This window comes from Heptranchias perlo, chromosome 4 (genome assembly GCF_035084215.1).
Source record: "Heptranchias perlo isolate sHepPer1 chromosome 4, sHepPer1.hap1, whole genome shotgun sequence".
NCBI classification, from domain to species: domain Eukaryota; kingdom Metazoa; phylum Chordata; class Chondrichthyes; order Hexanchiformes; family Hexanchidae; genus Heptranchias; species Heptranchias perlo.
This window is the reverse complement of record NC_090328.1, coordinates 79,864,316-79,966,578: the sequence shown is the minus strand read 5'-3', so window position 1 is coordinate 79,966,578 and position 102,263 is coordinate 79,864,316. Positions and strand designations below refer to the sequence as shown.

The window sequence follows — 102,263 nt, the reverse complement described above, 5'->3', positions numbered from 1 at the left end:
AACTTTGTAAGTACTTTAAAAAAAACTGAAGCTGGGAAACAAGCTTTTAGTTTTTTAAAACATTTAGAGTAGGGAAGGAGGATATGTGCAAGGATGAGGAGTACAAGGGAAGAAAATGGAGGAGAAGGAGTGGAGTGACCAGGGGGGTGTATGGGGTTATAAAGGTATGGGGAGGGGGTGGGCAGGATGAGAGGACGGGGGAGAGACAGAGGTAGGAACAACCAGGAAAAGCGTAGGGTTATAGGTCGAGCGACAACTTGAACTAAGTTAAATTTAATGCATAATAAAATAATTTTGGCACATCATGCAAGGTTGCTGCACAAGGATGCCCGACTAGCAATTAAGATTTTGCAGTGCAGCAAATCATCAATTGTGTCCACCAGCAATGAATTAAATAAAAACATTGAACACGGTAAATAAGTAACTCGTTGTGGCTTGACCGCATGAGGATGCTACACAAGGCCATCCAGATGACAATTAATATTCTCCACAAGCCTGTCTTTAGTTCACTGATAAATAAATGTTTGTGGACTGATCCAATCTGAAATTAGTTAATTAGATGAAATATATAACTAAATTACATACTTACTAAAATAAACATGACCATCATACCAGGACAGAAATGGATGCCCTCAGAACTCAAATTCTAAATTCTATATTTTTATTTTTATTTGTAGGCGTACCATTGGCTTTGTCACATTGATTCGGAGGATATGCTGCTTTACAATAGGGGTGTTATCAACAAGTGTGTGACCAGAAATGTGTTACAGGAACTGTGAAGCTTACAGGAAGTGTGTGCTATAAGCAAGACTATTAATATATAACTGGTCAATCTTCTGGGTATTGTACACAGGGAGTCAAGACATGCGTAGTCTATAGGTAAAGCAGGGTTAGAGAGTAGGGATAATTGTACCAGGGCATGCAGACACAATTCAGTCCCCATTTTTATATAATACATTGATTTGATATGATTATTTATAATAGCAAAACTTACTAGAATTTGGGAAGCAGAGAAGTAGAGTTGATTGAAGCATAAGAGTTTGTCTCCAGTATAGACTGAGGAACTGGGAGATGCAAAACTGAGGCACTATCGTGTCACCACTGGCAGTTTCCATTATAAATGTCGACATAGAAACTTATGGTAGAAAGAAGTCAACTAACATGTGACAAAAACATAATGACTGGAAGCCAGGATTTATCGACAGGCTGTGTGCGCAGATGCAAGATTCTTTAATATATTATAAATATATCTATATACAAAATAAACCATTCAATTAAATTGCGTACATATGAAAATATTTATCTGTATATCGAGATTCCAGATGTGGCTAATTGAGTTTCTGATTAGTAAATAAAAAATTAATTAATGTTGTCACTGGGCATGTGATCTCAATACTCATTCGCATGACGTATGCATGTGTACTTTAATTTTTTTCTGCATTTGTTGGTAAATGGTAAGACAAAAAGCAGTGTGTGTGAGTATTTTTTGATCGTTGAGTGCTTTAATTCCTTGGTTACTCAATGGTGGTAGATTTTGCTAATTAAGAATCATAGAATCGTTACAGCGCAGAAGGAGGCCATTCGGCCCATCGAGCATGTGCCGACTCTTTGTAAGAGCAATCCAGTTAGTCCCATTCCTCCGCTCTTTCCCCGTAGCCTGCAATTTTTTTCCCTTCAAACATTTATCCAATTCCTTTTTGAAAGCCATGATTGAATCTGCATCCACCACCCTTTCAGGCAATACTTTCCAGATCGTAAAAAAGTTTTTCCTCACGTTGCCTTTGGTTCTTTTGCCAATCACTGTAAATATACACATGAAGTATATTTATCTGTATTGTGTGCATGTAAGATGTTTTCTACTAAAAGTAGTGCATGTGGCTAAAACAGTATCAATGTAGCCATACCCGTGGCGAGGTAGCAATTCCTATTGGATAACATTGAGAAAAATACATTTTACTATATTCCACATTAATTTATTTTAATATTCATTAACTTTTATCAAGTCATCCAATATACAATTTCTGTAATTTCATCAATTTCTATATAATTTCTCTCTACCATATAATCTATTTTACATTATTTTTAACCAACATTCCCTTTATTTTCAACACATAAAATATACTATCATAATAGTACATTCCATTATTACAATATAAAATCCTCCTTTCCTTACAAACACACACCTACACTTTAGCAGAATAATACATTGTGTTTTACATGGTATAATGCTCTTGTCCTTATAAACCAGCACATTCTTACATAACTGTGGGCAGCACCGCAGGAGATTTGTTGGTGTATACACAAAAGTCTTGAATCTAGGTACAGGTACAGCACAGGAGGCGGCCACTGGGCCCATCGTGCCTGTACCAGCTCTTTGAAAGAACTATCTAATTAGTCCCACTCCCCTGCTCTTTCCCCATAGCCCTGTAAATTTTTCCCTTCAAGTATTTATCCAATTCCGTTTGAAAGTTACTATTGAACCTGCTTCCACCACCCTTTCAGGCAATGCATTCCAGATCATTACAACTCGCTGCTTAAAAAAATGTTTCCTCATGTCGCCTCTGGCTCTTTTGCCGACCACCTTAAATCTGTGTCCTCTGGTTACCGACCTGTCTGCCACTGGAAACAGTTTCTTCTTGTTTACTCTGTCAAATCTGTGTATGATTTTGTATCAACTCTCCCCTTAACCTTCTCTGTTCGAAGGAGAAAAACCCCAGCTTCTCCAGTCTCTCCGCATAAGTGGCAGGGGGTTGGGAACCTGAGCAGGGAGAGAGAGGAAAGCGTAACAGGAAGGGACAGAAGGTATGGAGTAATAGGTAAAGTGTTAAAAAAGGAAAAAGCAGGAACTAAGCGTCACAAAACAGATTTGAAAGTTCTTTATCTGAATGCACGTAGCATTCGTAATAAAATGGACGAGTTAACGGCACAAATAACTACGTATGGGTATGATCTTGTGGCCATTACAGAAACATGGCTGCAGGGTGACAACGACTGGGAATTAAATATGCCAGGGTATTTAACAATCAGGAAGGACAGGCAGGAAGGAAGGGGAGGTGGGGTGGCTATGTTAATAAAGGAAGGAATCACTGTAATACAGAGAAATGATATTGGGACAAAGCATCAAGATAATGAAACAGTTTGGGTGGAGATAAGGAATAATAAGGGAAAAAAAACATTAGTGGGCGTAGTATATAGGCCTCCTAATAGTTGCAACTCTGCTGGAAGAAGTATTAATCAGGAGATAGTCGGGGCATGTAATAAGGGAACAGCCATAATTATGGGGGATTTTAATTATCATATTAACTGGACAAATCAAATTGGGCAGAGCAGCCTTGAGGACGAGTTCATTGAGTGCATCAGGGATGGATTTCTTGAGCAGTATGTAACTGATCCTACAAGGGGGCAGGCAACCTTGGACCTGGTCCTGTGTAATGAGTCAGGATTAATTAATAATGTCCTAGTTAAGGATCCCCTTGGAACGAGCGACCACAACATGGTTGAATTCCATATCCAATTAGAGGGTGAGAAGGTTGATTCTCAAACAAGCGTACTGAGCTTGAATAAAGGAGACTATAATGGTATGAGAGCGGAATTGATTAAAGTGGACTGGGAAAATAGATTAAAGGGTAAGACGGTACATGAGCAGTGGTGTTCATTTAGGGAGTTATTTTACAACTTTCAAAATAAATATATTCCACTGAGGAAAAAAGGGTGTAAAAGAAATGACAGCCACCCGTGGCTAAGTAAAGAAATCAAGGATAGTATCCGACTAAAAACAAGGACATATAAGGTAGCCAAACTTAGTGGGAGGATAGAAGATTGGGAATTCTTCAAAAGACAGCAAAAAGTAACTAAAGGATTGATTAAGAAAGGGAAGTTAGATTATGAAAAGAAATTAGCAAAAAATATAAAAACAGATAGCAAGAGTTTCTATAGTTATATAAAAAGAAAAAGGGTGGCTAAGGCAAACATAGGTCCCTTAGAGGATGAGACCGGGAAATTAATGGTGGGAAACATGGAGATGGCAAAAATGCTGAACAAATATTTTGTTTCAGTCTTTACAGTAGAGGACACTAAGAATATCCCAACACTGGACAAACAGGGGACTCTCGGGGGGGAGGAGCTAAATACGATTAAAATCACTCAGGAGATGGTACTCAGTAAAATAATGGGACTCAAGGCGGATAAATCCCCTGGACCTGATGGCTTCCATCCTAGGGTCTTGAGGGAAGTGGCAGTAGGGATTGTGGATGCTTTGGTGATAGTTTTCCAAAATTCCCTGGACTCAGGAGAGGTCCCGGCAGATTGGAAAACTGCTAATGTAACACCGTTATTTAAAAAGGGTAGTAGGCAGAAGGCTGGAAATTATAGGCCAGTTAGCTTAACATCTGTGGTGGGTAAAATTTTGGAGTCTATTATTAAGGAGACAGTAACGGAACATTTAGATAAGCATAATTTAATAGGACAAAGTCAGCATGGCTTCATGAAGGGGAAGTCATGTCTGACAAATTTGCTTGAGTTCTTCGAGGATATAACGTATAGGGTGGATAAAGGGGAACCAGTGGACGTAGTGTATTTAGACTTCCAGAAGGCATTCGACAAGGTGCCACATAAAAGATTATTACTTAAGATAAAAAATCACGGGATTGGGGGTAATATTCTGGCATGGGTGGAGGATTGGTTATCAAACAGGAAGCAGAGAGTTGGGATAAATGGTTCATTTTCGGACTGGCAACCAGTAACCAGTGGTGTTCCACAGGGGTCGGTGCTGGGTCCCCAACTCTTTACAATCTATATTAACGATTTGGAGGAGGGGACCGAGTGCAACATATCAAAATTTGCAGATGATACAAAGATGGGAGGGAAAGTAGAGAGTGAGGAGGACATAAAAAACCTGCAAGGGGATATAGACAGGCTGGGTGAGTGGGCGGAGATTTGGCAGATGCAATATAATATTGGAAAATGTGAGGTTATGCACTTTGGCAGGAAAAATCAGAGAGCAAGTTATTTTCTTAATGGCGAGAGACTGGAAAGTACTGCAGTACAAAGGGATCTGGGGGTCCTAGTGCAAGAAAATCAAAAAGTTGGTATGCAGGTGCAGCAGGTGATCAAGAAAGCCAACGGAATGTTGGCTTTTATTGCTAGGGGGATAGAATATAAAAACAAGGAGGTATTGCTGCAGTTATATAAGGTATTGGTGAGACCGCACCTGGAATACTGCATACAGTTTTGGTCTCCATACTTAAGAAAAGACATACTTGCTCTCGAGGCAGTACAAAGAAGGTTCACTCGGTTAATCCCGGGGATGAGGGGGCGGACATATGAGGAGAGGTTGAGTAGATTGGGACTCTACTCATTGGAGTTCAGAAGAATGAGAGGCGATCTTATTGAAACATATAAGATTGTGAAGGGTCTTGATCGGGTGGATGCAGTCAGGATGTTCCCAAAGATGGGTGAAACTAGAACTAGGGGGCATAATCTTAGAATAAGGGGCTGCTCTTTCAAAACTGAGATGAGGAGAAACTTCTTCACTCAGAGGGTGGTAGGTCTGTGGAATATGCTGCCCCAGGAAGCTGTGGAAGCTACATCATTAGATAAATTTAAAACAGAAATAGACAGTTTCCTAGAAGTAAAGGGAATTAGGGGTTATGGGGAGCGGGCAGGAAATTGGACATGAAGCTGAGTTCGGATCGGTCAATGCCCTGTGGGTGGCGGAGAGGGCCCAGGGGCTATGTGGCCGGGTCCTGCTCCGACTTCTTGTGTTCTTTAGATTTGTGGTTGGGATCAGATCAGCCATGATCTTATTGAATGGCGGAGCAGGCTCGAGGGGCCGATTGGCCTACTCCTGCTCCAATTTCTTATGTTCTTATGTTCTTATAACTGAAGTCCCTCATCCCTGGCACCATTCTAGTAAATCTCTTCTGCACCCTCTCTAAGGCCTTGACATCCTTCCTAAAATGTGGTGTCCAGAATTGAACACAATACGCCAGCTGAGGCCTAACCAGTGTTTTATAAAGAGTAAGCATAACTTCCTTGCTTTTGTACTCTATGCCTCTATTAATAAATGTAAACAATTTTACAACACCAAGTTATAGTCCAGCAATTTTATTTTAAATTCACAAGCTTTCGGAGATTTTCTCCTTCGAAAATCTCCGAAAGCTTGTGAATTTAAAATAAAATTGCTGGACTATAACTTGGTGTTGTAAAATTGTTTACAATTGTCAACCCCAGTCCATCACCGGCATCTCCACATCATGACTACCATCTATTAATAAAGCCCAGGATCCCATATGCTTTTTTAACAACCTTCTCAACTTGTCCTGCCACCTTCAAAGATTTGTGTATGTGCACCCCCAGATGTCTCTGTTCCTGCACCCCCTTTAAAATTGTACCATTTAGTTTCTATTGCCTCTTCTCATTCTTCCTACCAAAATGCATCACTTCACACTTCTCTGCGTTAAATTTCATCTGCCATGTGTCTGCCCATTTCACCGGTCCGTCTATGTCCTCCTGAAATCTGTTACTATCCTCCACGTTGTTTACTATATTTCTGAGTTACGTCTTATTTGCAAATTTTGAAATTATACCCTCTGTACCCAAATTCAGGTCATTAATATATATCAAAAAGAGCACTGGGCCTAATACTGACCCCTAGGGAACACCACTGTATACAACCATTCACCACTACTCTGCTTTCTGTACCTTAGCCAATTTTATATCCACACTGCCACTGTCCCTTTAATCCTATGGGCTTTAATTTTGCTAACAAGTCTATTATATGGTACTTTATCAAATGCCTTTTGAAAGTCCACATAGACAACATCAACCACACTACCTCATCAACCCTCTCCATTATTTCATCAAAGAACTCAATGAAGTTAGTCAAACATGATTTTCCTTTAACAAATCTGTGCTGACTTTCATTTATTAGCCTATACTTTTCCAAGTGCCAATTAATTTTGGCCCGGATTATTGTCTCTAAAAGTTTCCCCACCACTGACGTTAGGCTGACTGGCCTGTAATTGCCAGGTTTATCCCTCTCTCCTTTTGTGAACAGGGATGTAACATTTACAATCCTCCAGTCCTCTGGCACCAACCCCATATCTAAGGAGGATTGGAAGATTGTGGTCAAAGCCTCCGCAATTTCCACCCTTACTTCCCTCAGTAACCTAGGATGCATCCTATCCGGACCGGGTGACTTTGCTACTTTGAGTACTGCCAATCTTTTAAGTACCTCCTTTTTATCTATTTTTATCCTATCCAACATTGCTACTACCTCCTCCTTTACTACTACAATGGCAGCATCCTCTCTAGTGAAGATGGATGCGAAGTGTTCATTTAGTGCCTCAGCCATACCCTGTTCCTCCACAAGAAGATCTCCCTTTTTGTCCCGATCGGTCCCACGGTCCTACAGTCAGAGCTTTGGGAGCTAGGAAGTTTAGAAGCAGGATCTCAAAGATAGTAATCTCTGGATTGCTCCCAGTGCCACATGCTAGTGAGTATAGGAATAGTAGGATAAGACAGGTTTAATGTGTGGCTGGAGCAACGGTGCAGGAGGGAGGGCTTCAGATTCCTGTGGCATTGGGACCAGTTCTGTGGCAGGAGGGATCTGTTCAAGATGGATGGGTTGCACCTCAACAGAGCTGGGACCAATGTCCTCACGGGGAGGTTACTATTGCTGTGGGGGAGAATTTAAACTAATTTGGCAGGAGGATGGGCACCAGGATGAAACATGAGAGAGGAGAAAGAAGATGCACAGAGGACTGGGAGGAACAAGTAGCACTACAGTAAAGAATAGTTCAGAAATAGGAGGGATCAGACAGGTGGCAGTCTGAGATAGGAGTGCACGTGCGTAAATGCATGTAGCATGGTAAATAAAGTTGGTGAGCTGCAGACTTAAGTGCCACATGGGACTATCATATAGTGGCAATAACAGAGACCTGGCTCAAAGAAGGGGAGGATTGGATACTTAATATTCCTGGCTACAAGATATTCAAGAAAGATAGGGAAGGAAAGAAAGGAGGGGGGGTGACAGTATTGATCAAAGAAACTATTATAGCACCAGAAAGGGTGATATAGTTGAGGGTTGAAAGACAGAATCTATTTGGTTAGAATTAAGGAACAATAGAAGAGGTAAGGTATACTATAGGCCACCAAATAGTGGGAAGGAGATAGAGGAAAACACTTGGAGGCAAATTACAGAAAGATGCAAGAACTATAGAGTAGTGATAATAGCGGATTTCAATTATCCCAATATAGACTGGGACAGTAACAGTGTAAAGGGCAAAGAGGGAGAGGAATTCCTGAAATGTGTTTGAGAACTTTCAGGAACAATGGGGGTAATTTTAATCCCCAAGAATGGGTGGGTTGGTGGTGGTTGGGAGTTGAAAAGAGTTGTTTTTTTGGGTCGCAACCGCAAAATTGTTGGACTTTGCATTTCTAATGGGAAGCCTGTACTTTTACGTGCCCACATTAAACCCAGAAGTGAAGCCGGGTTGCACTCGCAACCCAAAAAGCAACTATTTTCAAGTCCCACCCGCCCCCAACCCACCCTTGGGAGTTAAAATCATCCCCAAAGTGTTTCCAGTCCAACCAGGAAGGAAACAGTGCTGGATCTAGTTCTGGGGAATGAAGTGGGGCAGGTGGAACATGTATCAGTGGGGGAGCATTTGGGGAAAAGTGATCACAATATCATTAGGTTTAGAATAGTTATGGAAAAGGACAAGGAACAATCAAATGTGAAAATGCTTAACTGGAGGAGGGCAAATTTCAGTGAGTTAAAAAGGGATCTTGTCCAGGTCAATTGGAATCAAAAATTGGTAGGCAAACAGTAATTGACCAATGGGGGGCCTTCAAGGAAGAATTGTTTGGGTACAGAGTAGACACATCCCTATGAGGGGGAAAGGAAGGGCATCCAAAGCTCCAGCCCCCTGGATGACTAAAGATATAGAGCTTAAAATGAAACAGAAAAAGGAGGCATATGATGAATGTAAGGTTCATAATACAGTAGAATTAGGCTGAATACAGAAGGTACAGAGGAGATCTAAAAAAGGGAATAAGAGGGGTAAAGAGAGAGTATGAGAATAGATTAGCAGCTAACATAAAAAGGAACTCAAAAGTCTTTTATAAACATATAAATAGTAAAATGACAGTCAAAGGAAGCATGGGACTGATTTAGGGACAAAAAAGATCTGTCACATTCGAATAGTTTAATCTGAAACTTTACCCCCCCCAAAAAATTCTCCATCTTACTTTCAAATCATTTGGAGAAACAAAGCAGCTGAGAAATCCTGTTACAGCACACTTAAAAGGAGCATAAAGAAACAAAAGACAATCATTTGGAATGTACAGAAAATCTCTACAGGAACAGAATTTGCTGGAACCACACAATGTCTGTAGACCTAATTGATCTTCCCACTAACAAAGCCACAGTTTAAGTTAATAAGGTAATGGATAGCAACTGTTTTCTGCAATTCACCTCATAACCTTAGGCAACCAGGAAGGAAATTCTCACAATGTTTCCTGAAATTGGCCACAGGTTGTTTTTTTTCCCCTCCCCCAAGAGCTAACAATAATAGTGGTTGGGGAGGGTGATGTATTAGTTGCATTGTAACCAGTGACCCTACCATTTCATGATTATTCCTTTCCCCCGTGTACTTACAAAACATTCGGCCCATCATGTCTGTGCCGGCTCTTTGAAAGAGCTATCCAATTAGTCCCACTTCCTCTGCTCTTTCCCCATAGCCCTGTAATTTTTTTCCCTTCAAGTATTTATCCAATTCCCTTTTGAAAGTTACTATTGAATCTGCTTCCACCAGCCTTTCAGGCAGTGCATTCCAGGACGTTACAACTCGCTGCATAAAAAAATGTTTCCTCACGTTATCTCTGGCTCTTTTGCCGATCACCTTAAATCTGCATCCTCTGGTTACCGACCCTACTGCCACTGTAAACAATTTCTCCTTATTTACTCTATCACAACTATCCATGATTTTGAACACTCTATTAAATCTCCCCTTAACCCTCTCTGTTCTAAGGAAAACAACCCCACCTTCTCCAGTCTCTCCACCTCACTGAAGTCCCTCATCCCTGGTGCCATTCTAGTAAATCTCTTCTGCACCCTCTCTTAAGGCCTTGACATCCTTCCTAAAATGTGGTGTCCAGAATTGAACACAATACTCCAACTGAGACCTAGAATCATAGAAATTTACGGCCCAGAAGGCGGCCATTTGGCCCATCGTGTCTGTGCTGGCCGAAAAAGAGCTATCCAGCCTAATTCCACTTTCCAGCTCTTTGTCCGTAGCCTTGGATATGCACCTGAAGTGCCATAACCTACAAGTACTTTTTAAATGCGAGGAGGGTTTCTACCTCTACCACTCTTTCAGGCAGTGAGAGTTCTAGAAGCCCAACACCCTCAGGGTAAAAATATTTCACCTCAACTCCCCTCTAATCCTTCTACCAATTACTTTAAATCTATGCCCCCTGGTTATTGACCTCTCTGCTAAGGGAAATTGGTCCTTCCTATCCACTCTATCTAGGCCACTCATAATTTTATACACCTCAATTAAATCTCCCCTCAGCCTCGTCTGTTCCAAAAAAACCCCACAGCCTATCCAATCTTTCCTAATAGCTAAAATTCTCCAGTCCTGGCAACACCCTCGTAAATCTCCACTGTACCGTCTCTAGTGCAATCACATCTTTCCTATAATGAACCAGTGTTTTATAAAGGTTTAGCATAACTTCCTTGCTTTTGTACTCTATGCCTCTATTAAGCCCAGGATCCCATATGCTTTTTTAAACAGACTTCTCAACTTGTCCTGCTACCTTCAAAGGATGGTGTACATACACCTCCAGGTCTCTCTGTTCCTGCACTCCCTTTATAATTGTACCATTTAATTTATATTGCCTTTCTCTTCATTCTTCCTACCAAAATGTATCAATTCACACTTCTGTGTTAAATTTCATCTGCCATGTGTTTGCACATTTCACCATTCTGTCTATGTCCTCCTGAAGCCTGTTATTATCCTCCACATTGTTTACTGCATTTCCGAGTTTCGTGTCAGCTGTAAACTTTGAAATTATATCCTGTATACCCAAGTCCAGTTCATTAATATATAACAAAAAGAGCAGTGGTCCTAATACTGACCCCTAGGGAACACCACTGTATACTTCCCTCCAGTCTGAAAAACAACCATTCACCACTACTCTCTGCTTTGTCCCCTAGCCAATTTTGTATCCACACTGCCACTGTACCTTTAATCCCATGGGCTTTAATTTTGCTAACAAATCTATTATGTGATGCTTTTTCAAATGCCTTTTGAAAGTCCATATACACATCAACTGCACTACCCTCATCGACCTTCTCCATTACTTCATCAAAGATCTCAATCAAGTTAGTCAAACACGATTTTCCTTTAACAAATCCGTGCTGACTTTCATTTATTTGCCCATACTTTTCCAAGTGCCAATTAATATTCTCTCTAAAAGTTTCCCCACCACTGACGTTAGGCTGACTGGCCTGTAATTGCCGGGTTTATCCCTCTCCCCTTTTGTGAACAGGGATGTAACATTTGTAATTCTCCAGTCCTCTGGCACCGTCCCCATATCTAAGGAGGATTGCTGGATTGTGGCCAGAGCCTCCGCAATTTCCACCCTTACTCAGTAACCTAGGATGCATCCCATCTGGACCGGGTGACTTTGCTACTTGGAGTACTGACAATCTTTTATGTACCACCTCTATCTATTTTTATCCTATCCAACATCGCTACTACCTCCTCCTTTACTACTACAATGGCAGCATCCTCTTTTCTAGTGAAGACCGATGCAAAGTGTTCATTTCGTGCCTCAGCCATGCCCTCTTCCTCCACAGAATATCTCCTTTTTTGTCCCTAATCGGTCCCATCCTTCCTATGACTACCCTTTTACTATTTATATGTTTATAGAAGACTTTTGGGTTCCCTTTTATGTTAGCCGATAATCTATTCTCATACACTCCCTTTGCCCCTCTTATTCCCTTTTTTAGATCTCCTCTGTACTTTCTGTATTCAGCCTGTAACTCTACTGTATTATGAACCTTACAAATGTCATAAGCCTCCTTTATCTGTTTCATTTTAATTTCTATATCTTTAGTCATTCAGAGAGCTCCAGCTTTGGATGCCGCTTTATTTCCCCCTTGTGGGAATGTGTCTACTCTGTACCCGAACCATCTCCTCTTTGAAGGCCTCCCATTGTTCAATTACTGTTTTGCCTACCAATTTTGATTCCAATTTCTAGTTTCATACATGATCGCTCTGCTCTTTTAACAGTTCTTTTACACTTGAGTTTTTCCTCATACTGATTATTACTATCTTCTGTCTCAGGCAACTTGTAACACCTTTCCTTTATCTCTAATAGCTTTTGTACCTTCCCCGTAATCCAGGCTAGCCGCCTTCACTTACTAATCTTCCTATAACTCCTGGTTATACATTCAGCCACTGCCCGCTCAATTGTCTTTTCAAGTCTTTTCCATTTAGCTACCACTCTGCTCTCCAAGATTTAATGGTCCACTACTATGACTACACATTTCCTTATCCATTACCATTTCCCATGCTCCCCCACCATAAATTCCACTATAACATTCTCATTTTTGATTAGCATTAGGTCATGAACAACTTTTCTTGTCCGCTTTCTTCCACATTGAATCATGTTGTATTAATTCTGTATAATACTGAATATTAATGATGAACTTTGTTTTGTATTTTTGCATTATAAACACAAGTAAATGCTGATTTTATTTAGTGACTGGTGCTCAGCACACTGAACAACGAAGAAACCCACAATATTAAAATGATGACTTTCCCCAAGACAATATACACAATTATATTTTTTCCCATTCTTATCCTTTATATTGGCCACACAATGCTACAGTCATGTAAACCTTGATTGCTCAAACCTGTGTCTACAAAAATAAGCATGTATCTTTTGCATGGTGGAGTAATGCACAATCTAGTGGGTCAAAATGAAAATCCCAGCAAAGTATTGTACTTGTAAGTGCAGCAGCACTAGGTGTGTAACTGGTGGGATGTATTATTAATCACAAAGGTGTGATTGAGTTCTAGCTCAATGTCAATTGCCTTCAAGTTCAATCAGAATTTTAAAAATAGAGGTTAAAAAAGTTTCAAACACATTTAAATTTCACATAAATTTATTTTAATTTTATAGTTATACAACATTATAAAAAAACTTACAGAAGTAAACAGATTTTTAAGATGTGAAATGTTTATAGATCTAATGGCATACAGCAACATGATCTACAATGTCTATACATTTGAAAATTTGCCTAACTCCAGAAGCAAACATCAATATTACATTTTAACTATACATATACCATAGACCGTTAAGCTGAATAAAGTTTTTTTTCAAAAGCACTGTAACTAATGAAGGACCATACATTTTGCAACTGTATTCTAATGGTGGTATTTTCCCCCTTATTCAAGAATATTTTAAAAACTTAGTAGAGTGGAAATAGTGGGCTTTATTTTCCAAAGCAAGTCAAATCTTGAGGCCCATAATCAAGCTCCCCCCTACACAAACACTTCTATTATGCCACCATCTGAACTAAATAAGCTGCATTGTATTAAATTTGCCAAATCTGCAAGAGATAAAGCAATGGCTCAAGGCACAAGTATCAATAAATGCTCATTTTGTGCGTTTCTTTTTAGTAACAAAAGGCCCCTTTCTGCTTATAAGCTCCAATGAATGCTATTTCAAATCTGTATCTTTGCCAAACTTAGCACTGACACGTTAAAATGTTCAGGATACAGGTTCCAAGAGAGGGGTTACATGTTTAAATGGTAAACCTAGCTTTTTTTCACATTTGATCATTCACTATGAAGACCCTTGCCAGATTTCCTATTCCCCCCCCCCCCACTCAGAAAAGGAAAAAGTATGGTCCCTTTTAAGACATAAGCCACCACAATTGGCACTGTTCTAAAATCAGTATATTTCATCCTAGCTCACAATCAGACATTACAATAAGCAAACAGACAAACTAAAATAAAGTTCTACATGCAAAGCTGGTTATGTGAAATGGGCCTAACTTTAGAACATGCAGAAAAACATTATGTTTGCATTTAAAAGATCACACTATAGAAGCCATTCTTCACACACAGTAGTTATATAACCCAAGTTAAATGGTCAACTATTTTTAATACGTATCCAAGATTGTGTCATTTACAACCACAAGCCCCAAGATAATTTTAGAAAGCAATGTTGGCTCTCAGAACAAGAATTTATTATTCTGTTAACCAAGGTCTTGAGAGCATTGCATCCATAGCTGTAACAAACTTAATTTGAAGCTCAATCCATCAAGTACTGTTTTGGTGCTCTCTGCCCAATTTATTTTTCTGTGGAAGGACCTAAAATAATAAGTCACATTTGGCTCAACTACCAGCAAGGATTAGGTTTAAAATCTGCTTGCAGACCTCATTCTAGAAACATTTACAAGTTGACGAATTTTGTAGAAACTCTGCCAACACTCCATTGCAAATCTGATGAATTTGTTTAAACACGTTGTTAACAGAACAGATTTAGAGCTAGGTTACGTAGCGCTTCATAATACAGCATCAAGGGGCTATTTGCTAGCAGAAATAATTTTAAAAGAACACGGTAAGCTGCCTTTGGTTGCCCACTTTGGAATACTGGAGGAATGACAGTTCTTGCGTTCAGACACTTGAAGATTAAATGTTCAGTGATGTATTCATATTATTGTCCAGCACATCACATCTAGGCACAAGCCATAAGGCTAAAGAACAAAAACGTGAATAAATAAAACAAAAACTTGAAAAGACGGTTAACACTTTCTTTCTTTTAAAGAATCCTTAGCATCTCAATCCTTGAAGTAACTCTCATCCAGATTCAGAAAGCCTTGCCAAAAAATGCCTCACATGAAAGTGGGATTTTTACAAGTCGTCAATATTCTACCATAAACTCTTGAAAATGACTGTTGGTCTAGCTGCAAGTTAAGATCAAGGTAGCTTAAAGCGGTAGCTAAGTGTACCCACTTTTAGGAATAAACATGGTCATAGAGGGGTCTGGAAAAGTACCATAACTTCTAAGAAAAATATCCATTGCAGTTTCAAGCCTAGTGGTGTAATGAAGTGTAAAATGGTCTTCACTTTAAAGTTGCTAACGTTGGACCACTGTTCCAGAATCCAGTTATATAACAAAGAACAGGAGCACAAACAAACCACTTTTGAATACATCTGATGGACCAGTGCATTAAAGAACTTTGAAAAGAAATATTTAAAACAGTGCCATTTACATCAGAATCCTTAGAAATACATTGTATTCTATGAATTAACCAAACAGGCATTGTGCCCACAAGATTGTTTGCAGTCAATTAAGATCAATGGTTCAGATTAATAGAGAATACACAAAAGGTTAACACTACCAATCACATATGGTTCCATAACCCAGGAGGAGTAACAAAGATAGGATCTGCATATGAAGGTCTCTCAAAACTGGAATTTAAAATTATATCATTCCCTCACAATGTACTGTGTACAATACGTATGAAATATTTAGACGCACAAACTGGTATCAATTTTATTTGGAAGATATAATTTTAGAACTCCCAATGGCTGTGTATATATGAACTATGTGGTGTGGTACCAAGTCTCACAGACCAGGAAAGCTTCAGGTTTGTGCAGAGTTGGCTGAAGCCAATTGTAATGTCGTCACCACCAGGAGGCAGGGGGTTTCAATCACTAGGGAGGGACAAATAAAAATCCAGATAAGGTACCACTTCTGTTCACTACATAATGGCCCCATCTGAATATTATGATGTGCCTCTTTACAGTTCAATACTCCAACGTCCGATATCTAGGTTCACACATGTTAAATCGTCACTTGGGCGAGGTGTCGGATTTCTACCAGTGCCCGTGGTATTGTATCCCATTATAAATCACTGCCGTCAAGAGGCTCAAGAAAAATCAGGCAGGGAGCTAGAATAGGTTATGACCCATTAACACTTAAGGAAACCAGTTTAAATAAAGTTATACTGTAAATGAAAGTTCTTACTTTCTTCACCAGGAGATCAGAAATGCTATTATATGACAAAGGGTACAATTTAAGGTTCTTCAAGAGGGATACACACCTGTGGCCCTAAGGCTATGGGATAAATATTTGGATATTCCATCTGTAATGGTGTGAAAGGCCCATACGACACTCGTAAGTTCCAAAAGACCTTACAAGGAAAACATTAATGTTGCCTGATGCACTGCTTATTTATTTTAGGGACATTGCTGCACCAATATTTAAAATAATTTCCAAATTCTGTACATGCATAAGGCCAGTGATATTCTTCAGGGGTGTAATGTTTTTTTTTGCTTGTTGCAAAATGTCCTCAGACTGAAACACCAACAGTAACCACAGAACATTTATCTATTCTCAATCTGATTAATCTCAAATTACTGCTTGTAAACAGGAGAAAATTTTTAAAAATAAATGCACAGATCTAAAACTATTGTGAACAAATAAACTTGTGCTTGCATTTCTTATAAACAATCCTTGGATTTTAGTCCTATGTTTTAAGCAATGTAATCACAGGCTTGTTTAACTTTCATGGTAGCACTATTAGTAATGCTTTAAAACTAGTTACTTTGAAGCAATAAAGGAAATATTTATGAATGGATTGACAAGCATTTTATTAAGCCTTCAGATATCGCAGCACCAATCACTTTAACAGGACTAAAATCCATCTTTTGTCACACCCCCTTTCCTTCGTGCTATAAATCTTCAAGTTCAGAACACAGGTGACCTGCTTCCTGGATTCTGCTAATGACTGTTAAAAGGTGCATAAGAAGTCTCAAGTGTGAGTACTTCTCTGATAGTTCCTCCCATCAGTAACAAAATGTCTGACCTCCCCTTGCCACTTTCCCATGACTGAAAATACTCAATGTTTGAAGAGTCGTGGCACAAACTTATCCTAAAGGGCTAAGCAGTAGTATTTGGAAATGCAATTTATGGTGCCATCATTTGAATTGCAGCTTTATTCACTCACTCCCAATCATATCTAGAATACTGCAGTTTTACAGAACGTTAATTTTATTAGTGTTATTAAATGCAAGCTCGCACTGAGCCATGACAGAATTCGAGGCATTTAGACACAGGACGAAGCGTATTATAGACAATTCAGACTTGTGACCTTAAGGGGTTATTTGATAACAAGTCCTGGGATGTTAAAGGATTCTTAATTTTTAATGGAATCTTATCTTTGACAGTTTATATATTATTTTGTACAACACATCTTAAAACTGATAATTGGTTTGATCAATATTCAGCCAGCCAGAGCCAAATCAGCTTCTGATACTTTTTAGGAATTACTTCAGCTATACTGTACAGTTAGTGTTACTAAGTTTACAAATTACTACACTCAGAGGAAACCTTTAAACTTAATTATAATATTTTAGCCAATTAACAGTGTACCTTTTTAGCTTAAATAAAGTACTTTTTTCATAGTGGATGAAATGTATCACTACAAAAAAAAGTCAGCCAAGGTAAAACAAGAATAATTTGGCAGTTATAATTTACAAAGTAGCAAGCAGGTCATTTTAGACACCTTCTCATAACATTCCACAGAACAAGGTCATATGACATTAGAATCTAAGCTGGTATCAGTAAAAGTGAACATGAAGCTGTCAGATTGTCGTAAAAACCCAACTGGTTCACCAATGTCCTTTACGGAAGGAAACCTGCCGTCTTTGCCCAGTCTGACCTATATGCGACTCATCAACGTGGTTGACTCAACTGCCTTGTGAAGTGCCCTAGGAAGCCACTCATTTGCATTGAACTGCTCACCTTCACCACATGGACTGCAATGGTTCAAGAAGGCGGCTCACCACCATCTTCTCAGGGCAACTAGGGATGGGCAATAAATGCTGGCCTTGCCAGCGATTCCCATATCCTGAGAATGAATTTTTAAAAAATCACTTGTATTCTGAGCACCATTATAACCATTACAATGGTATAGTGGTTAAGTTTTCCAGAGACTTTCACAACTTATTCTTCTTCCTCTTCCTTACTCTTCTCCCTCATTGGTGAACTTCTCATTACATTTCTCCTTGCATACATGTATTTTCACTACAAACTAAAACATGGCAAGTTTAAGATGAAATTTATCTGTTACTTAAGAAAAATGTTCAACTGCATTTCCTTTAATATTTATGGCTCATTGCAGTTTTATTAAGATCAAAAAGTATGTTATAAAATCTTAATAAATTTGCAGCTTTCTCTGAGGCCAAAGATGTACTGGTTTTCAAAAAGGGACGTAATATGGAAACATGTTGTAAGACTGAATAGTGGTGCCCAGTCCATTCTTCTCTTCCCTCCCCATTTTATTTATTTTTTCAATTAAGAAAATCCATTTTGCTCATATCCAATTGAAATTTGTTTTATGCTGCTACATTTTCGCACTTTATTTCCAGACCCTAATTTAGGTTTATTATCTTGAAGCCCTATTGCTTCCCATGAGTGACAAAGTACTCTGGAAACCTAGTTCCCTTATTCTTAAATACTGGTTTTTGACTTGTTTCTTTTGCAAGTAACCGTCTTGTATTCAAACCATCATAAATGGTAACATTTGTAGAACCATTTGGCTGATTCAAACTTGTGTTGTGTTTGTTGTCTATGGCAGAGATTGCGAGATCACAATAGCTTACTGGGCTTTTAGAAGCCTAGTATATCAAGGTCCACATGTGGAAATAGTCCTTGTGTAGGCCAATATGGCCTTCCCACTGCACTATGGAGTGTGTCTAAGAAGTTTTTACCAAATCATAGACATAAATGTGGAAATCGTCATCAAACTTGATAAAATACACTGATGGTTTTGCTTCTACTTGGTGGATCACCATGCCAGTCCTCTTTGAGCCATCTTCTTTGGCATATTCCACTTGTTTACCCACCAAGCTGTCTACTACTTCTCCTGGCTCTCTCTCAGCTGGTGGAGAATCATTATCTGTGGAATCAGAAATTTAACCATCAGCAAAACTAGGAGTCTACAGAACACTGTATCTCCAACCATAACAGGATAATGTAACTACTTTCAGTGGGAAATATTTACACCTCTACAAGACCAATACCTGATTATGTAGTTTAATTATCTAAAATCATTAACTGACCTTGAAGAGTCTAGCAGATAACTGGTTTGAAAGAATGTAGAGCCTGGTGAATTAGCCTCCAGGACCAATCATGAACTGTTTTTTATCTGGCTCAGGTGTTGAAAATTAAGTGTTTTTTTTTCTGATTGAGCAATGATCTGCAAGACCACTGCAAATAGATTTGAGCAAGTTGTGCCTGCAAGATTGTGCTTCATGTTGTTTTGTGAGTAATGTGCTCAAAGATCCATGAAATATGCCTAAATGCATATAACGGTTATTGAATGAGCACTACCAATGAAGCCGATAAATCACACCTTCCAGTAATACTCAACACATGCTAAGTCTTCCTTAACTGATTTCTGACTCTTTTTTAATTCAATACATTATAACATTTGATTACATTGCTGTCAGCTTCAGTATCAACATTATAAAGTTATGGTAGAAATCAAGGCTATATATTTCACCAGTCTATAAATTGCATCCCTATAATTAGATGACATAATTACATTCAGAAATCAAACATCAGATTGGGCAGTGCTTGCCACAGTAAAGGAAATCAAGTTTTCAAAAGGGTCAGATATCAAGGATACTTTTCCAGCAGGGAAATGTACTACTCATACCCAATTATATTGTTAAATGGCGATCAGACTGCAGCCAAATATATTGTTCCATTATAACATGAAGCACACCAAATCAGTGTTAAATATAATAAAAATCCACCTCAGATGAGTTTTAAGCCCCAGTGCCAAAAGAAGTCCAAGTATAAAGTGGAGACAAATCCCAGCTAAATCTTTGCCTGTCCTGCATTTCTACACCATTTCATCATTAAATTTAATCAAAGAAAAAAATTGTTGGAATATGACCTGTAAAGTCATTTTGTTAAGAGCTAGTTGTAATGCTTGTGCAATGCCCCCAGTCCACACATTCAAATTTGTGCAGTGCCCAGATTATGTTCCAGGGTCGTGGTACAAATGCAACATTAGTATTTCCCTAGCATCCAATTAAAGTAACTTTTATAATTGCTGTATAGAAACACAGAAAAAGCACATTTATTTATATAAATAATAAAAGTTACCCTTGTACTTACTTGAGTCAGGCATAATACGTAAATCTCCTTCTTTGTAGTCTTCTAAAAGCTGGTACATGTACAAGACAGGATCCTTTTCATAGGTGATATAAAACCACGTATTCATGATCGGAGCACGTGCAAGCACCATTCCCCTCCACTCATCTTTAGCCCCATCATCATCTTTTTCAAACATGTGCTCAACTGCTTTGCCTATCATCATTTCTGCCAGATCCACATCACTGATTCGACAGGCAGCTAAAAGCAAAACAAAATGCACATACAGCACTTAGTAATTTTACTGTGTCATTTGTAAGAGAGAGATAGGTAAGGGAAAGTAATCAGCAGAGATGTTAAGAATTGAGGAATAAAAGAGAACTTAAAACTAATGGAAGTGGTCTATAGGCCTCCTGATAGCAGCAATGAAGTGGCAGAATGTATTAATTCAGATATTAGGGAGGCTTGTAGCAAAAGCAGAGTTGTTTTAATGGGAGACTTTAATTTTCATATAGATTGGGAAGCTCAAGTCAGAAAGGTAGTGAATTTCGAGTGCATTCAAGATAGTTTTCTGGAACAATGGGTTCTAGAACCAACAAGTGGGCAGGCTAGATTTAGTAATGAGTAATGAGCCATATTTAGTTAACAATCTAACAGTAAGGTAATATTTTTCTAACAGTGATCATAATATGATTGAATTCAATGTTAGGTTTGAAAAGGAGAAATGTAACAGTTACTAAGAATCTAGATTTTGGTTAGGGTAACTTTAACAGGATGAGACAAGAGACTGACAACCACAACTAGTCAAAACTGTTAACGGATAAAACTACAGATGAACAGTGGGAGGAGTTCAAAAAAGAATTTAGCCTAATACAGGACCAGTATTTACCCCTAAGGGGCAAGAGCTCTACTTACCAAATAAATCAGCTATGGTCGACAAAAGAGGTGAGAAATAACATAAAACTAAAGGAAACAGCATACAAAAGTGCAAAGAATTATGTAGATCTAAGGGACTGGGAGATATATAAAGAACAGCAAAGGAAGACAAAAAATATAGTAAGAGCTGTAAAAAGGAATACAAAAAGAAACTTGCAAGGGATATCAAGATTAAGACAAAACGTTTTTACAATTATATTAGAAGAGAAAGGGTAGTTAAGAATAATGTTGGCCCTTTAAAAACAGATGCGGGTAACATTGCAAATGAAAATAAGGAAATGGCAGACTTGTTGAATAATTACTTTGTGTCAGTCTTCACGGTAGAGGATGAGGATAACACACCCGACATTCCAGGGAAACTAACATTGAATCAAGGATTGGAACTCACTAAAGTTAACGTATGCAAGAAAACAGTATTAGAAAAAATAATGGCACTAAAGACTGACAAATCCCTAGGACCTGATGGTTCCAACCCCGGGGTTTTAAAGGAAATAGGTGAGGAAATTGCAGATGCTTTAGCCATAATCTTCCAAAGCTCTCTCGATTCAGGAATTGTCCCTTTAGATTGGAAAATTGCAAATGTAACTCCATTATTTAAGAAAGGTGAGAGAGAGAAACCAGGAAATTATAGACCTGTTAGTCTAACATCTGTTGTGGAGAAGCTATTGGAATTTATAATTAAGGACAGCATGACTGAGCACTTAGATAAATTTGAGCCGATTAGAGAAAGCCAACATGGATTTGTAAAGGGTAGGTTATGTCTAATGAACCTAATTGAATTTTTTGAGGAAGTAACTAAAGTAGTAGACAGGGGAATATCTATGGATGTAGTTTATATGGACTTCCTGAAGGCATTTGATAAGGTACCACATAAGAGACTGTTAACTAAAATTAAAGCTCATGGAACTGAAGGCAAATTATTGACCGGGTTAGGGGATTGGTTAAGTCATTAGAAGACAGAGAGTAGAGGTCTTGGGTATGTACTCGAATTGGTAGGAAGTGACTAGTGGTGTCCCACGAGGATCTGTGCTGGGGCCTCAACTATTCACTATATTTATTAATGACTTAGATGACATAATAGAGAGCCATATATCCAAGTTTGTTGGTGGTATAGTAAGTAGTGTAGACGGGAGCATAAAATTACAAAGAGACATTGATAGATTAAGTGAGTGGGCAAAACTGTGGCAGATGGATTTCAACGCAGGTAAGTGCGAGGTCATCCATTTTGGACCGATAAAGGATAGATTCGAGTATTTTTTAAATGGTGAAAAGTTAGGAACAGTGGAAGTCCAGGGAGATTTAGGGGTCCACATACACAGATCACTAAAATGTAGTGGTCAGGTACAAAAAATAATCAAGAAAGCTAATGGAATGTTAGCCTTTATATCTAGAGGGCTAGAATATAAAGGGAAGTTTTGCTACAGCTATACAAAGCACTGGTTAAACTGCATCTGGAGTACTGTGCACAGTTCTGGGCACCACACCTTAGAAAGGATATATTGACCTAGGAAGGAGTGCAGCGCAGATTCACCAGAATGTTACCAGGGCTCCAAGGGTTAAATAATGAGGAAAGATTACATAAACTAGGCTTGTATTCCCTGGAATATAGATTGGTAAGGGTGATTTTATTGAGGTTTTTAGGATTTTGAAAGGAATTGATAGGGTAGACAGAGAGAAACTTTTTCCACTGGTGGGGGAGTCTGGGACAAGGGGACATAACCTTAAAATTAGACCCAGGCCATTCAGGAGAGAAGTTAGGAAACACTTCTTCACACGAAGGGTGGTAGAAGTGTGAAACTCTCTCTCACAAAAAGCATGATGTGGAGATGCCGGTGATGGACTGGGGTTGACAATTGTAAACAATTTTACAACACCAAGTTATAGTCCAGCAATTTTATTTTAAATTCACAAGCTTTCGGAGGCTACCTCCTTCCTCAGGTGAACGATGTGGAAACGATTTTCCACATCATTCACCTGAGGAAGGAGGTAGCCTCCGAAAGCTTGTGAATTTAAAATAAAATTGCTGGACTATAACTTGGTGTTGTAAAATTGTTTACAATTCACAAAAAGCAGTAGATGCTAGCTCAATTAATAATTTAAAATCTGAGATCGATAAGATTTTTGCTAGCCAAGGGTATTAAGGGATACGGAGCCAAGGCGGGTAAATGGAGTAGGATATAGATCAACCATGATTTCACTGAATGACAGAAAAGCTCGAGGCACTGAATGGCCTACTCCTGATCCTATGTTCCTAGTATGTATATATATGAGAGAGAAAAACATAAAATATCCCTTTTATTGGCATAATGTAAATTTGAGTCACTAGTGATCTTAAAATCATATTTTCACTCACAAACTCTATCCGGAAGGACCCGAAATCCTAAGACCCTTTCGTCTTTGTGAAGTTCAAGTCCATACACGCAGTCAAATCCATCATATTTGATAAGATAGAGTGCAGGATTTACTGGAACTTGATCCAGAACTGTGCCTTTCCACTGTGTTATTCCACCTTGTTCTTTCCATCCGTGCTCAATTCTGCAACCCACAATGTTCCGTCGTGAATGAGATACTGTCTTGCTTGGACCCACATTACTACGGTGTTTCCTGTACAAAAGAGGAACACGTACCTTAGAAATGTTAGGCAAGAGTGAAAATCAAAATATGTCTTCCACGCAGGGCCACAGAATATCAGTAGAGAATAGTTGGTTAGTTTGCAGTGTAAATAGAAGTAAAAAGTGCAGAGGAATAGAGACACATTATGCAGACAAATTAGCTACTCCCTCCAAAATAGCTAGTCTCTACAAAGGAATTTGTAACTTGGTGATCAAATCATATAAATACATAGTACATGCAAAAAATTGATTAAGAAAAGCACCAATAAGCTCCCCTTCTGCAATCAAAATGTCAAGGGAGAACACGGATAAATCATAATAGAAATTTTAATAGATAAAGATTTTTCTTTTAAAAATTCTCTGCCTTCCCTTTGAACAGGAAAAATACCCGGCAGTCTAGGGCCTGTCTACGGAGACTTGCTCAACACAAACTACCCCCTCAATGCTGTAATCCATCCGCTGGCCATGAGGAGTACTAACCCAACCAACACAATTACTAGTATGTAGGAATAAAAACAGAAAATGCTGGAAACACTCAGCAGGTCAGGCAGCATCTGTGGAAAGAGGAAGGTAGGATTAATGTTTCTCATCTTAGGGTCATAAGACCTGAAACATTCACCTCAGCTTCCTTTCTCCACCTGCTGTTTCCAACATTTTCTGTTTTTATTTCAGATTTCCAGCATCTGCAGTAGTTTGTTTCACTAGTATGCAGGGCCCCTCCCCACCATCTCCAACTAACCCCCAGAATACAGGGCTAATCAAGCTGCCTTTCCCCTTCCACCCACGATCTGCATTGCTTTCAGTGCGGCAATACATTTGTCCTACACAGGCCACACAAGTCAGGATGTGTAGTGACTTTTTAAATTATGAATGGAAATATACACTCTCAAAATGCTCGTAATTTTACACCTAACTACACATCAACCTCTTAAGATATACATGAGTGTACCCTTTATCATACAATAGCTTCATAAAATGTGAGTATACACCTATATGTATAGTAGCTTCACAAAATATATGTATGCACTTACACATGTGGAATAGTTACTATGAATGTACTTTCTTGAAAACCCAATAAAAAAAATTTAAAATCATTTCTCTATCAAGTTTTCTTTTAATTTTTTTTTCAGTTTTCTTCCTTATTCTCCCTTCCTCTCTAACGCATTGACTTGTGTTGAGTAAAGGTTCAACAGGCTGTAGCTCCCTCTGGTGCCTCGTAAGTGGCCATTCATGAGAGTCCGGACAGTTGAATCTTGGCATTATATTCAACCACTGGAGAGGAAGCAGGACAGCACCACAGCTGAGCCTGATCCTGTCTTCACCACACTCCATCAGGAGTAAGAACCCTGGCTGACACTACTTGGGAATGCTGGTGGGCAATTGTAGCACCCCTGCCACTCAACTGAGATCAGCTAACTCAGCAGTTAACCCTACCTTCTCCTCTCCACAGAATCTGCCTGATCTGCTGAGTGGTTCCAGCATTTTCTGTTTTTATTCCTACTTACTAGTGGTTGTGTTGGTTGAGGTTAGTATCCCTCATGGCCAGCGGGAGGGATTGAACCATGGACTTTCCTGGCCTGCATGAATCAGTACTGTAACACGCAGTGCATTTACCCACTCAGCCATCTGAGTTTTATTAACATTGTGCTCTCTTCTTGCAATGAGATACTACTTTACTTAAATCACACATGTAACATTGAAATTTGAACGTTTAATTCAACCCTCATTCCTACTATGCAAAAAGTGAAAAATCAAATCACACAAATGTAAAATGCTGCCATAAACAGACATCAAGGTCAATGCAATTTCAGAGAGATTTATAATTAGAACATTATGAATTCCATATTTTGTGCAAGCTGCAATTAGAAATTAGTTTTTCGGAATCCCAAAGGAAACTGTTGACAACAACCGAGCAAAGGTTTTCCAGTGTATTTACACGTGCACTTGGGATAAGTCAAGTGAAAGTACAATACAGATTTAATTAACGATGTTGATTATAGACCAAGATCCAACTTGCAAGAAGTGGCTAAATAAATTAAACTGTAGCGACTCACTTACAGAAGAGATCCAATGGGTGTTATGAATTATGAACTGAGCAAAAACAATATGCAGTCTCTTATACTACCAAAAAGTGGTGTTAGGAAGAAGTTACAGCCAAATATTTTGGTAAGATGGCTATTTTCAAATAGATCCACCAACTGGAGAGGTGGGGATAACATTTTTGTTTTCCCAGGCAAAAATTGATAAATGAATATTTTGTCAATATATGTGTAAGAGTGCCAGCAAACTAAAGTTACTACTAAATAATACAGGCCACACTGGGTTGTCCCCAATGAAGTTTTTTTTTGGGAGAGAAGCAGGGGAGGGCAGAGAATGAGAAGAGGAGAAACCATTTATTAATAATTGACAGTATGCATAGTAAATGCAGGCATGCTTAACCTCTGTCCTCAGTGTAAAGAAACATAATGCCTTTCACGAATTCAGGACGTCCCAAAGTACTTTACAGCCAATGAAGTACTTTTGAAGTGTAGTCACTGTTGTATTGTAGGAAACACAGTAGCCAATTTGCGCATAGCAAGGTCCCAAAAACAGCAATGAAATAAATGACCAGATCATCTGTTTTTAGGTTTTGGTTGAGAGACAAATGTTGGCCAGGACACTGGGATAACTCCTCTGCTATTCTTCGATTAGTGCCATGGGACCTTTAACGTCTGCCTAAGAGGGCAGACGGGCCCTGGATTTAACCTCTCATCCAAAAGACGGCACCTTTGGCAGAACAGCACTCCCTCAGTACTGCACTGAAGTGCCAGGCTAGATTAAGTACTCAAGTCTCTGTAGTGGGGTTTGAACCCTTGACCTTCTGACTCAGAGGCAAGAGTGCCATCACTGAGCCAAGGCTAAGCGTGTAAGAGATTACACAATGTCAAACAAGCCTCACTGCAGAACTGCCCAGCTCATTAAAATTTTACAATCGCATTTGTTTTGGCAGACCCACCTGTGATTCGTTTTCTTCTTCATCATATTACCAGACACACCAGGAAGACCTAGAACAAACAAAGAGAGTGGTCACATCATATGACAAACACATACGGTTGAAGCATATTAGCAAGAAGTCAAATATCAATTTATACAGCTAATCAGGTATCAGTGTGGAGTCAACATGGATCTAAATCCTGACAAGTGACTGTGCTTTTGTTGATATGATTTTCAGATTGTTTAGAGAGTCTTGCTGCTCTCGGTTGCATGCTCTCAGGTGTTATCAAACCTCATATTTCAGGACTGTAATGCTTGGACTGACCATGTGACCTAAGAACATAAGAAATAGGAGCAGGAATTGGCCATCCGGCCCCGAGCCTGCTCCACCATTCAACAAGATCATGGCTAATCTTCTACCACAATGCCATTTTCCTGCACTATCCCCATAACCCTTAATGCCTTTAATATCTAGAAATCTATCAAACTCTGTTTTGAATGTTCTCAATGACTGAGCATCCACAGTCCTCTGGGGTAGAGAATTCCAAAGATTCACCACCCTCTGAGTGAAGAAATTTCTTCTCATCTCAGTCCTAAATGGCCTACCCCTTATTCTGAGACTGTGACCCCTGGTTCTAGACTCCCCAGGCAGGGGAAACATCCTCCCTGCATCTACTCTGTCGAGCCCTGTAAGAATTTTGTATGTTTCAATGAGATCACCTCTCACATTCTTCTAAATTCTAGAGAATACAGGCCTAGTCTACTCAATCTCCCCTCATACAACAATCCCGCCATCTCAGGAATCAGTCTGGTGAACCTTCGTTGAACTCCCTCTATGGCAAATATATCCTTTCTTAGATGAGGAGACCAAAATTATACACAATACTCCAGGTGAGGTCACACCAAGGCCCTATATAATTGCAGTAAGACATCTTTACTCCTGTACTCAAATCCTCTTGTAATAAAGGCCAACATACAATTCACCTTCCTAATTGCTTGCTGTACCTGCATGTTAGCTTTCAGTGACTCATGTACATCAACATTTCCCAATCTCTCACCATTTAAAACATACTTTGCATTTCTGTTTTTCCTACCAAAGTGGATAACTTCAATTTTTTCCACATTATATTCCATCTATCATGTTCTTGCCCACTCACTTAGCCTATCTATATCCCCTTGAAGCCTCTTTGCATCCTCCTCACAACTCACATTCCCATCTAGTTTTGTGTCATCAGCAAACTTGGAAATATTACATTTGGTCCCCTCATCCAAATCATTGATATAGATTGTGAGAATAGCTGGGGCCCAAGCACTGATCCCTGCGGTACCCCACTAGTCACAGTCTGCCAACCTGAAAAAGACCCGTTTATTCCTACTCTTTGTTTTCTGTCTGTTAACCAATTCTCAATCCATGCCAGTATATTACCTCCAATTCCACGTGCTCTAACTTTGTTCACCAACCTCCTGTGTGGAACCTTATCGAAAGCCTTCTGAAAATCCAAATACGCCTCATCCACTGGTTCCCCCTTATCTATTCTACTAGTTACATCCTCAAAGAACTCCAATAGGTTTGTCAAACATGATTTCCCTTTCATAATTCCATGTTGACTTTGTCAATTCCTATTATTATTTTCTAAGTGTCCTGTTATCACATCTTTTATAATAGATTCTAGCATTTCCCTACTACTGATGTCAGGCTAACAGGTCTGTACTTCCTGTTTTATTTCTCCCTCCTTTCTTAAATAGTGGGGTTACATTTGCTACCCTCCAATCTGCAGGAACCGTTGCAGAATCTATAGAATTTTGGAAGATGACAACCAATGCATCCATTATCTCTATAGCCACCTCTTTCAAAACCCTGGGATGTAGATCATCCTTATCGACTTTTAGTCCCATTAATTTCTCGAGTACTATTTTTTACTAATACTAATGTCTTTCAGTTCCTCATTCTCGCCAGACCCTTGGTTCTCTAGTATTTCTGGGAGGTTTTTTGTATCTTCTTCCATGAAGACAGACAACAAAGTATTTGTTTAATTTCTCTACCATTTCCTTATTCCCCATCATAAATTCTCCTGTCTTTGTCTGAAAGGGACCCACATTTGCCTTAGCCGGTCTTTTCCTTTTTACATACCTATAGAAGCTTTTACAGTCCGTTTTTATGTTTCGCGCTAGTTTACTCTCATATTCTATTTTCCCTTTATCAATTTCTTGGACCTCCTTCGTTGAATTCTAAAATGCTCCCAATCCTCAGGTTTACTGCTTTTTCTGGCAACTTTATATGCCTCTTCCTTTGATTCAATACTATCTTTAATTTCTCTTGTTAGCCACGGTTGGACAACTTTTCCTGTTGGGTTTTTGTGCCTTAAAGGAATATATATTTGTTGCAAATTATGTATTAATTCTTTAAATGCTAGCCATTGCCTGGGCTGTTCCCAAGTACTGGGCTCCAGTTTTATAAGGCCTTAAGAACAGAATCTACGTGCTGGCTAGCTTGTGCAACAGCTGGTTTTTGCCCAACTGGCACGCTATTCAGGTCTGGAAGTAGCAGCTTTTGTTGCAGTTTCAAAAATATTAGCAACTTTTTATTGCCCATGTGCACTGTGACACACAGTAAAACGTGGTGATGCTCATGCTCAAAAATGAAACCATGCAACTCGGCTGGTCTACTCCCTTTTATAATAATTTAGTGTGGAACAAATTACCCATTTTACCACATGCAAATATGATCAACGGTAAACCCAGGGAAACTTTAAATAAGCATTAAGGGAAAAATAGTCTTACGTCATGTTTAGTTGTCCTTTAATAAGGAGTACACATTTATTAAGCAAAGTTGTTCTTCATTTTGTGGGTTGCAACAGACAGATGGTAATGCTTAACTGAAATGCAACAAAAGATGAAGTGTTACTAGAAGCAGCTAGCAACAACTCAGAGGAGACAGAATTGGAAAAAACATGACTAAATGATATGACTAAAAATGGCCAAACACCAACTCTCAGAAGTTGTGAGGCTCCCAGAAAATTACTTTGGCAGACATCAGAAGCAAGCTTGCTTTCCTTCTCACAGCACAAAGCATCTACAGGGCTCAAAAGATCTTGATTTCTATATATATATATATATACACACACACAATATATTTTTTGTAAACAAAGATTGCCAGCAAATGTACTTAACTCTTGTAGTTACCATCTCTCAATTTTAAACAGCATTTTATTAATTTTATATTAAAATATGAAAATAAACAGATTCAAGTTAGTTTGTCAATGTAAAACACAGGATGGAAATGATTATTTTAAACGAAAATTAAAAATGTTATGAAATCTCAGATCTTTTGTACTTAGTGTGTACAGATCAAAAAATCAATACTCATTTCACTGGAACCTGCTTTTCCAAACATTTTTTAATAAACGTCAAGTGGACCAGTGAAGCTGAATTAAATTTCATCTGATTCTTGCAGTACCCGATTACAACAACTGGTGGCAATATTTTTTTTTATTTGTTCATGGGACGTGGGCGTCGCTGGCAAGGCCAGATTTATTGCCCATCCCTAATTGCCCTTGAGAAGATGGTGATGAGCCGCCTTAGAAACATAGAAAATAGGAGCAAGAGTAGGCCATTCGGGCCTGCTCCGCCATTCAAAATGATCATGGCTGATCGTCTGACTCAGGACCCTGTTCCCGCTTTTTCCCCCATATCCCTTGATCCCTTTAGCATTAAGAAATATATCTATCTCCTTCTTGAATACATCTAATGACTTGGCCTCCACTGCCTTCTGTGGTAGAGAATTCCACAGGTTCACCACCCTGAGTGAAGAAATTTCTCCTCATCTCGGTTCGAAATGGCATACCCCGTATCCTGAGACTGTGACCCCTGGTTCTGGACTCCGCAGCCATCGGGAACATCCTCCCTGCATCTAGTCTGTCTAGTCCTGTTGGAATTTTATATGTTTTGATGAGATCACCTCTCATTCTTCTAAACTCGAGTGAATATAGGCCTAGTCGACCCAATCTCTCCTCATACGTCAGTCCTGCTATGCCAGGAATCAGTCTGGTAAACATTCGTTGCACTCCCTCCATGGCAAGGACATCCTTCCTCAGATAAGGAGATCAAAACTGCACACAATACTCCAGGTGTGGTCTCACCAAGGCCCTGTATAACAGCAGTAAGACATCCCTACTCCTGTACTCAAATCCTCTTGCAATGAAGGCCAACATACCATTCGCCTTCCTAACTGCTTGCTGCACCTGAATGCTCGCTTTCAGCGACTGGTGCACAAGGACACCCAGGTCTCGTTGCACCTCCCCTTTTCCCAACCTATTACCATTTAGATAATAATCTGCCTTTCTGTTTTTACAACCAAAGTGGATAACCTCACATCGATCCACGTTATACTGCATCTGCCATGTTCTTGCCCACTCACCCAACTTGTCTAAATCACATTGGAGCCTCTTTGCATCCTCCTCACAACTCACATTCCACCCCAGCTTTGTGTCGTCTGCAAACTTGGAAATGTTACATTCAGTTCCCTCATCCAAATAATCGATATATATTGTGAATAGCTGGGGCCCAAGCACTGATCCCTGCGGTACCCCACTAGTCACTGCCTGCCACCCGGAAAAGGACCCGTTTATTCCTACTCTCTGTTTCCTGTCTGTCAATCAATTCTCAATCCATGCCAGTATATTGGCATGCATATAGGCACCAACGATATAGGTAAAAAACGGGATGAGGTCCTACAAGCTGAATTTAGGGAGTTAGGAGTTAAACTAAAGAGTAGGACCTCAAAGGTAGTAATCTCAGGATTGCTACCAGTGCCACGGGCTAGTCAGAGTAGGAATGACAGGATAGCTAGGATTAATACGTGGCTTGAGAGATGGTGCAAGAGGGAGGGATTCAAATTCCTGGGCCATTGGAACCGGTTCTGGGGGAGGTGGGACCAGTACAAATTGGACGGTCTGCATTTGGGCAGGACTGGAACCAATGTCCTAGGGGGAGTGTTTGCTAGTGCTGTTGGGGAGGGTTTAAACTAATGCGGTAGGGGGATAGGAACCGATGCAGGAAGTCAGTGGGAAGTAAAGTGGTGACAGAAACAAAAGGCAGTAAGGGAGAGTGTACAGAACATGACCGGACAGATGGTCTGAGAAAGCAGGGCAAAGACCAAGGGAAATCTAGATTAAACTGCATTTATTTCAATGCAAGAAGTCTGATGGGCAAGGCAGATGAACTCAGGGCATGGATGGGTACATGGGACTGGGATGTTATAGCTATTACTGAAACATGGCTAAGGGAGGGGCAGGACTGGCAGCTCAATGTTCCAGGGTACAGATGCTATAGGAAAGATAGAGCAGGAAGTAAGAGAGGAGGAGGAGGAGGAGTTGCGTTCTTGATTAGGGAGAACATCACGGCAGTAGTGAGAGGGGATATATCCGAGGGTTCGCTCACTGAGTCTATATGGGTCGAACTGAAAAATAAGAAGGGAGAGATCACTTTGATAGGATTGTACTACAGACCCCCAAATAGTCAACGGGAAATTGAGGATCAAATATGCAAGGAGATTACAGACAGCTGCAAGAAAAATAGGGTGGTAATAGTAGGGGACTTTAACTTTCCCAACATTGACTGGGACAGCCATAGCATTAGGGGCTTGGATGGAGAGAAATTTGTTGAGTGTATTCAGGAGGAATTTCTCATTCAGTATGTGGATGGCCCGACTAGAGAGGGGGCAAAACTTGACCTCCTCTTGGGAAATGAGGAAGGGCAGGTGACAGAAGTGTTAGTGAGGGATCACTTTGAGACCAGTGATCACAATTCCATTAGTTTTAAGATAGCTATGGAGAATGATAGGTCTGGCCCAAAAGTTAAAATTCTAAATTGGGGAAAGGCCAATTTTGATGGTATTAGACAGGAACTTTCAGAAGTTGATTGGGAGAGTCTGTTGGCAGGCAAAGGGACGTCTGGGAAGTGGGAGGCTTTCAAAAGTGTGTTAACCAGGGTTCAGGGTAAGCACATTCCTTATAAAGTGAAGGGCAAGGCTGGTAGAAGTAGGGAACCTTGGATGACTCGGGAGATCGAGGCACTAGTTAGAAAGAAGAAGGAGGCATATGACATGCATAGACAGCTGGGATCAAGTGGATCCCTTGACGAGTATAGAGATTGCCGGAGTAGAGTTAAGAGAGAAATCAGGAGGGCAAAAAGGGGACATGAGATTGCTTTGGCAGATAAGGCAAAGGAGAATCCAAAGAGCTTCTACAAATACATAAAGGGCAAAAGGGTAACTAGGGAGAGTAGGGCCTCTTAAGGATCAACAAGGTCATCTATGTGCGGAACCACAAGAGATGGGTGAGATCCTGAATGAATATTTCACATCGGTATTTACGGTTGAGAAAGGCATGGATGTTAGGGAACTTGGGGAAATAAATAGTGATGTCTTGAGGAGTGTAGATATTACAGAGAGGGAGGTGCTGGAAGTCTTAACGCGCATCAAGGTAGATAAATCTCCGGGACCTGATGAAATGTATCCCAGGACGTTATGGGAGGTTAGGGAGGAAATTGCGGGTCCCCCTAGCAGAGATATTTGAATCATCGACAGCTACAGGTGAGGTGCCTGAAGATTGGAGGGTAGCAAATGTTGTGCCTTTGTTTAAGAAGGGCGGCAGGGAAAAGCCTGGGAACTACAGACCGGTGAGCCTGACATCTGTAGTGGGTAAGCTGTTAAGAGGGTATTCTGAGGGACAGGATCTACAGGCATTTGGACAGGCAGGGACTGATTAGGAACAGTCAGCATGGTTTTGTGAGAGGAAAATCATGTCTCACGAATTTGATTGAGTTTTTTGAAGGGGTAACCAAGAAGATAGATGAGGGCTGTGCAGTAGATGTGGTCTACATGGACTTTTGTAAACAATTTTACAACACCAAGTTATAGTCCAGCAATTTTATTTTAAATTCACAAGCTTTCGGAGGCTACCTCCTTCGTCAGGTGAACGATGTGAAAATGAAATCCTTGAGATGAAATCGCATTTATAATTCACAGAACAATGCTTGGTGAGTACAGACAGTTTTTTCAACTGCCCGTTGCCAAGGCAATCAGCGTGCAGACAGACAGGTGTTACCTGCCAGGTCTCAGAATATACAAATCACCAAAAAAAAAACAACAAACAAAAAAAAAAGAGATAGAGAGGTAGAAACATAGAAAAGACAGCAACTGACCCGTTATATTAAAAACAGATAACATTTGTTCGCTGGTGGGGTAACGTGTAGTGTGACATGAACCCAAGATCCCGGTTGAGGCCGTCCTCATGGGTGCGGAACTTGGCTATCAATTTCTGCTCGACGATTTTGCGTTGTGGTGTGTCTCGAAGGCCGCCTTGGAGTACGCTTACCCGAAGGTCGGTGGATGAATGTCATGAAGGTCAGTGGATGAATGGCACTACATGGACTTTAGCAAAGCCTTTGACAAGGTACCACATGGTAGGTTGTTACATAAGGTTAAATCTCACGGGATCCAAGGTGAGGTAGCCAATTGGATACAAAATTGGCTTGACGACAGAAGACAGAGGGTGGTTGGAGAGGGTTGTTTTTCAAACTGGAGGCCTGTGTCCAGCGGTGTGCCTCAGGGATTGGTGCGCCTCAGGGATCGGTGCTGGGTCTGCAGTTATTTATATTAATGATTTGGATGAGAATTTAGGAGGCATGGTTAGTAAGTTTGCAGATGACACCAAGATTGGTGGCATTGTGGACAGTGAAGAAGGTTATCTAGGATTGCAACGGGATCTTGATAAATTGGGCCAGTGGGCCGATGAATGGCAGATGGAGTTTAATTTAGATAAATGTGAGGTGGTGCATTTTGGTAGATCGAATCGGGCCAGGACCTACTCCGTTAATGGTAGGGCGTTGGGGAGAGTTATAGAACAAAGAGATCTAGGAGTACAGGTTCATAGCTCCTTGAAAGTGGAGTCACAGGTGGATAGGGTGGTGAAGAAGGCATTCGGCATGCTTGGTTTCATTGGTCAGAACATTGAATACAGGAGTTGGGATGCCTTGTTGAAGTTGTACAAGACATTAGTAAGGCCACACTTGGAATACTGTGTACAGTTCTGGTCACCCTATTATAGAAAGGATATTATTAAACTAGAAAGAGTGCAGAAAAGATTTACTAGGATGCTGCCGGGACTTGATTGTTTGACTTATAGGGAGAGGTTAGATAGACTGGGACTTTTTTCCCTGGAGAGTAGGAGGTCAAGGGGTGATCTTATAGAAGTCTATAAAATAATGAGGGGCATAGATAAGGTAGATAGTCAAAATCTTTTCCCAAAGGTAGGGGAGTCTATAACGAGGGGACATAGATTTAAGGTGAGAGGGGAGAGATACAAAAGGGTCCAGAGGGGCAATTTTTTCACTCAAAGGGTGGTGAGTGTCTGGAACGAGCTGCCAGAGGCAGTAGTAGAGGCGGGTACAATTTTGTCTTTTAAAAAGCATTTGGACAGTTACATGGGTAAGATGGGTATAGAGGGATATGGGCCAAGTGCAGGAAATTGGGAGTAGCTTAGTGGTATAAACTGGGCGACATGGGCATGTTGGGCCGAAGGGCCTGTTTCCATGTTGTAACTTCTATGATTCTATGATTCCCCCAATCCCATGTGCTTTAATTTTGCACACTAACCTCGTGTGGGACCTTATCAAAAATCTTCCGAAAATCCAAATACTCCACATCCACTGGTTCTCCCCTATCTATTCTGTTAGTTACAGCCTCAAAAAACTCCAGTAGATTTGTTAAGCATAATTTCCCTTTCATAAACCCATGCTGACTTTGTCCAATCCCATTAATGCCCTCCAAGTGTTCTGTTATCACATTCTTTATAATGGACTCTAGCATTTTCCCCCACTACTGATGTTAGGCTAACTGGTCTGTAATTCCCTATTTTTTCTCTCCCTCCTTTTTTAAATAGTGGGGTTACATTTGCCACCCTCCAATCTGTAGGAACTGTTCCAAAGTCTATAGAATTTTGTAAGATGATCACCAATGCATCCAGTATTTCCAGGACCACTTCCTTTAGTACTCTGGGATGTAGATTATCTGGCCCTGGGGATTTATCAGCCTTTAGCCCCATTAAATTCCCAAGCACTATTGTTTTACTAATACTGGTTTCCTTCAGTTCCTCCCTCTCACTGGACCATTGGTTCCCTAACATTTCTGGCAGATTATTTGTATCCTCCTTTGTGAAGACAGAACCAAAGTATTTGTTTAATTGTTCTGCCATTTCTTTGATCCTCATTATAATTTCCCCCATCTTGAACTGCTGCAGTCCATGTGGTGAAGGTTCTCCCACAGTGCTGTTCCGTAGGGAGTTCCAGGATTTTGACCCAGCGACGATGAAGGAACGGCGATATATTTCCAAGTCGGGATGGTGTGTGACTTGGAGGGGAATGTGCAGGTGGTGTTGTTCCCATGAGCCTGCTGCCCTTGTCCTTCTAGGTGGTAGAGGTCACGGGTTTGGGGGGTGCTGTCGAAGAAGCCTTAGCTATAGATCACCAGATCAGGAAATTTGTAGTCAAATAATGGAAGCATGAACATGCAGTTGTTATGGGTGGCTTCAATTTATCAATGATAGATTGGGAAATCGAAAATGGGTGCAATAGAAGTGAAAATTTGACCTTGGACACAATATTGGATTCGTACATGAAACAATTAGTCAAGGAACACACACGCACAGTGGTTATTGGGCCTGATACTAAGCAGCAACTAGATGGTACAGCAGGTCAGATTCATAGAATACCATGGCAACAATAAAAACAGTGGATGTCCAAAGGGACTTAGGTGTTCAGGTACATAGATCATTGAAGTGTCATGAACAGGTGCAGAAAATAATCAAGAAGGCTAATGGAATGCTGGCCTTTATATCTATAGGACTAGACTACAAGGGGGCAGAAGTTATGCTACAGCTATACAAAATCCTGGTTAGACCGCACCTGGAGTACTGAGAGCAGTTCTGGGCACCATACCTTCGGAAGGACATATTGGCCTTGGAGGGAATGCAGCGTAGGATTACTTGAATGATACTTCAAGGGTTAAGTTACGAGGAGAGATTACACAAATTGGGGTTGCATTCTCTGGAGTTTCGAAGGTTAAGGGGTGATCTGATCAAAGTTTATAAGATATTAAGGGGATCAGATAGGGTGGATAGAGAGAAACTATTTCCGCTGGTTGGGGATTTTAGGAGTAGGAGGCACAGTCTAAAAATTAGAGCCAGACCTTTCAGGAACGAGATTAGAAAACATTTCTACACACAAAGGGTGGTAGAAGTTTGGAACTCTCTTCCGCAAATGGCAATTGATACGAGCTCAATTGCTAAATTTAAATCTGAGATAGATAGATTTTTGGCAACCAAAGGTACTAAGGGATATGGGCCAAAGGCAGGTATATGGAGTTAGATCACAGATCAGCCATGATCTTATCAAATGGCGGAGCAGGCACAAGGGGCTGAATGGCCTACTCCTGTTCCTATGTTCCTAACATAGATCACAATATGGTGGAGCTTAAGGTGGGAAAGATGACAACATTAAAATGGTAGGTTTTGTGATATGGACTGAAGAAGCTGAATTGTACAGCAATTCGAGCAGAAAAGCATTGGAGAAAAGTGGATCCTGTTTACAAATACTATACTCAGAATGCAGAAGATGATAACCATGAGGGAAGAAGGGTAACAGAGGGGAAAGACCTCAAACCAAGGTGGTGAGCTGATGAGTGACAAATTACATTTAATATGGACAAATGCAATGCAATGAAACTAGGGAAGAGAAAAAAAAGTGGGAATATGAACAAAATGGCTCTCGGCTACAGGACACAGCAGGAGAGAAATTGGGGGTATTGGTGGATAGTTCACTGAAACCAATAGCAGTAAGAAAACCTAAGCAGATCGTGGAATGTATAACCTGAGGAATATAGCAGAAATCCCAAGAGTTTGTACAAGCCACACCTGCAGTACTGTGCACAGTTCTGATCGTTGTATTATAGCAGGTATCGGAGACCGTGATAACTAACTTAAGGATTCTGAGCTATGAAGAAAAATTGAAGAGCTTGAAATCACAAAACTAGGTGAGATCGTGAGTTGTGAGAAGGATGCAAAGAGGCTTCAACGCGATTTAGACAAGTTGAGTGAGTGGGCAAATACATGGCAGATGCAGTATAATGTGGATAAACGTGAAGTTATCTACTTCGGAAGGAAAAACAGAAAGGCAGAATATTATTTAAACGGTGATAGATTGGGGAATGTTGATGTACAAAGGGGCCTGGGTGTCCTTGTACACCAGTCACTGAAAGCAAATATACAGGTGCAGCAAGCAGTTAGGAAGACAAATGGTATGTTGGCCTTCATTGCAAGAGGATTTGAGTATAGGAGCAAGGATGTCTGACTGCAGTTATACAGGGCCTTGGTGAGACCACACCTGGAGTATTGTGTGTAGTTTTGGTCTCCTTACCCAAGAAAGGATATACTTGCCAAAGAGGGAGTGCAGCGAAGGTTCACCAGACTGATTCCAGGGATGGCAGGACTGTTGAATGAGGAGAGACTGGGTCGACTCGGCCTGTATTCACTCGAGTTTAGAAGAATGAGAGGGGATCTTATTGAAACGTATAAAATTCTGACAGGGCTCAACAGACGATGCAGGGAGGATGTTTCCCCTGGCTGGGGGGTCCAGAACGAGGGGTCACAGTCTCAGGATACGGGGTAGGCCATTTGGGACTGAGATGAGGAGAAATTTCTTCACTCAGAGGGTGGTGAACCTGTGGAATTCTCTATCACAGAAGGCTGTGGAGGCCAAGTCACTGAATATATTTAAGATGGAGCTAGATAGATTTCTAGACACAAAAGGCATCAAGGGGTATGGGGAGAGAGCGGGAATATGGTATTGAGATAGAGGATCAGCCATGATCATATTGAATGCCGGAGCAGGCTCGAAGGGCCGAATGGCCTACTCCTGCTCCTATTTTCTATGTTTCTATGTTTAGCTTGAAGTGAAGCCTCTTGGGAGATATTATTCATGTATTCAAGATCCTTAAGGGAATAGATAAATTGAACTCAAATAATAGGTTTGAGATTGCCATAAATCTCAGAACCAGAGATCACAGGCTTAAGTTTAGAAGAGTAAAGGCGCACAGGCAGGTCAGATAAAACTGCTTTACACAGATGATGGGGAATGTGGAATGGACTGTCCAGGGATGCAGAGAGTGTGGGAAAATTTAAGGGAGGAGTAGATAACTATTTGAGGGAGCGGGAAATTGAGTGTTACCATGTTTTTTTAAAGCGCTGGCAGATGGACTGTACAGTCCTTTCCAGTCTTGTATGTTTGCCTATGCCTAATTTTCCAACCAGGAGAGAGGCCAAGTGACCTGGTTCCAGGCTCTGACTATGCTGCTCTTTAACTATGATGTGGAGATGCCGGTGATGGACTGGGGTTGACAATTGTAAACAATTTTACAACACCAAGTTATAGTCCAACGATTTTATTTTTAATCCCACAAGCTTTCGGGGGCTTTCCCCTTCCTCAGGCGGTGTGGAAAAGACAATTTCGAATCCTTTGCATTTTAAGATCACAGAACAAAGCCTGGTGATTACTGCCCGTTGCCAAGGCAATCACAGTGAGCAGACAGAAAGGTGTCACCTAAAAAGGCCACCGAATATACAAACCCCCCCAAAAAAAAGAGAGAGAGATAAGGAAGACAGTCAATGACCCGTTATATTAAAAACAGATAACATTTGTTCGCTGGTGGGGTTATGTGTAGTGTGACATGAACCCAAGATCCCGGTTGAGGCCGTCCTCATGGGTGCGGAACTTGGCTATTAATTTCTGCTCGACGATTTTGCGTTGTCGTGTGTCTCGAAGGCCGCCTTGGAGTACGCTTACCCGAAGGTCGGTGGCTGAATGTCCATGACTGCTGAAGTGTTCCCCGACAGGGAGAGAACCCTCCTGTTTGGCGATTGTTGCGCGGTGTCCGTTCATCCGTTGTCGCAGCGTCTGCATGGTCTCGCCAATGTCCCATGCTCTGGGGCATCCTTTCCTGCAACGTATGAGGTAGACAACGTTGGCCGAGTCACAGGAGTATGAACCGTGCACCTGGTGGGTGGTGTCCTCTAGTGTGATGGTGGTATCTGTGTCGATGATCTGGCATGTCTTGCAGAGGTTACCGTGGCAGGGTTGTGTGGTGTCGTGGACGCTGTTCTCCTGAAGGCTGGGTAATTTGCTGCGAACGATGGTTTGTTTGAGGTTGGGTGGCTGTTTAAAGGCGAGTAGTGGAGGTGTGGGGATGGCCAGAGCGAGGTGTTCGTCATCATTGATGACATGTTGAAGGCTGCGGAGAACATGGCGTAGTTTCTCCGCTCCGGGGAAGTAATGGACGACAAAGGGTACTCTGTTGGTTACGTCCCGTGTTAGTCTTCTGAGGAGGTCTACGCGATTTTTCGCTGTGGCCCGTCGGAACTGTCGATCGATGAGTCGAGCATCATATCCCTTTCTTACTAGGGCGTCTTTCAGCGTCTGTAGGTGTCCATCGCGTTCCTCCTCGTCTGAGCAGACCCTGTGTATTCGCAGGGCCTGTCCATAGGGGATGGCCTCTTTGACGTGGTTAGGGTGGAAGCTGAAAAAGTGGAGCATTGTGAGATTGTCCGTGGGCTTGCGGTAGAGGTGAGGTGCTGAGGTGCCCGTCTTTGATGGAGATTCGTGTGTCCAAGAAAGAAACTGATTCTGAGGAGTAGTCCATGGTGAGCTTGATGGTGGGATGGAACTTGTTGATGTTATCGTGTAGTTTCTTTAGTGATTCCTCACCGTGGGTCCATAGAAAGAAAATGTCGTCGATGTATCTGGTGTATAGTGTTGGTTAGAGGTCCTGTGCAGTGAAGAAGTCGTGCTCGAACTTGTGCATGAAAATGTTGGCGTATTGGGGTGCGAATTTGGTCCCCATGGCTGTTCCGTGTGTTTGGGTAAAGAACTGGTTATTGAAGGCGAAGACATTGTGATCCAGGATGAAGCGGATGAGTTGTAGGATGGCGTCTGGAGATTGGCTGTTGTTGGTGTTGAGTATTGATGCTGTCGCAGCGATGCCGTCATCATGGGGGATACTGGTGTATAGTGCCGAGACGTCCATCGTGGTGAGAAGTGTTCCTGGTTCAACAGGTCCGTGGGTACTGAGTTTTTGTAGAAAGTCTGTAGTGTCGCGACAGAAGCTGGGGGTTCCCTGCACGATGGGTTTCAGGATGCCCTCGATGTATCCAGAGAGGTTCTCACACAGGGTTCCATTGCCTGATACGATAGGACGTCCGGGTGTGTTGGCTTTGTGTATCTTTGGGAGGCAGTAGAAGTCTCCCACGCGGGGAGTACGTGGGATGAGAGTGCGTAGGATGTTTTGAAGGTCTGGATCGAAGGTCTTGATCAGTTTGTTGAGCTGATGGGTGTGTTCTTTGGTCGGGTCTGCGGGTAACCGCCTGTAGTGTTCCTGGTTGTCCAGTTGTGGGTATGCTTCTTTGCAATAGTCCGTTCTGTTCTGTATGACGATGGCTCCTCCTTTGTCCGCTGGTTTGATGACGATGTTGCGGTTGGTCTTGAGAGCTTTGATGGCGTTGCGTTGTGCTCGGGTGACATTCTGGACTGTCTTCCGAGTGCGGCTGATGAATCTGGCATAGACGCATTTCCTGGCAGCTTGAGCATACATGTCAAGCTGAGGGCAGCGACCCTCTGGAGGAGTCCAGTGAGACTCTTTCCTCTTCGGTTGCTGTATCGCGGATCCCTCTGTCTGCTGTTCCGGATCGTTGATTGTCTCATTGGGTTCGCTGCTGAAATTTTGTGGTTTGTGGTAGAATTCCCGGAGCCTCATTCTCCTGATGAATTCCTCTGTGTCTGCCGCGAGACTAGTGGGGTCCATTTTGGTGGTGGGGCAGAAATTGAGCCCTCGGCTGAGAACTTCGATTTCGTCTGGTTGAAGGGTGTGGTCGGACAAATTGACGATAGACTTCCCTGTGGTTGCAACCGTGGTACCAGGGGAAGCTTGGTTGATGCTGGTGGTGATGCCGAGTTTCTCAAGCTTCCTGCTCTTGGTTTTCATGTAGGCAGCGTAGTTCCGTTGCCTCGTCTGTTTGGCGGTATCTCGTAGCTGGTCTGCTGTGTCCTGAGTACAGGTTGAGAGTATGGACTCTATCTTAGTTTCGAGGTTGCGGCGTCTGCTGTAGAGTTGGTGTATGAGATGGTTGCGGAGTGTGCGAGAGGTACGACGGCAGAGTCTCTCAGCGTAATCCGAGTTGTATGTGGACTTGAGTGGGTTTGTGATCTGTAGTCCTTTCGGGATCTTGTCTGCTTTCTTGCAGCTCTGTAAAAACTTGATGTCTGTGTCTAAATGCGCGATCTTCTTGGATATCCTTTCCACTGTGAGCCGGCAGTTTGTGGTGTCGATGGTAGCCATGATGTGGAGATGCCGGTGATGGACTGGGGTTAACAATTGTAAACAATTTTACAACACCAAGTTATAGTCCAACGATTTTATTTTTAATCCCACAAGCTTTCGGGGGCTTTCCCCTTCCTCAGGCAGTGTGGAAAAGGTCTTTTCCACACTGCCTGAGGAAGGGGAAAGCCCCCGAAAGCTTGTGGGATTAAAAATAAAATCGTTGGACTATAACTTGGTGTTGTAAAATTGTTTACAGCTCTTTAGCTAGTCATGAGAAGACATGCAAGATCATTCCAGGAATGACTCCCTCCGTCCAATTTTCACTTCCACCACGTGAGGACCAGCTAAGCCTTTATTCAGTGTCTCTTCACAACGACATTTCTTAAATTGTAAACTCACTATGTGGGAAATCACGAGTATGAACCCACACCCTATCGCTCCATGCTGATTCACTACAGTAGTGATGCTGCATCTATACTTCATGGTAAAAATGCAGAATTATAGCACTAAAGTGCCAGGCAATGACCATCTCCAACAAGACAGAGTCTAACCACCTCCCCTTGATATTCAACGGCATTACCATCACCGAATCCCCCACTATCAACATCCTGGGAGTCACCATTGACCAGAAACTTAACTGGACCAGCTAAAAGAGCAGGTCAGAGGCTGGGTATTCTGTGGCGAGTGACTTACCTCCTAACTCCCCAAAGCCTTTCCACCATCTACAAGGCACAAGTCAGGAGTGTGATGGAATACTCTCCACTTGCCTGGATGAGTGCAGCTCCAACAACACTCAAGAAGCTCGACATCATCCAGGACAAAGCAACCCGCTTGATTGGCACCCCATCCACCCTAAAGATTCACTCCCTTCACCACCGACGCACCATGGCTGCAATGTTGTCCATCTACAGGATGCACTGCAGCAACTCGCCAAGGCTTCTTCGACAGCACCTCCCAAACCCGCGACCTCTACCACCTAGAAGGACAAGGGAAGCAGGCACATGGGAACACCACCACCTGCACGTTCCCATCCAAGTCACACACCATCCCGACTTGGAAATATATCACCATTCCTTTATCATCACTGGGTCAAAATCCTGGAATTCCCCACCCAACAGCACTGTGGGAGAACCTTCACCACACAGACTGCAGCGGTTCAAGAAGGCGGCTCACCACCACCTTCTCAAGGGCAATTAGGGATGGGCAATAAATGTTGGCCTTGCCAGCGATGCCCACATCCCATGAACGAATTAAAAAAAGAATTGCAATGTATACTACGTAACCTTTTCTTTGTTCTGCCAAAACCACTGATATTGTTAATGAGATCAGTTATAGAATCATACAGCACAGAAGGAGGCTGTTCAGCCCACTGTGTCTGTGCTGGCTCTTTGAAAGAGCTATTCAATTAGTCCCACTCTTTCCCCATAGCCCTGCAATTTTTTCCTTTTCAAGTATGTATCTAATTCCCTTTTGAAACATACAATTGAACCTGCTTCCACCACTCTTTCAGGAAGTGCATTCCAAGTCATAACAACTTGCTGCATAAAAAATTCTCCTCTAGAGTGATGTAGAGGCAGGCTTCCTTCCTTGACAATTGGGACAATCTGAAAGCTTTCATGATTTTTCTGGTGTTATCCCACAAATTACCAGATTTATTGAATTCAATTTCACAAATTGCCATGGTGGGATTTGAGCTTATGGCCTCTGGTTTGCTAGTCTAGTATCATGATCACTAGGCTACTGCACTCAGATGTAGGGTGAGGACAGGATCAGGCTGAAATGAAAAGCCCCCAGCAGTCAAATAACCTGCCAGCACCCACAGTCAAGTCTCACAGAAGAACAGCGACCAGTTTGATGAGTTACCAGAGGACAATCATGCTTGCGGAACCATATCCTCAGCAAGGAGTCAATGACTTCAGGAGGGGAAGAAAATAAAATAGGCGAGAAAGAAACTGCCAGATTTTTAAAAAAAAAATTAACAGTGGCTCTTTAACAAAATCTTCTCATCAAATTAATGAGCTTGATATCTAAAATTATAGATAAGAACGTATATTGGGCTTGATGAATCTTCCAGCCAATGAAGTACTTTTTGAAGTGTACCGTTGTAAAGTAGGGAAAACTTAACATACATATCTAAACTAACAAACTCATTTAACACACAGATAAAGGTTTCCTGAAATTTACTTAAGCAAAGAAAGGAATGTGACACTATACAAAACTTTCCATTTTAATTCTTATCTATACTTCTGAGGCAAACTAACGAACTTTCAAATATCATGTAATCCAGTGCTATTATACCACCATAATCTGAATGTCTCCGAAATGAAAGCTGATCACATTACAGTGTAGGTTTATCATCTGCAACACCAAATGTTTTTTTAGCAATTCCAGAAACTGTTGGAAGCACAGACAAAATCAAGCATATGCATCCTTCAGCTTTAACGCAGCCCTTACCTGCTGCATCAATCGATAACCTCTGACTGGATCGCTTCCCAAATGGGGTCTTCATTCATCTGGATAGGTAGCACAGCTTTTGGTAAGGTAAAGCTAAAGTGATGCCTACAGTGTGATGCAGGGAGCCCCAAGCAATGCAGACAACTGCTGTAGTAGCATCCAGCACTAGTATTAAGAGTTACATCGAACCAGGCTTAGTGTACAGGAGTCCAATAGTCCTGTTTTAGAAAAAAACATAATGTAAGTATTCCTGGAAATCACATCTGCTTGACAAAACTGAACTAAGGAAATTCCACATGTAAGTAAATATTTTCCAAGTCTCAATTTTTACTTATCCCTATTATTTCTTTTGTATATAAAATTCAATTAAAATCACTTTGCCTTAGTGTCAGTTTGGCTCAATGGTAGCAAATACTACTGAAATATAATTGTGTTAACCACTATTAATACCCACTACGTCTAAGTTAATATTTTTTTTAATTACATTTTTAATCAATATTTTTCATGCATGGTTAATCTTAAAGCAAGAAGGTACCATGGCCTGAAGATCTGGTGAGAACTGAAAAAAATATTCCCACCCACCACTGGGGTCTTCTTTGGCTTGCTGCCAGGCCCTCAGACCCTTCTTGAGGGTGACCCTAAGCCACAGTTCCACAAAAATTGAAGCAGAAGGCCAGGAGCACCCCCACCTATTTTATTTACACGAATATGTTGGATCTGTGCCTAATGCAGGCATAGGTCCAGGTCCAGGTCCAACTACACCTCTCAGGAGAAGCCCTGGGAATCCCAGCACAACGTAAAGGTGGTGGAGACTCAGAAAAACGCAACTCCACCCCCTTTTCCCTAACCTTTGCACCCAGGGAATAGGCGTTTTCACTATGCGTACATTTTTCCCTCTTGCCGAAAGGGGTTTTTTACTGTTTCTCGGGCTTATTATAGGTCAGCCAGTTATGTTTTTCCTGAGCTGCCCTGCCCGCTGTGCGGTTGCGAATCGCTTTCCCCTTCCTGATTCTGACTTATCGGGCGGTAACAAGGACAGACGAACAGACCAGTGGATTGGTACAAGGAAAACCAATGTTTATTAATAAGAAAACTAAAACTACAAGGTAAACAGTATTATGCAGAAGATAAAAAGAAATCGCTATGGATACAATACAGTCTTACACTTAACGGGGTGGAAGAAACGGACACATCGAGGGAAAATTCTAAAATCACAATTTTAGCAATACCCCTTTAACTCCCACCCTTACACCTAGCTAGGTTGTCTTGTGGCGGCCAGAAAATTAATGCTCACCGGTGAAACAGATGAAAAAGGCCTGGCCCCTGTGCCCTGCTGCTGCCGTCGATGTGTGGTCGCGAGGTTTACTGGATGGCCTTCCTTCTTAGTTGCTAGCAGGCAGACAGGACATTGGGCCAAGAGGCGAAGAGAAGAGAGAGAGATTCTGGGAAGCCCCAGTTATATCCTCCCGGTATCAGGTTTTTTTTTCGTGCCTCATCAGCTTGCTCCATTGTTCGATTTGAGCACGAAAACGTAAGACAAAGGACCCCAATCTCTGGCCTATTTACATAATGGCCGGTATCTGTACTGATGAGTTCCATAACTGCTTTCCATTGTTCCTGAATGTTCCTTAATGGTTCACCTTAGGTGGGATTACTTCTGATGGCTTGCCTCAGGCCGTGAATGCAACTGCTTGTCTCCCTGCATTGTTCAAAAAAAAAATCCCTGTCTGCCCTTGTGGAAAGGTGTCCAGTTTCAAATGCTGCAGGCCTTTGGCCATGTGTCTGACTGCAGCCATTTTGAGAGCCATCCCTAGCTTGTTTAGAACACAGTCACACCAGGGTTATTTTTTTAATAACTCCAATAAATCTTCAGGGGGGGGGGGGGGGGGGGAACATGTGAAATTTTGCGAATCCCTTCACTCCCCCCTGTGGATACTTAAACTTGCTTGAAGTGTCCATGCAAGGTGAGCAAAATTTCTGACCGTCGCAAACAACCCTCCCCTTTATTTACCTATCCCTAATCCCTCGACACATACATTCCCTTACTTGGAGAGAACCCCAGTATATGGCAGGCATTCAGATAGAAAACAAGGTTGAATTACAACAATCCCAGCATGGAGGGGTCCAAATACCCCTGCACCACTTGAGATGAAACAGTATTTCGCATACTATACAACACAACGATGCACAATCTTTATTCAAAACAACATCAAAATGAAAACTTACTTTATTGAAAACAACAAACGGAAGGGACCATCTTTATTAAAATAATGAAACAGGCTGCCATCACTGGCAAGGGATGCGTGCCCGAACTCACGCGGGTGTTTCGTCTACCCGAGCATACTGGTCCTTCCATACCCTTTGTGTTCTACCTCGAGACCCCTATTCCTACACTGGACGCAAACCAGGTAGAGGACGATCCCGAGCTGACAGATTACTAGCACGTGTGATGCCAGACGAATCCAGGAGGGGACCTCTATATTCTCAAAGATGTCCCACCAGGGTAGGGTCGTAATACTCAGAATATCGACCCCTATCTGGACAGTCTTCTGTTCCAGCGTGTAAAAGTGTTTTTGGGACACCCCTACTGCTTTTAATAATTTAACGAGGTGTTCTGGGAGAGGGGGGATCTGGTAGCCGAAGTGGGCTACATACTTTTGGAGGTTGGTGAAATTCTCTTTCACAGTGAGGTGAACAGTGGATGGTTCAGGGATGGGGACAATTCGTATCTGTGCCACTTGAACTTCTGCCTCAGGTTTAAAGCAAAAACTGCTGTCACTCACCGTGCACCAGCTGTGCTGACCATGCTGGTAGTGAGACGCTGCTGTGGTGATGCAATATGTCCCACCTATATACGCCACCTGAAAAACAGCGCCCCTAGCCCACGATGGGAGTGGACTACGCGAGGCGGATGAAATCGCCTTGTACACTCACGAGGGGAGCTGGCCCGGATGGCACAGCGGGCAGGGCAGCTCAGGAAAAACATAACTGGCTGACCTATAATAAGCCCGAGAAACAGTAAAAAAACCCCAGCTAAAGTTAATGTAAATAGCAAAGCTCGCGTCATATTTCGTTGCTCGCCAGTAGTTTCAGTAGCCACTTTATTTTGGTTTTAATTAAACATGTAGTAGAGCAGCTAAAGAATATTAACTTCTTGATAATCACTGTCGCAAACTTCTGCCCTCCCTTTTCCATCCTCCCCCAAGAACGTTAATTCCTTAGTGGGGCCAGTTTCATGGGCACCAGTCTCTCTCTCAACCAATTGACCATCCTTTATGTTTAAGTGTCAGAAAGACATTAAACTGTGAAGGGAGAGGGGAAAAAAAATCACAGCTAAGCCTGCGCTTGTCTTCATTTAATGTCCAACAGGCACAGCCAGAACTAATGGGAACCCTGATTGATTTTTCCCCGCTGTAATGCAAGGGCGCTAAGGCCAATTTGTGTACTGCTTCTACCTTTGCACTGGTAGTGACCAGCTAACTCATTACAAATCAGGGGTAAAATGTGGGACTGTATGGCTCACCTGGTAATTTAAAATCAGTACAGAAGCTCAATCAGATTTTTGATGAGAAATAATCAGAATATGAGAATCGTGTGGAGAAAGCACACTGGTAAATATTTATGCATGATGGATTGGGTGAGGAAGGAGAAGAAGAAAAAGATGGGCACCAAGCAAGGAAATAAGCTCATGTCCATGAATCTTTGGTGATTTCCTGATCTTGGACAATGTTAAGCAAAGTGGTAATTGAAGAGAATCTTTTTCTTGCTGATATGGAAAAAAAAATTGAACTAAGATTGCTCTTGCACAACATCGAAGAAAGTAAACCTTTCTGAAATTTCTCTTCAAGTCCCAAAGCTGACCAACAAAGCTACAGAATACTAATCCAATCTCACAACCTACAATTACAACTCTGGACCAACCATGTCAACAAGTGACACATTTGCTGTCCCAGCATCACATGAACCATTCCATTCCATAGTGCATCAGATTGTAAATATCTACCCACGTTCTTAAAACTTTCATTCTCTAGTCCTATTGATTTGCTGCACTTAAAGGTGAAACTGTAGACTGTAAACAAGTTCTATTAATGCACACAGAACTTCAACAACTAGTCGCAAGCACCAACTTATTTCCTATTTTACACCACTTAAGTTTTCCACTTTCTAATAACAGCTATTGACTGTTGTGGAGACTGGCAAATTGCTGCTACAACAAGCATGATTGAAAAAAATAAACAAACAGTGCATATCAAGGTAACACACAGAAAACATCTTTGATCAAATTACTAGTATTAGAAAAAATAATTCAAGTTGACATTTATACCTTCTCTGTATTTTAGCTAACAATACTACACCTTCAGTTAGTAACAAGAGAGTTTTAATGGGCCCGATATGAGGAGGAGGGCGGCGGGTTGGGTCAACTGGGCGTGTGGATAACGCGCCCAGTGAAATCGGAGTGCTCCGCACGCAATCGCAGCTTGATTGAAGGTACTTACCTTTGCTTCCTGGTTTCGCGCTCGAAAGCTGCGCAGCGGGCGGACTGCGCATGCGCAGCATAGGCGGTCAGCAGAAGGAGCCCTATTTAAAGGGGCAGTCCACCAATGCTCCTCCTGCTGCAAACAACCAATTTTGGACCATGGAGCAGGCCAGAGGAAAGGCTGCTCCAAGGTTTTCGGACTCCTCACTCCAGGTGCTGCTCGATGGGGTGAGGAGGAGGAGGAGGGAAATATTTTTCCCATCGGATGGGAGGAAGTGCCCTCCCTCCACCACCAAGAAGGCCTGGCTGGAGGTTGCCGAGGAGATCACCAGCAGCGGCAATGTGTCCCGAACCTGGGTGCAGTGGAGGAAGAGATTTAATGACCTAACCAGGTCAGCCAAAGTGAGTATACTTACGCATTCTCCCACACTCAGTCTTCCACATCACCTCCACCACCACACCCCTTCTGCACTGCCACCACAATGCTCTCGCATCATTCCTCACATCCACTCAACTATAATCCTCACCTTGCCTGCATGTACTCACCGCTCCAGTTCCCATTCGAACACTACCATGCAACCCAATCCTCACGTAATCTCATGGCTATGTCGCACACGCACCCTCCCATGCATCACCCTCACGCTCAACCCCACCCACACCAATGCATGCAGCGGCTCACCATGCAACCATCACTCAATCACGCCTCTGTGTTTTGCCTTGATAGGAGAAGAGATGCCAGAATGCCTGGGAGAGGGCCCATCGTCACATCTGAGCCATCCATCCACCAGCGCAGAAACACACACCTCGGTGGGTCCCCTTCATCACTTAGTTGGTCTTGCACATGGTGAGTCACCACGCACATGTGAGCACGAGCAGACCCTGGTAGCAGGGGCAGCCGTAGAGAGTTTGCGTCGGTGGGAGTGCTCTTCTCCAGGCTCTGCTCAGCTGGACCCAGATGCTGAACCCTGGGGGCCAGCCGTGAAAAGGAGAGTCATCGAGGGGCAGCAGCACATTGCCGAGATGCTGGAACAGTTGCCATGCGCACTCTCCACAATCACGCAGGGGATGGAGGAGTCCAACTCCTGCATGAGTGGAATGGTGGCACAGGTACAGGATGGTATCTCCGAGATAGTGTCACAGGGACGTGAAGGCATCTCTGAGATAGTGTCGCGGGTAGATGCAGGAATGTCTGTGATGGAGGAAAGGTTAGCCTCCATCAAGCGTCAAGCATGGCTCAACAATGAGTCCATTCAGGCCCTGACAACGGCTGTTCGGATTCAGGATGAGCAACATTCTGCCGCCTTAAACAGGCTGACAGATACTTTACAACTGGCCTGCCAAAGCTTCACACAAGTCCTCCAGTCTGTCGTCCAGCAGGGTAAGAGGAGTGATGTGGGCCTGGGCCAGTAAAGGGATGATGGTGAAAGGGGACATGGAAGTGGGGACGCCACTCAAAGCGCTCCCACGTCTCACCCATTGCCCCCCTCTCAACCGGTACCCGCAATGCTGCCCCCTCTCCAGGTGGCCGAGTCTGCCCCTGCACAGGTGCAGGTGGAGCAGTCTTTGGCGGGGCCCTCACAGGCACCGAAATCCAGAGGGCGTAGGCCCAAAGCATCTCATCGGTCAGGGCATGGACAAGAGCAACCTGCCACTGAAGCCACAGGGGTAGCACCATGTAGGGGTTCCCGTAAACATAAGGTGAAGGTTTTGTGAGCACAAGGGTTTTTGACGATTTGTCATGTTTTTTATTTATATTTGTTTTCTTCCACATTCACAATAAATCTTATTATTATCACCACTACTGCCACGTCTTGCCCATTGTTGACTGGCTTGTGGACTAGGTCCCTTTCATGAGGTTCACCATGAACATGCACACTTGATGCCACCCATTGGGTCATTCTACAGTGGGTGTAGGTGTAGTTGCACCACTGTTTTGTGCAAGGGGCAGGGGAGGGGGCAGGTGTGGCCGCTCCTCTGTCCAGGTGATGAGGACTGGACTCTTCACACTGTCTGATGTTAGGAGAACTGTTCACATATCAGTGACTCCCTGGCCTCACAAGCAGCCAGGTGAGCCGCTGTTCCGACCATGGGTTGTTCCTCCTCCTCGGCCTCCTCCTCCTCAATATGGGCGGCAGATGTGGATGGGGCCTCCTCCAGCAGCACCCCTCTCTGTTGTGCCATGTTGTGCAGGGCACAACAGATGACTATAATGCGTCCCACTCTGTGTGGCGCGTATTGAAGCGCTCCCCCAGAATGATCAAGGCACCTGAAGCACATCTTGAGCAGCCCTATAGCCTGCTCAATTGTAGACCTGGTAGCGATGTGGCTGTCGTTATATCGACGCTGTGGCTCGGTGGTGGGGTTCCTCAGAGGTGTCATAAGCCACGTGTGCAGGGGATATCCCTTGTCTCGAGGAGCCAGCCCTTGCGGGTGTTGGGTGAGTGGAAGAGGGGTGGGACAGTGGACTCCCTGAGGATGAAGGAATCGTGGCAGCTGCAGGGTATCTGGCGCACACGTGAAGGAATCTCTTGCGGAGGTCACAGATGAGCTGAGTGTTCATGTAGTGATAGCACTTCCTGTTGACGAACAGTCCTGGCTCGTGTGGAGGTGCTCGTATTGTGATATGGGTGCAATCGATTACACCCTGCACCCGTGGGAAACCAGCCACAGCGTGGAATCCCACTGCCCTCTCCATCTGGCTGAGGTCATCCATGGGGAAGTTGATATAGTGCGAGGCCCTGCGAAACAAGCCGTCGGTGACCTGCCTTATGCACTTGAGTCCAGACGACAGAGACCCCGGTGATGTCCCCAGTGGCACCCTGGAAGGTTCCGGAGGCGAAGAAGTTGAGGGCAGTGGTGACTTCGACAGCAACAGGTAAGAAGATGCTGCTCGGTCCATCCGGGAGCAGCTCGTCATTAAGGAGGCTGCAGATGTCTGCGACTACCTGGCGACTGACACTGAGCCTCTGTATGCACTGCTCCTCAGAGAGGTCCGGGAAGCTGAGCCTCGGTCTGTAGACCCTTTGGCGAGGGTAGTGCCTCTGCGACGCATCTCTCTCTGCGGTTGCCCTCCCTCCTGCTGTGCAGGCGGATGTGTCACAGCACTGTGTTGTGGAGCTCCACTTGTCAGAGGTGGACGTCGTGGTCGGAGAGGCTGGTGATGCTGTTCGTCCTCCGAGGAGGTCATGACTGCAGCTACGGCGGCCCCCATCTGGAAGATGTACGTTTGAGGGGGTCCGCAAGGTAGGTAAACGTGTCCGCACACCAGGGTTGAGGTTCCAAGTTGGTGAATTTTAGTGTTAGGAGGAGGGTGGTGGAGGCCAAATTTTTTCCAAAGTGACAGAGTGGCCTCCTGCAATGAGTGAGGGTCTCCCCCCACCTCTGTCAAATGGATCTTTGCAGCTCCCACAGGCTGGTGGCTGCAACACGTCCGTTTCAACTGGGAGCGTTTCCCCCAGTACGGGAAAGAGTCTCAGTTTATTTCAAAATCCCACCCCTCCTAAAATATCAAGTCTGTAAACGACCTGAAGTACCTACTCAATTAGTTTAAGTGGCATCCCACATGCGGGGGCTGCGCGCGCATGTCAGCGCGTCACTGGGGAACTCGGAAGTGGGCGGGTTGGAGCCGGGCTCCAGACCCGCCCCGGGAATCCCCGATTTTCGGAGCCCCCTTGCCACGAACGCACCCACTCGGGGGTATGAAAATCGAGCCCAATATCTCCAAAGCAGCAAAATGGCCTATTGGCAATAGGTAGAAAACATTCATTTCAAAAACTTGTACCTCTTGCAGCAGCTTCTTTCATGATGTAGGTTAAATTTTCGTCCAGACATGACACAAACATGTTTCTGCTGGAAGGCAGACATGAAGGAAGCATTCTGTGTATGCGAATACAAATCAAATTATCCACCTTCATGTTCTCCGCATACTTGATTATCTATGAAAATTTCCATGGTGTCAGGGCCGGGGTAGCAACAGGAACAGGTTGCATTTCCCTTTTCTTAGTTTGTAGCAACTGCATTCTACAGGAGTTGTTTTTTTCAGAGATACTATTGGCAGGCAGGAACTGAACCTGCTTGGCAAACTGTTTATCAAGACCCATGAGCCATGATTTCTTTTGAGGAGGGGGGGGGGGGGGGAAGAAGGGAAGTTGTTGAATTCAAGTAACTTATTCTCATTTGCAAAAATTAATTTCAACCAGTCACATTTTTAAACAGCATTACTGCTTAACCCAGAGAAGTTTTGACACAATGCTAACATTTTTTTTCTTCCAGTGACTATGACTTTCAGCTAGGTTGAAGTTTGAATAAAAGGTGATGTTGCAAATGTTGTTTGCATTAATTATAGTGAAACTTAATCATCCGCCAATTTCCATCACCACCAGGGAAGGGGGTTCCTCAGTTCCAGGGATTAATAAAAGTTCCACTGGCCATTGTCTACACTTAGTGTTTAACAGGGTTCTGCCGGGACCACTCAGCTACAGACCTTATTACAGCCTTAGTCCAAACATGGACAAAAGAGCTGAATTCAAACAAAGCAGCATTTGACCGAGTGTGGCATCAAGGAGCCCTAGCAAAAATGAAGTGTGTGGGATCAGGGGGGAAAACTCTGCAGTGGCTGGAGTCATATCTAGCACAAAGGAAGATGGTAGTGGTTGTTGGAGGCCAATCATCTCAGTCCCAGGAGATCGCTGCAGGAGTTCCTCAGGGCAGTGACGTAGGCCCAACCATCATCAACTGCTTCATCAATGACCTTCCATCCATCGTAAGGTCAGAAGTAGGGCTGTTCGCTGATGATTGCACAGTGTACAGTTCCATTCGCAACCCCTCAGATAATGAAGCAGTCAACGCCCACATGCAGCAAGACCTGGACAACATCCAGGCTTGGGCTGATAAGTGGCAAATGACATTCGCACTAGGCAAGTGCCAGGCAATGACCATCTCTCCAATGAGTGTCGAACCACCTCCCCTTGACATTCAAAGGCATTACTATCGCCGAATCCCCCACCATCATAGGAACATAGGAACAGGAGTAGGCCATTCAGCCCCTCGAGCCTGCTCCGCCATTTGATAAGATCGTGGCTGATCTGTGATCTAACTCCATGGCCCATATCCCTTAATACCTATGGTTGCTCAGATTTAAATTTAGAAATTGAGCTAGTATCAATTGCCGTTTGCGGAAGAGAGTTCCAAACTTCTACCACCCTTTGTGTGTAGAAATGTTTTCTAATCTCACTCCTGAAAGGTCTGGCTCTAATTTTTAGACTGTGCCCCCTACTACTAGAATCCCCAACCAGCGGAAATAGATTCTCTCTATCCACCCTATCTGTTCCCCTTAATATCTTATATCTTAACATCCTGGGGGTTACCATTGACCAGAAACTTAACTGGACAAGCCACATAAATACTGTGGCTACAAAAGGAGGTCAGAGGCTGGGTATTCAGCAGCAAATGACTCACCTCCTGACTCCCCAAAGCCTTTCCACCATCTACAAGGCACAAATCAGGAGTGTGATGGAATACCTGGATGGCTTGCCTGGATGAGTGCAGCTCCAACAACACTCAATAAGCTTGACATCATCCAGGACAAAGCAGCCCGCTTGATTGGCACCCCATCCACCACCTTAAACATTCACTCCCTCCACCATCGGCGCACCATGGCTGCAGTGTGTACCTTCTACAAGATGCACTGCAGCAATTCGCCAAGGCTTCTTCGACAGCACCTCCCAAATCCGTGACCTCTACCACCCAGAAGGACAAGGGCAGCAGGCTCATGAGAACACCATCACCTGCACCTTTCCCTCCAAGTCACACACCATCCTGACTTGGAAATATATCCCTGTTCCTTCATCGTCACTGGGTCAAAATCCTGGAACTCCCTACCTAACAGCACTGTGGAAGCACCTTCACCACACGGACAGCAAAGGCGGCTCACCACCACCTTCTCGAGGGCAATTAGGAATGGCAATAAATGCTGGCCTTGCCAGCGACGCCCACATCCTATGAATGAATAAAAAATATATTGGGTCTTCCTGGAGATTATGTTAATCCTGGAGGTAAAATTAAACATATTGTCCCAAAATCTTGGCTGGATATTTTACTGAAGTGAATCATTTCACTTAAAACACTACTCATGATTTGTAGATTTAGATGGGAAAACCAGATAACTTCTAATAACTGAAAAAACATGCGCTCTAAGTTACTGTTTTAATGATAGACAAGTTACAGCACAACACCAACTGTTCGCAGATAAAAGTTATGAATAACAGTCCTTCATCTGTTAAACCAATGAAAAACAGAAAAAGCCAAATTTACTTTTTAAAAAATCCATGTCCATGAAAATTTATGCTATTACATTACAGACTCCATCATGATGAAGATGCATTCTTGCACATGCCTCTTCACATTAACAGCTTAATACCAGCCTGCAGCAATACATTTCCTCAAACTTGAGTGCACGACTGTATGCTACAGATATACAGCTGCATCAGGTAAACTGTAAAACTGAGGCATCGAGCACATGCATCCTGTTTCAAACCAACTCCACACAGTGAAATCTATTCACCATCATAAATCCAAAGAGCTGAGGCGAGGCAGGCAACAACTTGCACTGGTAAGTAGGTAGACAGGTTTCTACATACAGTGTGACATCATAAGTTGCAACCATTTCTAGAATGTAATGACAGCTCCTTAATTTATATTAGAGCCAACACATTACAAAGCTGTGGTTAGTCATGGAGTTGCACAGCAGCAATGTAGGAGTGTAAATTTTCAATTAAGCAATATTATTTTATATATAATTACAAATTTTAAAAAATAAGCATGTGAATTTAGCTCTAAGTTCATAGAAGAGCAGTACAACAGCCCAAAGCCTGTTAGATTTTGATTGTGTGCTTTTTTTGTGTGGACTGTTCTCTACAGATCATAAAAATACACCCAAATATAGTGGGATTACAGTGCACATTTCTGACATTTAAGTTGTTGTCATTCTCTAAAAGAAATAAATAGCATATGTCCACTTACCCAAGCATATTTTTCCCCATTACAGACTAGATTGTTTGTTGACGATCCTGTAAACAAGGACTTTCTAACATTTTGTATTATTTGACTTAATACCATAGATGCACAAAACACAGAGTCTACTTTAGGTCTACATTACTGCAATTTAAAACAATATGCACTCACTGTGCACCTTGCAACATTATTCTGTATCTCTGGGACACTTTAATTGGACGAAACAAGAGTGACAAATCCTTAGGACCAGATGGTTTCCACCCCAGGGTTTTAAAGGAAGTAGGTGAGAACATTGCCCTAACTAAAATCTTCCAAAATTCTCTCGATTCAGGAATCGTTTCTCTAGATTGGTAAATTGCACGTCACCCCGCTATTTAAGAAAGGTGAGAGCGGGAAACCAGGGAATTACAGACCAATTAGTCTAATATCTGTTGTCCAGAAATTAATAGTCTATAATTAAGGATAGAGTAAGTACATGAACACCTTGAAAATGTTCAGCTGTTCAGAGAGAGCCAACATGGATTTGTAAAGGGTACTTCATGCCTGATGAACCTGATTAATTCACCTCTTCAAAAAATTCAAAGTAGTGGACAGGGGAATGTCTTAAGGATGTAATTTATATGGACTTCCAGAAGGCATTTGATAAAGTCCCTCACAAGAGACTGTTAGCTAAAGTTGAAGCTCATGGAATTGAGGGCAAATTATTGACCTGGTTAAGAAATTGGCTGAGCGGCAGGAGACAGAGAGTCAGGATAATGGGCAGGTACTCAAATTGGCAGGATGTGACTCGTGGTGTCCCACAGGGATCTGTGTTGGGGCCTCAACTATTCACTGTATTTATTAGCGACTTAGATGACAGGATAGAGAGCCACATATCCAAGTTTGCCAATGACACAAAGATAGGCAGCATTGTAAGCAGTGTAGATAGAAGCATAAAATTATGGAGAGATATTAATAGATTAAGTGAATGGGCAAAACTGTGGCAAATGGATTTCAATGTAAGCAAGGGTGAGGTCATCCACTTTGGACCTAAAAACGATAGATCAGAGTACTTTCTAAATGGTGAAAAGCTCAAAATAGCGGAGGTCCAAAGATACTTGGGGGTCCATGTACTTGGATCATTAAATAAGAACATAAGAAATAGGAGCAGGAGTAGGTCATACGGCCCCTTAAGCCTGCTCCACCATTCAATAAGATCATGGTTGATCTTCAACCTCAACTCCTCTTTCCCGCCTGATCCCCAAATCCCTTGATTCCCTTAGAGTCTAATAATCTATCAATCTCAGCCTAGAATATACTCAACGATGAGCATCCACAGACCTCTGGGGTAGAGAATTCCAAAGATTCACAACCCTCTGAGTGAAGGAATTTCTCCTCATCTCAGACCTAAATGGCTGACCCCTTATTCTGAGACTATGCCCCCTAGTTCTAGACTCTCCAGCCAGGGGAAACAGCCTCTCAGCATCTACCCTGTCAAACCCTCTCAGAATCCTATATGTTTCAATGAGATCACCTCTCATTCTTCCAAACTCCAGAGTGTAGGCCCATTCTTCTCAGATTCTCTCATCTCAGGAATCAATCTAGTGAACCTTCTTTGTACCGCCTCTAAGGTAAGTATATCCTACCTTAGGTAAGGAGACCAAAACTGTACACAGTTCTCCAGGTATGGTCTCGCCAAGCCCTGTACATTTGCAACAAGACGTCCTTACTCTTGCAGTCCAACCCCCTTGCAATAAAGGCCAACATACAATCTGCCTTCCTTACTGTTTGCTGTACCTGCATGTTAACTTTGTGTTTCGTGGACAAGAACACCCAAATCCCCCTGAACATCAGCATTTAGTAGTTTTTCACCATTTAAAAAATATTTTGTTTTTCTATTCTTCCTACCAATATACTCCATCTGCCATTTCTTGCCCACTCACTTAACATGTCTCTATCCCTTTGCAGCCTCTTTGCATCCTCCTCACAGCTTACTTTCCCACCTAGCTTTGTATTGTCAGCAAACCTGGATACATTACACTCAGAACCTTCATCTAAGTCATTAATATGAGATTGTAAATAGCTGAGGCCCAAGCACCGATCCTTGCGGCACCCCAACAGTAACAGCCTGCCAACCCGAAAATGACCCGTTTATTCCTACTCTCTTTTCTGTCCGTTAATCACTCCTCTATCCATGCTAATGTATTACCCCCAACCCCATGAGCCCTTATCTTGCGTAACAACCTTTTGTGTGGTACCTTATCGAATGCCTTTTGAAAATCCAAATATACTACATCCACTGGTTCCCCTTTATCTACCTTGCTACTTTACAGGCTCAAAAAAATTAATAGTTTTGTCAAACACGACTTCCCTTTCATAAAACCATGTTGACTCTGCCTAATCATATGATTTTCTAAGTGCCCTGTTACCATGTCCTTAATAATGGATTCCACCATTTTCCCCGATGACTGATGTCAGGCTAACTGGCCTAACGTTCCCTGTTTTCTCTCTCCCTCCTTTCTTGAATAGCAGTGTTACATTTGCTATCTTCCAATTCACTGGGATCGTTCCAGAATCTAGGGAATTTTGGAAGATCACAACCAATGCATCCATTACCTCTGCAGCCCCCTCTTTTAGAACCCTGGAATGTAGGCCATCATGTCCTGGGGATTTGTCGTATTTTAGTCCCATTAATTTCACCAGTACTTTTTCTTTACCAAAATTAATTACTTTAAGTTCCTCACTCTCATTAGGCCCATGGTTCTCCACTATTCCTGGTATGTTTTTTGTGCCTTCTACTGTGAAGAAAGATACAAAATATTTGTTTAACGTCTCTGTTATTTCCTTATTCCTCATTATAATTTCTCCTGTCTCAGCCTCTGAGGGACCCACGTTTACTTTCGCTACTCTCTTCCTTTTTACGTATTTGTAGAAGCTCTTACAATCTGTTTTTATATTTCTTGCTCATTTACTCTCATTCTATTTTCATGTCATGGATAGGTACAGAAAATTATCAAAAAGGCTATTGGAATGCTGGCCTTTATATCCAGAGGACTAGAATACAAGGCAGTAGAAGTTATGCTATAGCTATACAAAGCCCTAGTTAGATCATACCTGGAGTACTGTGTTCCGTTCTGGGCACCGCACCTTAGGAAGGATATATTGGCCTTGGAGGGAGTGCAGTGTAGTTTTACTAGAATGATACCCGGACTCCAAGGGTTAAATTACAAGGAGAGATTACACAAATTAGGGTTGTATTCTCTGGAATTTAGAAGATTAAGGGGTGATTTGATCGAAGTTTGCAAGATATTAAGGGGAACGGATATGGTAGATGGAGAGAAACTATGCCCACTGGTTGGGAAGTCTAGGACTAGGGGACATAGCCTAAAAATTAGAGTCAGGACTTTCAGGAGTGAAGTTAGGAAACACTTCCACACGCAAAGGGTGGTAGAAGTTTGGAACTCTCTTCTGCAAACGGCAGTTGATGCTAGCTCAATTGTTAATTTTAAATCTGAGATTGATAATACCTTTTGGTTAACAAAAACCTAAGGGATATGGGGCTACGGCGGGTACAGAGTTTGGTCACAAATCAGCCATGATCTCATTGAATGGCGGAACAGGCTCGAGAGGCTAAAATGTCTACACTCCTGTTTCTGTGTTCCTATGTTCTCATACCTGTTCAAGTAACAGGAGCGGGTTTGCTTTTTACTTCTAGCCTTGAAACCTCAAGATATTTTTCTAAGCAGATGTGTAGATGCATCACATCCCTACAATTCACAAATCTCATCAGTAAGAGCACACTGTGACCCACTGCAGCTGCAGGCAAACTAACTGAAACTGGTTACTGCTTTAACAACCTGAAAAACAGTGCCACTGTAACTGAAGCTGTTTGCTATATGGTAGCAAATAAAAGGTGCAACATTTCTCTGCCGTTCTAAATTATTTTGCTTTAGAATTATTTAGTTGGGGAAAACAGTATCTATTGCTAATTCTGGAGTCTATTACAATAGGTTGCCTGTGGTTTATTTCACAATCATCTAGATGCATAAAGAAATGAATTTAACTCCTCCCTAAAGGGTACAGCAGTTCATGACTTAAGGACATTTAAGATGTCTTTTATTGTAATGTGACACAGTGGAATATTAGCTTTCTGCTACAATTTTTAAAATATTTATTCTTGGGATTTAGGAAGCATTTATTGCCCATCCCTAGTTGCCCTGAGGGCATTGTAAGAACACTGGGTTTCAGTATCACAACAAATATATGCCAAGGAACTAGACGGACCCATAATACCCGCACTTAACTCCTCACAAAGGAATGTCTGGGGTTTACCACCGAGCTTTAGGTCCAAGAGTAAATGATGCCTGAGTCGGCTTGTTGAACCGCTATACATTACCCAGTTCGAATTGAATTTGAGTTGATCTTCCCAACCTTCGATTAGGATACCCATAAACTGCTGAGTGAATGAATTAACCCTTTCTTACCAAACCATCAAAGAAGAAACCAGACGCGAAGTCATGCACTAACAACTATTTATTGACTACAAACTCACATCAAAGTTAAACATTGAATGTAAAAGCAATTAATAGATACATAGGAACAGGAGTAGGCCATTCAGCTCCTTGAGCCTGTTCTGCATTCAATTAGATCATGGCTGATCTGTACCTCAACTCCATTTACCCACCATTACTTCATATCCCTTGATACTCTTACCTAACAAAAATCTATTGATCTCAGTCTTGAAAATTTCAATTGACCCGGTATCCACAGCCATTTGAGGAAGATCTTTCCAGATTTCCACTACCCTTTGAAAAAGTGCTTCCTAATTTCACTCCTGAATGGCCTCTCTCTAATTTTAAGATTCCATTAGCCTTTCTGATTACTTTTTATACCTGTACATTAGTGATCTGTATACCTGGATACCCAAATCCCTTTGCTCATCCGCAGTTCCTAGTCTGTCGCCATTAAGAAAATATTCCGATGTGTATTTCTTGGATCCAAAGTGGATGACCTCACACTTCCCCACGTTGAACTCCATCTGCCACAGTTTTGCTCACTCACTTAATCTGTCTATGCTCCTTTGTAACTTCATGCTCCCATCAACACAACTTACTGTGCCTCCTAACTTAGTGTTATCTGCAAACTTGGATATACAACTTTCTATTCCTTCATCAAAGTAATTGGTAAATGTGGTGAGCAATACGGCTGAGTCGATCTACCCTCTTCTTTGGAACGCAGGCATTAGCTTTTGGAGTATCAAGTTAATGAACCCTTTCAGCAGCGGGGTTATCTGTTCCAGTTGGATCTTCGATTCTGATTGAACCTACCTTATGCCTGAGCTAACTGGCTTGCCTCTCACCTTTCTTGATCTCACACACTTGTACAGTTAATTGACACACTTATCTCTGCCTGTAACTGGCTAGTGTAGCCACAATTTAACTTCTAACCTCTGACTCTCAGTCCTTAAAAGGTATATGGTACTGGTACGGGTACCTTATATATCTACCAGGCAAAGATTACTACTACTGACTAGTCTAGTCTAAACTACCAAGAGAGACTGCTACTACTGATAGAGACAAAGAAAGCCTGACTAATCCGAGTGACACATGTGCCAGAAAGGTTGCTCTCCCTCTTCTGTCAATCACTTCTAATAAACATGAAGGGTTCTGGATTATCTGAGTTAGTGACCTAAATATCCCAAGCACACCTGACTGTGGGTCTCAGTTTTATGACCCACTTGCCTATCCATCAAGGTGTCTCACAAACATGTGGGAATGTTATTTGTTTACTACTCATTAAGTGCTTCTTCCCTGGACCAGATTCTGCTAAACGGCTTTACGACTCCATTGTTTGTACACATGTCTTCATGGTATAGTTAAGAGCTTTACAGCTTGATTATCTTAAAATCAGATTGCCATCCCTGTCACATTACTGAAACGGTCCTCTGTGACAGTGATGCACTAACCCTGCTCAACATATCTGCAGCCTTTGACACAGTTGACTATTGAGCTGGACAACAGAGAGCTGCTGCAAGAGGATGTTGTTACCTAACCAATTGCAGCCAGATTATCTCCAGCAATGCCTTCTCTTCCCAGCCCTGCACTGTTACCGCTGGAATCACCCAATGATCTATCCTTGAGCCCCTCCTCTTCCTCATCTACAAGCTGTCTCTTGGTGACACCATCCGAAGACATGGGGTCACGTTCCACAAGTACGCTGACGACACCCAGCTCTACTTCTTCACCTCCTGTCTTGACCCTTCCACTGCCTCTATGATGTCCGACTGCTTCTCCAATATCCAGTCTTGGAGAAACCGCAACTTCTTCCTGTTAAACATTGGGAAGACAAAAGCCATCGGCTTCAGCCCCTCCATCCTCCCCCCACAAACTCTGTTCCCTGGCCACCGATTCCAATTCCCTCCCCAGCCACTTTCAGATTGAACCAGACGATTTGCAACCTCAGTATCCTATTTCATCCCGACCTTAGCTTCCATACCCCTCCATCATAAAGACCACCTCATCCACCTCCATAGCATTGCCTGCCTCCACCCCTGCTTCAGCTCATCTGCTGATGAAAACATCTTCAATGCATTTGTCACCTCCAGATTCGACTGCGCCAATGCTCTTCTGGTTGGCCTCCCATCCTCAATAAACTTCAGTTCATCCAAAACTCTGCTGCATGTATCCTATCCTGCACCAAGTCCCACTCATCAATCACCCCTATGCAGACTGACCTACAATGGCTCTCAGACCCCCAATGCCTTAGCTTTTAAATTCTCATCCTCTTGTTTAAATCCCTTCATGGCCTCACCCCTTCCTTTCTCTGTAACCTGCTCCAGCCCTCCAACCCTCGCTCCCATTGGCCCCCCACCCCCAATCCAAAATCTCTGTCTCTCCAACTCTGGCCTCTTCTGCATCCCCCGTCACTTGTCCCATCATTGGTGGCTGCGCCATCAGCCATCTAGTCTCTACAGACTGGAATTCTACCACTATACATCTCTGCCTCGCAACTGCCCTCTGCTCCTTAAAACCCACCTCTTCGACCAAGCTTTTGGCCACCTTAATATATCGTTCTTTGGTTTGGTGTCCATTTCTCTGAAGCACTTTGGGATGTTTTTCTATGTTCAAGGTGCTATTTAAATGCAAGTAGTTGTTGCTATTTCCTCTCATAATATATTTTCTCACATCTCTCTGCACTAAATTTCATCTGACATTTATCTGTCTAATCTATTAAACTTGAAGTCACTTACAGTCTTCTGTATAGTTAAACACTCACTTTTTAAGTCATCTGCAAATTTTGATATTGCACCCCCTATGAGTCCAGATCATTCACATATTGAGAAGAACAGTTCTAACACCGACCCCTGGAAGAAGTGTAAAAAAAATCAATTATTCACTTTTCTGTTTTCTGTCTTTTAGCCAATTTCCTTCCATGATATCACATTTCATTTAATACCATTTCAATCAACAAGTCTCCTATGCAGCTCCTCATCAAACACTTTTAAAAAAAAAAATCCATATACTGCCTATCCATCGCATCTCCTTTATTAATACATTCTATTATTTCCTCAAAGAACACTATTAAATTTGTCAAACATAACTAGCCTTTTACAACTCCATGCTGGCTGTCCTTAATGAACCAATGTTTCTCTAAGTAAGTATTTTTATCCTATATTAGCTCAATTGCTAAATTTAAATGTGAAATAGATAATGTGGCAACCAAAGGTATTAAGGGATATGGGCCAAAGACAGGTATATGGAGCTAGATCACAGATCAGCCATGATCTTATCAAATGGCGGAGCAGGCACGAGGGGCTGAATGGCCTACTCCTGTTCCTATGTTCCTGTTATGGCCTCTAGATGTTTATTCACTACCGATGTTAGGCTGATGGGTCTATAGATACCCAGTTAACCCCTGCCTCCCTTCAACAACCTCAGCAACACTCCAGTCCTCTGGAACAACTTTGATATCCAAGAATGTTTTAAAAATTGTGATTAGAGTCCCTGCTATTTCCTCCCCCACTTAGCATTCTAGGACGCATGCCATCAGAGCACAGAGCCTTTTCCACTTTGAATTCCACTAACTTTTTCAGTACTGCTTCCTTTTCTTAATAATCCTACCTAATTGTACCACTTCATCCTCTTGTACCCTTTCACCTTTTCATTTCTATTGCCACAGTCCTCTCAGTCATTCCCATCATCTTCTGTGAGAAGATTTCACTTGACCCTACCCTTTAATTACTCCTACTTTTTGTGTTAATAAAATTGTTTAACTCTTTCCTTTAATGTAGTCTGCTGGTCTTTCTTCTTACCCCTCATAGTCCTTTTAATCTCCTTTTATGCTTCCCCTCTATATTTCCTACAGTCTGCTTGATTTTCTTATCAGCCCTAGATTTGTCCTATGCCTTTTGAAAAAAAAATTAAATTCGTTTTATCCAAACAACTCCTTTGTTTCTTGTGGGAATACATCTAGTACGTCAACTTACCTGCCAATTCATCTGGGTTGGTTTCCTTTTTACCTCATATTTGTTTTATTCCCAGTTTTGACTATTTGCTCTCCTTTTGTAGGAAAAGTACCCCGTAATTTGCTCAAAGGGTGCCTTTGAGATTTGTTGGGGAAATGCCCTGTAAACTGCCTGAAATGTGCTCTGAATAGAGTTTTAGCATGAAAGCTGTGCACACAAGATGGAACAGTAGTGTAACTGAATGCTGGGAAGTGGCTGGAAAGCAAAGTTCTCAGATCGTCAAACACAGGTCATAAAAGCTTTTAAGCTAATCAGGTCATAAAATCTTTTAAGCTAATAAAGTTATACCGTTTTTAAGTTAATTACATCATGAAAGCAGTGTACACAAATACAGTCTTATTTACTAGTATTAAAAGACCATTTGGGAGACTCAGGTCCTGAGAATAGCCCAGTGGATGACAAACATTATCTGGTTTTGTGTGGGACCCTTTATTAAAGATGAGGCTGGAAGGCAAGAGGGGCTGTAAAGTGGAGCCAGCCTGTCTAGATATCCATGCTTGCGTGACTCAAAGGCCTCCCAGGACATTTACTGACTGTTGGGAATTATTGATAAGTATAACTCCCTTAGTAACCTTGATCTATGTTGAGTACTATTTGTACGCCTGTACCATAAATTGTACCCCTATTTCAGACTAGATGCAGGGAGGATGTTTCCGATGGCTGGGGAGTCCAGAACCAGGGATCACAGTCTCAGGATACGAGGTATGCCATTTAGAACAGAGATGAGGAGAAATTTCTTCATTCAGAGGGTGGTGAACCTGTGGAATTCTCTATCACAGAAGGCAGTGGAGGTCAAGTTATTAGATGTATTCAAGAAGGAGATAGATATATTTCTTAATGCTAAAGGGATCAAGGGATATGGGGAAAAAGCAGGAACAGGGAACTGAGTTAGACGATCAGTCATGATCATTTTGAATGGCGGAGCAGGCCTGAAGGGCCGAATGGCCTACTTTTGCTCCTATTTTCAATGTTTCTATTTAAATTGTTAAGTTTAACAATTCTCTTTCCCATCTTATAACTCTGTATGCATCATTATGATGGCATACACATTAGTATTGCTTTTCTGTGTGGAAAGACATTTTATCACGATGGGAGTACTCACCACACCTTCTTAGCTGTGCAGTTGTGCATTTTTACATCTATATGAATGGCACTCTTGCCTCAAACATTTGTAAATTCTGAAACATCCTTGAAAACTCACTCTCTTCCTGTATCTTATTGTCCCTTCCTACAAACTACATGCAGTAAAGCTTCCTATAGAATTCTCTTGGGTTTTCATTGTTCCACTTCCTCATATAAATTGCCATATTAATCACAAAATTAATGCTGGCAGACCGGTTATATTCCTTTTCTAAGCAGAATGCATAAAGGTTTATACATTTGCCATTCACTCCAATTATCTTGTATTGGTGTTTATATTGTGGGTCCAGTCTTGAATGACAAGAAACAAACCTGAGGTCAGAAGGTTGCAGGTTTAAGCCCACTCCAGGATATTATTATATAATCTAGTCTGACAGTTCAGTGCAGCACTGAGGGAATTCTGCAGTGTCGGAGATGCTGGATGAGACGTTAAATCAAGACCCCATCTGTTTAGATGGGCCTAAAAAAAACCATAGTACTTTTTTGAAAAAGAGCAGGTTGTTCTCCTAGTATCCTGGTGAACACCAATTAACTGATCATGCATCTTATTCCTGTTTGTGGGATCTTGCTGTGTGTAAATGGCTGTTGTGTTTGCCTAAAAAAAGTGACTTCACTTCAAAAGTAATTTGTTGGCTGAAACGCATTTTGGGAAATCCCGAGGTTGTGAATGGCATTATATAAATTCAGGTTCTTTCTTTAGGTCACATTTAGAATATTGTGTCCAGCTTTGGTTAAGGCAATGGAAAGGCTACAGAGGATGTTTATTATGATACTAGGGATGAGAGGTGTTAGTTATAAGGAAAGACTAGAGAAACCAGGGATGTTAAAATGAGACCTGTTGTAAACAATTTTACAACACCAAGTTATAGTCCAGCAATTTTATTTTAAATTCACAAGCCTCCGAAAGCTTGTGAATTTAAAATAAAATTGCTGGACTATAACTTGGTGTTGTAAAATTGTTTACAATTGTCAACCCCAGTCCATCACCGGCATCTCCACAAAATGAGACCTGATAGTGATGTTCAAAATTATGAAGGGTTTTGCTAAGGTAAAAAGAGAAAAAAAATTTCTACTGGTCGATGAGTCAGTAACTAGAGATCACTAAAAGACTGATGAGAGAAAATAGAATTATTTTTATTACACAGAGGGCTATTAAGATATGGAATGCTATAACAAATACTGTGGTGGAATCAGAATCCATAACAGCTTTTAAAAATAATGGGAATAAATATTTTTAAAAGAAAAATTATAAGTGTGTGGGGAAAGGGCAGGGGGATGGGACTGTCACATTTTAATCTTTTTGATTTTCATTCAAGAAAAGGATTTGGGGATTGAGTTATGTTGGGTTTTAAAACAAAGTGAATTTGCAAAGGTTTAAAATGAGAAGGGCACAGGCTATAGGCACTGAACATGTGTATTAAAGCCAGAAAAAAGTTTGTGGATTGTCACAGCCCAATGTCTATTTCAAACTGATACAATGATTGGGCCTAGGCCCATTCGTCAGGATGATTGGGCCTAGGCCCATTCGCCAGTCCAACAGCTTTATTTTCAAATAAAACTGTTGGACTATAACCTGGTGTTGTACGACTCCTTACATTTGTCCATCCCAGTCCATCACCAGCATCTCCACATCATTCATTTTGAGAACAGCAAGAGATGTTTTCTTTAATCCCACACCCCAAGGGCAGGGAGTAGGGAGGAGGGATAGCCAGTTTTACTGACAGACTTACTAGTGAGTCACTGACCAGAGAGGAAGTAAGCATTACACCCCTCTGGGACCAGAGAAAAGGGGTGAAGAGTCAGGTTTTTAAACTACAGACCACAACGTGTAGACCATGGGTCCGGACTGGAGCTGGAAGCTAAAATACAGGCAGGCAGTCAGTTTTTGCAGTTAGTAATAGTTTAGAAAGAAAGGTAATGCTATATAAAAAAAAGGTTTGAACTGACAAAAGGGTCAGGGTATGTGAATATATAATTTTCCCCCATTTTTTGAGCAGAGAAGTGAGTGAAGTAAATGGAATTTGCTTTGACTATTACTCTGCATGTTAAGTTGCTTTACTTCACAGACAGTAACCTAACACTCCGTATCTGGTCTTGCCTTATCACGTATTTTTTAGTTCTCCTTCGAAAAGATTGGAGCAGCTCATGCGAGGTCATGTGTGAAAGACACAATATCCAGTTCAGATCACAAGAGGGTCCTATTGTTACACTCCTTGGTTACATTATCGTATAATTAGACATTGGACATTATAGGCAGATTCCAGAACATGTCAGACCACTTACAGGAGTGATCGGCACTACTGTATCCAAGAGAATATCTAAGGCAGCCCCATAATTTATAACAAGGACTAAGTGGCTACTTTTTGTCAAGTTCAACTCCAGAAGTTAAAAGTTGATATCCAAGTGAGTATAATCATCTTATCTCCAATGAGTACTGACTCTAAACTCCGTTCTTGGCTCAACATAAAAAGGACACAATTGTCTTAACCTCATACATGCCTAAAGAGTCCGAAACATGTTCAAGATGCAAGCTTAAAAGAAAAATGTAAACTTCAACTGCTCTGATTGCCACAAAGTAATTACAATTTAACAGCATTGGTAAGTTTGCAACTTTCCATTAAAAGGACAATGTCTGAGATGAGCCCACAAAATGGAAAACTGACCAACTTGGAATTTAACTAGAGTTTGTTTACAATTGGATTATAATTTTGATTCTCTCACCCCTACCTTAAAGTGACTCAAATAAAAGATCACATCACCAGTAATACAAATATAACGCAGAAATGATAAAGGGCCATTGGCTGATTTCAGCTCAATTCAGATCTCAAGTACTTAACACCTTCTGTGGAAAACATAACTAAAAAAATGTAGCTAATTTGACATTATATATGGATATTGCAATCCAGTATAAATTCCACTATTAGCAACAAAGCAATGTCAATAATTATCACTATAACAGTCATACAACCTCTCGATCTAAACTCAAGGTTGCTGGAATACCACAACGTGCGCAAACTTATTAATCAGTTAACAGTTCAGATGTGGTTCTGATCCTTCTGCTAGCTACAAGCAATTGATCCAACTTTTTGCTCAATAGGCTGACAGAAGTATCCTAGGAATAATAAGTAGATACTTTCAATCACAATGGTGCAGCTAACACTCATCAGTTATTAAAGCAACTATGGAATCTCATTCTGCCAATGTCTTTAGGGAGAGCCAGGATGGTCAGTAGGGAGATGAAGGGGATCAGTGGATTATGTTTATCCGCAAGGGTGCACAATTACATAAAAAATGACCCTTAATCATCTTTCTGTTGACTAAAGTTTATCAATAATGATCAAAAAAGCTGCTGTAGGCTAGTGCCAATGACTAACAAATCTGGAGCCCTCAGGAAAAACCCAGGAAGGTATCTTTGAGGTCTGGAGAAATTATTAGATAGAGTTGGCATCAGACCCAACATGGCACAGTAAGGATCCATCTGAATGGAGGCTGAAAAAGCTGATAGAGTGTGCTACATAAATCAGAAGTCTTAATGAATCAGGCTTGAAGAAGTGGACTCCATATTGCATTGCTTAACTAATGGTAGAGCTTCAGGTATGGAGAAGAAAGGGTGGAAGAGGAAGAATGGCAATAGAGGACAGTCTCAAGAATCACTGACTCGCCTTGAAGCTGCTCTTCTGAGGATGAATAGGAGTCTGTTTGAGGCATGTGTGACCTCAGTGTTCCAGAGCACAGTTGTGGCTTCTACCCTCAATAAGTGAACCCAAAAACTACCACGGAATCTCAATGACAGTGGCTCTTAAGGCAATTCTTCAAGTTGTCACAACATGCATATTAAATACTGTGCAGGCACCCAGAGTACTCAAAAGAACAGGCTTGATTTCACTTGTGAGAATATATCGGACAGGTTGTGGCTTTACACAAGATCGCAGAGCTTTGCAAGGCTTAAAGGAACCCCACATACATTGCTATCATTGATTCGCATAAATGTCTATGCAGCCCTTATAAAGAAGCTGCCAGAGTGCATGGCTAAATCTTGAATTCTATCCAGCTCCAAGGTCTTTGTAAAAGTAGATGACTCACTGGACTTCACTCAAGAGGAATGAGGCAAGGTCGTCCATCCTATTCAATGTCTTCATCACTGATGTGTTGGATGGCACTGTAAGGTATAGCCTCGGAGTATCTGTTGCAGGCATTTCTGAAAATATTGTGGCATTCCTATTTGCAGATGATATTATGCTGCTGGCAGATTCACCTAGGGATCTAACATGCTCAACTCACCATTCTGAACAATGGGCTAACTAGTGGGATATGGTGAGCCTCCAAATGCAGTATTAAGGCCTTGCACAACTCGAGAGGTGATCTCAAACATATTATTGGAAGATTAAAGGGACATTTGTCCCTACTTTTCTTGATTCATATTGGTGCCAGGGGCTCCTAGTGAATGCCAGTTTCAACCTGAAGCAATCCTCTGGGATAATGCTGAGAATCATAGAATCATAGAATCATAGAAGTTACAACATGGAAACAGGCCCTTCGGCCCAACATGTCCATGTCGCCCAGTTTATACCACTAAGCTAGTCCCAATTGCCTGCACTTGGCCCATATCCCTCGATACCCATCTTCCCCATGTAACTGTCCAAATGCTTTTTAAAAGACAAAATTGTACCCGCCTCGACTACTGCCTCTGGCAGCTCGTTCCAGACACTCACCACCCTTTGAGTGAAAAAATTGCCCCTCTGGATCCTTTTGTATCTCTCCCCTCTCACCTTAAATCTGTGCCCCCTCGTTATAGACTCCCCTACCTTTGGGAAAAGATTTTGACTATCGACCTTATCTATGCCCCTCATTATTTTATAGACTTCTATAAGATCACCCCTTAACCTCCTACTCTCCAGGGAAAAAAGTCCCAGTCTGTCTAACCTCTCCCTGTAAGTCAAACCATCAAGTCCCGGTAGCATCCTAGTAAATCTTTTCTGCACTCTTTCTAGTTTAATAATATCCTTTCTATAATAGGGTGACCAGAACTGTACACAGTACTCCAAGTGTGGCCTCACCAATGCCCTGTACAACTTCAACAAGACATCCCAACTCCTGCATTCAATGTTCTGACCAATGAAACCAAGCATGCTGAATGCCTTCTTCACCACCCTATCCACCTGTGACTCCACTTTCAAGGAGCTATGAATCTGTACTCCTAGATCTCTTTGTTCTATAACTCTCCCCAACGCCCTACCATTAACGGAGTAGGTCCTGGCCCGATTCGATCTACCAAAATGCATCACCTCACATTTATCTAAATTAAACTCCATCTGCCATTCATCGGCCCACTGGCCCAATTTATCAAGATCCCGTTGCAATCCTAGATAACCTTCTTCACTGTCCACAATGCCACCAATCTTGGTGTCATCTGCAAACTTACTAACCATGCCTCCTAAATTCTCATCCAAATCATTAATATAAATAACAAATAACAGCGGACCCAGCACCGATCCCTGAGGCACACCGCTGGACACAGGCATCCAGTTTGAAAAACAACCCTCGACAACCACCCTCTGTCTTCTGTCGTCAAGCCAATTTTGTATCCAATTGGCTACCTCACCTTGGATCCCATGAGATTTAACCTTATGTAACAACCTACCATGCGGTACCTTGTCAAATGCTTTGCTGAAGTCCATGTAGACCACGTCTACTGCACAGCCCTCATCTATCTTCTTGGTTACCCCTTCAAAAAACTCAATCAAATTCGTGAGACATGATTTTCCTCTCACAAAACCATGCTGACTGTTCCTAATTAGTCCCTGCCTCTCCAAATGCCTGTAGATCCTGTCCCTCAGAATACCCTCTAACAACTTACCCACTACAGATGTCAGGCTCACTGGTCTGTAGTTCCCAGGCTTTTCCCTGCCGCCCTTCTTAAACAAAGGCACAACATTTGCTACCCTCCAATCTTCAGGCACCTCACCTGTAGCGGTGGATGATTCAAATATCTCTGCTAGGGGACCCGCAATTTCCTCCCTAACCTCCCTTAACGTCCTGGGATACATTTCATCAGGTCCCGGAGATTTATCTACCTTGATGCGCGTTAAGACTTCCAGCACCTCCCTCTCTGTAATATGTACACTCCTCAAGACATCACTATTTATTTCCCCAAGTTCCCTAACATCCATGCCTTTCTCAACCGTAAATACCGATGTGAAATATTCATTCAGGATCTCACCCATATCTTGTGGTTCCGCACATAGATGACCTTGTTGATCCTTAAGAGGCCCTACTCTCTCCCTAGTTACCCTTTTGCCCTTTATGTATTTGTAGAAGCTCTTTGGATTCACCTTTGCCTGATCTGCCAAAGCAATCTCATATCCCCTTTTTGCCCTCCTGATTTCTCTCTTAACTCTACTCCGGCAATCTCTATACTCTTCAAGGGATCCACTTGATCCCAGCTGCCTATGCATGTCATATGCCTCCTTCTTCTTTTTGACGAGTGCCTCAATCTCCCGAGTCATCCAAGGTTCCCTACTTCTACCAGCCTTGCCCTTCACTTTATAAGGAATGTGCTTACCCTGAACCCTGGTTAACACACTTTTGAAAGCCTCCCACTTACCAGACGTCCCTTTGCCTGCCAACAGACTCTCCCAATCAACTTCTGAAAGTTCCTGTCTAATACCATCAAAATTGGCCTTTCCCCAATTTAGAATTTTAACTTTTGGGCCAGACCTATCCTTCTCCATAGCTATCTTAAAACTAATGGAATTATGATCACTGGTCCCAAAGTGATCCCTCACTAACACTTCTGTCACCTGCCCTTCCTTATTTCCCAAGAGGAGGTCAAGTTTTGCCCCCTCTCTAGTCGGGCCATCCACATACTGAATGAGAAATTCCTCCTGAATACACTCAACAAATTTCTCTCCATCCAAGCCCCTAATGCTATGGCTGTCCCAGTCAATGTTGGGAAAGTTAAAGTCCCCTACTATTACCACCCTATTTTTCTTGCAGCTGTCTGTAATCTCCTTACATATTTGCTCCTCAATTTCCCGTTGACTATTTGGGGGTCTGTAGTACAATCCTATCAAAGTGATCTCTCCCTTCTTATTTTTCAGTTCTACCCATATGGACTCAGTGGGCGAACCCTCGGATATATCCCCTCTCACTACTGCCGTGATGTTCTCCCTAATCAAGAACGCAACTCCCCCTCCTCTCTTACCTCCTGCTCTATCTTTCCTATAGCATCTGTACCCTGGAACATTGAGCTGCCAGTCCTGCCCCTCCCTTAGCCATGTTTCAGTAATAGCTATAACATCCCAGTCCCATGTACCCATCCATGCCCTGAGTTCATCTGCCTTGCCCATCAGACTTCTTGCATTGAAATAAATGCAGTTTAATCTAGACTTCCCTTGGTCTTTGCCCTGCTTTCTCAGACCATCTGTCCGGTCATGTTCTGTACACTCTCCCTTACTGCGTTTTGTTTCTGTCACCACTTTATTTCCCACTGACTTCCTGCATCGGTTCCCATCCCCCTGCCACATTAGTTTAAACCCTCCCCAACAGCACTGGCAAACACTCCCCCTAGGACATTGGTTCCAGTCCTGCCCAGATGCAGACCGTCCAATTTGTACTGGTCCCACCTCCCCCAGAACCGGTTCCAATGGCCCAGGAATTTGAATCCCTCCAGCTTGCACCATCTCTCAAGCCACGTATTCATCTTAGCTATCCTGTCATTCCTACTCTGACTAACCCGTGGCACTGGTAGCAATCCTGAGATTACTACCTTTGAGGTCCGACTCTTTAGTTTAACTCCTAACTCCCTAAATTCAGCTTGTAGGACCTCATCCTGTTTTTTACCTATATCGTTGGTGCCTATATGCACCACGACAACTGGCTGTTCACCCTCCCCCTCCAGAATGTCCTGCAGCCGCTCCGAGACATCCTTGACCCTTGCACCAGGGAGGCAACATACCATCCTGGAGTCTCGGTTGCGTCCGCAGAAACGCCTGTCTATTCCCCTTACAATCGAGTCCCCTATCACGATAGCTCTGCCACTCTTTTTCCTGCCCTCCTGTGCAGCAGAGCCAGCCACGGTGCCATGAACCTGGCCACTGCCACCTTCCCCTGGTGAGCCATCTCCCCCAACAGTATCCAAAACGGTATACCTGTTTTGGAGGGAGATGACCGCAGGGGACCCCTGCACTGCCTTCCTACTCTTCCTCTGTCTGTTGGTCACCCATTCACTATCTCCCTCAGTAATTTTTATCTGCGGTGTGACCAACTCACTGAACGTGCTATCCACGACTTTCTCAGCATCGCGGATGCTCCAAAGTGAATCCATCCGCAGCTCCAGAGCCGTCAAGCGGTCAAACAATAGCTGCAGCTGGACACACTTCCCGCAGGTGAAGGAATCAGGGATACAGGAAGGAGCCCTGAATTCCCACATCCCACAAGAGGAACATGACACGGCGCTGGGATCTCCTGCCATGACTTAACCCTTAAATTAGCTTAAGAACAACTACAATGTCAAGAGAAAAAAAAAGGAAAGAAAAACTACTTACCACTCCCTTTAAGTTTACTCCTTTAAATTGTTCTCAATTTAGAGAATGTTAACTACACTAGGGACTTTGATTCACTAAAAAATAAACGCTACTTCCTATAAGACCTGCAGACCTTCCCTTTCCTTTTACTTCAGTTACTGTTGATAAGTAGAAATACTCACCTGAACCTACTCACCAATCAGGTGCCTCCCCTGATCTGATTCCTGACGTCACTTCGAACTCGGTCGCAGCTCCGCTCGGCTCGGCTCCTCTCAGCTGTTCTCAGCGCTCTGAAATCCCGCCTTTTATCGGACGCTCCCTCCGCTCGGCTCGGCTCCTCTCAGCGCTCTGAAATCCCGCCTTTTATCGGACGCTCCCTCCGCTCGGCTCGGCTCCTCTCAGCTGTTCTCAGCGCTCTGAAATCCCGCCTTTTATCGGACACTCCCTCCGCTCGGCTCGGCTCCTCTCAGCGCTCTGAAATCCCGCCTTTTATCGGACGCTCCCTCCGCTCGGCTCGGCTCCTCTCAGCTGTGACAAAGAACACTTTGATCTTTCTCATCTTGCTGATGAGAAAACAGACTTTGGACAACAGCTACTGGGAATGCAATACCTGAAGGTCGGGTATGAGAACACGTACTCATATATCCAGGGCTTGCTGCCTACCGTAATTGGGTTGCAGAAAGTCAAACAGTTCCCGCTGAAGCTCCACATCCCCAACAGGTGGAATCATCACTCTTTAGGATGTAGTGTGCGCCCCTGTTGTAGTGAAGGGGATGAATGCAATCAGTCACATTTTATGATGAGTTGCACTGCTCACGATGCCAGTCGTGAATAGCTCTTGTATCTGCTGTCCACCTATTGAGGTCTCCAAAATGATATGACTGTGAAGGAAGTTTGAACCCAAGTAAATCCTCCATCACAGACTTGCTAATCCAATACCTGAATCAGGCATGTCCATGGTACTGCACGGCTGTTGATGATCGACCAGCCAGCCTAGCTCACTATTAAAGCCTGAAAAGATACACTAGTCACTGGTGGCTGGGACTCTTCTCATTTGGCTCCAGATAACCTTGCAGGCTAAAGCCCTAATGGCCAGGGCGGTTCTAGACAAGCAGCAAGCAGCTTACCTATTCTACTCCAGTAAGAGGTGCAGTTTTAGTTGGTTAAACCGTTGACTAACAACCTGCATCTAAGTTCTCTGGGACTTAGCCAAGTGGAAGAGAGGAAGGATAGATGCACTCCACTGGACAACCAGAAACCTCACAAATGGGTGTAGATTTCTCAGCAGCTTGTTTCGAAGACTCAAACATGGTAATAGGTTTCCGCGCATGTCAGACAGCTGACTGACCAAAGAAAAATCATTATGCTCACCTGAAGATTCCTCTTGAAGTAACTGATTCCGCCATATCTTGCAGTTCTGCCATTGACAACAGCCCCGCAATGAGGCAGTGCTGGTGCCTGGAGATGCCAAGACTCAGTGAAAGCAGCGACTTTTGCAGGCACCTCCAGAGACAGCATTAAAACTGCCTCCTCTGATTTTTTCTGGTCAATCAACAGATTGAGCACTCCACCTCCCCATACACATCAGCAGCACGATTTCCTGATTGTTGGCCTGGAATGGAACTTTCCTGGTCACAAGGAAGATCCAGTGGCAAATCTTAATTCAACAATTGCACACGCTTGCTCATATATAGTTTTGTCATCCTTCAGTTTATTGGAATCTGCCCCGAAACAAAAAGAGGAAAGATTCCATGTGGCAGGAAGCAATTACAGAACCAATTCATTTTGAACACAATCTAATGTGAGGATAGTATCAGAAGAGAGGTGAATGTTTATTTCAATGTAAGTGAAGAATATCTTTAAAGGCAGAGGAGTAAACAAGTGTACACTGATTTAAACTTACAAAATTATGACCTTGAAATCAGATACCAAACCATCTGGTCACTTATAATTAACAGCTTTTCTTTTCAAAATCTAGGAGATTCACTTAGAAAGGAGTAAATCACCTCCCGCTAACTGTCCCCCGAGAATTTTAACAAGCTCACTTATCACACTGATGAGGACCTCCCACCACCCGATGTGGGAGAGTAATAAAGAATTTGGCTTTGTTTTGCTGGTATTCTGTTCAAATGATCACACTACAAGTGTAATTTAAATCAAATTTCCAAATGATCAGCAATTATCTCTCATGTGCCACAATTTTGAGTATACCTGTGGAATGATATGTTCCTTCACTCATTCCACTCCACTACCTGGATATCACTTGCCACGGTCTAAATCCATTCTACACAATGACAAGAAGCAAGACAGTCAACATGTTCTCAGGAACTGAAAAGTTAGTAGACACAAAGTTAAATGGTGCAGGTTCAATTAGTTCTTGTAAATCACATACTTCATAGGACAAGTCCAACTTAAGTATAATTATTGATAATTTGAAAGCAAAATTACTTTGGTCGATGTCCAACTGAGCAGGCCACTCTAAATAAATGGCATGCCAATCATCTGGAATGGTATACATTTTTTTTTAAGAAGGAACAGCAAAATAACATTTCTAAATTTACAGGTGGAAATTCGGAGACATTGGCCAGGGAGGGGGGCTGGAATTAGTGGTGAGGGATTGGAGTATTTTTGAGGGGGGGGGGGGGGGGAAGGGGCAAAGGCGATAGCTTGAGTATTCCCAATGTTTAACTGGAGGAAATTACGGCTCACCCAGGACTGGAAGTCAGACAAGCAGTCTGACAACACAAGCAGTGCAGGAGTTGAGAGGGGTGGTGGAGAGGTAGAGCTTGGTGTCGTCAGTATACATGTTGTACCTGACCAATGTCTTCCGATGATGTCGCTGAGAGGCAGCATATAAATAAGAGGACAGGGCCAAGGATAGATCCTTGGGGGACTCCGGAGGAAATGGTACGGGGGCAGGAAAAGAAGCAATTGCAGGAGATGCTCTATGAATGGATAGATACGAATGGAACCAAGCGAGGGCTGTCCCACTGAGCTGGACAACGGGGAAAGAGGCGATGGAGGAGGGTGGTTTGGGTGACTGTATCAAAGGTTACAGAAAGGTCCAGGAGGACGAAGAGGGATAAAGCACAGTGTTGACAGTCACAGAGGATGTAATTTGTGACTTTGATTAGGGTCGTTTCAGTGCTGTAGTGGGGGCAGAAATCTGATTTGAGAGATTCAAATATGGAGCTGCAGGAAATATAAGCATGGATTTGGGAAGCGACAACATGTTGAAGGACTGGAGAGGAAAAAAAAATTGAAGTTGAGACAGTAATTTACAAGAACAGAGGGGTCGACGGTCGTTTTTTTTGAGGGGGGAGGTGATGATGGGGTTTGATAAGAAGGGGAACAGTACTTCAGGAGAGGGAAACATTTACAATGTCAACCAGCCATGGGGGCCAGGAAGGGAATTTGGATGGTCAGCAGTTTAGTGGGAATGGGATCAACAAAGCAGGACAAGATGAGCTGGAAGAGGACATAAGGGGAGATAGGAGAGAAACTAGAGAAAGATACAAGTTCAGGGCTAGAGCCTTAGAGGAGGATTGGCTTGCTGGATAAGGGGAAGGTGGTGGGGGGGGGGGGGGGGAAAGAGGGGGCCACAGCAGAAAAAGATGAATAGATGTTCTCAGTCTTAGTGACAAAGTCGTCCATGAGCTCCTCACACTTGTTGGGGGTGAAAGTAGGAAGGGCAGGGGAGAGGAATTGTGAGACGATTGGTAGTGGATAAAATAAGACGGCGGGGGTGGGGGGGCGGGGTGGTAAGCATATCTTTGCTTTCCACCATGATCCTGGAGTAGACAGCAAGGCCCGATAGTACTTGATATAATCCAGCCAGATTTGGCAATGGGTGGCTAAACCAGTTCTGTGCCAGATATACTCAAGACTGTGCCCCTTGGACTTGAGAAAGCAAAGGTCAGGACCACACTAGGGGGAAAGAATAAGGGTTTTAGAGGGGATGGGGTATCAAAGGTGGAGGCGAGGGTGCGATTGAGCAAATCAACTGCTGCTGAAATGTCATGACAAATGGAGGGCCAAAGGCTATACAGTTGGGAGCTTGAAGTGCAGTTGTGACTTGGTGGAGAGTTTCTCAGGGCAGACGCAGAAGAACGTGGGGTTGGAAGGAGGAAAGTGAATGGGGGTGGTGAGGGATACATGGAAGTGGTCGTTTCTGCGTTCAAGACTATCGGAGGAGAGAGCCACGTGAGATGACATGGTCAAAGGGGTGGCCCTGAATATGGGTAGAAGAGTTAAGGGAGGGCAAAAGACTAGGAACTCAGGAGAGAGAGGACAAGGTGAGTTGAGATGGATATTGAAATCATTGAGGATGAAGAGCCACTCTGCAGAGGCTGAGGGAGGAAAGAAGGAATGATATCTTGGTGAGAAACTTGGGGTGGGGCTTAAGGGGGTAGAGAATTAGGATTTTAAAGGAGGCAAGAGATGGAACAAGGTGAGATGCTTGAAGGAGAAGGTACCACAGGGAGAAGAGACCAAGGTATGATTTGATAAGGGCCACACCACCACTGTAATGGGTTTAGGCAGGGCAGATGATGGAAAGTACAACCACCCACGAGCCAAGTTTCCATCAAAGCCATGATGTTAATGCAATTGTCCACAATAAGGTCATGGACGGCAAGAGCCTTTCTCGCAAGTGAACAGACATTCTGGAGGGAAATGTGGAGAGGGGCCATGATTGTTGATCCACTGGTAGAATCCAATGGGGAAGTGGTGGGTATGGTGAGCGGGACAGGCAGGAAGTTGGCAAAATTAGTCCCCAGCAGGTGTGCTGGACTGGAAGGTCAGAGAAAGGAGAATGGGGCAATTTGGGTTATTGCTCGTAAGGAGGCAGCAATGAGTGCCTCAATGAGCCTTTCGGAGAATGCTGAAACAGGCACAGAGGGTACCTGTGGGCTTATCCAAGGAGAATTAAAGCCTGGGACAGCGGCAGGAGAGTAGGAAGGCAGAGCAACAGGGATGGATTGGGGTAGGGATTGGGGAGACAAAGTAATCAAGAGGGAAGAAATGAAAGGCGGCTTGACTGGATGACAGGGAGAGGAGGAGACAGGAGAGAAGGGTCTAACCTATGCACTTTGTTGAGGGAGTTAAAAACTTGTTGCTAGCAAATTTTTCAAGACATTGTTACACTTTTGGCACCCTCCTCCCCCAACACTTGTTCACAGCTAGACAGTAATTTCCATAAGGAGACTGGTCAATAGGAATTTAAACGTTTCCTTATTCACCGCCAATAGTGTATCCAGGTTTAACAATTAACCGCTAATCACTTATGGGTGAATGTGGCAGACATCCATTTATTCTCCTGGCACCTTCAATGGTGAATAAAAACACATTGCTAGGTCAGTGAACACAAGCTAAAACCACTTTGTCAGATTTATTTACAGGCAAAATAATATATAGAAGCAGAAAGACACAGCAAGATTCTAAGAGTTCTTTTCAGTAAGAACTTAGTCAGAGTTTCTGATTAAGTTACATAGAAAAAGATTAATCACTGAGCCCCCTATTAGTTCCATCACATGTAGTAGTGTGTGATGTAGGAAATATTAGACCCCCAGAAAGTTGGTGGGTTGAAAGACATCTTTCCCTTTCATGAACAAATAATTTCTTCTCGGGGTCAGAAATTAAAATGTTAACCATTTACCTTAACACTCAGGTAAACGAGGTGAGAGTTGAGATTTCCTAGCCATCAAGGCAGTCTGTCTGACACCGGCACCGACAGCAATTGTTAACACAATTCCATCTCAATGGCATGAAATGGAGTTAGCATAGAAAATATCCCTAGATCTATAATTTGGTTAACTTGGGATCAAAGGCTTGCTGGGGCTTTGAATCGGACATAACTTCTGCAACAGCCACTGTTAGGATTAGGGCTTCATTTTGAGGATATGTATAATCAATTATAATAATTTACAATTCTTATGCATGCACTGCCTGCTTTTTCCATTATAAATTCTTGTGTCCACATTTATAATAGAAACCGCCTAGGTAAACAGGTCACGCTGTAATAAACACCCGCACCCCAACCACCCCATCCCCCAACCCCATGGAAGCCGGTGCAGCACCACCGCTAGATGAAGGATGTCATCACAGTATGACATAAGCAATTTCCACTATAAATGTGGACACATGAATTTATAAGGGAAATATAAAAATAAGGACAGAAAGTATCACTTTAAAATGAGATCTGAATTATGTCTGCACACGCTGGTCCAATTATCCCCTGCTCTTTAACCCTGCTTCACCAGGCGACTCTCAATGTGCAACACCGCAGGAGACCCACTAGAATACATTAGAAGTCTTGAATATGCACACACTTCCTATTTAGTAACCTTTAATTACTTCCTCGTGCCTGCTTGTCAGGAATAAACTATACTTATCTGTACTAACCTTTAAATCTTCCTTGGAAGCAGAACTTAAAACTGGGAAGGTGGTGGCGTATGCCTCAGCACCACCCACCTGAAGTCGACTCAAGTTCAAAATCTCCCACCTCCCTGCTGCAGGGAACTTCATGCCATCAACAGACAGACATGTACCTCCCATCCCAACCCCTGAGCTAGGAAAAGCTACATTCTCGGCCATGACCAGGAAAATCAACTTAAAATTGGTTAGGTGCTTTGAATAGCTTTCTGGTCCATTTTTAAAATGTGGAACAAACTTAAAGTCAGTTCCCAGCTACAGCTAGGAACAGACCTTTTCTTAAGGTGGAGGCAGGATTCTCTAAAAGTGTTCCTCATGGTAGCATTATTTAAATAGCAAACTGTCCTTACATTGTAGGATAAGTGCTGTCTACTGTTTAAATTATAGAGACTTTTCCAGCTCATTGCTAGAGATGCCAGTTACATTTTGTAAAAAACCTTCTTGGGGACAGAGCAAAAGATTCTCCTCCATCTCTTTCTTCTCCTCCTCCCACCCCACCCCCATCCCCAGTGCCCACTCCTCCTCCCTTCCACTGTTCCTCAGCACTTCTGCCCTGACACCTATAACTTCTCCCCACTCTCTCGCCGGTCCCATCCCTCACTAAGCACACATTCCACTGTCCCCCAGCACTGACAACCCAGAACCCCCATTCCACCCTGACCATACTGCTGTCAGACCTCAGAACTTTTCTTCCATACCTTACCACCATAATCATGCAACTGCTCCCACACCCTAAGACTACTGTGCCACCACCCCCGGGTGCTCAAACAGCCAGGGACCTCTTCACCCCTCCAAGTCTTTCCTCAATTTGAGAATGCCCTCCAACTCCTACCAGACCAAGGACCTGACATCACACCTCAGCACCAATTTGCCAGCACTGCCACAACCCAGAACTTCAATCTGACACTGCCACACCCCAATACAGCAGTCCCACACTTTGGAATCCCTCTCCCACACCCAAAAGATTCCCCTCCTCAGTGCTTGCATACCTGACGACCTTCTATTCTGCCACACCCCTCCAGCCCCTCCCAGTGCCCCCACATTCAGAACTACTCTCCCAAAATCAGTGAACCACACAGCACCCCAAGTACTGCAATACCCCCAGTACCTGGAACCTCCCTTTTGCCTACTTGCATCCTAGTATATCTTCCTCAGCATTATCATCTGTATTCTGGTGTTTATAAAAGGCTGGAGATAAAATGAACTAATGACTTAAACATAATAATCAAGGCAACTTATTTCCATGGAGATATGCATATAATAATGGAATTCAATCAGAAAGCACCACTAACATTCCCATGATACGGTGTACAAAAACAACTTAACTTATTTGATCACCATTAATCAGTCACCTTGATACAATAATATATTGCACATTACATGGGATAAAACATCATATCCACCAACTCACCATGAGCAACACCATGCGAGTACCACCAATAAACAATTGACAATTTAACAAGGGTTAAACCTCTGATTTCATCACAACAGATTCTTGTCAGCCTTGGCTTAGTGATAGCATGCTCATCTGAGTCAGAATGTTGTGGGCTCAAGCCCCACTCCGGGTATTTGAGCACATAATCTAAGCCGAAACTTCAGTGCAGTACTGAGGGAGTACTACACTGTTGATGATACAGTCTTCTGCATGCAATGTTGAACTGAGGCCCTGTTTGGCCCATTGGGTGGATGTAAAAGATTCCTTGGCACAATTTGAAGAGGAGCTGGGGAATTTTCTCTGTGTATTGGCCAGCATTTAGCTTTCAACCAAGACCACATAAACAGATTATGTGGTCATTTTATCACTGCTGTTTGTATGACCTTGCTGCATGCAAATTGTCTCAAGTCCAACCAACAACTACTTGTTATCTTTGAAACTGGGAATATGTGGAGTGCTCCCACCAGCCCCAACTTGGCAAATGGCCTGGCAAAGTGGAAATTCACTAAACAGCCTAGATGCATTACAATAGTTAAACCCATTCTCTGCCACTTATAGTAGGATTCCAAAGCATAGGCTATTTTCCCAGAAACCAGTTTCCAGCCGTCTATTGATGCCCTTTCAGGACAAAGCCAAACTGAGAGTCTCTTGCTTGCAGGATCATTGATGGGACAATCATAGGTGATTAGCCCGATTTCTTTCTTGATGCCAGATAATCAATATTAAGTAAGTGATTTTGTCACCTACATCAGCGCTGTGCAATGCATTGTCCAAATCCTGCCCACGAGCAGCTTCCACCTCGCACTTGGTTCCTCTGGAAGCTTGTGCACAAGAAAGACTCAGCTAAGTGGATCAGACTTCCAGAGCTTAGAAGATTAGAAAAGACTGCTTCCTGATTAGCCAATTTAACAAAACATTCTGTTTAAGAATGCTGACCCTTACATTCCACAAGTCAAGCTCACACTGTTATGAAAATTCAGTAATTTTCCATTAAATACATAACATAGCAGTACAACTAGACAACATAACAGAATCTCATCTCTCTACAATTTAGAAATTGCCAAGGTTAAAGAGAGTAGGAGGGAGGACAACAGAAGACGCAATAAATTGAGAAATAGTTGTTAAATTAATAGCAAACTTTGGGTTTTAAATTATGTAAAGGAAGGAGAGAATGAAGGAGGTTTTCAGATTACTTCTATAGCAATTGAATCAGCTTCATTTCCTGTGTAAAACTGTTTGTAGTGTACAAACTAGCCAGTTTGAATACTTAGCCAAATTATTTTACAATATTTTGTTTCCTTGGAGGTCTTCACCTCTTTTCTCGACTACCAACCCTCTCCTTAAACCCCTCTCCCCTGCCCCTCAGCCCTCACCTCCAACATGTGCAAAGACTTCTTTATCATCATGACTGAGACCATCTGTTCAGCTGCTTCCTCTCAGGCTGTCACTGCCCTTGCACTGAACCAGTGTCTTTCTCAAATTGCTCTCCTATCATGCTCTCTGAGCTCATCTTGTCCCCAAGACCCAACTCCTGCTCCCATGACACCATTCCTACTAAATTCCTGACCATCCAACTTCCCTTTCAGGCCCCCATGCTAGCTGACATTGTAAATGGCTTCCTCTCAAGTACTGTCCCCCCTTGCTTTCAAAACTGTCATCATTATGCTCCTCCTCAAAAAAACCACCCTCAACCTATCTATCCTTGCAAATTACTGCCAAATCTCCAACCTCCTTTTCCTCTCCGAAGTTTTCTGAACGTGTTGTCACCTCCCAAATCCATGCCCATCCTTCCCGCAATTCCACGTCTGAATTTCTCCAGTCAGGTTTCTATCTCTGCCACAGCACTAAAACGGCCCTAAGCAAACTCACAAATGACATCTTCTGTGACTCTGGCCACGGGTGCATTATCCCTTCTCGTCCTCTCTTCAGCTTTTGACGCTTATTGTGCATCCCAACACCCTTTGCCTCACCATTGCTTTCAACCCCACACTCTGGAATTTCCTCCTTAAAACGCTTCCACCTCTCTCCTCGTTTAAAACCCACCTTAAAACCTCTGAGCAAGCTTTTGTTCACACCTCCTAATATCTCCTTCTTTGGCTCAGCGTCCATGATTACGCCTCTGCGAAACATCTTGGGCCATTTTTCTATGTTAAAGGCATAATATAAATGCAAGTTGTTGTTGTGAAACACTAGACCACTTTGTACTAGCTAAAAATACTGATCGAATTTGTCTACAATTTGATGGTTTGGAGAGAAAAAATATAAACAGGTATTACATAAAACTAGTAATTTACAATATGTGTAACTAAAGTAACTGTTTAAAGGTTACATTGTTGTTCTTCCAGCTTCTTCTGGCAAACTTCAAATGACAGTTTCTTGTAACATGTAAGCCACCTGCTTAAGAGTTTTTGCATCCAAACATACATTGCCCACTGCTTAAAACAACTGAACACAAAATTTCTTCTTTTTTATACCTATTCTTCCTTTAATCTAAAAGCAGTATCTTTGAAGATAGGCCTTTAAAGGCCAACTTTGATAAGCTTACAGATCATACGAAATTGACAATACAATTGGCTGGCAAGCTGACACATGGGCATATCGATCCCCGGAAATCAAATAATGGCCATGTTTTGGGTAGCTAGATACTGACATGGAACGATGATGAAAACTTGTTTGTGTCACATATCCCAGACGAGGTTGTAGTTGGACATAGTCAATTCACAGGGGACTCCAGATGAATAGTTAACCCAAAGTGTGGGCAAACAGACTATTTGCATTGCAGCCAGAAGTGATTCACATGGCACTTACAACCACAAATCAAAAAGAAAATCTTAACAACATTGCAGAAACACGGCTGGTTTATGCTGCTATTAAACAAACCAGTATCATTTTTAAACTGGGTTACATTAGTTTTAAAAGGCAAATAAGCTTAGCAGGCCAAAATTCTACTTTTACTGTATGATACTGATTTTTATTCTGGAATACTGTACATTTAAAATTTGTAAAACATATTTATTTGTATAAGTTGTGTGCCTGTCAAAAATGTGTGTCTATTTTCTTCCTCCTCACTGTTAAGTATGTGCAATATCTTGAAGCCAGCAGATGTCATCTGCATACTTGAAGATCGTTGGAGGCAGATCATTTGTAAATATGTTGAAAAAAATTGGAGCAAGAATAGATCCCTGGGGAGTCCATTCTTCTGGATCCTCCATGTGCTCAGCTTATTGCCTAGCATTATTTGGAATTGTCTGTCTCAAAACATAATTTCTGTGGCCATAACAATCCACTGGGGTAACACCTTTCAAATCTTAATCAGTAGGCCACTGCGCCAGATGGTATCATATCCTGCTGTCAAGTCAAGAAACACAGTCCCTGTCGTCGTCTTCTGCTGGAAACCAATTTCTATATAGGTAGTAAAAGCAAAAGCTTGGTCACAATTTAGTCTGAAGCCTGCCTGGTCACTCTTAGGGAAAAGATTGAGGGCAACTGAATCAAGATATGGCAGCAATCAGTGACTACTGCAAAAATTGGAGATCCAATGTGTCAAAAACAGTGTTTTCATGCTTCCATCTTCATCACATTGACATTTCACAAGAACTCAACATCTTCTCAGATGAAGATCGGCTGGCACAAAGCCAGTATATATATAGGAGTAATTCTATATTGCACACTTACCTACAAGGACCATCGCACCAATGTAGCTTAGAAGATCAAGAGCAGAAATGGCCTTCTAAATAAGTTTGCAGGCTCAACTTGGAGAGCTAAAGTGCACAGATCAGTGCTAGCTTTCTGCTACTCAGTCAGAGAATATTGCGCTCCTGTATGGTTACATTCTTCTCACACAAAACTAATTGATGTACACTTAAATCAAACAATAAGAATAACAGGGACTACGAGACCAACAAACACCAAATGGCTACCAGTTCTCACAAATATATTGCCTTCTAACATCAACCAACTCATGAACAGAAGACCAATCTGGACCATGCTACTAATCAACTTCACGGCAGATGCTGCCTCATTATAATGAGTGGAATGGGGACAAGCTGCTCCCTCTAAGAAACTCCTTGCTCATCACACAGCCTAATGACACCCTACCTGCTAGTATGCCAATTTATTATCAAAGCACGCAGCTCTACTGCAAGGAGGATTTTTGATTGCCCAATTTCTTCAAATGCCCCGATATGATCCGACAGTCATGGTTTAAACAAAAATTTATTATCCAGCTTCGAGCTGCCATGCTATCTTTGGTGCAAGCTCAACCATTTTAAATGCGGGGTAGTAAGGTGTGTGGCAAATAACCACACCTGGGGACTTAGAAACAGCCTTCTGCGTAGCTGCGATGCAGTTGAGGACTCCGGACATTTATTAAATGACTGCTCATTTCATGCTGGTCTACCAGGAGGAATTTTCAGACTCCACAATTATGACATGAAAGCTACTGAATGTCTAAAGCCCCTTGACATTTTTTGACATGTTGTTGGTATTTTGATTTTCCCCCCAACCTTTATTGTACCACTTCTGCAACTGCAAAAAATTGTACATGCAGTCTGAAATTTTCTGTTTTCTAATTGCTTATTTTCTACTTGTTATCTCACTAACGAAAATGCGCAAAACCAGTCACCAAAAATTTTCCCTAGCAGCATAAACCATTTTTTCAACATAAATTTGACATAAGTTTCCCATCCACCTAAAGATAAAACTGAACATACAAGCCCTGCTGCTGCTGCCACATTTCTTTCCAAAAGTTCGAGTGACAACTCCAAGCTTCCTGTCTCACAGTCCCTTCCAATCCCATGCATGACCCAGACTCACATTTGCTTCATTCCCTCGCTTTAAAAAATACAATACGATGGATCCAGTAATTGTTTTAATAACTCATTTAAAAAGCAACTTTCTTTCAAAAGTACATAATTTAATAAAATACATTAAATACAAAAATAAATTAATTTTACACTATATTGAAAGGAGGATAATTACATTGAGTAAAAAGTAAACAGGATTGTAAATCAAATATTTTGAATTAATATGGACAGAATGCAAATAATTAGGAATAACAGATTTTCAACATTTAGTTTAATATTTTTAAAATTAATGCTACAGGAGATCAATTGCTACGGAAAAAAATAGTAAAAATATACAATTCATCTTTGATTCCTTCATATTACCAGTATCCAAGAGTTGGATCCAAGAGATTTAAGTTCCCCTGGCTGAAATAGTGGGTACATTTTAGCCTTAACTACAAGTTCAAGCTGCAAGTTTAAAGTTACCTGGGCCCACTGTCCATACCTGCTCTTTGTTTTTAAATCAGTAAGCACTGGATCTTTCCTCAAATTGGGCTTCCAAATTCCTGGACTTCTCTGCCGTCAAGACTATGCTACTACACTGGACTACACTGTAAGACTCCGCTGCTGTGACTCCAATCTGCTATTCAATTGCTCAAGTTTAAGGCAACTTTGTCTAGCCTACAGCCCATCCCCCACTGCTGCTGTTACCTGCTGAGCTTATGACTGTCCTACTGGTTTTTCAAGTTTATTTCGCTACAGTTGGTTCCTAGCCAGAAATTCATTCTGCTGGGCCGTGGTCCATTTTTCCACTGCTTCTGAATCTTAGTGACCTCCAACTTCGTCACTGTTTTTCTGCCCAGTGATCGATTCTGCACACCTCCTGGCTCTTCATTCCCACGGAAATACCTCCAGCAGTGCGTCCTCCGACACGCCACCCTTCAAATAGCTTCTGGACTCAGTCACCCTCCACACCTGTCTCCGAGCCTGGACATCAATTCATCGATGCTCCAAGCTAATGCCACCCTAACTATGTCAACTTTATCCCACCACGGCGCCTCTGACTGTAACATTGACTACCTCCTATTGTCTCCACTCTATTCGCTGTTTATTACCAGGACATATTTATCCCAACCTTGCTATGTGACCACGCCTATGTAACTTGAGTTTCCCGGTGTCCATTCACGTGCGCATTTTGGCTGCCGATCCAGACCCGAGCCCATCGCTTCTATTTCCTCTTTTTTCTTCTTTTGTCTTTAATCGCTCCTAGGCCCCTCTTTTCAGTAGCTATGCCTCCTTTCATTTCTCCCCTCTTGGGTACTCTTGTCTCCCCCAAATCCCTTCCCCAACCCTTCAGCACTCCTTGACTTTCCTACTCTCCTGCCACCATCCCAGGCTTGACTCCCTCTTGGATAAGCCTACAGCTTCCCTCTGTGCCTCTCTCGGCATCCTCCGAAGGGCCCATCGAGGAACTTATCACTGCCTTCTTACGAAACCCCAACTGCCCCATCCTACTCTCTCATCGACTTTCCCCGCCCAGCGCGCCCGCTGCTGACCCTGTGGACTCTGCTGGCGGATCAGATATCACCGTCACTCTCCGCATCTCCCTCCAGAATGTCCGCTCACTTGTGAGCGAGGCCCTTGCCATCCGTGAGCTTATTGTGGATGATTGTATTGATATCATGGCCTTGACGGAAGCCTGGCTGACAGGTGATGATACCTTCCCCCTTAATGAAGCCTCCCCACCTAGCTATATCTTCCAGCACTTGCCCCGCCCAGACCGCCGCAGTAGTGGTGTGGCCCTCATCACCAAATCAAACTTTGGTCTGTCCCCCGACTCCTCTGGCACCTTCTCCCACCCCTCGCGCCTCTCCTTTAAAATCCTCGTTCTCTACCACCCACCCAAGTACCACGCCAAGTTTCTCACCGAGATATCTTCACTGCTTTCCTCCTTCAGCTTCTGCACCGAGCGACTTCTCATCCTCAGGTGATTTCAATCGCCATCTAAACTCATCATGCTCTCTCTCCTCTGAGTTCACTGCCCTCCTATCCTCCCTTCCATTTAAATTCCACTACCCATATCACGGCCACTCCCTCGACCTTGCCATCTCATATGGCCTCTCTATTCTCATCGTGTCAATCATGGATAAGGCCATCTCTGATCACTTCCTTATATCCCTCTCTACCCACATCCCCCTTCCCCCTCCCAACCCCACTTCCTTCTGTGTCCGCCCCTGGAAAAAAGTCTCCCCCAACTCACCTACAATTGCACTTTCAAATTCCCAATTGTCTAGCCTTTGGCCCTCCATTCACCATTGCATTTCTGCAGCTACCGATCTGCTCAATCATAACCTCACCACCACCTTTGGTGCCCTTGTCCCCATTGAAATCATTACTCTCTCTCACCCTGGTCATTCCCCCTGGTATGGTCCTCATCTCCACTTCCTTAAGTCCAAGGGATGCAGGCTTGAACGTTTATGACAGACAACTGGTTTAGCCATTCATCGCCAGATCTGGCTGGATCACATAAAGCACTATCGGGTCTTGCTCTCCTCTGCCAAAACTGCTCACTATTCCAGGATCATCCAGGAATGCAAAGATAAACCCTGGTTTCTCTTCTCCACTACAAACCACCCTCTCGCCTGCTCCTTCCACCCTCTCCTCCAACGAAAAGAGCGAGGGGCTCATGGCCTTCTTTATCACTAAGATTGAGACCATCTGTTCAGTTGCCTCTGCCGCTTCCCTCCCTTCCCCTAACCCACAAGCCAAACTTCCCCTATGGTTCCCACTGCCCTAGTCCTGAACTTGCCTCTTCCTCCAGTTTCTCTCCTATCTCCCCTTATGCCCTTTCCGAGCTCATCTTAACCATGAGACACACCTCCTGCTCCCTCGAGCCTATTCCCACTAAACTGCTGACCACCCAACTTCCCTTCCTGGACCCCATGTTAGCTGATATTGTTAACGGTTCCCTCCCCTCAGGTACTGCCCCCTCCCTTTCAAATCTGCCGTCATTACCCCCTCCTCAAAAAAACCACCCTTGACCCTTCTATCCTTGCAAACTACTGCCCCATCTCCAACCTCCCCTTCCTCTCCAAAGTTCTTGAACGTGTTGTCGCCTCCCAAATCCATGCCCATCTTTCCCTCAATTCCATGTTTGAATCCCTCCAATCGGGTTTCCACCCCTGCCACAGTACTGAAACGGCTCTTATCAAAGTCACAAATGACTATTGTAACTGTGACGATGGTAAACTATCCCTCCTCATCCTTCTCGACTTGTCTGCAATCTTTGACACGGTTGACCACACCATCCTCCTCCAACGCCTCTCCTCCGTCGTCCAGCTGGGTGGGACTGCGCTCACCTGGTTCCATTCTTAATTACCCAGTCGTAGCCAGACAATCACCTGCAGTGGTTTCTCTTCTCACTCCCGCACCATTACCTCTGGAGTCCACCAAGGATCTATCCTTGGCCCCCTTCTATTTCTCATCTACATTCTGCCCCTTGGCGACATCATCCTAAAACATGTCAGATTTCACATTTACGCTGACAACACCCAGCTCTACCTCACAACCACCTCCCTCGACCCCTCCACTGTCTCTCATTTGTCACATTGCTTGTCCAACATCTAGTACTGGATGAGCAAAAATTTGCTCCAACTAAATATTGAGAAGACCGAAGCCATTGTTTTTGGTCCCCGCTGCAAATTCTGTTCCCTAGCCAGTGACTCCATCCCTCTCCTTGGCTGCTGTCTGAGGCTTAACCAGACCATTCGCAACCGTGGCGCCCTATTTGACCGAGATGAGCTTCCGACCACATGTCCGCTCCATCACCAAGACCGCCTACTTCCACCTCCATAACATCGTCCGTCTCTGCCCCTGCCTCAGCTCATCTGCTGCTGAAACCCTTATCCATGCCTTTGTTACCTCTAGACTGGACTATTCCAATGTTCTCCTGGCTGGCCTCCCATCTTCCACCCTCCATAAACTTGAGTTCATCCAAAATTCTGCTGCCTATATCCTAACTCGCACCAAGTCCCGTTCTCCCATCACCTCTGCGCTCGCTGACCTACACTGGCTCCCGGTCCGGGAACGCCTCGATTTTAAAATCCCTCCATGGCCTCACCCCTCCCTATCTCTGTAACCTCCTCCAGCCCTACAACCCACTGAGATCTCTGCGCTCCTCCAATTCTTGCCTCTTGCACATCCCCAATTTTAATCGCTCCACCATTGGCGGCCATGTCTTGAGCTGCCTAGGCCCTAAGCTCCGGAATTCCCTCCCTAAACCTCTCCGCCTCTCTACTTCTCTCTCTTCCTTTAAGATGCTCCTTAAAACCTACCTCTTTGACCAAGCTTTTGGTCACCTGTCCTAATACCTCCTTACGTGGCTCGGTGTCAAATTTTGTTTGATAACGCTACTGTGAGGCGCCTTGGGACGTTTTACTACGTTAAAGGTGCTATATAAATGCAAGTTGTTGTTGTATACATTACCATATAATAATTCTAGCCATTCCAAAATTTGTCAGATCACTCCTTTGTAAGCTGTCCCTATCATAACTACTACACACCCCACAAAAATTTCCCCTACCGCAATAGCTTCTACGGTTTCTTTCTAATGTTTTGAAACCAGTGGGTTTTACATACATTACCCGTTAATCATGGGGTTTATTCCTCTAGCCAAAGGCCCACACTACCTCAACGACACCCTACCTTCTATTATGCCAATTTATCAAAACCTTTTGCCCTGTTGCAAGTAATTTCTTATTGCCCGATTTCTTCACATGCCCTGATATGATCTGACAGTTACGTTTTTATTTAAAATTCTGAACAATTTAATATCCAGCAGATAAATACAATGACGACACGCTGGAAGGGTCAGCAGAGCAATCAACATGAATGGTTATAATTTAAGGAGCCAGATACCTTTCATCAGCCCCTGAAAACTCCACGATAACCCTTCCAGCTTGTTACGTGCAATACACGCAGGCCAGAACATGATAAACCCATTTGTTAATATCACAGACCACAAGTCAAATATTGCTTGATCCCCGCACATTATGGAAATAAAACTGATACGGTCACACGTCAGCAAAAGTCCACACAAAAAAGCAAAGTTTCCCCTCAAACATGTCCCCTGCCTGTTAAATTTTGTACCTTAGCTAGCTACTGGAGCAAGCATTAGGCTATAGTAAACTTGTTGACTATTAGTACTCCAGTACAATTTCCTCCAGTTGTCTTATGCTCCGAGTAACCACCAGGGTCAATTTTAACAAGATGTGTTTTTTCTGACAACTGTCTCCAGCTGCATCGTTGTTACACCACCTGCAATAATATTAAAAGAAAAATGATGCAGGTTTACACCTGAGATCGCCCACATGGGAACTGTCTAATCTCAACCTGGAGGCAATAAGTTACTTCCTCCACAGGGAAGAACAGGAAATAAATAGTAAGGCTTCAACCTGAGCTGCTTTCAGCAGCTGGTTCCAATTAGTCTATCTACTGTTCTCCTTAGAACAGAGAAGGTTAACGGGAGATTTGATAGGGGTATTAAAAATCATGAATGGGTTTGATAGAGTAAATAAGGAGAAACTGGAAACAGTGGCAGAAGGGTCAGTAACCAGAGGACACAGATTTAAGGTGATCAACAAAAGAGCCAGAGGCGACATGAGGAAATTATTTTAATGCAGTGAGTTGTAATGGTCTGGAATGCACTGCCTAAAAGGTGGTGGAAGAAGATTCAATGGTAACTTTCAAAAGGGAATTGGATAAATACTTGAAGGGAAAAAAATTACAGGACTATGGGGAAAGAGCACAGGAAACGGACTCAATGGATAGCTCTTTCAAAGAGCCGGCACAGGCACAATAGGCCGAATGGCCTCGTCCTGTGCTGTACCTACTATGGTATTAACTCAGGTATTGTGTGGAGGAACCAAAAAAAGTGGGCTAAAGTAAAGTACTGATCGATAAATAAATCCAGCCTGGTGGTGGCATTTTGCAATGTATTGCAAAGAACAAATGTCGGAACTAAGAACCCAACCTAAATTACACAATATACTTAGAAATAACTGGATTGTGTATTGTAATGAGATATTTCATTTTGTACTTCTAAGAGGATTTTCCCAAATTTGCATGTCTGGAGGCATTCAGTCTGTACTTATGTCTGACATCATACATTTAATAGCCTGTGTACCCATTACACTAGTCTCATTGGTTCTGAATATATATACAGACAAGACAGCCCACAAGGTCAATGCCAGGCATATCCCACTGCAACTAATCCTGAACACTTTCTTTCACAGGCTAAAGAAAAAATTATTTCAAAGTACTGAACATACAATCTAAATAGCTTAACAGTAGTTGCATCAAAATTTGCAATAATGAAATAGTGAATTTATTCCATTTGCAAAATCCCCGTAATCCACTCAACTTTATCATCTGCATGTTGAAATAGCCAGGGCACCCCTCTGCTGTGTTCTACAGTGTCTATATACAGTGTTGCTCAAGAAACAGCTACTCAATAACCTACTTAAGCTTGCATAAAATGTCAAAGCACATCTCATCATAAAACCCATACCATGAAACAAATCACAGCCAGAAGAGATCATTTAATGGAATCCAAGATCTTCCTGGCTGTATGCCTTAATCCAATCCTCAGAACACAATTCCGAACACACCAGCTTGACTTTTCCCTTTCCTACAGCAGCCATCCTTATAGCCTCCCTGCCATTTTGTGTCAATTTGTGGACAATTTTGTTGTGGGCTTGCAACACAAGGAATTGGATGCATTTAAGGGGAAGCTAGATATGTACACGAGGGAGAAAGGAATAAAGGATATGTGGATAGGGTGAGATGAAGTAAGGTGAGAGAAGGCTCCTGTAGAGCATAAACACCGGCATGGACCTGTTGGGCCAAACGGCCCGTTTCTGTTCTGTAAAATGCTATGTAATTATTTGTAAAACTGTCAATTTTGCTTAGGACCCATTGTGGTTAGCAGGGAGAAGCAGATCTCATACTACAGCTCTAGAATGGGTGCAAAGCAAGATCTTACAACGGGAAAAAAAGCAAAACACACTGCAGCACCTAGCCTCCAATGCCATTTTAACTAAAAAGTGGCCACTTGTAGACCCAAAACTAAAAATATGGACTTTGTTGCATCCTTTTTTTATTAGCTAATAAAGTCAGATTTTCAAAATGTATGTGCAATGTGGCCTTCTGAAACTAGTTTGGGAAGTGTGGTCAGACAGATAGCTTCTGCTTGTTTTGTTCACATGCACGGGATATAGAAGCTGTGCCTCGTGGCATTTTCACTCCATATATAAAAGTCTTTAATTTTAAAATCTTTCACAAGGGTCCACTTCAACTGGCAATAACAGCCAACAAGTTAGGTAACCTGCATATACTGATGCAAACCAAAAATACTGGGTTAAATTTTGAGTTAGTGTTTGCAGCACAGAACCTTGCTTGACAGAAGAGCAGATTGGACAATGTGGTATGTAGTTCAGCCCACCCAATTTTCCGGTTATTAATTTTAATGAGTGAAAAATTGGGACGTTGTCAACTTCTGTGACCTATCTTCCCTTTCATCAAGCGAGATTCCACGCCCAGAGAACTAATGCAGAAAATGAACCCCAATGTTGACATGTCTGTAGCATTAAATTATTTATATGGGTTTCAGACGTCACAGGAAAATGTTGTCTTTTCAACTAGTCATTACAGAATTTGAGAAATAGTCAACCCAGAGTAAATACATGGTTTTAAAAGCAACTGAGATCCATAGACATAAACATTGTTTTTATATATCCAAGATTTGTAAATACACCGGATGTCGGAAAATGGGTAAACCTCAGTTTCAAAATTTTGTGACCAGATTTTAAGCAGTGAAGCACAATAGTTTGGTAATCCATCTAGGAGTCTTAAATTAGAATGTCTCAACTAACAAGTTAAGCTATCAGCCCATCCTCCTTTTTGGTTGGAGGGGGAGAGGAAGGGAAAGAGTAAAGGGACAAAAAATATACAAAATATAAAATGACCCAGGTTACAACAGCAGGTAATGCAAAGAGAATATAAAAGTCATACTTGCTTCCATTGACTTTGTTTTTGCTTTACAAAGTGTCTATATATTATGTAAACTTGTCATGTTCAATATTCAAGTGCTCTTTAGTTGAAATCCGAGCATATAGTCAGAAAGTTTTAGCTCAGAGCTCTTCCACACTGGAGACAGGAGTTCCCAAGCACCAGACCCATCTATATAATCTCCTTCCCATCAACACCGAAGCCAGATTCTTAAAGTAACAAACACAATGCAGTCCCTTTTCACCCAGTTATTTAGAACATTAGAGGGAAATATGAGACTGTCTACCTGAAATACACAAAGTACTTCCACAAATTCCTTTCGTGTCCATTAAGAGTATAAAGAAACACTGTGAAATTTCCATAGGATCCACAATTCTGCTAAAGAAAAAAAAAATGAAAAGTGTCTCTGAAATGTTGCATTTTAAATAAAAAACATATGCTTTCCCTTATTTGGCTTACAAGTTTTTGGGGCAGTCCACCAATTCTAAGTCAACTTGAGCTAGGTGCAATGAGAAATGAAACAGTAAGTATATCAGGTTTGACCTTCCACCGTGCGTTACCAGGTCAGACCAAACAGATTGTGAACAAATGCTGAGCTATCAAATCCATACACTAGCAGAGATACAAGAAAGAACTTGCATTTATATAGTGCCTTTCACAACCTCAGGATGCCCCAAAGCACTTTACGGCCAATTAAGTACTTTTGAAGTGTAGTTACTGTTGTAATGTTGGAAACGCAGCAGCCAATTTGTGCACAATGAAATAATGACCAGATAAGCTGTCATAGTGATGTTGGTTCAGGGATAAATATTGGCCAAGGCACCGGGGAGAACTTCTCTGCTTTTCTTCTAACAGTACCATGGGATTCTTTACATGCACCCGAGAGGGCAGACTTGGTTTAACGTCTCATCTGAAAGACGAAGCCTCCAACAGTGCTGTACTCCCTCAGCACAGTACTGAAGTGTCAGCTTAGATTATGTGCTCAAACCTCTGGAGTGGGACTTGACCCCGTGACCTTCTGACGCAGGCAAGAGTGTTGCCACTAAGCCAGGGCTGACATTCCTACCAGGGCATTAGTCAAGCTGGGCCAACTGCAAATCCTCTGTGGAAAGAAACATGGAGTGATCCGTGGAACTTTTCTCAAACAGTATAAAGATTTACCAACCCAATTCTGGGATTTGGCCATCCAGCCTGGTGCATAGTCAGCTGCAGACAAACAATCCATAACCATGAAATAAAGGCAGTATATCGCTCCCACGCTTTATCTGCTCAACCTATCTGCACAAAATTTGTGGACTCCAAACAATGGAAGAAAGGCTTCAGAGACTCTAGTTGAAGTACCTGCCCAAGACAAGAACTATCCAAAGTTGTCACTGCTGATATAGAAGAGGGACAGAACCCAACCCAATATACTTGCAACACTGCACTGTTTGTGGGCCTGCAGTAGGCAGCTGGCCTTAGCAGCATTCAATCACGGGGAGGATTATGGTGCAGGTATCAACTGAACAACACTGAAATCCACACACTGGTCAGAAACAACAATTACAAATTCCAGAATATGAGATATAAAAAGGATGTGAAAGGAGGCAAAAAACTCAGCCATCCTTAGAAAGCTAGTCAACTACAGCATATTTGTCCTTCTTGAACTAAACATGTCAATATTAAAGCCAAAATTAGCTTCTACTGCCAACCCACCATTGCAGCTGAGATTCTATTCAATGTCGTTGTCGCCTCATGCTCCATTTCTTTACTGCTTCCCACACTGGTCTCCCCACTTCCACCCTCCATAAATTGCAACTAATTAAGAATGGCACAGCCTACATCCTTATTCATTCATAGCCTCACACTTCCATCAACCCAACTTCTCCGTGACCAACCACGTTAATTTCAAAACCCTTGCCTTCAGTTGCCTCTATGATCTCTCCCCATCCTTCTCCATTTTCAGCCTTATACCCATGCTCACACCCTTTTCTGAAGCTGGTCTAACTCCTTGTTTGCCATCCTTTACATTCCACCATTGGTGGCTGCTCATTATTCCACTATGCTCCTGCCCTCAGATTCCCTCCCTAAATCTCTCCACCTTACCTCCTCCATTGCTGCTTTCAAAAGCTCTCTCAAAATATTTGCCTGTTACTTTGGCCCTTTTCCTAATTCCATTGACTTGTTCCTCACCCCTCCTCAGTATCCATTTGTTATGACCACACTGCAAATCAGTCCGATTCGTCTTTCCGACATAAGACTACATAAATAGCTTTCACCCACCCAAGCCAGAATACAATTATAAGGAAACATGAGCAGATTATGCTAGAAGCTGGTTAGACTAGGATCAGTAGTTTTCAAGAAAGTAATTTATACAGTCCAAAAACAAATGCTGAATAAATCTGAGTCTGTTCTTAAATACAGAAGTAGAATAGAATTCTTGAACGTGCACTACTGATAGCCTAGTGTCAGCCTTAGCTCAATGGTAACACTTTCACCTCCACTCCAGAGACTTAAGCAAATAATCTAGGCTGACTCTCCAGTGCATTATTGAAGAATGGTGCGTTGTCAGAGAGGCCATATTTTGAGTGAGACGTTAAACTGAGGCCACGTCAGCCCTCTCAGGTGGATGTAAAAGATCCCATAACACTATTTGAAGAGAAGCAGTGAGTTCTTCCAGTGTCCTGGCAAACATTCATCCCTCAACCAACAGCTTATCTGGTCATTAAATCACATTGTTTTATGTGGGATCTTGCTGCATGCAAATTAGTAGTCACATTTCCCTACATTACAACAGTACTACATTTCAAAAGTACTTAATTGGTTGTAAAGCACTTTGGGACATCCTGAGGATGTAAGCAGTGTTATAAGTGAACAATCTTTCTTTAGTAGGTAAAAGCCCCACCCATTGTCATGACTAAGAAGATCTTAGATTTAATTCTCAATGTGTGAGTTAACTGATCTCAACCAAAGCAGCAGGTGGGCCACTAAAATTGGCCCAAACAGCTTTGGGCTGGGGGGAGGGAAGAGAGAAGAAACATCAGTAAGAATTACCACTTCTAATTACAATTATTGAAAAATAGATGTGTAAATGCCAGGTGTGAACCGGATTGAGCTTGGCTGTGATACTCCTTACCTAGCCTCAAAAATGAAGAACGACTATTTAAGTGAGGTACCGCAGAGTGGCCGATGCCCATGAAACCATATTCGAGTGAGCTAGTACCTTCAGAAGGGAGGAAATTGGAAAAATAAATAGAATTTTAATATTAGCTACATGTCGTAGTAATGACATTTCAAGAAGCACCTACAAGGATTCATATTAAGTATGAAATTGGAACATGTAAAAGCTTAAGTGCAGTTTGATATAATTATGCATATGAGCAATGTTGTACACATGGCAGCATATTGTTATGAGGTTTCTTAATCTGCTGATTGCCAAGTCAACAATACTATTTCTCCCCAGTACAATAATTTATACACTAGAGATTTAAATAAAAATCTGATTCCTAAACAATAATGTATTGATATTCTATTCAAATAACAGATACAATGTTGGTATGATATCACAAATTACTCAACATTAGAAAACAAAAACAAAGTGTGGAAGATAAAAAGGCCATTTGGCCCATCAAGTCTGCTCCTGTCATCTACAGGCCATGTACATATTGTATAACTATTAGTGATTTGAATCTTGAAATTATTCTTCAATTACTATTTTTATATATTTACATGTTATGTGGGAGTTTATTCAATTTTGGGTCGGTTTGTGTGGCAGCAAAAACAGTCAGTGCAGATGCTACCTCTCCTCTATGCACCATGTCCTCCACACTGACATCATACCCCAAATTTATTAGTAATTTGCGGTTAAGCACCATGAAATGCTATTTCCGAAATCGTATAAATATTTTGAACAGTTGCATCTGAGAAATGCAAAATATTGCAACCTGGATTTTACTGCTGAATACAGCATTTACATCCATTATAATGTAACTGTACTTCACAATAAACTGTTCCAAAAACAAGACTCGAATCCAAATGACTTAGTCCAATATTCGATTGTACTACCAAACAGATTTTTTTTCCCCCAAAAAACCTTTCAATTGTTTTTACTGTTTCTCTCGCTTTATGGAAAATATACATTTTACGACAAAAAAAATCCCTTCTCTATTCAATGACACAGTGAACCTGAATCCAGGAGGGTGGAAAGACAGAAAGGACAGAAGCAAAACAAAACCTTCACAGTCTGGTCATTTTAATATTTTAAAACGCAGCTCTGCTCCCACTACAGTAACTGGGCGCTTACAGCATCAAAAAAAAATATATATATATATTAAAATCACAGCAGCAATGTAGCAGCCATGATGCAGGTTTTACGATGCCGCACAATTTGTCTGCAAGCGCAGCACCAGAAACAGAAGCGTCTGGGCTCGGGTTCCAGGGTTCGCTCGCGCTCAGACAAAGGAGCCGGAGCCGCTCGCCCGCTCGCCCGCCCGCTCTCTGTCTCTCTCTGCCTGTCTGCTCCTTTACTTTATGCACACTTGGTGTTTCTTCATTTTTCTCCCCTTTATTCTGCTCCCCGTTACCTCACTCCGTGTCGCTCTATTTCTGAAAAACCCGGCAGACTGCGTATAACTGTAAGGTAAAAAATGTATTCATTTCCTTTACCTTTTTAAAAAATATATATACACATACACACAAAAAAAATTGGAGTCTCTGTGTGTTCCCCCGCGCACACAAAACTCTACAGCACGGTCTCACATAAACACATACTGCAGCAGCCGACGACGGTAAAGCTCATTCACTCCCTCCCTTTCCTCTCTGCCAGATAGTGAGCTAACACTCGGATTCCAGATCAAGCTACAACCGGTAACATCGCGTAACGCCGACTTCCTGCCACAAAGTGTGCCTGCTAATTCTCTCTCTGTTCACTGTGTTCAGGAGAGAACATGCTTGCATGTCCTTCACTGGCGTTACGCATGTAACAAGGATCGGACTTTTTAAAATTACGCGCATGCGCGACAATTTAAAGCTCTTGAGTTTCTTTTGTTCTATCTTGGACCTTGCAGTGGTTGTTAACAGCGCAAGTTCGTGATAGACTGCTGCAAACAACAGTTTTGAAACACTGCTTAAGCTATTTCAATCACTGTGTGAGAGAGCCTTAGTACTAAAGTGGCACAAAACAAAAGCAAAATACTGCGGATGCTGGAAATCTGAAATAAAAACAGGTCACCTGCTGAGTGTTTCCAGCATTTTCTGTTTTTATTACTAAAGTGGCACTGGCGACTATCAAATTCTCTTGCAAAGCAGCTGTATTGTCAGTTAAATACACGTGCTGATAAAATCTGTTTTATAAAAGTAAAAAATAAAGACTGATTTCATGATGTAAAACTATGCATCGCAGAAGTACAAACCTTATCAGGTAATGAAGGTCTGCAGCGAAGCGTGGTGTTATGGTTGAATTTGCAAATCATACTAGGAACTCAGGTGGTATGTAAATTCACCAGTGAAGTAATAGTGTAGTGTAACTTTTGAATATTGATAAATTTTCTATGGGGTGCCATCTTTTTCCCTAGGTGGGGGTTTAAGTTATGATCACAAGATAGAAACAGATGAGGAAAGCCATTTGACCATCTTAACTCATTCATCCAGAAACACCATACAGTGCCCCATCACAGCATCCAGCTGTTCTTAAATGGTGCCAGGATTTTTGTCTCTACTAACCTACCTGAAAATCCATTCCACATGTTGACCATTCTTTGTATGAAAACAACTTTTTGTTAAATTACTCCTAAATTTTCCTTTCACTAGCTTGAACTGTGCCCCTTCTACTGTCACAGCTCAATTTGAAGTAGTGTTCCTGATTTATCTTTTCTATCCCATTTACAGTCTTATATAATTTCATGCGGTTCCCTTTCAATGCTGAAAAGCCTCAATTTCTCTGATCTTCTGCGGCTCATCGCTGGACTGCCCCCAGAAAGAGAGTACTTTTTAAAACACATTTTAAGATGTCCCAAGGTGCTTTGCAGCCATTGAATTACCGTTGAAGAGTCGTCACTGTTTTGTAGGCAAATCTGTTAGACAATTTGCATGCAGTCAAGTGTCACAAATGATAAATGACCACGGCTTAAATGTTTTCCTTGTATCTCAGTAATCAAAACTGAACAGAGTACTCAAGATATGCACTGCACAGTTTAAATACTCTGACTTGTACTTCACTGTTTTGGCCATGTCGTTCAGCATTCTATTTGCTTCATTGATTGCTGCTCTGCGGTGATTGGACGTGTTAAGTGTCAAGTCTACTAATGTCTCAAGATTTCTTTGAAATTCACCCTTAGCTATTTTGACACCACTCATGGATATTGCCCATCTTCGCTTTGAGGCTGCTCAAGATTAATTGCAAACCATAACAGCTAATGTTTACACATCACAAGTCACAGAAGTAAGTAGAAAAATACAGACTTCTCTTTTGAAAAGCAGATTTTGGTAATTTGGTTTAAATTTTAGACATTTCTGGACACCTCATTCAAAAATATGACGAGTTCAAAATTGAATGGATGTGCCCCTAACAATTTCAAAGGTCATGATGTGGAGATGCCGGTGATGGACTGGGGTTGACAATTGTAAACAATTTTACAACACCAAGTTATAGTCCAGCAATTTTATTTTAAATTCACAAGCTTTCGGAGGCTTCCCCCTTCCTCAGGTGAACGATGTGAAAACGATTTTCACATCGTTCACCTGAGGAAGGGGGAAGCCTCCGAAAGCTTGTGAATTTAAAATAAAATTGCTGGACTATAACTTGGTGTTGTAAAATTGTTTACAATTTCAAAGGTGTTAGAGAGATCTGTCAGACACTGGTCTTTTGATTCTGTGATCTGGGTTAATATGCAGCCTAGGCTCATGGGATGTCAGTGTCTGCTAGCATTAATTAACTAGTAATCTTAGTCAGAGAAGCCACAGGATGGCTAGTGTAGGAAATAGAAAAAATATCACACTGGTGCAGTAGGGGATGCTCTTCTGAGGTGGAACAGAGTAGATGGAACATTACTTTGCATCTAGCTGCACTATACCTAACCTGGGAGTGCTTGAGGCTGACAAATGGGAAGAATTGCCTTCCCTAACACGTGTAAGGAATCTTACAACACCAGGTTATAGTCCAACAGTTGGACTATAACCTGGTGTTGTAAGATTCCTTACATTTGTCAACCCCAGTCCATCACCGGCATCTCCACATCTTCCCTAACACGAGCATCTCTCCTCTTGATGCACACAAATTATAAAAAAAAACAAATACTGTTGAAAGATATTTATCGGG

At 42.4% G+C, this 102,263-nt stretch overlaps 1 protein-coding gene across 2 annotated transcripts; it reads right to left on the bottom strand.

Annotated features, from left to right (window-relative positions):
• Positions 1-13,162: 13,162 nt before the first annotated feature.
• On the bottom strand, positions 13,163-99,760 carry LOC137321056 (spindlin-Z). 2 transcript variants are annotated; one of them, XM_067983217.1, is made up of 8 exons: positions 99,614-99,760; positions 98,085-98,171; positions 95,256-95,347; positions 44,596-44,813; positions 26,740-26,788; positions 23,486-23,736; positions 20,221-20,457; positions 13,163-18,991 (listed from the first exon to the last, which is right to left on the bottom strand). In XM_067983217.1, the coding sequence occupies exons 4-8, from the start codon at positions 44,648-44,650 to the stop codon at positions 18,789-18,791; spliced, it is 795 nt and encodes a 264-aa protein (XP_067839318.1). In that variant the 5' UTR covers positions 44,651-44,813; positions 95,256-95,347; positions 98,085-98,171; positions 99,614-99,760; the 3' UTR covers positions 13,163-18,788. The 2 variants fall into 2 exon arrangements, with proteins under 2 accessions (XP_067839318.1, XP_067839319.1); XM_067983218.1 differs by having other exon boundaries at positions 95,256-95,344.
• Positions 99,761-102,263: the final 2,503 nt, after the last annotated feature.

Bases quoted from the DNA above. Each gene is read 5' to 3' on its own strand.
- LOC137321056 (XM_067983217.1), bottom strand. From the start codon at position 44,650: ATGAAGACCCCATTTGGGAAGCGATCCAGTCAGAGGTTATCGATTGAT. The intron at 26,789-44,595 runs GTAAGGGCTGCG...TGTTTGTTCTAG, and splicing joins GTTATCGATTGATGCAGCAG to GTCTTCCTGGTGTGTCTGGT. The intron at 20,458-23,485 runs GTGAGTGAAAAT...TTTTGCTTTTAG, and splicing joins GGTCCTTCCGGATAGAGTTT to CTGCCTGTCGAATCAGTGAT.